The sequence below is a fragment of the Pleurodeles waltl genome, chromosome 3_1 (assembly GCF_031143425.1).
Source record: "Pleurodeles waltl isolate 20211129_DDA chromosome 3_1, aPleWal1.hap1.20221129, whole genome shotgun sequence".
Lineage (NCBI taxonomy): Eukaryota > Metazoa > Chordata > Amphibia > Caudata > Salamandridae > Pleurodeles > Pleurodeles waltl.
This window is the reverse complement of record NC_090440.1, coordinates 1,492,932,646-1,493,076,824: the sequence shown is the minus strand read 5'-3', so window position 1 is coordinate 1,493,076,824 and position 144,179 is coordinate 1,492,932,646.

Genomic DNA, 144,179 nt, shown 5'->3' with positions numbered 1-144,179 from the left:
GACCCCATCTTCAGGGCCAATCTTAACGTGAAGGGGAGGGTGCGGGTGATGCCTCCCACCCTAAGCCTGCAAAGGGGCATAAGTTCTACCTAGCTCAGTAAGCTATAGCTAGCAAATTTCAGTGTTTTTTTTAAATGTTATGTTTTAACTTTAACCTAACTAAAACTATAACCTCATTTTAATTTCAGTTTTTTCAGTGAATATATTTAATAATAATACTAATATAATAATAATAATTAATATAATTAATAATATATATATATATATATATATATATATATATATATATATTCCAAATATCTTCATCTTACTTAAAACAATCAGTATCCGCCGAGTAAAGACGAAAGTCCCAGTCACATGGCTTTCTAACGTGAGTCTTTAATGGCACACACAACACTCGACGCGTTTCTGAAACTGAGTTTCCTTGTTTACAAGCCACAAACACCATGACAGTTGCTGTTTATATTCCAGTGCTCCAAACTACAATTAACACAAAAAATGGACTACATAGTCTTCTATTCAAAGCAGGACCGTAACAATTGCGGCCATCTTTCGATGGCTAGATTTAGTGAATTAGTAATAACAGAGGCAATTCAAAGGCTATAAAAACATTATAGAACAAATAACTTTGTAATATGATAATTTCAAATACATTCAAAGATTAAATATTACTGACAACAAGTGCTACAGCAGTTTTATCCCTATCACAGTTCACAATCCAATTATCACTAAAAGCTGCTAATTCATCCACATGAGAGCAAAATATTCACAGCCATCTTGGAGTGGCTATCATGCGTTAAATAATAATGATGACAGTTTGAATAACGTCACTAATTTCTATAATCATGCTCAAGTGGGCTAGATGTTACCCCCAAGAAAATTACACCTAATATACTTCAGTCATATCTACACCAATTAATAATTCAAATCAAAAATATAAAAAGAAAATAAAGAAGAAAGAAAACAATATTTCGTCCATGCTGAACAATTTTACAAATGTTGTTACTGAAATTTACCAACTATCAAACATTTTTCTTCAATTAGCCTGCTGTTACATTTATTTAACCCTAGAAAAGGATACAATAGCTCTTTAGTCTTCTATCGATCTTGTACTCATCCTGCTTGGAATTCAGTTAATGTGTCCATTCGTACTCTACCACCAATGTGACTGTGAAAAAAACAAATATAAAATATAAAACTGACATTCAAAACTTTTAAAACATCCTGAAGACATAACCTGCAGACAAACAATTAGATCATATAGAAGGAGACTATTTCTCAACTATAAGCTCTAATATATGCCATATGTGGCTTCAAGAAACAAACACCTATTTCTATGGCCAACTAAAAAATGCTAATCACCAACATGTACTGCCATTTTCTTATCCAAGTTAAGACCTGTTGGGTAAAGTGTATTGAACATTATAATATATTTAGACTCTAACTCTAATGATTTCATTACCTCCTCTTTCACTAATTGCAATTATATATATATATATATATATATATATATATATATATATATATATATATATAGTGGCAGTCGCCACAAGGCAGTAAATAGTTACGACCATGTTTCCATAGAACAAGCTTTTTTTGACTTGCGTATATCTTTGGCACGGTTTGACGAATATTCACAAACATTTTTAAAAAGTGTGCTGTGGTCTATGGTCAGAAAGTTTTGCGTGATCTGTCAAGCAGAAGTCGAGACACCAAGAAGGTCAAAAAGTTCTGTTTCCCATGTTGATTCCCATATGACATTCAGACACAGCCACAGCCCGAACCACTGGACGGAGTTACACCAAATTTGGCAGAAAGCTAGCTTTTGGTACACAGATTTCACTTTTTCTTTGTTTGGTGTAAACCTGTTTAGTTGTTTTGGAGATATTAAAGGGAAAGTAAATGTGTATATCTAGGGCCACAGATCCTTTGCGATGATACCGCAAAAAAAAAGACAAGTTTATGCAGGGAACTGCACAACTCTGATTGGCTGCCAACACTTCAAACCAGGAAGATGGAAAAACTGTGTATGGCAGGGGCACAAGTTATAGTTACCTTAAGGCAGGAGTAGTTGTTCCTTGAGAAAACTCTAACTAGAACAGGTCAATTTCTATGTTTTTGTGCATTTAAAATGTGAGCATAACTGTAACATTCATGTAACTTTAATTTTTTTTAAGGGAAGTTTTCTCAATTCTATTTCCTAAATATAACATCCCTGTAGCCTTTGGTTTCTTCACTGAATATATATATTTATTTAAATAGATCGATACAGACCTGGATATATAGATATAGGTATGTGTATATATATATATATATATATTTTTTTTTTATACAGATAGATACAGACCTAGATATATAGATATAGATATATAGAAACATATATATGGCCTCATTATGAGTTTGGCAGGCATAAAAGGCTGCCTGCCAAACTCCTGCATTGAGGAGGTCTCCTTCCTGCCGGCCCTATCATAAGTTTCCTGCTGGGTCAGCTGGTGGAAACACAGTTTTGGCCTGCCGCCCCAGTGGGAAACGCACAACAACATTGACAGCGACTCATAATATGGCCAGTGGCAATGCTGTTGTGATCAGATGCACCAGCACCCATCACTCAAATCACTGTCTGCAAAGCAGACATTGATTTGTGCGACAGGTCTGGACAAGAGGGGCCCCTGCTCTACCCATGTCAAGTATATGGACAGTGCAAGACCCCCCCTGGGGCCCCCTGTACCCTGTTTTCACCAGCCTTTACATGGCAGTGAAGCCACCATGTAAACGCTGATAGAGAGAGGGGTTGTAATCCACAGGGCAGTGCTGCATGCAGAGCTTGCGGATTGGGACCGCCAGCACCGCCAGGCCGTGGGTGGCTGAAAAATATCAGTACTGGTGATCTGACCAGGCCTGACCGCAGGGTAGGCGTTCATTACTAAAAAATGGCCCTAGCGTCAAATTTACAAGCCTGCCAAAAAGACACGCTCCTAGGAAAAATGGAGCTAACCCTGACTAGTATTAAAATGTTAACACCTGGTCAGACCAGGTGTTAAAATGACACTCAAGCACTGCTACATAGGAAAAACACACAAAAGGCACTCTGGCAGCCAAGAGGACAACATGTACCTATTACTGCTCCAGCTGGGCAACCGGAGGTGATGACAATGATGACGCTAAGGAGTACCAGCACCAAAGCAGCACCCACCACAACAGCAGCTACTGAGGCAGCACAAAAGAAGAGAGTGGGTATATTGCCATTCTTGGCCTCAGGGAAGAAGAAAGCATTCAAAACTATCATCTGAAGCGGCAGCACATAGTCCAACTGCTTCAACAGATTGTACCCACCATCACAGCAAGAGTGGACAGGGGGACAAACATACCACTCACGTCCAAGCTCCTGGCTGTGCTGCACATGGATCATTTCAGACAACTGCAGCATGAGTGGGTGACGTCTCACAACCATCCCTCTCTGCCTTCCTGCCATCTGTAATGGATGCCATCATCTGTCTCACTTCCTCCCACATCCTGTTCTCCAACAGCCAGCAACTACAGCAGGAGACCAAAAAGGGATTCTACGAAATCACTGGATTCCACATGTCCTGGGTGCAATGGATTGCACACATGTGCAAGACATCCCTCCTGCTGCAACAGAACATCTGTATTGGAACAGGAAGCACACGCATTCCATCAATTTGCAAGTCATTGTGAATCATCTGGGGCTATTCACCAACTTCCTAGCAAATTATCCTGGCAGCGTGCATGATCACTTAATCTTCAGGCACTTATTAATCAACCAACGCTTCCAGGACAGGCATTATGGCAATGGCCTACTCGTAGGTAAGCAAGCAGCAACTACATAACACATACATCAAACACGACATATGGGGCAAACAATACACACACCCCACATAGATAGTGAATCATGGATGACCTCTAATCAAGACATATGCAACAGACATCACTCCACACATCCAATGCACATCACCCTCACATAGGGCCACATCTACAAGCTCCTAGCACCACTCGACTTTCACTTTTAAAGGTGCTCGGGTTGAGCAATGCCCCCTCTGAATTTACAAGGTGGTATAAAGCCACTTGTGTCTCTATGCTACCTTGAAAATACAGCCTGTTTACACACATCAGTTAGGGCCAGATTTCCAAGGAACTGGTGCAGGCCGATGATGCGCCAGCATTGGAAGTGCCGCACTGCGTCCGTTCTGAAACACAGAGATGTGACATATTTACAAAAATACATAGCATAGCTGTGTGTCCCCTAGTGCTGGTGCTAAATTTAGCTGCCAGTGCCAACGCAGGCAACCTTGCACTAAAATGCAAGGGTGTGTACGTTGAAGGGAATGATTGTTTAGGTGCAGGGAGGTGTCCCTTCCTGCACATAAACAATCTACAATGTCAACATGGCCCTTCTATGTGTGCTGCAGAGTGCAGCACACATAGAAGTAGCAAATAATCATTATTGAATGTTTGTTTATGTGCAGGAAAGCACACCTTCCTGCACATAAACAATCTGTTGGTATTTTGCTCTTCCTATGTGTGCTGCAGAATGCAGCACACATGGAAAAAGCAAACACAAGGAGAAATAACAGTATTTCTCCTCGTTGTGCCATGCTAAAGCCACCCCTGGGGTGCCGTTAAGATTTTAACGCTGCCTCAGATCAAAGATTCCTTGTAAATCTGGGAGAGCTTCAAAAGCAATGGGTGTTGTGGTGGAATGCCCACAGCAACACCCATTGCTCACCCATGTGCTGCAGAAATCTGTGTCGGAGGGGCCCATATTTACCAGGAGAACAGTCTCACAGTACACAGTGCTACCGGAGCATCAAAAAAACTGCTACTCCAGTGGTGCTAGGGACTAGTATACACAACTCTTAGTATGGAAGGAGCCTGCAATGTGTTCTGCTGTGGGCATGGCACTGCAACACACTTTTCATTTTGGTGCCTCCCGACATTTACAATGAAATGTATACCTGAGGCAGCACCAATAAACAATGCCACCCTATGTGTGGGATGACCATGGTCCAATGAACCAAGATTTGCATGACAGTGGGCCTCATTCCCCACCTTAAAATTGGCAATGTTTAACCACTATTGTGGTGTATGTTTAATACTATGGGGCTCATTCTGAGCCCGGTGGGCGGCGGGAGCCGCCCGCCTGGAGGGAGCCGCCAAATGACCGCACCGCGGTCAAAAGACCGCGGCGGCCATTCAGACATTTCCTCTGGGCCGGCGGGCGCTCTCCAAAAGAGCGCCCGCCGGCCCAGAGGAAATGCCCCTGCAACGAGGACGCCGGCTCAGAATTGAGCCAGCGTAGTTGCAGGGGTGCGACGGGTGCAGTTTGCACCCGTCGCGTATTTCAGTGTCTGCATTGCAGACACTGAAATACACAGTGGGGCCCTCTTACGGGGGCCCCTGCAGTGCCCATGCCATTGGCATGGGCACTGCAGGGGCCCCCAGGGGCCCCGCGGCACCCCCTACCGCCATCCTGTTCCTGGCGGGCGAACCGCCAGGAACAGGATGGCGGTAGGGGGTGTCAGAATCCCCCATGGCGGCGCAGCTTCCAAGGGCAGCGGAAAACCGGCGGGAGACCGCCGGTTTTCCTTGTCTGACCGCGGCCGAACCGCCGCGGTCAGAATGCCCTGCGGGGCACCGCCGGTCTCTCGGCGGTGCTCCCGCCGACCCTGGCCCCGGCGGTCTGAGACCGCCGGGGTCAGAATGACCCCCTATGTGTCATATGCTGCTACATTTCCAACCCATGTCAACCTCACAGAACTTGAGATGTGTGACTGGCCTAAGGGATGTCCATACAACATTGTTATTCGACATACCATCATGCAGTCCATCATCAGATAATGGTGGTCATGGTAATGTCCATGATGTGATACAAACGGCTTCGTACAATGTACAGCATTAGCCATTTCTGTTCTAAAATCCTTGAGCAGATAAGGTGTAGGGCATGCATGCACTCACATATGTGATGGTGGCGATTTGTGCTGGGGAGCAACATGCTGACCTGATTTCTTGAGATATATAAAGGCAATGGGCAACAAAGTGGCACTGTTATAGTTCCGGGAGGTTCTGTCAGAACTCAGGGCAGAGCACCCCTTGAGGTCACAGAATATCTCCCCATGGATATAGTATACCGAAGCAGAAGAGCAGCTAAAGGCATACACTGGGAATGAACTGCTATAGTAAAGCACTGAAACAGGATAGTGAATGCAAAGCAACCTTAGTGTGAACAAATAGGGAACGGGTCAGAAATGGACAACCACACTGAGGTTACTAATAAGGTTGTACCCAGGTAAGGCTCAGAACTTCCCACAGCAACAGGGAACATTAATGCCTCTGTGCAGATTACTCTTACATATACTCACCCCACAAGCCCCATAGAAAGGAGGCAGCAGAAGTGATTCTGTCTCTGGACCCTTAGGGCACAAACAAGGATTGTACTTACATACACGAGACAAGCCCTTGTGGGTCCAGCTGGAGACACAGGGGTTATTCCTAGAAAACAGCAATAGCACACTGTCACAGTTAGGCACTTAAGACTACCTACAACACTAGACAAAGGATGGAATAGGAATTGCCTCCTGGAAACCAGAAGCCAAACCCACTACAAAGAAAAACACATATACTCAAGAGAGGACTGATAGTACACTTACCAGACACAATAACCCAAGAGGAAACTGAAACAGAAGGAACAAACTAAGAGGCAAAGCAGGAATAGGCCTGGAGAACACGGAACAGGCTCAGGCTGAAGCAATACAGGAACAGGACTGGAAAACTGAAAGCAGACTCTGGCTGAAGCAAGCAGGAACAGGACTGGGAAACAGAGAGCAGGCTCTGACTGAAGCAAGCAGCAACAGGACTAGACAACAGGGAGCAGGCCCTGGCTGGAGCAAGCAGAAACAGGACTGGGAAACGGAAAGCATGCTCTGGCTGGAGCAAGCAGGAACAGGCCTGGAAAACAGGGAGCAGACTCTGACTGAAGCAAGCAGGAATAGGATGGGGAAACAGGGAGCAGGCTCTGACTGAAGCAAGTAGGAACAAGACTGGGTAACAGGGAGCAGGCTCTGGCTGGAGCAAGCAGGAATAGGGATGGGAAACAGGGAGCAGGTTTAGGCTGAAACAAAGCTGGAATAGGACTGGAAAACGGTCCAACAAGAGGTGTGGTACACAAAGGGAACACACTCCAATACACGATGAGGAGCTTCAGGAAATGGCAGCTTAAAAGCAGTTCCAGGCAGCAACAAGCCCCGGACGGAGGCACATGGCTGGGCTGCACATGAGTGATCACAGATGTGTGCAGTTCCAGTCTCTCACAAGTGCTGGAGGAGAGAATCCAGTACAAAGAAACAGCAGGACTATTCCCGTAGGAAGCAATGTGTAGCAGAATCCAGGTCTTACTGACTGCCAGGCAGTGCATTATGGGACATGAAGTCCATCGAAGCAAATGTAGGTCTCCAATAGCATACCATATCAAAAAAGAAAGCAAACATGAGTCAGAAAGGGATTCTGAATGAGTGTTAATGGTGATTCCCAGGCTGCAGATAGTCCCTTGACAGCACTCAAGAGATGGGACGTCAGAGTTGTAACAGGCACACATCAAGTGACTCTGGGGCTATGAATAATATCATGGCACCACTCACCAGGTACTGACCTGTGTGGCCATGAGAATAGTGTAATGCGCCTCTCTGTGACATGGGTGACTGTTCCACCCTCTATTTCAACATATGATACTTGTCACATCCATTTTCCATGTCACAATGTTTTCAGACATATGTCCTTACAAGTGTTCAGCACAAGCTTTATTCAGTCATAAATAACCATAAAAGTATAAAACCACAGCAATCCAAAAATGCATACATAATAAATAAATAGATAATAAGGGTTAAAAAACAGCAGTCACTAGTAAGATGACATTTTTAAAAAACAAGTACTTGTATGACATGCGGCCACAAGGAACTTGCTAACTGCACAGATTATGACAAATGAAGTATCGCTCCTCAATATCCTAAGGGCGACACTGCATTGTCTTATGCCCATATTCCGGCAAACTGGACGTATCCATTTATGCCGGGAAAGGGCATACGTTGGGCAAAAGAACATAAAATGTGCAACAGATTCAGTACCATGATTACAGCCAGGATATAAATTGGATGACGGTAGTGGTCTCTAACTGCCGGTTAAAGACTTTAACGTTAGACACCCAAATCTAAAACGAGCATACAAGCTCTTACCCAGTAGGTCAGGAATAAAATCTAAATAAGATTCAAACTGAGCATACCATTTAAAATCAAGAAATTGTGTTGACAATCATCCATATGATATACATAGAGAATAATTATTTCTAACATAGGACCAATAGACAGATTTCAGAGATTGTTTCTGGGCCTTTTCCAGATTCTGAGGGTTCTCCCAATAATTCCCAAGATACAAAACCATTTAGACACATACCGGAGCCAGGGGATAGAGGCTGCATTGGGTCTATTTAAAATGTCAAGAAGGGAGTCCCTATAGACAGTGAGCTCTGGTGTGGTCCAAATCCTTACCGAGAAAAGTAAGGGTCTCAGGGCTATCACATCAGAGATGCAATTAAGCTCGAGATCCAAAAACACTGGAGTCAGGGGCGTACTACGTGGACATACAAGTAGAGCTCTGGTGAAATTGTTTTTGCCCACAGATAGTTTGTTGGTATTAGAAGAGCCCCACACCTCAGCACCATAGGCCGCAGCACTCTGCGCTTTTGCCATATAGACCTTAATAGACGGAAAAACAGCTTTTGTGGCAGTGCTGTTATAAAAGCGCAGAATGGTACCTGACCTGTGCTGAAGAAGTGAAACACTTTTACTAATCTGGTCCTCCCAGTGCATGTTGTTTGTAATTCTTCCTCCCAGATAATCTTACTAAAGGGAGCACCGCCTAAAGTAATAGTACATCTCCTAACTTGTCCTGAACTTAGTACCATCAGTTTGGTTTTACTGGCATTAAGTTCCAGGCCATGGTCTGCACAGAAGGCATTAAACCTATCAACAAGAATCTGGAGACGCATAGGGGTTTTAGAGATTAGAAAAGAATCATCTGTGAAAAGTAATATGGGAATTTTTTGTGCATTATGTCCTTACAATCTCAGGCACAAACAGTCATGAAACTAGCTTTGAGTGAAGGAGGGGCAGGAGCCCTTTAATTTTGAAATCGCGCTCCCGCCGTCGCGGGAAGCGCCGTGAGCGGAGGAGGGGCAGGAGCCCTTTATATTTCTGTCGCGCTCCCGCAGTCGCGGGAAGCGCTGTGAGTGAAGGAGGGGCAGGAGCCCTTTAATTTTGAAATCGCGCTCCCGCCGTCGCGGGAAGCGCCGTGAGCGCAGGAGGGGCAGGAGCCCTTTATATTTCTGTCACGCTCCCGCCGTCGCGGGAAGCGCTGTGAGTGAAGGAGGGGCAGGAGCCCTTTAATTTTGAAATCGCGCTCCTGCCGTCGCGGGAAGCGCTGTGAGCGGAGGAGGGGCAGGAGCCCTTTATATTTCTGTCGCGCTCCCGCCGTCGCGGGAAGCGCTGTGAGCGGAGGAGGGGCAGGAGCCCTTTATATTTCTGTCGCGCTCCCGCCGTCGCGGGAAGCGCTGTGAGCGGAGGAGGGGCAGGAGCCCTTTATATTTCTGTCGCGCTCCCGCTGCACGGGACGCGCGCGGGCGGCGCCCGGGCGAAGCCCGGGCCAAGGGCGGGCCCGTCCTTCGCCTGTCATCAACCGGAAGAGGCCGGGCTGGGCCCCCCCCCTAACGTCTACTTCTTCTGCCTGTGGAATCTCCATCGGGGTGCTGTTTCAGATACTGTGTGAGTTTGTTATCAAATATGGGGAAAAGAAAGTCTAATGTTCAGAAGGGGGAAGCCGGTTCCAGCTCCCTTCAGTCCTCCATTACTAGTTATTTATCTTCTGTGATGGGGGCCATTGAATCCGAACTTGAACATGTAGAAGAAAGGATTGGGGCTGTCCAAAGTACTGTTCAACACCCCCCCTTGGAACCTACCATCCATATTTCCACTTTTCCAAGGACTGGTCCTTCATCACTGATCTCGCCTCTGAATACCAGCCAGTTGGGCGCCGATATACTCCCCACTACCGACCAAATTAATTCTTCTCTCCTTTTAGCTATTCCTCCTCCTGAAAGCTCTTGCTCTCAGGCCGATTCTCCCCTTTTGAAGAAGAAGAGGAGAGCCGGGAAAAAGCTCAAAAATACAAAAAAGGCCCGGGCTCCAATAAGAATCTACCTACCTCCATGGCCCATAGTGACCAACCCCCAATCACCCTGGTCTCCTTCCCCGAATGCCCTCCGAGTAAGGATGCTCCTGAAGATCTTTCTAGTTTTATTGACTTGACACTCAAATCCTTTTGCGCAACTCTTGAGGCAAAAATTTCCACCTTGATCGCTAGGAAGCTCGATTGCTTTTGTAACGATGTGACCAGGTTTTTATCTAGTTTTTTAAAACCAGGTCCTTTATGCACGGGAATACTTCATAGCCCCGAACCAGCACATCAGTCTACTCCTCCCCCTACTTTGGTACCCCAAGGAGTAAGTAATTTTTTGCCTGATCCACGAACCGTCTCTGGTCAAGGACCTTTCGCTGACAACCCTGCATCAGGGCCGATAAGGGAAGTTTATTCCTCTAGAACGCATGACAAAGATCCTACTAAACTTACTAACCATGCAGACTTTTTACATTTACCACCTGCCTGCAACCCGTACGTTCTGGTTCTCTCAAATGTTCCTCCTCTGGAGTGCTCCAAACAAGAAGATACCCACTCCCTAATTAGAAAAGCTGGTCACTGGTTGAACTTCAATTTCAAATCCAATTGTTTCCACAATGATAAGATTCTCATGGCCCGAAGAGTGAGGAGGGTAGGACACTCCAAAGTATTGGAGGAGGGAGATATATGTTTTTAGATTTACAAGCTGTAGTCCGCTCTAGGAGGTCAATCCTATTAACCTAATTTCATTGATGTGCCACCAGACAGTTCAACTAATGTCTGGTCTCCGTTTTCACCCAGTGGGCTGTTCACTCAGACTGTTAGCTTAGGCAGTCTTTGCCCTAGTTGATATCTGACGATTTTATGTATTTTAATCATGCACGTTTAAATTCTCTGCTGTTATATATATTTATGTTTTTTTCATGACATTTGTCACCTGATGATTTATGTATTTTCCCATCAATTTTAAACTTTATGCCGCTATATTTATTTACTGTTCTCTTGTATATGTCTTTGCTTGCTTTTATGGCTATTCACAGCCGAATAAAGTTGATTCTGATTCTGATTCTTCAGTCCTTGCTCAGATGACTTTGGTACATGCCAACAGTTCTGAGGTCTTTGGCACAAGCATGAGGGACAGTGATGAGCAATCCAACTTTTTTTTTTAAAGATATCTTTATTGAGTTTTCAAAACAGGGATGAAAACAACCATCAACATGGATCAACAATGATGACGTTCAATAAGTATATGGCATTAAAATTTATTTAGTTGATTATCATGATATCTGACACAACAACCTATATAAGCCAGATTAAGCACCTGTTCTTTAGCAGATAAACCTGAATCTTGGGCATTGGTTCATATCCGTTGCCTTGTCATTCTAATGTTTGTCATCCTATCCTTTCTGGTATATATGCATGTTGATAACTCCCACTGAGGGCGGGAGATTAGAGGATACAACAGGGGGTTAGAAACAACTGTATGAGTGTCTGGCTCGGCGGGGTATGGGAAGGTGAGAGTTCTCTGTCCCAGGTGGGAGGTTTGCGCTGCAGTAGAAGCGGTGTAGGGGTGGTCAGGGGGTACAGCGAGCATCCCCACCTTGTGTCAAGTTGGCGGGACCACTGCCCGTGGGGGCCATGGGAAGAAACATGTCCCAGATTGCAATGTATTAGAAAGAGTTTGATCAAGACCGTTATTGGGGTGTCACTAGTGGTGAGGGCAATAAAAGTGCTACCGCAGTTGGAGGCATGCCCGAGCTCCTGCAACAGCGGCTGCCCGTGTGGCTTGTATGTCCGATAAATTGAGTACGTAAGTGTCCATATTGTGGCCACCCCATTCCCACCTAGGGGATCATAATTGCGTGCCATTGCATTAATTTCTGCGGTGGTCAATCTCGAGGTTGCCTGCAGCCAATTGTCAATACTGGGTGGTTGTGCTGCCTTCCACGACATGGCGACAAGTCTCTTAAACAGTAATAATGTGAGATCTACAAATTTTAAATAGTGTTTTGTTGTCTTAGTTCTCTTTGCCAATCTCAGAAGACTGAGCAATGGGTCCAACAGCAGCGGCGTCTCTATAATCTCCGATACATACAGTAAGACTCAGGACGATATGGAGCCCAACACAGGGCATTCCTAGGTCATGTGTAAAAAGGTAGCATCATCATGCCCACACCTAGGGCAGTGGGATGAGGTACCCGTAAATATCCTATCTAAACGTTGCAGAGTTAAGTAAGTTTGGTGTAAATAATTGAATTGTGTGTATTTAAATCTACTGTTGTGTGAGATGTACTTCACCCGTTCTAAAGCCATCACCCACTGCTCGTCAGTAAAGGTAATGCCCAAACAGTCCTCCCATCTGGTCTTACTTCCTGGGTGCCGGATGGTCTGGGGCTCTCGAAGAGCTAAAGAAAGAGCTGAGATTGCTTTGTGGGTCTGTCCTTGTGATAGTATAAAATGTAGTCTGCTGTGGGTAGCGGGTTCCGCCTGTTCCAGATGCCATAGCCCGCCGATCACTGTGCTCACCGCATTATGGGCAAGAAATTGTCCCGGGTCCAGGTCGTGTGCTCCCATAAGTTCCTGAAAGGATAACAGCAATCCATCACTGTACAGATCCCCCAAAAAGCGCACCCCATGTGCCTCCCAGAGAACAAAATTGTACCAATGCCGAAGGCGACACAATAAAGGTATTTCCCATAAAGGGAGTCATGGAGAGTAGGGCATCACCTTCTCCCGAGGTTGGATATAGCCCTGCATACCAACCGTGCCGTTTGCATGAGTAGGCTGGTGTCAGAATGTCGCGGTCCAGCGTCCAGCAGCCATTCAAGCACTCTTCCCCCACCTAGCATGGCCCGCACTATATCCCCTTCCAATGTCTGGTCGCCATCTATCCAGCGTATGGGCCACTGCAGCTGCGCCACTGCAAAATAGCACTCAATGTCAGGGACAGCCATACCCCCCTCCTGCACCGGCTCCTGGAGCGCATTTAGGGATACCCTTTTCTGACCTTGACCCCATATAAGCGCTGTGAATAAGCTTCTCGAGATTTGAAAGAAGGATTGCAGCGGGATGACCGGCAATGCCACAAAAAAGTATAAAAGTCAGGGCAGTACCAGCATCTTAGCTATAGACGCTCATCCCATGGGAGAGAGGGAAGCCGTGTTCAAAAGGGGAGGGAGCAGCGCAGCAATGTCAAGGCCCTGCCATGGTTGCCCTCAAGTAGATCAGCCTCAATATGATATAATTCCATCCCCAGGTACCTAATAGTCCCTTGTGCCCACGGAAGCCGTCCATCACCCAAGTGGACAGATCAAGAGTCATCAGTGGCTCTCAGCGGGAAAACACAGGATTTCCCCCAGTTTACCCGTAGGCTGGATGCTTAAGCAAACTGGTCCAGTAGGTCAAACAAATCTGGGAACGAGCCCTCTGCATCTCTCAAGTATATCAGAACATCATCCGCATACATTGAAGTAATGTGCCACTGACATTTCACCTGTATTCCCCAGTCAACTCCCCTGTTTCGGAGACTTATTGCCAGGGGTTCCATTGCCAGGGCAAATAGAACCGGTGAGAGTGAACAACCCTGGCGCGTGTCCCGTTGTATTGGAAAAGAATGAGATATCTGGGCACCTGTGCGCACCCGCGCATGTGGGGCAGTGTATAACAGTATCACCCATCACAAGAAGTATGGGCGCATTCCATATCTCTGGAGGACCTGCGTTAGAAAGGACCAACCCAGGGTATCAAACGCCTTTTCAAATTCTAGGGAGAAGGCCACTGGATGGTCCGACACCATGACACTGCATCTAAGATATGGCACAATCGTCTAATGTTGTGGTGCATGGCCCTATGCGGGACAAAGCCACATTGGTCAGGGTGGATCAGTTGATGAGTTAACGGCATCACTCTATTTGCTAGGATTTTACTTAGGATTTTGTAGTCAATGTTTTGCATTGACAGTGGGTGGTATGAGCTCTTGCTAAGGGGATCCCAGCCTGGTTTAGGTAGTACTACAATGTGTGCCTCATGCAGCGAGTCTGGCAATCCCCCTCGTCGGTGGGCAACCTCATACATGTCTAGAATATCTCCAAAAGTGGCATAGAATTCCACTGGGAATCCGTCTATACCTGGTGTCTTCCCCCTGGTCATTTGCTGGATGGCTAGCTTAATCTCATCTATGGCAATGGGTTTATCTAACTCATCACTCTGGGATTGCATTAGATAAGGTAAGGTGAGATCCTGCCAAAATGCGTCCTGGTTTATAACCTTCCCTGTGTTGTTGAGTTGGATACAACTTATAGTCGATATTGCAAAGGTGCTTTAGTTCCTCAAGGTATAGGCGCCGCCGAGCCGCCAGGGAGAGTGGACCTCTTCCTTTTCTAGCTCCCGAATGCTATCCTCTAAGACCGTTAGAGTACGTAGGAGGGATGCCCTAACTCCCCAGAAAGTTGCCAAACAATGGCCTCCTAACACCATTTTCATGGCATCCCAGTCCACTCTTAGGTCATCCAGAGAGCCTGATTTGATAGTGAAGTATTCTGAGATGTGGTTCTTAATCTTTTCCCTATATGTAGTGTCCCGCATGGCCTCAACTTTCATTCTCCACATGGGTATGGGGGGTTTGGCATTCCCCCACTGGAACTTAAGTCTGAGGGGGTTGTGGTCTGACAATGTCCTGCCCAAATACTCAGAGTCTCACATCATAGGCCAGTCCTCTGAATTATAAAAGAAATAGTCTAATTGAGCATGGATGTGATGCCCAGGAGCATAGTAAGAGTATTCCCTGTCGCTGGGATGATGCATACGCCAGACATCATGGAGACCAAGAGAGGAAGGCCACTAAAGGAAATGTTGGGTTATCTGTATACCTGGTGTGCTAGGAAGGAAGGAATTGACCGATCCAGATCAGTGTCATGTATGCAATTGAAGTCCCCTCCCCATAGTCCCAGCGCCTCAGGGTGCTGTAATAGGGCAGGAAAGTGCCCTGCGCAGTATTGGGAGCATAGATTGACACAAGCATGATAGAATGCCTGTCTAGTGTGCCTTCCAGAAGGACATAACGGCCCTCCGTATCTATATGTGTCGTCTGCTGAATAAAGTGCACCCTGGGGCTATCCAAATAAGTGCTCCTCTAGCGAATGCAGAGTATCCTGTGCCAAATAGCTGCCCTGTCCACCTACGACCTAGTTTAAGGAGTTTGCCGTGTGTCAGATGCGTTTCTTGTAAGCATACAAAATGTACCTGCCTACGCCTAAGGTATGCATATACCCTGAGCCTCTTAGCCGGGGTCCCTATTCCGCAGACATTCCATGTTAAGGCAGTGTAATCAGATCCCAAAACAACAATGTATCATTGTCCAGCATCCTTTCTCCGCCCACCCCCGATTCCTTCCCCCTGTCCCAGGTGCCGCCAATATCCGAATCAGACATATTCAAACTATAAAAAACTTTTTGAACAACTCCCCGATCCCAGGCGTACGCCACAACAAGCAGCAACCCAAAACTTCCCCAACTGTGCATCCAATGCAGAACGGTAATCATCTAACAATGTTAGTCCATGCGGGTGAGCGGTGGACCACACACTCATCCAGACCTCTTTGGCGCAACAGAGGTCATACCATCAAAAGAGTACCACTGAAACGGGCCCCCCTATGAATGGTATTGAGGCAGCCGGTGCCCATACGGAGAAGCACAGACATTTAGCATGTGGGCCTATCGCAACACAGGCACCTCACTAGTAGGGTCATTGATCCTGTCGCTATATGTCATCAGCTGTACGGGCAGTTAGCACCAGCCCATCCCCATTGGAGGTCTGTGAGGAAGCCGGGGTGGCCACCTCGGAGTCTGGGTCACCTGCTGGTCGGTCATCCAGGACATGGAAAGGATTAAGTGACAGCTGAGATGCCTCGAAGACCGCCTCCACTATTTCTTTATCCACCTGTGCTTGGTAGGGTTTAAGTCTGGGTGGTCTGCGGGGTTGCGGTTTTGCCTGAGGAGTCAGCCAGGTCATTTCATCTCTGTCCTTCTCTGGAGAGCCTGCCAATCCCTTGGTGTGTAGCCATGTCCATACATCCTCAGGAGCAGAGAACAGCCGAGTAGCCTCACCATCCACTATTCTCATTCTGGCTGGGAGCAAGAATGCATATTTGAGGTTCAGATCCCTTAGGCGCTGCTTCACCCTACCATAAGAGCTACGTTGTCTTTGTACCTCTGCGATGAAGTCTGGATAGGCTGTTATCTCTGCGCTCTCATGTCGTCATGGACCGGTTGTTCGGAATAGTTGGAGAATCTGACCACGATCTCTGAAGTTGAGTAGGCGAGCTATGATGGGCTGTGGTGGGGACCCGGGCTTGGGGGGCCTCCAAGGTATCCTGTGAACCCTTTCCACTGAAAAGAATCGGGAGGGGGATCCTCCCAGAACATTGTCAATCAGTCATTGCTCCACAAACAGCTCCACACTGGGGCCCTCAGTTCGTTCAGGAAAGCCCAAGAGTCTAATATTATGATGCTTAGATCTCCCTTCACCATCCTCCACTCATTTATGCCGAGCAACGGCCTCTTCCTGAAGCTGCTGCATTTGAGTTTGGAGTTCTGTGACTGTGGGCCGAAGAGAGGTAAGCGCAGACTCTGCCTCCACAACCCGTTCCTCCAAGTTGTGGTGGTCCACTCTGAACAGGTTCACATCCACGGAAACTGCATCAATCCTGGACTCCAAGGAGGCCTTGGTATTGAGGATGGCTTGAAGTACCTTATCAATTTGTGCAGAATGCGACTTCAGAGTAGATTCCAGCTACTTAAAGGCCACTGTGGTAGGTTCTGGGATGCTCATAGTGTCAGGACCCTAGGAGGGGGTTTAACTGCCCCTGGGCTTTCCCATCATGGCGGCGTTACGGGCCCGCCACCCTTATAGCAGTGGATCTTGACTGGCAAATAATCAAGGTCTAGCAAGTGGAAGCGGTGTCCACCATATGTTCTGCACATTTTCACCATCTTCCTAAATGAGTGTCACCCGGTCACCGCACAGCCCCCTCAGCACCACTCGTCTCCCGGTGGGTCAGGGGCACTGAGCAATCGGGATGAACAGGGGCAAGCGAGGCACCCAACTTCAGCAAGGGGGCGTCTGCCACACACTGCAGCCTAGGGTAGGCAGGGGGCACATTGCGCAGGCCCTCCTCACACAGCAATAAGGCCGTCCAAGTGCCCCTGATCCAGGCCAGTAGGGGAGGCCACCCCCGCACGGTATCATATGGGTCCCCAGGCCAAGGGCACCAGAATTCCATCTCACCACTCTCACCAACAGCCAGGTGGTGGATTCACGCCCAGCAACAGCCAGCTGGCGCGCCCTCTCATCTGGGTCGCTGATTTGGCCCATCCCGCCACATCCGTGCTGTCCTCCTTACGCGGGGTGGGACGATCTCTTCGTGCCTCACCTCCGCAACTTGTCACATCAATGACGGTCCTGCTGCTCTCTGGTCGGCTCACCAGCTCTGCGGCCACACATCTCGCTCTGCCCGCAGGCCACCCATAGGCAGCGTATCAGTCAGGGGCTCGCCCATTCGCTGTTCGGAGGTCTGCACCTCAGCACTTGGTGCCCCAGGCCCCTCGTCCTTGTGTGTTTCCCCGCCAGGGCCAGCCGCCAGCCAATTACAGGATACTTAAGTAGATAATTAACAGGGACCCACGCGGAGCTCCGGTTTATGCGACTGCACTGGTCACCATCTTGACTCCGCCCCTAGAGCAATCCAACTTGATGATTGTAACCTCCCATGGTCACATAGCTGATGTGTATGGGGTTGATATATATCAAGTTTCATCTGATGTCTAGATTTAATTCAGATAAGATAAGTTAGTTTTAGGAATAAGTTAAGCTAAGGCAGTGTATGTTAAGATAGTGTAGGCGAAGTTAGTATAGGTAGGTTAGTTAGGACTAGAACTTTTAGGTTATAAATGTAGTTTCATCAAACTTTGTTTTTCCACAATGTATGGTTTTCATCATGTTTTACTGTGCAAGTGATTGCGTGTCTGCACAAGTCATGTTATGCATATGCCTTTGGCCATACAAGCAGTAGTTACTTACATAAATGACTGTTTATACCCAATGGCCAAGTACCTGTCACGTTGGCAATGGTGTGACATCAGCGAGTCTAGACATTGATCTGCAATGTAAGTGGCACTCTGGTTGTGCATGGATACACATCTCAAAACAGGAATTCATACAGAATTTCTCTGTTTTGTGAAGTTATGTGACTTGCATTCTCATCATGTTGTAGTAATTGCACTCCAACAAAATGTAGAAGTTGTTCATGAGTGCCCCCCACAGACCTACATATGCATTCAGTTTTTTTGTTGCATCAATGTTGTTCTGTTGCTAATGTGCTTGCTAGGCGCAGGCACTTGTGTAGGGAGTAGTGTCAGCTATTGCAATACATGCATGCTAACTGTCACATGCCAAGCTTGTGAGCCTCAGGTAATACTTGCTAATCCACATAGCTAACAGTCACCTCAATCGTGTTGCAGTCAGTGTGTGTGGTTTCATGTCTGTCACTAATCCACACATATCTCATGGGCAGGTACTCAGGAACATATTGACAAGCACCTAGCACCACCAGAACATCACTTTTTTTTAAGCTCCAGTGGCACTGTGCCCGTTCCCATGTTTAGATTGTGTCAAGAAACAACTTTGCATGGCTCGATGACACATTTGTAATATGCCCCCCACCATCTCAGATGTATGCCACAGAGGTATGTGCAATGGGTTTTGCTGTGGGCATACCCACACAACAAGCATTTTATTTGGCGTAGCCTCAGATTTACAATGAAATGTACACCTGCCCCAGGGGTGGGGGTGGCATGGCACAATGGGGAGTGATACTATTGTTCCACCAAAATGTATCTTTTTCTATGTGTGCTGCATTCTTCAGCAAACATGGAAAGAGCAAAGAGCCATTATTGGTTGTTGATGTGCAGGGTGGCACACCTTCCTGCACAAAAACAACCATTTCCTGCAACCTAGGCACCCTCACACTATGGTGCAAGGGTGCCTGCATTGACACTAGGCACCAGCGGTAGAGAATACACATGACGTACCCTGTATTTTTGTGCACACAAAACTCATCACAGCTAACTTGCATGCATCACCATGCTGCTCCATTGCTATCTACCTAAACCACCTCAGTGTATTGCCTTCACACAATGCATATAAATCAAACTGGTGCTGCCTCTCACACAGATTCAACCCAAATGATGCCTTTAGTGACTTTATTTACCTGTGCAATATTTGTAATTGGCAGACTGTACATTGCACAGGAGAATGACTGCAACTGTGATCCCAAGCCATTGCATGGGCAGAGTCCAAGGGACTGTGAAATAGGTCATGAGATATATAGAAGAGTGGTGCATCAGTAACGAGATGATCACATTGCCATTGTCCATACTTACAGTCCACATGTGTGAAGGGAGAGTGAAGAGAGAACTTTGCTAGTGTTTGCTTTGAAACACTGGCATGATGTTAAGCACAGACCAAAAGAGAACCTGACCATGTTCCACAGACTCAAACTACTGGGTGGTTTTGCAGGTAAAGGATGTTCCTTCCACATCTTCATCCTCTGATGTGTGCGGTGCCTTATGTGCCAGGGGTGTAGCTGGCATTGAAGTACAGGGAGGCAAACACACATCATGTTGCTATGGGTTGTGCAGGATAAGGAACACATGACTAGAGGTGACAAGGTGGAAGCATGTGGATAGTTCTTTCCCTTTCATCATTCCTATAACACATGCGTGGTGGTATGAGGGACCTCATACATTTCCACACTAGTCAATGCGTGGATGCATCAGGTTACCACACCACCTCAGGGGTAGCATTGTAGTGGTGCTACAAATTACTGACGTTGTTTGTCTATTTTTACATCTTTCATTGTGTGTTTCAATTATCAGCAGGCATTGGGAGTGGAAGACAGTAGTCATGATTGTTAGTATTGCAAGATATGTCCCTTTCTGCACATGTGCAATTGTACCTGCAACACAGACACCTCTACACCATGCTGAATGTATGCCTGTCTTGGTCTTGGGAAGAACTTTGGGGGTGATTCTAAGCTTGGCGGCCAAGCGGGAACCGCCAGAAGACCGTACCGCGGCGGTCATTCTGGGTTTCGCACTGGGCTGGCGGGCGACCGCCGAAAGTCCGCCCGCCAGCCCAGCGGGAAACACCCTTCCCACGAGGACGCTGGCTCAGAATGGAGCCGGCGGAGTGGGAAGGTGCGACGGGTGCAGTTGCACCCGTCGCGAATTTCAGTGTCTGCAAAGCAGACACTGAAATTCTTCGTGGGGCCCTCTTACGGGGGCCCCGCGGCACCCCCTACCGCCATCCTGTTCCTGGCGGGAGACCCACCAGGAACAGGATGGCGGTAGGGGGTGTCAGAATCCCCATGGCGGCGGAGCGCGCTCCGCCGCCATGGAGGATTCTCAAGGGCAGCGGGAAGTCGGCGGTACACCGCCGACTTTCCGTTTCTGGCCGCGGCTGAACCGCCGCGGTCAGAATGGCCAGCGGTGCACCGCCAGCCTGTTGGCGGTGCTACCGCCGACCTACGCCATGGCGGTAATTACCGCCAGGGTCAGAATGACCCCCTTTGTGCCTCATCACCAAGGGTAGTACAGGGATGCATGACATGTTATAGACAACTACACATCCCTGTACATTCTAATTGATGCAACACAGCAAGGTGGGCTGCTGCACTGCACTGCATCATTTCATCATAAATGAGTAACTATGAGCCAGATTTCCCAGACTCAGACTCTAGCATGACACTGCCCCACCAGAGCATAATTTATTACATTAAGTTCCAGTTGTGCAGTGTGCCAGCCCATATTTATCTAGCCGAGGAAGAACACCTTGCATGCCGTGTCATGACCTGGTAATTATGTGCCCCTTTTACACCTGACACTGCATGTAGTTAGCATTCCATGTGTTTTGCTGGGGGTATTCCCATGCAACACACATGCAACCCATTCCGCTTCTGCTGCCTTCCCAGTTTTTTACATCTGGAATCTGTTCAATTTTGTCCTACAACTTAGGGGTGGAGTACAAGTGACAAGAGGGTGTGTAAGATCTTTGTTTGTCACCGTAATGTAATGTTTCTCTATGTGCTGCATTCTGCACCACACATAGTTAGATGGACACACCACTTGTGACTGATGTTATGCAGGATGGTGTCCGTTCATGCACAGCAGCAATCAATACCACAGCACAAGCACCCTTGCATCATGGTGCAGGTGTTCCTACTTGGGCACATGTCTGCAAATTGTGCACCAGCGCAGATGGTAACTTCAGACCTGTCCCATACGTTGGGTATAAATTACATATGCGCCCTTTCTGAGTGTTACAGGGGGGCGTATCCAAGCCCTTGCTGACCCACCCTGCACAAGAGGGTTGGTAGATGGTGCCCATTTAGAGCTACTCATGGGCAGATGGTAGATTTGAGACAGTTAAGGGACTGTGTAAGGTTCGTGAACGGGTCTGTGCACATGGTGGGGGGTCAGTGCAGAGTAGATAGGTCTGGTGTTTCGTGATTATTGTGCCCCTATGAAATCCTTTAGCATGCATACATTGCCTTCTATGTGCCTTCCCCTTCTGCCATTTGTTAGTTACAACATTGCCCCCCACTGCGATGTACCCTGCATTTGTTGTTGGTCATCATGCGCTACTCTGACATGTCCCTGGACTCCTGCCACTGACTCCCCCGGGATGAGCTCTGACATCATCTCCTCAGGCTCGTCCAGCTGCTCCTGGGTGCAAGACCTCCCCCTCCGGTCTGCAGTGCTGCTTTTTGGTTTCTGGACAGTTTCTATTTGGTGCAGTTCTTGCAGTCTGCCAGTGCTTTTTGCAATCGATGACTGTCCTCTTCACCTCTGCCACACTGTTAACTTTATCAACTATGGACTGCCGTATGGCCTCCTTCCTACCCAATAGCAACTTAAAGGCGACAAACAGCTGTTGGTGCTCTGTCTCCTCTGTGATCAAGATGTTGTTCTCCTCATTGAACCTGCACTTCCTCTTACTTTTCCCCTTCTTTTGGGAGTCTGTTTGTCCATCCTGGCTGGTGCTGTGGACACTGGGGGCACTGGGGTCTATCCTGTCCTGCCTTCCCCATTGTGGAACCTCCTGGCTTGTTTGGCATTTTCACAGGCTTTTTTTACGCTTTCAAGCCCAAATTGGCACTGGCACGATTAGTGTCACATAACGTGTTGCTAGTCAGGGTAGTGCCACTTTTGCAGCATTAGCATAGTCTTTTTTGCGACATGTCGCAATGTCTAGGGTCATTTTTTTTGCCGCTGGGCCTAATCTTTGCACCATGGTGCGTTTTTTTATAAATATGGCACACACATAGCACTAAGAAATGATGTAGCGCAGCATTCAAATATTACTGCACAAATGCACTAGTGTAGTTGTATATCATTTCTTGTAAATATGGGCCACAGTGTTGAATGTTGAAATCAACAGGCATATACATCAAGGTGAGGCACTACCTTCTGTTTCAGCTCGTCTACTGCCCTCTCCCCCACGATCAACTAAACTCTCCGAGTCTCCCAGCTCCCAGTGACTGTGCGAAAATGCGGCCCGCCTGCACGTCTGCCTTTTTAATTCAGTTTTGGGGCTACAAGGTAAAATATCTGTTTGTGTCTGTGTGGGTCCCCAAACAATTACTGTGTGCAGACTTTGGTTAAATCTATTTGCTTCTAGAGTAATGACGGATGCGCTTGAAATGGCAAAGCTGTTCTAGGTTCAATTGTTAAACTCCTATACATGTCAATCTCTAAATGTACTCGGCCTCCCTTATTAGCTTCCAGTGTCGGAATTGGAGTGCATGAGGTATGCTGTGTTTCAAGTGACACACGAATTCCCCCCCTTGGCTTATTTGAGATATTATGAGGCTTCAGAGCCTCCACTATTGTTCTCAGTATACCTTCGCGTAGGACTGGCGTGAACAATTCGCAAAGCATTTTTCTCTTCATAGTATAAGTGCGTTCCTGTTCCGCTTCTAAATGAGCAATAGATGTGAAAGTTGTACTAATGCCAATGGGTATTGTGTATCTCTAGAGATGTCAGTAAACGTTTTTGGCAAGCCCGCATACTGCTTCCGATTAGAAAAGCGAGCATACAGAATATTAAGAATTACATTTATAGCATCTTTAAGCAAAAGTATATCAACCATATATCACTGTCTGTTTAGATAGAGATGAGGACAGAAGAACGGCAATGACAAATGCAGTTCTCCAAATACACACGATTCATTGTTTTTTTTTTTAACCATGATAAAATGCTCTATCAAAACGTTTCTAGGCCTTACCTAAGGAAACCTCTGAGCTCTCAGTTCTCAGACTCCTATTTTCAGAATACTAATACTATGGTGGGCTTTAGTTCAGCCAAGTGCTTACCATTGATTGGAATTCTTGTCTGATCCAATTGCTTGCTTCTTATTTATGGCTTTCTTTCCTCTTCTCGTGCATGTCCCTCCCACAGACTCAACTTCTTTACTATTATTTTGGTCAGATGATTTTAATGCTTCCACTGTGCACATTCAGGAAACTGAGGGCCTGATTTAGAACTTTGTAGATGGAATACTCACAAATTTGATGTATATGGTGTCCATCTTATTACAATTCCCGTAGGATAAAATGGGATCATAATAGGGCAGAAGGGATATCTGTCATGTTTGTGACCGAGTATTCCCCTGTGTCAAGTTCTAAATCAGGGCCTATATATTTCATTTTTCTTTGAGCACTCCATGCAAGTGCTTGAGTTTTCTTCAAACAAAAAAAGGTGATGGGAGACATTCTTACAATAAGGTTAATCACTAGCAATTGCTTAGAGGAGCATTCTAGCCCATGGTTCTTTTGCCCACCATGTCATTCCAACTCATATTGCATCTAGCCATATGCAAATTAGTCTTCATCGTACTTCTATAGGAACAGTCCAGCTCGAACTGCCAAGCCAGATCCTCTTTAAACTGAAACACAAGCAACCCATACTTGTTTCAGCCTGATTAGGGCTCTTCGGTCGGGTGTCATTTGGCTCCAGTGGCACAGTGAACAAGGGACCTGTCTGGGTAATCCCTTGACAGAAAGGGGCATATTTTCAAGAAACTGGTGCGTCAGTGATGATGCGCCAGTTTTCTTGCATCACCCCTGCCCCACCTAACAACACTATGGGTACACCGTATTTACTATAAAATTTTTGATGCTATTTTGGTGCTGTGCTTCACTAGAGTCAAATATTTTGATACAAGTGCAGCAAAGTGCAAGGAGGCCCATTGATTCAAATGGGTGTGTCACTTTAATGCCTGCTTTGAGCAGGTGTTAAAAATGATGCCAAAAATGGTGCAGTAAAATCTTGAGATTTCCCTGTGCCAATTTTGCAGGCCTCCGAACACCTGAGCACCCCATTGCATATATTATGCCTGACACAGGCATAATGTGGGGCATGGGGTTGCAAAGCCAAAATTGCCTCCTTGAGCCACATTAGCGTAAAATAAATTATGTTAGTGTGGTGCAGGTAGGCACTAGGGCCTTGTAAATCTGACCCAAAAGGTGATGGGAGGAATGCTTGCAATGGGTCTAACCACTGGCAGTTCTTTATGTAGTATTCCAATACATTGTTATTTTCCCCATCATGCCAATGTTTTTTCTTGCTTACTCTCCTTTTGTGCTGCTTCTTCACTCAAGACCCTTGTGCTCTCTATTTTGCTTTTCCTTCTCCCCACCTCGTCTGCTGCTCTCTGACAACTTAGGCCCATATTCATTCTTTTTTAGCGCAGCATGTGAGCCGCTTTTTAAAGCAAAAGAGGCGCAAAGTTACAAAATGCAATTGCATTTTGAAAGTTCACACCGTTTTTGCGTAAAAAATTGACACAAATGCGGCGCTAAAAAGTATAAATATGGGCCTTAGTTTTATCACTTTTTCATTTTAAACTCATCTATACACCCCAGCTGCTCCCTCTGTTTGTCAGTGCTCATATCTCACATCACTCATCTCTGTTTTCACTATTGCTCCTCCTTCCCAGTATTTTTAAACTTCCTTTTCATTTGCAGAGGAGCGGGCAGTTTGCTGCTGCTTTACTAAAAAAGTGCTTTGGTGAACTTTCTTATTTTTATAGTTTATTGCTCCAAGATGGAATGATAAATTAAAAGAAAAAACAAAATATCCAAGTCATGATCGGGTGACACAGCAAAAGTATGCGTGGTGATGGTGGGTCACCATCGCGTCATGATGCATAAGCAGGCATGCTTAATGGTACTTGTGTGAATACACTTTTTTTGATTGCCACTGTTGCTTATCATTGGCAAAAAGTGTTTTTTTCTCTTTTTGCCAATGCCAAATAGCATCAGAGAAGGTGTGGGCAAAGCACTGGTATCCAAATGTTGAGATCTATTAGCTTTACCAATGTTTTGAAAAATCAAAGTTGAACTCATTTGTTTGTATATTGACTCAGCACAGGGGTTTCCTATGTTGGCACAGGAGGGACAGTTCCATGCTAAATAGTCTGGATAACCATTGAGTATACAAAGGATTTCTATCTAAGTTAAAAGTATAGACATTTTTCACATGTGGGTATCTGGATATCAGGGGCAAGTGTCATGGTTTAAGATCACTATCATACAGGAAAACATGAAATCTTAAGATTTTAAAGCCCAATCCCGGAGCAAGAGAAAAGATTAACTCTGTCTTGCAACTAGATCAATTTGATGACATGGGAACAAAAATAAAAATCTTGGTTTATTTGTGAACAATAATTGATCAAAGCATTTTTTGAAACAGCATAGTATCTTTTTTGATACCTTTCTTTGGCCCAGATTGTTCCTATTTAAACTAAGGGCCTGATTTAAAGTTGATGGATGGAATACTCCGTCACTGTTGTGACTGATATCCCATATGCCAAATTACGATTTCCATAGGATATAACGAAATCATAATACAGTGATATCCATCACATTTGTGATAGAGTAACCCCATCTCCCAAACTCTAAATCAGGCCATAAGGATCAGATTTACAAGGCCCTTGTAGCACACTATTGTCATTTTTTATGTTAATGTGGCATTAAGGAGGCCATTTACCCGTGCAATATTAAAAAAGTGGTTGATTGCTAGCACTGCACCTCGTTGTATCTCCTTGCGCCACATTATACCTGCGCCAGGTATAATGTATTTAAGGGGGGCGTTCCTATGCAAGGAGGCCGCATATATGGTGCAGTGTAATCTACAAGATTTCACTGTGACATTTTTTTACGTCATTTTCATTGCCTGCTCTGCTTATACCCCTTTCTGCCTTTCAAGTAGGTAAACTTCAAAGGAAAGTCTCTGTCGTTCACAAGATCCTGCTTTGCCCAGGCCTGGCCCCAGACACACACCAGGGGCATTGGGTGAGGGCAGGCACAGCCCATTCAGGTGTAAGTGACCACTCCCCCTCTACTCTAGCCCAGATGGTCCATCAGGATAGGCAGGCTACATCTTATCTCCCTTTCTGTCACTGTCTAGTGGAAATTCACAAACAGCCCAACTGTCAGTCTGAACCAGACAGGGAATAAACAAGCAGGCAGAGTCACAGAATGGCTTAAGCAAGAAAATGCTCACCTTCTAAAAGTGGCATTTTCAAACTGACAATGTAAAAAACAACTTTACCAAAAGATATATTTTTAAATTGTGAGTTCAGAGACCCCAAACTCCAACTTTCAATCTGTTCCCAAAGGGAAACTGCACTTAACAGATATTTGAAGGCAGTCCCCATGTTAACCTATGAGAGGGATAGGCTATGCCACAGCACAGTAAAAACAGAAGTTGGCAGTGTTTCACTGTTAGGATATGTAAAAAAATAAATAAGTACATATACCACCTTTAGCATACACTGCACCCTGCACATGGGGCTGCCTAGGGCCTACCTTTGGGGTGCCTTACATATATATATTAAAAAGGGAAGGTAGGTCTAATTGGCAGTGCAAGACTGTACACACAGATACTGCAGTGGCAGGTCTGAGACATGTTTACAGGGATAATCCTGGGGGTGGCTATATAAGTGCTGCAAGCCCACTAATAGCATTTGATTTACAGGCCCTGGGTACCTCTAGTGCACTTTACTAGGGAGTTACCAGTAAATCAAATATGCCAGTCAATGAAAAGCCAATTACACATACAATGTACACATAGAGCACTTACACGTTAGCACTGGTGAGCAGTGGTAAAGTGCCCAGAGTACCAAGACCAGCAAAAACAGAGTCCAGCACACAGTCAAAACATAAGAAGCAGAGGCATAAAAGACAAGGGAGACCACGCCAAGGATGCCCGATCTAACAATTCCCTAGCTCTGGATTCCACTTCAAGGCAAAACTGCCATCAGGGAGCCATCCAGGGCTGCTGGGGATCAGGCACCTCAGAATGGCGGTGTTTGAACTACAATGCTGTTATTAATCAATGTCTGCCTTCTAATAGCCTGCTGTGACCACCTCTGTAGGGAAAGGTAAACACTACTGCCAGATTGCTGGGATGTGGTATTAAGGCCAAAGCTGAGCCTTTACCCAAGGTTTTCTTAATGTCCAAAGCATTACACCCTCTTTTTGAACCTACTCAACTATGTATGATAGAGGGATGCACTGTTTCGCCTGAATCAAGACATCATTTAGACCTCTGATGAAGTACAGCTAGTTTTACATTTGTTATTAAGTAAACAATTGTTCACTTAGTTACAGGGTCATTTTTTATCAGTCAGACAATCAGCCCCATTCACCGCTTACTCAGAGCTAACAAACGTCTTGCGTGCCAATGCAGTGCCAATTGAGCTGTTAAAATCATACTGCTTATCTGAAATGAAATGAAAGAGCAAGGACTCCGTTTTATGGCCATTTCAATACAGCTCATAGGCACTTTGGATCAGGGCTGGCTTTAGCGTTGGTGGCTGCGCCCTGTGCAACAGTGTTTTTTTGAAGTCCCCACCCCAAGACCACCTCCTCAGATCCCTCACTAACAACTGGAAAATGTGCCACTCATCTCTCCATAGCCCCCCTTTCACATACATTCATTAGTTTTAAAGCGCTTTTAAAGGCTTGCTTCACTAATCTACTCAGCTATCCACACAAAATATCATTCTGTTCTTTGCAGTAGGCACATTAAACATCTACACTACTTTATGGCTAGTCAAAGCTGCCACTAGTCAAACCTCCATCTCCCTCTGTAGCAAGAACATTAATCACAAGAGGTATCTTGACATTTTAATTGTTTCTGTCTGCACAGCCCTCAAACTGATTATACTCTAGCTCTGTGGCTATCCATTTATCACTGCACGCAAACTCTTCCTTTTTACACGGACGTCAGCGAGAGAATTTTAAGAGAACAATGCTATTTTAGCATTGAACACATATTTCAGGGCAAAACAACAGAAATTACTAAAAGTCAATAAAGTCTCTAAAATGTTGAAAATTATAGTTTCTGATTGGTAGGACTGAGTCACATACATTTTCGATTAAGATTTACTTTAGGGTCAATAAAATATTTCTAATGAGAGCTGACTTTGAAATTGTGTGCCTTTTAATCTGATGCCAAACCCTCTAAACGTCACTTACCTCAGATATCTTCTGCTGCGTTGTCACTACAGCCACGCATCTATTTTATTCCAAATCTGCTCAGGGCGAGGACACACTTGGGAGGCAGATGTAAGAAAAGTGCACTGGCACTCAGTGCAGCGCCCCTTTCCTTGCACCCCTTAGTGCCCCACTACTGCCACCATGTGTGTGCCATATTTAATATACGTCACACCATGGCACTGGGTAGGGGGAGAAATATTGTCAGAATATTTTACGCTATTGATGTACTGTTCAGGGTTAGTGCCAACCTTTTGGCGCTAACCATGAACAGTACATAGTGGCTCATTATAAATAGTGGTGTGCCTCCTTTTAATACCTGCTCCAAGCAGGCATTAAAAATGCTGAAACACATGGCACAAAGAAATATTTAAATTTCTTTACTCCATTTTCTGGATGGGGGAATGCCCACCTTGTCTACATTATTCGTTGTGCAGGCATAATGTGACACAAAGGGTTACAAAGTGGTGCAATGCATACATTGCACCACTTTGTAAATCTTGTGCGGTGTTTTTGCCATAATATCGACACATTACCATTAAAAAATGTTGCTAATGTGGCAATATAATGGCAGAAGGAACTCCAAAATCTGCCCCTTGGTTATATTTCACATCTGAATAGCCTTGTTGGCAGATATGGAAACTTCACTTTCAAATAAAACCAAGAAAAAGGCATTTAACACAGAATAAAGTAATTCATGTGGGTACTTTCAGATTAGAATATGTGCTGTTGATTGGCATTCTAATAAAACTAATGTGTTTAAAACCAAATCAGAATAATGGATATGTTCATAATTCGAAAGCTATACAATGATATAGAGTAAGGTTTGCAGAATAGGAGTCAATGTTCTTAACGTGCTAGCTCAATATGCCTCACCCGATGAAGGCGATTGTTTGGTATATTACAAGAACTTTGAACCCCTCAGGTGCACATTGGTATAGCGTAGAATTTAGTCCTGACTGTAGGTGTGGCTTTACTCTTTAACAGTGTCATCTGCCACTATAGAATAATCGGTTGCAGATGACTGATCTTTGAGAGTAGGAGAATGCTAGGCCCCCAGCAAAGGCTGGCCCGGGGGGGATATGGCCCAAATCGAGGAAGTATGGCACCGGTTGTGCTTCATGTAATCACGTCTATTGTGTGGGTGAGGGGAATACATTCTGAAGTTTTCTCAGAAGTTACATTGCGTCTGTTCATTGGATGCTCACACGCAAATTAACATTTTCCCTTCTTCAAATAAGCCAGCATTAAGGCTCTGCCTTTGTATTTGTTATTAAAAGAGGAACTACAATGCCCTCTCGGTAATGCAAAGTTGTGCTGGAATAAAAAGTCACAGCTGTGAAAAATTGAGTTTGTGGTTGACTGGGGTGTGAAACCTGCTCAAGCAGCAACCGCAATTCTTGTCAGTATAAGGCTCAAACAAACCCCAAATTTACCTGTGCCCACCCTCTGGTAGCTTGGCACAGCGCATTCAGGTCTAACCTGAAGGCAATGTGTAAAGTATTAAACAATAAAACAGTAAAAACACCACACAAAATGGATCCCAGATCAATTTAGAAAAGTAAAACTTAAAGTAATAAATAAAACAAGACCAAGATGACAAAAATCCAATCAGTAACAGGTAAAACAGTTAAAGCACCACACAAAAAGGATCCCTCATCAGGTTAGAAAAATGTAACTTAATTTAAAAAATAAAAACAAGACCACAACAATGCAAATTTAGTTTGTCAACCTTGAATTGAAGATTTTTAAAGGAATAATGTGTAAAAAAGCGCTTAGAAGCAAGAAGAGGCAACGTTGGGTATATGGTCCCACTGGACCGGGACAAAATCAAAAGTACAGGCCGACCATGATGGCACGTGGGCGAGCTCCGGGGATCAAGTTAGGTCCTCTGAACCAAAGTGCCTTAATTCCTTGTTGCAGAGCATTATGATTATATGAAACAAAAATGTGTTGCACATCCGAGGCAATGTGTCAGTTACAAGATGTGGTGAGGTTGCAGTGCAGGATCCTGATGTATTAACATTGAGGATCCTGCATACAGTGCTTGCGATGTGAAGTCTGGTGTCGAGGATGGTGCTGCAGTCAAAGCAATGTGTTGATTCCAATGAGATCTGAGGCTATGATGAGGATGTTCAATGTAATCGGCGATGTTGCCATCAATAGGAAATGCAAAGAGCTTGTACCATGGAAAGCTTTGCGCAGTGGCAGTTCCGAAGGTGATACGTCAGTCCCAAGGTGTGGGGTGCAGTGGATTCCAGTGGCAATGGGAGTCTGTTGCGTCAGTTCCATCCCATGCAGTAGCAGTGATGCATCAGTTCTGCTCCATGCAGCAACTGCAATGCATCAGCTCTGCTCTCTCAGCAAAGAATGAATTAGTTCAGCTGGAGCAAACACCTTAGGCCCACTTCCAAGGACAAGGACTTTGGTGGCACAACTTGGCAAGGTAGACTCACAGATAGCAGAGTCTAGGTGCAGAAGCTGGGTGGTTCTCACTCGCAAGCAAGAAGGCAGCAGGCAGAAGTTCAGTGCAGCAAAGCAGAAGTCCAGCAGCACATCAGTCCTTTTACCTTTCAGACTATTCATTGGTCCAGAAGTGTACTGAAGTGGTAGTGTCAGAGGTTCAGTACCTATAACCAGGTGGGCCTTTGAATTGGGGGGAGACTTTAAACACATGCCTTTGAAGCACCCAAAATTCCGTCTTTTTGCCCTGGCTTCAGACTCACTATAGGGGGTTATGCAGCCCTTTGTGTGTGGACAGGACACAGCCTCTTCAGGTGTAAGTGAGTCTGCACCCTGATCCTCCCTTCCATCCTGCCCATTATGTCCCATCATTGCCTACCAGGTCACACCTAAGCTCCGACAAGAGGAATACACAATGCCCAGCTGCCACCCCACTCCAGACATGCAGCCAGAGACAGCACCAAACAGCTAAAGTAAGAAAATTCCAACTTTTAAAAGTGGCATTTTCAGAATTCCAATTTAAAGTCCGACTTCACCATATGTTGTGGTTTTAAATGGGGATACCAGAGACACCAAACCTGGAAAGTCTAGCTCTTCCTAATTGATAGCTATACTTATAAAAGGTTATAAGGCAACTCCAATATTATCCTGTGGGAGAGCTAGGCCTTGCAGTAGTGAAAAACTAATTTGAGTTCTCACTACAATGCCATGTCCACCTTTTTAAATACACAGCACCCTGCCCACGGGGTTGTCTAAGGCCTACCTTAGGGGTGACATATATATTTAAAAGGAAGGTTTGGGCCTGCCAAGATTTTCACTTTGTCATATTGGCATGATAGTTTAAAACTGCACACACTGCACTGCTTAAGTGGGTGGCACAATCAGTGCTGCAGACCCACAGGTAACATTTAATTTACAGGCCCTGGACACAGGTAGTATACTTTATTAGAATTTACATATGCTAGCTGTGTAGATGCACAAGCACTTTAGCACTGGTCAGCAGTGGAACAGAGAGCAAAATCCTGAGGCCAGCAAAAATGAAGTCAGCAAAGGCAGGAGGTCAGGAGGCAAAATATTAGGGAACACCACAACAAGGATGCCAGGTCTAACAGTAGCATAATCAAATAGTTTGCTTGTTTTGCACAAACTAGATACCTTAGAATACACCTCAACTATATTGCCAGGGGTGAAGTAAAATTGTTAGTTTTTTTCTTTTTGTAGGACTCAGATAGGTAATGTGCAATAAATCCCAATTTATTTCCAGAATATACATGACTTTACCATTTCCAGAACACAATTCTGATATTGTAGTTTCACACAAAGTGAACACTTATATCCACTCTGATGCAAGGCATGGCTATTCCTCTATTGACTGAGAAAAAATAGATATACATAATATTCTCCATGAGCTCCCTAAATGTCCGAGCTATGCTAAAGACAATTTAAAAGTCTTACTTTCTGTAGGTGCCAGGCTGTAAATCACACGTATGATGTACAAAGCTATTCTTTAAAGAGAGAACAATGAACATAAATTACAATATTGGTGGAGTTCATCATTGTATTCCTGAGAAGGTAGGGCACACATTCAGTCATGAAATAAAAGTAAGCAAGATTGGACGTGGCATTGAGCAACCCACCTAGACCAGATGTTAGAAACTGTGTTTCTGATTGGCAGAGGCATGCACCCTGTCAAAGCAGGAGGAGAGAGCAAATGCACTTTGGCATTGATCATCCGTGTTAAAGTGTTCAGAGTCCCAAGGCCAACAAAAATAAATCAGCAAATATGTGAGGCAAACAGGCCAAATGTTTGGGGGAAGACCACCCTAAAGCTGACAGGTCTGGGGAATAGGGTTGACTGCACAATTGTAATTCTTACCAAATCCTTACCAAATTCCAATGCTGTATTTATGAATTAATATTTCTCTCAGCTGGCTAATAGTGATGTGATAAATTGAATTCTATCTATGTTAGTTGGAATAGATGGACTTGTCATCCATTGGTATACTACGAGACAATTGTGGGAAAAATATCACCCTCCCAAAAAAATAATGGCCAAATTATCAAATACCAAAAATTGTGAAGGTTGGTATTTATAGGTACTTATATGGTATACTATTAACGTCCACCTCCTCCCAGTTGATTAAGTTACATTTATAGCCAGTTTCATGGACAATAAATACTTATCGTCTTTACTACACAAGGAAGCAGCAGCTTTCTTTAACCAATTATAATCTTCTTTGTAGGGCAATATTATTATGAACAAGCACCTGTCTTCCCTTATCCCTTGAATATATTGCATTGAATTTAGGAGTAGCTTCACTTCCTACATGAGCAAAGCAGCCAACCAAATTACAGTAGCATGCTCAGAAGTCATGTACATTAAACAACTGAAGAGTTGGTTTATAATAATGTGTTTGCCCACATCTTTCTTCTGTTCTTTTATCAAAGACTACTTGCACTAGGAGTGCTAGGAGCAAATAGCATAATTGACTTCTTCTCAATAAAAATACACCACTTGTACATGATTCTGCTCACAAATGTTTCACTCTTCCACCTTCCCTCTGATAAATATATTATCTCTGATTGACAGGAACTGAGAGCTATTAGGACTAAATGAGTTCTAGGAATGTGTGTGTGCCGCAGTTGAGAGTAGGGACAATGGTTTTTAAATAATCTCTCTGTTCTCTTTTCATGATCATGGATTTGGTTCAATAATTATACAAATTGTTGTGAGTTGGGATTTGTCACCCTTGCAGCTATGGGCCTATTCTGTCAGAGCATAATGAGAAGGAAGTGAAAATTAACATCTATTAGCATCGAAAACTAGGTTGACATATAAGCCATTAGCTACCATCTCATTGTTAGATATACAGAGACATATTGGGCCTGATATAGAGTTTGGCTGATGGGTTACTCCATCACAAATGTGACGGATATCCCATCCACCATATTACAATTTCATTAGGACATAACTGAACTGTAATACAGCAGACAGGATATCTGTCACCCCATCCCCCAAACTCTAAATCAGGGCCATACTTACTGTGACTGTAGAAACCAGGTAGTTGCACTGCCTTTTCAATACACTCTCCAAGGTTTAGAATGTAGTAAATCTCAAGTAGTTAATGCCCGCAATCTAAGGTTTGTATAGTCTGAGTGAATCTGAGAATTTCAGTGAGCGATTCTAGTATGGGACACTGATATTAAGGGTTGAGCAACATAACAGCTGATAATTTTCTACCCTATAACTATTAACTAATTGCTTGAAATTGGATTGCTGTTTGAGGGTGGTGAAACCATACTCTAGCAACCACCACAGTTCTTGACAGGATGAAACACAAGAAAGCTCCAATTTAACCTGTTCTTAACACTCTGGTAGCTTGGCACAAAAGCAGCCAGGCTTAACTTAAAGGCAATGCATAAAGTATTTATGCAGCAGTTCAATCAGTAATATATTGAAAACACAACACAGGAAAATCCCACAGCCATTTGGAAAATAGGGTAAAATATCATGAATTATTTGAGAGCATAACAATAGAAATCCAATCAGTAGAACCAGAGATACGCAATTTTATAGATTTAAGTAAAAATAGTGCTCAAAAGCACAGTGCCAACTGTGGTTCTCTTGTCATGCCCAGACAAAGTCGTGACTTTAGGTTGACCCTGATGGACCGTTGGTCAAATACAGGGACCCAGTTAGCCCTGCTGAACAAAGTAGCTTCAATCCTGGTTTGTGGAGCATTGTGAGATCCTCAGTCAAGGATGTGTCGCACAGCAACGGCTCTGAGGAAGCTGCCGACCTTCAATGAGGAGTCCTGCATTCATGTCAAGGATGCCATCAATTAGGGGCTTGCGATGCAAAGTCCAGCATCGAAGATACATTGCGCAGCACCTTTTCTGAAGACTCCTTGAAGCTGCAATGCAATTCCTGCATCAAAGATGGTCACACAGAGGTGGTTCTGAGGAGACTGTGGGCTGCAATGCTGTGGTTCTGAATTGGAGCTGTGAGGAGATGCATCATGCTGCATCGGTTCTGCTCACAGAAGCACATCTGGACTACCAGACCACCATCAGACCCCTTTCCAAGGGTCCAGAAAAGATGTGGCCGTACTTGGGGGGCAGAGTCACAACAGATAGGGTTCAGGTGCTGGGATCAAGGTAGTTGAAGACTTTTCTGTCCCTGAGGCTCTGATAAGGTGCAGTCCTTTTCAATCAGACAGTAGGGCAGCAGGTTCCACATCATTTATACAAGGAGAACAAAAAAGGGTAGGGAGGTGACACTTTTTATAATGAAATGCAGTTAATTCATGATTGTATTATGTATCCACTATCTGCACGCTCCAAGGACAGAACAAGTTGACACCATTTTAACACATATATATATATCTATATCTATATCTATATATATATATATATATATATATATATATATATATATATATATATATATAAAGCAGTATTATTAATCAATTTAAAGAAATTCTCTTATATGGGTGTAACATGTAAAGATGGTATTTGAACTTTTATCCTAGTCCCACTGTATTGGGCATTCACATTCATTCCCAGGGAGGAAGTAACAATTAGGGGCTAATAAGTTGAAAGAAGACACATGGCAATAGTCCTATGTTTCTCATATGGACTTCCACAGCTTCAGGCCCTTTACACAACATACATGTATGTTCATTTACATATTTACTATATTATACCAGGTGGTGGCGTGCAGAATGAAAGAAAGCAATTTGGTTTATTAGTCAGTATAGCACAATTTCATGAGAAGTAGTGCTTTTAGTTCTTCTGAGTATGCCCAGAATATCCCTTTGTTATCGGATAGCACCTGTTGTCTACTTCCTCAGATTTCAGTCTGTGGCCTCAGTTAGCAAGCCACAATAATTTCTCAAAGGTCCCTGAATGCTGTCCAGCTGGGGTCTTCATGGTGGTCGTGGTGCAGGTAGAACTCTGTTAACCTATTTCTGTCATGGTGTCCACTTCTTATCTTTTTGAAGCCAGGAAAAGTCCTTTGAGCTGTAGTTCCTCAGTGTGCAGCAGGTGCAGTCATGCAGCGTGCAGTCCTTTGGGGTGAAGACCAGGGTTCCAGCAGGGCAGTCGTCTCCTTGTAGTTGCAGGCAGTTTTCTGAGTTGCTGGGCAAGTCTTCCATATTTATTCAGTGGTCCTTGGTTGGTAAGCATGGGGGTACAACTGACTAATGGGGTGCACAGTACCTCCATCTGGGGTGACCACTTTCTGCAAAGTGCGTCAAAAAACAATCCCAAGAAGCACTACTCTTCCAAAATCTAAGATGGAAAAAAATTCTCCTTGAGGTCAAGATCTGGCTAAGCCAGCTCACTGGTGTGGCACAATCTCATTAATAGTCCCCATCCAGCCCCTCTGCTAATCTAATTACTGGGGCTCTCATATGGCTGGAGTGGTAGGACGGTGGTAGGACATGGGGGTGTTAGTCTGGATCCTGTCCAATGGTCATCTCCTTTGAATACCAGTTTGGCTACCCAGAACCCTTCATGCCTTTTGCTCTGCAGCTTGCAGATCTCCAATCACCAGATGTCCCATTGTCTCAATGCAGGCTACTTCACACCTCATTAAGGCAGCTTGGCTCAGCCTGGCAGGAGCCGGCCAATCAGAGAAGTGCTGCTAATAGGCTGGATTTTGGCTCACAGAAAAGATAGGTCTATAACTTCTGTGTTAGTTATAATAACATTAATGGAGTTGATAGATTTATCATTTTGAGTCCAAGAGGAACATTTAGAGCTCTTTTGTATCAATAGTTGTAATTTAAGAAAGTATTCCCCCGTTAGCCTGTGGAGCTTATGTACTACAACTGGGAAAAACAAAATTGGCAGTGTATAAAATATCTTTTATAATGTTCCTGCTTAAAGTTACAATGCACACTACCCACTGGGCACTTAGGGGATCCCTTAAGGGTGACATATGTAAAAATAAGGGAGTTGAGACGTTGGAAGTACCTTTAACTCTAAAGTCGAATTTGTATATAAATGTAATTTGAAAAGCAACTTGGAAGGCAGGGCTTGCTTTTAAATTGAGAGCAGGCACCACAGCAGTGCACACTTAAGTACATTAACTCTGCTGGGCCTAAACCGACATGCCCTAACATATATTAGGGACATACAGGTAGGTTGTTATGCCACTTATAACTATGCTTAATTTATATGTACTTTTAATCAGATCGCAGGCCCAGGGTCTGATTATCAGAGCCCAGGGCACTCTCAGAGTCAGAAAATCAGTATCTAGTTGTCACAAATAGGGACAAATAGTGGGGGGGGCACTGCAAAGAAGCCCTGGTTTCTCGCATTGTAGAATCAAAATCAAAAGAACTATTACATTGTGTCAGATCATGCAAATGTGGCAGACTCCATTACTACAGTTGGGATGTGCGCTTGTTTTGACAGTGAGTTAAATTAACGACACTGTAGCACAGAGAAATGCTCACTTTCTAGAAGTGGAATTTCTATAATGGTAATAAAAAAATCCATCTACACCAGCAAGCAGCATTTCTCAGTACCATTACAACCATACCAAAATGCCTACAATACCCCTCATAAATCAGATGATACCCCCTACACATAAAGCAGGCATTTCCAATGCAATCCCATGAGAAGGCAGCACTCACAGCAGTGAGAAACCAAATTGGCTGTTTGTCACTACCAGTACAAGCCACACAACCAGGCACATGTCCTGCCTTCCATGTGCATAGGGCCCATAGGGCTAGCTAGGGCCTACATTAGGGGTGACTTTCATTTAGTAAAACGAGAGTTCTGGGCCTCGCAAGAAAATTTAGATGCCAGGTCCCTGTGGCAGGAAACTGTGCACACAAGCCCTGCGCTAGCAGGCCTAAGATAGGCTTAAAAGGCTACTTCTGTTGGGGGCGCAAGCAGCGCTACAGGTCCAATAGTAGCATTTAATTTATAGGCCCTGGGAATAGGGATATCACTGTTCAAGGGACTTACAGGTCAATTACATGTGCCAATTAGGTAAAAACCATTCATACAAAGTTTACAAGGGGGTGCACATGTACTTTAGCACTGATTAGCAGTGATAACGTGACAAGACTAATTAGTCAATCAAAAAGAGTCAATAAAATTAGGAGGAGAATGTTTGGGGAATGACCCTGTAAAAAGGGCCAGGTCCCACACTTTTGTAGCAGCAGAATACAACTGAGTGCAAGAAATCCTGGCATGACTGCAAGGGAAGGACAAAAGAAAAAATGGCAAGTAACAGGAAGGCAGCACTGCAAACCGGAGGTGGGACTCCAGCACCACAAAAGGACTTGGACGAGATGGAGGCGATGGTTGCAGAGGAAACCGTCACAGGAATCAAAGGACAGGACAGCACAGACTACCTGGAAACAACACAAATTCAGGGTAAGTTGCATGGGGAAAGTTATGCTAAAATGTTAAAGGCAAGAAGGAGGAGGCACATAAGGCTAACACAATGCATGTCAAAGGAGCGCAGAGGGACACAATGCACATTAAGAAAGTTGCAGCATGCTGGCATACGCTACACATGTACTTCCGCCTTGGTAGTGCCATGTACCATGACACACACACAACCTGAACATACGTTGAACAACAGGCCTAAATACCTACGTGTACCTATGAAGCACATGGGGCGGATGGCATGTATAATCACTCTTCCACTGGTTGTACCATCACAACATACCTTGTATGTAGTCATATCAACATCACCACCACAACCAAGACCACAGAAATCAGGTAGTCAGTCAATACCATTCCTGGGGTTATGTCATAGTGGTGTCCCTTGCAGTAAATCCTTGCAACTGCCTTGCCTCATTGTCAAAAACGCATGTGTGCTGCATCTAACAGCACACAAGTCTTGTAAGTGTCCCAACAGTAGCCAGACATGTGCCAGTAGCACCACCACACTACACATAGACAACCCATCCACATGAGGCAGCCACCACTCCATCATTCAGTCAGGGCATACAGTGGGTGCATGGAGCAATGAACTGAACAGGTGCTGGGGGAAATGCAGGTTGGACCTGTTTCACTGGTAACATGCCACAACCCACACCAACTAAACTGGAGTAGTGTTGAACTACACATCTTGATGCTGAACTGAAGTGTGCCACTACAGATAATATGTACCACTGATAGCAAACAATAGGTCACAACAGTCACAGGTTGAGCCCACCACTACTCTGACACAACCATGTCAGACACATGGGAACATAATGGTGTATAATTCCACTACGATGGGCTTGGGGATGGTGCATTGGGAAGTCCAGTGTTGGTAAGACTGCCAGTGCTGTGTACCCTTAGTGCTTGCCAGTATAAGTCACACGTTGGGATGGCAACTGGAAATCTGCATGCTCATAGTAGCTCTGTGGGGCACTTAGCACAATATTCTTGATGGATCAAATAGAGTTAGTTGCACATTGGGGCTGCATTGGGTGTGACAGGACACACTGCACTTAGCTCTGCAAATCAGGCAGTGGAAAAGTCAAAGGGCCAGGGCATGGGACTCCCTGCACTGCCCATGCCACGTGCATGGGCTGTGCAGGGGCACACAGGGCATGGGCTGTACAGGGGCATCCAGGGCCACACCACACCACATCACCAACAACCTTTATATGGGGGTCTCAGCGCCATGCAAAGGCTGGTGGAAATGTGGAAACAGACCTGGAGGGTAGTGTTGAACGAAATACAGGTCTGGTGTCACAGGACAGATGGCATAGCCAGTCTGTAAGCTGCTGGAAACCTGCCAGTGCCTGGCCATTGGCTCATTGTGCATTCCAAGTTGACAACAGTGGCCACTACCACATGTGCTGGTGGGAGCAGTCAATTACACAATGGCAGTCAGGTGCCCTTAGAACTGACACACTTGAAATGCGGGAATGACTACCTGCGGACCCACCTCTAACTAGCTTCAGGCCCTGACCTAAGTACAACTCCTGTTAACTGGCTATGTCCATACACTCATTTACTATCAGGGACTGTCACATACAGAATGATGAACACAGCAGAAATTTCATACCCATGCTGCCCATCTCTGGGTCTAACCCTGTTCTTGTGCCATATGAGCTGTACTGTCAGCATGCTGCACTCATGTATCATAGTGCAAGTAGGGCTGCATTGAGGGGGAAGACATAAGTGTGTAGTAAGGAAAGCACAGCTACGCAGGCAGAAGATGGAACTGAACTGTGCCAGGTCCATGAGTGCTATACAATGTAGCACACATACACAAACAACAACATGAGGAGCCATCAATGGTAACAAGAGCATAGTGTCCTGGCAATGCCATCCCTGGGGTGGTGCAAGGTCTCAGCACTGCATAGGTGTATGTGAAACATGTAAGACTGTGACAGGTGAACATTTCCATGTGTTGTGCTGTGGCATGAACACAGCAACACCTATTGCAAGGCCTAACCATGCAAATGGATGCGTAGGGAAGGTAGATAACGTAAAACCGGTGTCAAGCCACAAACAGGATAGATGCCACACTTAAAAGATATGACGCAGCCAAATGTGTCAACTGGGCTTCATGCAAGTGGGGCATAGGGCTGTAGACTGCTGCCATGATGTATAGGAACAATCCTTTGGTACTAAGGTGTGCATCATAGGCCCCTAGCACCACAGGAGCATCACTTTTAGTGTCGCTCCTGTAGCGCAAAGCACTGCAGCGTATTGACAAGGTGGCGTTAAGCCACTTCTTTTACGGCTTAACGTCACCTTGTAATTATGGCCCCTTTCCACGCAGCACTGTGTGTGAAAGGGGTGTGCAATGGGTGTTGTTATGGGTGTGCCACAGCAACACCCATTGCATTTTGATGCTGCCTCAGATGAATGGAATTTTGTAAACCTGAGGCAGCGCCAAAATCTAACACCACCCCTAGGGTTGGCGTTAGCAGGGTGCAATGAGGGGGAATACATTTATACCTCCTCGTTTTTTGCTTTTCCAATGTGTGCTGCATTCTGCAGCATGCATAGGAAGAGCAAAATGCCAGAAATGATTGTTTATGTGTGTGAAGGTGTCCCTTCCTGCACATAAACAAACATTTGAAAATGATGCTTTGGTACTTCTGTGTGTGCTACATTCTACAGCACACACAGAAGTGCTAAAGCCCTTTCAGTGATTGTTAACGTGCAGGAAGGGACACCTTCGCGCACATAAACAATCACACCCCTCAACGCATAAATCCTTGCAAGATGGTGCAAGGATGCCTGCTTTGGCGCTGGCAGCTGAATTTTGCACCAGCGTGGGGGACAACACAGGGGTGCGCCATATTCACTCACATCCAGCGCATCCCTGCATTTCTAAAGTGACTGACAAATTCTGCACAGAACCACGCTGCACCACTTTCCCAGAAATCTGGCCCTAAGATGACACTGAACCTCAAATACCAAGTCAGTGACATGACATATCAACTGCCACAACACAGATAGACTGATTTTACACCATCTTATTGCGGAGGATGATGGCTCTCCTGCGGATATGCCTGTCCTGGACTACCCTGATGATCAGCCAAGAGACCCTCCAAGAAGTCCCTGTAAACCTCCAGACACCACCTCCAGTCGCAAGGAGGAGTATTGATGTAGCAGACATCCCACAGGCCCCACTTAGTACCCCAATAGTACAACCTGCCAGCACCAACACAGCTGAGGACTCTGAGGACACAGGGTCCAGCTTTGAGAGGACAGTGGTAGGAGTCCAGTGGGAGCTGGCAAAGGAGGTGCGGGTGGGGATGCAAGCTATGAAAGCCAGCCTAGAAGGGATGCACACATGCATGGTTATGGGCACTGATCAGACTGCAGCCAACCGATGCACACATTCCCCAATGCGAGGAGTCCAGGAGTTTCAGAGGGACATAGCTGCTGCCATGAGGGAGAGGCCACTACAACTGCACTCCCAAACTTGCATCAGCATGCTTGAGTACAAGATGGACTCCATGCACCGGGAATTGGTCTCCCTCAGGGCAGACATGGCTGCCTACCACAGGAATGTTGCTGCTACACTAAAAAATCAGCAGCTCCTCCTTGCTGCAGTGATGCCATATGTAGTTCCACAGATGGCAGCTGCAGGGCATTGGGAGCCAACATCTCCAACCACTGAGGTGTGTGTGGCCCCCTCTGCCTCCCTACAACCACCATCAAGGGTAGAGGAGACACCACACACATCGGAGGATGAAGATGTGGAACAGATCATTATCACCCATAGGAGTTCCCAGTAGCTCCAGCCCGTGCCACATGGGCAGTGTTTTCCTTTGTCCTGTGCTTGACATCATGCCAGTGTTAGCACTGTTGCACATATGCACACTTCGCTGGCACACTGTTGACCTTTCTGCTGTGTACTCCGATTGTCTGTAACTTTTGAATTGTCAATTTATGTTCCCTGCACTGAAAGATACTTTACCCAAGCATGTCCCATGACCTGTCCCTCAACCCTGGACTTGTGTTGTGTCACAATTGGATAGATTCCACTAATGGGGTCACAGACCAGGACATTGTAAATATTGCACTACGACACTTAAACACCCCCTACACAACTAGCATGTCTTTGTGTGTTGTGACACATTTACTATGCTTAAGAATGGTGATGTGTGTAACGTATTTAGTCACAGAGCTGAATTACCACACCTACCTGCCCAATACATGGTCAGCATAGTCACCTTGAGCGGTGAGTACACTGGATTGCAGATGCACAGACAAGTAAATGTGCTGTAGCTGCCAAAGTGACAGCTCAGTTGTAAGAAGGCGATGAACATGTCGAGAGAGGGATCTGAAGGCAGGACGGAATCCCTAAGCCAACACACAATTTTCACTGTACACCCATGGGAAGACCCTGGGACCCAAGCATAAGACACATCGGGTCATATTTATAGGCCCCTAGAGACACAGGAGCATCACTTTTTGTGATGCTCCTCTGGCGCTAAATGCAGTGCCCTATTCACAAGGTTAAAGTTAACGCTACCTTGTAAATATGTCTGATACCCACACAGCACTGTGCATGGAAGAGGCTTGCAATGGGTGATGCTGTGGGTGTACATCCCTGCATTTCTAAAGTGACGCAGTACGGTGCTCCTAATTTTGGCGCAGCACTGCACTGCGCCACTTTTCTTTAAATCTGACACATGAAGTAAGGGAGTACCCAAAGTATTTTAATTAGAATCTAACTAAAATAAAAAGAAAGAGTACCTATCCTAACCTAGCCTAACTATACATAGCCAACAAGTGACCCTAACTACTCTATGCTAAACTTATCTAACACATTTAATGACACACTCTAAACAGTGGCCCACCACCCCCCTTATATCACGAGACACATGCAGGACAACATATACTAAACTACACATATACTACCTATAACTGAACAAATATATATATTTTTGGGTATATTTTATACTAATGTGTCAAAGTTGTTTGATGGTAGCAAATGCCCCATTGCCGGTGTCCCTTAATGTGGATATGACCTCTTTGCTAACATAATGGCAGGGATAATGTGTGTGAAATTATGACAATGTAGCGCTATACATGGATTGCCCTAATTTGTTATCACAATCCAGTCACACATGGTATGCTGGTGGTGTCTTGGCTTATCATACATGATGCTATGCTGGGGCACAGGAGTTGCCATGGCCCCTGAAATGTGTGACTTAGTGATGGTTGTGCATAACTCACCATACATTTGACTTGCATTGCAAAAGTGGTAGGATATGTGAACTCAACATCTATACTGGTGCAGTTACAATTCATTCTGGTTGCATGCAACCTGTCCACAATCATTCAATGCAGCAAACCAACACATCTGCTATTGTCATTCAAGTGCGGTGAACAGTAAATAGTTTGCCAATGGAAGACTCACTAACAGGGCCACCGATCACCACACCAAGATGATCAAGCAGATCCTGTTCCCTGACCACCAGATCTGCCCAGCAATGCTGTTGCTCGTTGCGGCTGTACACTCTGTTCTGATGGTGGAATTCCTTGCCCCACCGCAGCCGCCTCTCCTCTGTCCAGAAGCCCTGGATCACATGGCCCCCCCATCTCTAACATTAATGGGAGGTAGTGGGCTAATAGCCACACAAAGCCTCCCAGCTCCTCCTCCCCCATCCTGGTCAGCCTCCCCTACCAGACGTATCTCTGTGGTATAGGTTTACAAAAATTATAATTCCATACAGAAATAAATTCAAGGAAACTTAATGCCCACAAATAACAATCACAACTAACTCAACTTAACAACTATCCCGGACAGATACCCCACATTACAAGTACAATGAAAGAACAAAAAAACACTCAAATTTACTAACACAGAGACAATGTACAGTCAAATGCTACAAAAAACACAACAGGAGGGACACCACAAGATACAATACAGAGCAAGAACACACCACCAACTCCAAGACTCAATCACACAGTCAAAAGAGGCACAGACTGTCTAGAGAAAGGAAAGTGAAAGTACAACCACTGTACCATGCCTGTAAACAGGATTTCCTATTACATCACTTCCTGTCCCAGTGCATAAAGTTTTCTGTTATGCGTGTATTTATTTGGCCCATCTGATATACGCATGAGTATTTTGGGTGCATGACCTATGTGCATCTTTTTTTTTCACGCATCACCTGTATGCGCTGATTTAATAGTAAATCAGCATTGAGATAAGCGCAAAGGTGGAATTCACACTAATGGCCCATGGGTCATGTACTTTGCATTTGCTGATGTTTTCAACTCATTTGCAGCATCTTTTTTACTCTATTCCTGACTGTGTGATTTTGTCCATTGTCTATAGATGCACCCTGTATTAACATACAAATGGAATGGGCTGGGCTTCAGTGTGGCATTTTGTGTATGGCCACATGTGGTAGTCCATAGAAGAATGTGATTTGGGTGTGATTGGTCTGTTACACCAATGTGTGTGTTACAGAATCGACAGCATGCAAATGTATACACGTCATGCATATGTATGCATGTGTGACAACAGTGTAGCCACATATGTATAGAATTCAGTACTATACAACAGTTATGGAATATGAATATGAATTGTGTTTACTTATGTGATGTTTGTAGTTGTCTTACAGAGCATTACATTTCAGACAACATACATAACTCGGACATTGTTGATGATGGATGATGAATGCTATGTAGCAAATGTTACCCAACAACCGCCTCCATATGTTGATCCTGAGTATATGGTGATGTGTGTGTGGACTACACATATGTTTGATATGTGTCCATATTTGTTACATATTTTGACAAACTCTCCCTACATTCCACCCATATCATGTTTTGAACACAATAGTCATTACATTTAGCAGTCTTATTTTATTTTTTGTGTGACGGACCTCCAGCCCTAGCTACATATGTTCTCATCTATTCTGATGTGCATTCCACAGACGTGTCCATCCAAAGTGTGATGTAATATGTACTCTGTGTCAGCATTGGGCAGGCTCAATTTCTTCCATTGCTTGTCATACCTGGGTTAATCATGATGATCATTGTCACCAATGACGTGCCCACCTTGTCACACATGATCCATGCAGCCACTGCAACTCTCACACTGAGTTGTGTCAGTGGTCTTTTCAAACATTACAGTCTCACCATATTTTGACATCCACTGCCTCATGTGTGGGCAACTTGTTTACCTCCTATTTGGACATGTTGTAGTTATGTGTGGTGAGCTATTGCTGTACAAGTCATCATGTGCATGTAAATAATATGCTGTGGCCCACAGATTGTGTCCTTCAGTTGTCACATTCAAGTGATGAGGCTCTTTGTGATATGTGTGATGGTGTGATGTCGCTACTGTACTCATCTGATTAGTGTTTGTGACATGCTCCCTGACATTAGACTCACAATCTTGTGATATATGTTGTGTAGATTGAAGGGACCAAAGCCGGATTTTGTGAATAAGTTAGCTGTTTGTTGACAAAATGCACAAGATGAGTTTTGTGATTATTAAATGAAGAAGTTCTCAACAATGTGTAGTCTGTAGCGTATCCCAGCAGCTGTGTTGTGCTGTTACCCCTCATTTTCTTCTCCACCATCCTCCTCCTCAGGCTGGTCATAAACTTGCTCATATAAGGGGACTTTCATCCGCACACATATGTTGTGCAGGATAGCACGTCATAATTTTCTTGCAGACGATGTGTGGGGAATATAGGAGGCTGCCTCCTGTGATGTCCAGGCACCTGAATCTTGACTTCCAAATGTCCTCACCCACAACAGTCCATGTCCACTGATGTTCTTCATTATATGCACGCTCTGCTGCTGTGCTTGGGTTGGGAAATAGGCTCATTATCCATGGCTGTAAGCCATAACCCGGATCTGCTGCAAATGATATACGGAGTAAGTTGTTATTAGTGCTTGCAAAAGGGATGTTATGTACCATGGCAGTTGACATTTTGAGCTGGTTGTGACTCATATGTACTTGTGGTAAGGTGTGAGTTCTTATCCTTGTGTAATGTCTCCTCAGCACTAGGTTATTGGACAATCTTGTATTTGGCCCAAGGACCTGGGACATATGATTTGAATTCCAAACTGATGGGTGTTAGACTTGGCATCCTTGGTGTAGTTTCCCCTAACTTTTTGCCTCTGTTTCCCAGGTTGTTGATGTATGCTCGACTTTTTGTTACTCTGGACACTTTACCGCTGCTATCCAGTGCTAAAGTGCAAGTGCTCCTATATAAAATGTGTATGTAATTTGATTTCCATGATTGGAAAATTTGATTTACTGGTAAGTCCATAGTACTGTGCACTAGAGGTGCCCAGGTCCTGTAAATCAAATGCAACTAGTGGGCCTGCAGCACTGATTGTGCCACCCACATTAGTAGCCCTGTAAACCTGCCACTGCAGTGTCTGTTTGTGCAGATTTTAGCTGCCAATTTGACTTGGCAAGTATACCCACTTGCCAGGCCTAAACCTTCCCTTTTCTCACATGTAAGACACCCCTACGGTAGGCCCTAGGTAGCCCCATGGTCAGGGTGCAGTGTATGTTTAAGGTAGAACATATACTAATGTGCTTTATATATCCTAACAGTGAAATACTGCCAAATTCGGTTTTCACTGTTGCAAGGCCTCTCTCTTTTATAGGTTAACATAGGGGCTGCCTTTAAATATGATTAAAGCGTAGATTCCCTTTGGGAGCGGATAGACATTTGGAGTTTGGGGTCTCTGAGCTCACAATTTAAAAATACATCTTTTAGTAAAGTTGATTTTAAGATTGTGTGTTTGAAAATGCACTTTTAGAAAGTGAGCATTTTGTTACTGAAACCCTTCTGTTTATAGATTCCCTGTCTGGATTAATTTGACAATTCCTCAGTTTGCCCCTCTCTCTAGAAGGTGATACAAAGGGGGCTGGGGTGTAGCCTGCATATCCTGATGAGTCATCTGTGCTAGGAGGGAGGGGAGGAGTGGTCACTCACACCTGAAAGGGTTGTGCCTGCTCTCATCCAATGCAGTCTCCAACCCCCTGGTGTGTGTCTGGGGCCTGGCCTGGGCAAGGCAGGATTTCACAAACAAGAGAGACTTTCCAATGAAGTAAGCCTACTTCAAAGGCCAACATGGGTATAAGAAGGGCACCCAAAACCACAGACTTTAGATTACATCTGGACATCAAACGGAATCTCTGCCTGGAGAAGAGCTTAAGAGCTGAGGAGAAGTGCTGGCCTGCCTGTGACTGTGCTTTGTGGAGCTATCCTGCAGTTGTTGCTTCTGCCTGGTGGAAGGGGACAAAGACTGGACTTTGTTGTGCATTCCAGATTGTGAAGAAATCTCCAAAGGCTTGTCTTATGCTTGCCTCCTTTTGTTGAAGTCTCAGGGCCATCAAAAGCTTCCCCTGCCAGCACCTGGACTCTCTGCTGAGACTCCTGCCTGCCAAGTGGTACCCTATCTAGTTCCTGGGGCATTGACAGGTGAAGCTGGCAGACCAAGATGAAAATCCACACACAGACCGGCATGCAGGGAAATTTCTGATGCAACTTCCGAGACGCGGCTGAAGAAACGACACGCTGTTGGCTTTACAACTGAAATCATGGTCCACCTGCAGCGCGGCTGGAAGATCGATGCACACAGCTGGAGAAACGACGGCGCCACACCACTAACGGAGGCTGGTAACATCGCAACCCACACAGCCTGGCATTGCTGATACTGATCGGCAGGTTTTTCAATGCAAATCTTGCTGGGCGTGGAAAAACGATACAATGCCTGTCAGGACCTGAGTGCTTTCCCAGATCAACGCATCGCTCTCCTGTAGAGAGGAAAAAACAACGCACTCTGACCCGACCGGAGAAGGAGAAATGACAAACGGTCTTGCTTGTGGGTGAGAAATAGGCACATCGCTAACCTTTTTCGATGCACACTCGCCCTTGCATGTTAAATTGACGCTACCCAGGTACTTTTCAACACTAACAGTGTTTTTACTGTTTACGAAAGGATTTAAGACTCTTTTGCTTGTAAAATTAATAACTTGACTTGTGTATGTTCGATGTTTGTCGTTTTGGTCTTGTTTTGTTTAGATAAATATTTCCTATTTTTCTAAACCTGTGTTGTGTCATTTTGTAGTGTTTTCACTGAGTTACTATGTGCGTTGATCCAAATACTTTACACCTAAAATCTGAAGTTAAGCCTGACCACTCGTGCCAAGCTACCAAGGGGGTGCGCGGGGGTTAGCTGAGGGTGATTCTCCTTTACCCTGACTAGAATGAGGGTCCTTGCTTGGACAGGGGCTAATGTGACTGCCAACCCCCTTTCTAACAATGATAATAATATATGTACCAATGTTATGTAGTACACCTGTGTCTCAGTGTGCTATCACTGGAGGGGACGTGACACATCCTCACAGCACAATGCGGGACAGATGTGGTGGCAACGAGGTAGCACTACAGAGCCTGGACATCCCATCCATTTTGACATGTGTCATTGCAGATGATGTTTGACACTTAGGGCCTATGAAATTGTTAAGTGAGAATGCACAACAGGTCACCAAAATTGGCTGGATTGTCCTGCAACATTTTGACTATGCAAGAATGCACCATGTGTGACATGTTACTTGGCAACCATTTGTTGTCATATGCAGCCGTGCGCTGGCACTGCCTACCTTGCACCAGGGTACTTGGCTAGCTGCCTTTTGGGGGTGATGTATCTGTGCAAGAAGGGACACTGCCCTATATATATGCTGTTTTGATGGCCAACTGGTTCTTTCTGTGTGTGCAGTAGTATGCAGCATGCATCGGTGGCACAATCATCTGAGTTCGAAGCACAGTCTACTTCCTTATTGCAACCTGCATACAGCACCCCTGGGGTGGTGTTAGTTGTTGGCACTTCCTCAGGGTTTAGGTGACAGCTACATCTGAGTCAGCAGCATCATGATATGTATCTCGTGGTGACAGACCTACAGTGACACACATTGCACTCCCCTTCCATACTACATACAGCACAGGAGGGTGGCTGATTTACAATGTGGCTTCAATTCATTATGAAATGGTTATCTGCCTAGTTGTACATACAGTACAGGCCATGACAATGGTACTGTGGCCTATTACATTGGTCCCTTGGTGATCCTGAGTGGCAGCTAGTGTTTGTGGCAGCCATGAGGTATCCAAGGGTGTACATCCCATTGTTACAGGATGATCAACATAACTACCAGTGTCTCTCCCAGCTTCCAAAACATTAATCAGCATTTATACTGTCAACCCATGCACAGTGCAGGCTATGGGATGGAGCTCAGCTACTTAGCAAATGTGTCCCTTGGCACTGTGCATGTGAGGTCAGTAATGTCCTGTTTTCTCCTAATGGGTCTTACTGTGACATCCATAATCTGCACTGTCTGACAGTGGCTCTGCCCCATGTTGGGCCATTTATTATATCTGGTACAGACATGATGGTGTTGTGAGTCAGTGAGTGTTGTGTGTGAGGTGCCACTACAGTGGGTGTGGTACCACTTATCACACATCTGGAGCATGGTATGTGATGGGTATTGATCTTGTATTCCTATGTGTGTGAGTCAATGCATCAGGCAGATGTCTCTCCACACTACAGGTAAGTCAGGTATGTGTTGATGAGATGAAGGTGGTATAGGTGCAAATTGTCTGATAATTGATATTTGTTCCGGCAGTGATTTACACGGCGTGACTTGAGGGATCTGTGCCTATACGGAACTTACATGACACGGGTATGGTGTATGCCATTGACATGTCTGTGCTATTCTTTGTTTGGTGTACTGTGTGTGAAGTGTACTTAATAGGCAACCTGTGAGCCCTTGTTGTGGTCTTTGTAGTTCTACTGTTAGCAAAAGGTACATGTCTGCACCTGTCCTTCCGTGGTGTGCCTCTCAAGTTGTGGGTGTGTTACATATATGTGGGTGTATGTGTTTGTGGTGTGCACTGATTGTGCTGTACTACAGCATGGTGCATTTGTGTTGTCACCTGCACATGTGTGTTACCCTGGCCATGTGTTAATGTAGTGGTGTATGTCTTGTGTGTCCGACAGGGTTGGTGTGTTGTGTGTATATTGCTAGATTTGTTGACATACCCACAAGTAGGCCATTTCCAAATTGTCCACCCTGGAATTGTTCATTGATCGAGCTGTGCTGGAATATGTAAGCGTCATGGGCACTCCCAGGATACTTGGCCAAAATGTTTATTATTAGTCCCCTGTGGTCCACCATGGCCTGCACATTAATGGAATGTGAGTGCTTGTGATTCCGGTATGAGTGCTCTATTGCTGCAGGTGGTACGAGCCGGACATGGGTGCAGTCAATTGCACTGAGCACAGGCAGGAAGCCATGGATTTAATGGAACCCCTGTTTGTTCTCCTGCTGCTTTTGCTGGATTTTGGGGAAGCTGATGTGGAGGGGTGTCAGGGAGATGATAGCATCTGACATCTTTGGCAGAATGCAGAGAACGACGGCTGTGAGACACCCGCAACCAGGGCTCCCGTTGCTTAGAAGGAAGCACTTGCCAGCATGTGCAGGACAGTTAGCAGCTTCGTCACAGGTGGTATGTTCTGTGGGGTCTGCAGGCTGGCTGTAATTTATGGCTCAATGTGGTGCAGCAGGTGTAGTAAGGCTTGCTTGTTCAGTCTGTAGGTCCTAATAATGTCCAGGTCCCTGAGGCCAAGGATGGTTGTCCTGGTTCTGAAGAGCCTCACCTGCCTTTTGCGTTGTCTTTGTGTGCCACGTTGTGGTGGTGGTGATTGCTGGAGTTGTTACTGACCTCTGCGCCGTCTTGGAAGCTGGATCATTATCGCCTCCATCTTCTCCTGTGGGTTGGTAATGTTGCTTCTGTGTGTTCTACATAAGTAGTGGTGTTTTTGTCTCATTTTAACATCTGCCCCGACCCAGGTGTTAAATTTTGATGCAAATCGGTGTTAACGCAATTTTTTGGGTCCGCCTCCCACCCTTGCCTCTTTTTTGCCCGGGAGGATAAATACGGCGCTAGGGTGTTTGAGTCATTTTTTTGGACAGGAACACCTACTTTGCATCTCATTGATGCAAGGAGGTTTCATGCACCTGAAAAATGACATTAACAAAAATATTTTGACACTAGATGGGCCTAGCGCCAAAATATAAATATGGCATTGAATTTGCGCTGAATTAGCATAAAAGAATGACGCTAATTCTGTGCAGAGTATACATATGCCCCTAAATGTGTGTCTTTTTTCTCCAACATCATGGGCATTTTAAAGGTACCAAGGATTAGTGGATTCCCCTGGAGGGGACTGAGAAATTAGCCAAAATATAGCTACAATTTTGTTTTTAGGGAAAAATGGGAAAAAGTGCTGCAGAAGAAAACATCCGCTTTTTTCTTTGCAAATGACATCAATGAATGGTTTTTGGTGCTAAAATCGCAATCTCCTCAGCTTTCAGGAACAGACAGACTTGACTCAGAAAACCAAGGGGCATTATTGCAAGCCCCTTCCGTCATCTTAGCGCCATCATATCATCATTTGTTTGCCCTAAACTGGCTTTTCTGTCGAGCCATATTTACAAAGTGGTGCAATGCATGCATTGGCCACTTTGTAAACCCTTGCGCCACATTATGTCTGCGTCAGGCATAATGTATGCAAGAGGGACGTTCCGGCGCAAAGAGGCCTGAAAAAATGGCACAGTGAAATTTACAACATTTCACTGCTACATTTGTTCCATCATTTTTAACACCTGCTCAGAGCAGGTGTTTCAATGACGCACCCATTATATTCAATGGGCCTCCTTGTACTTTTCAGGACTAGCATCAACATTTTTTACGTTAGTGTAGCAAAGAGCCAAAACAAAGTAAAAAATGTTGATTGTATTGTAAATACGACGCTACCATGGTGTTGTTAGGTGGCCTTAAGGGGGTGGAAGAAAAGTGGTGCATCATTTATGATGCACCACTTTCTTGTAAATATGCCCCTTCCAGCACAGTTTTGGAATTTTACTCGGACATACAGCATTTTTTCTATTTTTTGTGCTTTCAACCTCCTTCCAGTTAGTGACAAAAATGGATGTGAAACCAATGTTGGATCCCAGAAAGCTATACATCTCTGAAAAGTCGGCAGAAATCTAAATTAGAAAGGGGTCATTTGTGTAGCTCATTCAATGTTTTCCTATAGAAAATAACAGCAGAAATGAAAAAATATTAAAATTGAGTTGACAAAATTTCCATTTCTGTCTATGTTTTCACTTGTAACTTCTTCTAACTTTGGCAGAATTTAAAAAACAATATACCATTCCATCCACTGGACCCTTCTGGTTGCAGAGCTATATATGGTTTGTAGATTCCTAAAGAACCCAAGCTACGCTGAACTAATAACTGAGCTGCACCTTGCAATGGGTTTCATTGTGTAGGGGGTATACAGCAATTCATTTGGTAAAATATAAAGAGTGAAAAATAGGTATCAAGGAAACCTATGTATTTCTGAAATTGGCATAAGATATGGAGTTGAGGTCAGTGGTTGTTTGCACTTCTCTGAATTTGTGGGTACTGATACTAGCATGTGAATTTGAGGGCATTTCTAAAAAGAAAGTCTATGATCGTAACAGATAATTCAACAGAAATTGATGGTCATAACAGATAATTTAACTGAAATCTTACTACAAGCTAGCCTCAAGCAAATTTAACATGGAGAAGGTAATTTTAAGATAACTTTGAGCATTTCCAGTTTAGCAGTGCATATTAGACTACTGATTATTTACACTAATATAATTCCATTGCTGTTTCCTGGTTGTTACTAGCTGTACTAGCCCGTGGCCACTCCACATCAAATAGCACATCTCTCACCATCTTTAAGTCAGACAGGAAAACCTTCCCTAAAATGGATTTGGTTGTTTAGATTATTTGAAAATACTTATTGTAATGGATGGGAATGTTATGGGCCCACACGTAAGTTCACTTTACTTTTTGGTAGTCTTGACCACACTGCCCAAAAGATTTTTGACAGTTTGTCACCTCTACTAGCACTGCAAGGGCAGTCTAGAGATGGCCAATGGAATATTTATTTGGAGTCTATTGCTGTGGAATGTGTGGCTCTTGTAGATGCTGTGTCTGCTTGTCAATCAATTTTGAGAGAGCAGGATTTGACAAACGCCTTTGCAGAAGAGGACATTTTGGGAAAGGTAATTGAATACATTGTACAGGGTTGACCTGAATGAAGGTTTCTACATGGAGAGTTAACAACTTTTTCAAAGTCGCTGAAGAAATATCTATAGTTAATGGAATTGTAATTAGAGGGGATCATTTTGTTCTACCCACAAAATTATGAAATGCTATAATTTATGAAGCACAGCAAGGAAATTTGTCGACTACTAAGACATGTATGAAAATCAAACACTATTGGTGGCCCACTTTGGATAGCCACGTAAAAGCCACAGTTGACAATTGCCCAGAATGTCTGTTACCTGACAAACATTGGAAGAGTGTACGGATACCCCTGCACACAACACCTTTTCCTGAGGGTGCGTGGGAAAAAAGTTGGGATAGATTTTTCCAGGTCTTATTCCACCTTGCCAATTATTATGAGGTATTCCATATTTCTTGTTAACTTGTTAACTATTTTTCAAAGTTAATGTATAAATCTTTGGTACAATTGGCTGACACTGAATCAGTCATTAAGTTTCATAAGCATATTTTTGTTGTGGAAGGCTCTCCTAAAGTCCTTGTAATAGACAATGACACACACTTTGTATCTGACCGGATGAGATAATTTATGGATAGCGTGAACATCAAACAACTAAAGGTAGCCCTTTATTTTTCCACCTCTAATGACCTTGTTGAGTGAGGCAATACATTCATTAAGGAGGGAATACAGACTGCCTTAACCTCAGGTTTAGATGTTGACAAATGTATTTCCCAGAAGGTCTGGAGTTACAATACTTCCCCACATTGCACAACATACCTTGTGTTCCGTACATGGTTGGATGAGAAAGGTCATGGTAATGTGAGGGTAAGGCCATCAAAAGATAAGATAACTTCAGAGGTGTTAGTTCAGCAGTATTGCATGAATAACATTTTTGACAAAAAATATGGTCAGATAAGCACTGCATTAAAGGTCAGTGATTGGGTTTTGATTAAATACCCCATCAGAACAAGGAAAGGCGCGTACAAGTTTTATGTACCTGCGCAAGTAGATAAGGTCAGTAAAGAAGCTGCATTCATTGAAGGTAAAGGATAGTGGAACAAAAGGCAACTAGTTTTACTCACCTCTGAACAGGCATGCATAATGCGCAGTAGGAAGAAGGCTGTACATATTGCTGATTGGATAGAGTGGTTGCAAACTTCAGGTGATCCCGCAGTGCTGTGTACCGGTACTGTAAGTAACCAGGTACATGTTAAAAATGTTTTAGCTCATGGTGGGATTGAGAACATCATGGGTTCTGTGAGTTCTTGCACTAGAAGAATTCCCAAAAGGCTTGATGACTTTGTAATCACATAATTATTCATACATTTTGAATGTCTTGGACAGGTAGCTTATTAGGTTGAGTACATTCATTTCTTTGTTCAATTTATGGTCACGTAATGTTTTATTCTACTTTTAATTTTCAAAGAGGGGAAGGGGATGTGATGATGTGCATGTGTTTCCACACCCTCCTTGTAATGTTGTAAATGATGTATCACATGTGTTGTTATGTTTTGAAGTGTGTTATCACGTGCATTGTGAACTGACAGTGGTGATCCCTGCAGAGCGAGCGGGTGGCTGTTGTGATCTGGACTGCCAAGATGCGCTGCATCTGTGAGATCTGTATTGCTTGGATTCAATAAACATTCATCTCTTACCTGATGGTTTGAGCATCTTTTGTCATCCAAGAATACACCACGGAAAGTCTAACCTTGCAGATGGCTGATGATATTGTGAAAAAAGCTAAGAATACCGATGAAGGTTTGAAAAAGGTTTTGGCAAGAGAAAAGGTGGAAGTAGTTCAAAAGTATGTCAAAGAATTGAAACAAGATGGTGCTGTTGGTTCTTGTAAATTTGGGGGCAGAAGTACTGTGATCTGCAACAAAGGTGATTTCCAAGCCATTTGGCAACAGGTAAGTCATGCCCTGCTATTGGGCAAATATGCAGGAAATGTAAACTTAAAGGGCACTTCACCAGAGTGTGTTGGGAAAGGGTGAGAAGTGTGAGGAAACCAATAGTTAATTCATATTACAGAACTGTGTGGGATGAAGGGGGACTTATGATGTAATTTTGCAAATAGAAGTGGGAAATATCAAAATTGTCAGAGAAAGAGTTAGAGTAGTGATAGATTCAGGAGCCAGACATACACATGTTGGAGAGTAAAAAACTAAAGGAAATTTCAGAATCCCCAACAAACCCAAAAATCGGTTAGGATTTATTGTGGCTCAGTTGGAGTTTCAAGAGATTGTAGTTTCTCCTAAGGATTATTTTGCCAAAGATGGATCTTGCCTCTGAGGATGACCACAACAGAGAGATCTGTTCAAGCAGTTAGACCTAATCATCCTGATCAGGTGTTGATAACACGGAAATATGAGTAGCAGGGACTATGCCCTACAAGAAAGAGCACTTTTTAGTGTTTAACAATGACCTATGTGTACTCACGGGTTTCATGCATAAGACTGTGTTGAAAGATGAGGCTACACCCAAGTCTCATAAGCCCTGCGTTGTCCCACTCATCATGAGAGAGCTATTGCGCCAAGAATTGTAGAGGTTGTGTGATGACGAGATAATTAAAGAGATGGAGGCATCTGAAGGTTTGGCTCCTGTAGTGGTAGCCAAGAAAGGTATGGTGATTTGCATCTTTTTATGGACCTTAATGCTGTCTGGGTTGAAAGGCATCCCTTGCACAACATAAGTGAAATGCTGACAGCTATTAAGGAGGCTACAGTGTTTTCCACACTTGATCTGTCATCAACACACAAATAGTGCTGCATTCAAATTCTTGACCTCTGACATCTTTTGTAATGCCAGAGGGTGCCTACAGGAACAAGAGGATGGCATTTTGATTAGCCTAGGCATCCATTGGGTTTCAACAGGTTTTGAATCATGTATTCAAAAGCATATCCCAAGTCGCATTTTCAGGATGTCAGTCTAGTGTTTGGCGAACATAAGATGGAATATGACCAGGCTTGAAGGACAGTTTTGGAAATTTTGCAAAAGAGACATTTTAACGCTCAAGAATGAGAGTACAATATTAGAGTGAGTGGAGTGAAAAGAGAGGGATTTCTTCCAAGATAAAACTAGTCTCTTCAATAGAGAAAGCTCTTTCCCAGTAAATAAGGACCAGCTAAGGTCATTCATAGGTCTAGCAGAGTACTATTCACGGTTTATTCTTATGTTTGTTGATAAGGCCAAGTTCAGGGGGGACTCATGTTAAATAATGAGAAACTTGTGTGGTGTGATAACAGTATAGAAGAATTTATGAACTAAAAAAAAATATTGTTTCTGCACCGGCACTCAAATTATTTGATCCCAACAATACTACTATTATCAACACTAATACAAGCTGTGTGAGGGTGGGTGCAATGCTGGTGCCAAATTTAAATTGCCTATAAGTCTAGGCTGTTGAGGGATATAGAAAAGTATTGCTCCACCATTGAGAGTGAGTCATTTTCATGTTAGTGGGGTGTGAATCATTTCAGAAAGTATGTGTTGGGTACTGTGTTCATAATTTGAACTGACTATCATCCTTTAGTTGATGTTTTTTCTTCAAAGGGAGTGGGAAGGACATGGGCTAGAATAACATGGTGGCTGATGAGGATGTTGGGATAGAACTACAGAATGGAATATGTCCCTGAAAAAAAAAATCATTTGTAGCTGATTGCTTGTCAAGGCTGCCAGCAAATGAGGGTATGGGCGTGGAAGATAATCATGATGAATTAAAAGTGGCTAGGGTGAATGTGGTCACGAAAGGAAGAATTTCTCAAGAGGAGTGAGAATGTGTTGCAAAGAATGACAGTGAGTTCCAAGAAGTGAAATGGTATCTTCTGGAAGGATGGCCTATGAAATGCAAGTCTTGTGAGGGTACAGATTATTTTCAAAAAGTTGGTGACAAGTTCTTGGTTGTGGGAGATGTGATGCTGAGAGTTGAGTTATTGGTGGTGTTGTTGGTATATGTCTCACAAAACTGTGAAGTATCCACCTGCAACTTCCCAGTCTGAGAGTCTGGGGAAGAAGGTTGTAATTGACACCACAGACCAGATATGTGTTTTGAGAAAGTGCCCCAAGTATGCAATTGTGGTAGTGTAGACTGTTTTTTACATTGGCCTGAGTTCACAGTGCAAGTTACAACATAGACATTGTTGACCTTCTGAAAGAATTAGTTGAGGGAGAAGGCGTGCCCAAAATATTTGTTTCTGAAAATGGGGTTCAGTTTGGTTCCAAAGCTATGAAGGAATCTTTGAGGAAGTATAGTGTTGAGAATTTCCGTTCATCTGTTTATTACCCCCAAAGTAATGTTCTGGTTGAGAAATGGAATAGGCCACTCAAAGAAGGTTTGCAATTGGCTTCGAGTAGCATGGAGAAAAGATTTATTTGGTTAGACCATGCCACACCTCATTGTGTGACTGGAAATTCTCCTTTCGAAGTGATGAGAGGTCACTAATCCTGACCATTGTTGTCCAAAGACATAGAGAACAAAGAACGCTGCTTTAAAGAGAGCTTCTGATGCTGAGGCTTATTAAATTGCAGGCTGTGTTTGAGTGTTGAAAAGATGCAGAGTGAGCATGTGAGATTTCATGTTTTCTCGTACTCTTCAGGTTAGAAGGGTACTACTGCAGTGGTACTTGCTAGGTCCACACCTCTCTGAACCCAGATAGACCCCTCTGTCTACACTCTCTGGGGCCACTGAGCTGACCCATGGGGAACCCTTCTCACCTGTGGACCCCATCAGCGCAATACCTAACCTTAATTTACTCACAGATTTATCCCATTGGGCAGACAGTAGCACCCTGGCCACAAAGTGATGTGGCACATTCCACCTCTTGGATCACAATTTTGCCACCAACCTAAGGAAAAGTCTATCCACAAGGACAGCAACCAACATAGGCAACTGTCAGGTGTCAATGTCAATAGCCAGGGCATACAGTAGTCTCTGACCTCTGTGGTTTCTCAGAGTGGGAGGCAGTAGCACCAGATGATTTGCACCTTTTCTCCAATTTACCTTTACCAGTTCAGGGGTGGTAGCCTGAAACTCATCCTTCAACCCAGGGTCTGTATTCTTAGGCTGAACAGGGAACGGGGTGAATACTCCCTCACCTTGCCCCTACATCTGGGCTCCTGTTCCCTCCTCTGGGGAATGGTACTTTGAGACAACTGAACTGTCAGGGCACCTTTGAGAACCACCCCTCCCAGTTCTCCTGTCATTGAGGATAACTAATTCCCTAGAATGCAGTCTATGGGCATCTGAGGACTAACTGGACCCTCCTCTGGGCATGTTCTATGACCTGCTCTTGGGGACTATTTTCCTCCAAGGCCATACTGGCCACTCCTTTGTGTCCTGGTTGAGAACAATCAAAGCAGTGGGGTTGAAAATTGGGGCCAAGGGCCACCGCCCACCAGAACCTCACCCCTTGTGAGAATGGATATGGGACCCTTTCCTTCTCCCTCAATCTGAGATTTATCTGGGTTTCCCTTGACCACTCTTTCATTCTGTTGGGTGTAACCTGAACCACACTTCTTGGGGGTCACCTCCAGGTACCTTCTTGGACACTGTTGTCTGCCTCCTCAGCAAGTTTCCTGGGGTCAGTTAACATCCCTCACCCGGCCCTTCAGTGCATTGCTGGCATAATCCAGGACATCCACCCGTGTTTGTGATGATATATTATGGCTGTCCCATAATCTGAGCCTCTCAGGTATCAGTCCAAACATACTCATTAGGATGGCCTTCATAGCAGTGTAGTATGTCTGATCCTCTATCTCTATTGTAAGGAAGGGCCCCTTTCCCCTATTATGGCATATACGTCCATAAATTATCATCCCAGAACTCCTCCGCGACTTTGTGCACTCTTAGAACCACTTTATAGGCTGTAAACCATTTGATTCATATCTTGCCCCATCATATAACTGGTCACAGTATCCTTGGGTATCTGACCTCTGGGCTCACCAATGGACAGTGCAGGTATGCTGCCACCATTGCTGTTGCTGGACCCACTTGTAGGGCTCTTATGTCCAGCTCTTTGATGTTGTACTTATAGGTCACTTTCCTCCCCTCCATAGCCAGCCTCCTTTTCTCTTGAGGCTACTCCAAATTAGCAAGCTCCAGCTTGAGCTACCTTCCTTCCTCCTGTCTGCCAGCTCCTATGAGGACAGGTTACAAGAGGAAACACTGCTCCCCAGTCTCGGAACCACTATTGCTCATGGCAAGCTGTTGCTTTTCTCCACAGGTAGTTCCACAGCCATATCAGACTCCAGGTGCAGATCATCCTGCTCATGCTCTGGGAGGTCATCTCCTGTGACCTGGGTCTCTGTCTGGACTCTCAAGGCTTTCTGCATCTCCACCTTCCTGATAAAGCCTTTTGTAGAAACTTCAAAAAAACTTACAGAAATCTTTCAGCTGAGGCACAGTGTAGACCTCTAACCTAGGCGGCTCACAATCAATTCCTGAAGGTGCAGGTGCTGCTTATTCTTCAGAGTGAGACATAACTTAGCTGAAAAATCAAAAAGCCAACCAGGTATAATTAAAAAAATAACTAAGGGGGTCATTATGACCCTGGTGGTCTGGCTCCACCAGGCCGGCAGGGGCAGCCGGTCCGCCGACAGAGTGGTGCTGCAGGACCGCCAAATTATGACAACAGTAGTGAACTGGATGCACTGCAGCCAGTTCACCACCTGTTCCACTAGGAGGGTAGGGCCGCCTGGCCGAAGGTTGACCACCTTTGACCCGGCGGTCCACCTAACACTGCCTGCGGTATTTTGAGAATCCTTACAGCCAGGTATTCAGTGGTAGCAGCCCCACCACGGAATCCCTGGCTGTAACGATACTGGTGACAGGAATGCTCATTCTTGTCACCACTGCAGAACTCCCTAACCACCCCCTCCATGTAGGATCCTCCCAGCACACTCGACCCGATCAGAAACCCCCCAGCCCCAAGCAGTGACACCCCCTGCCCCCATTTCCCATTCCAAACCCCCCTGCCCCGATCCCCATTCTGAACCCAACCACCCCGTACATCCACGCAGGCACACATCACACATACATGCATACACGCACACTCACTCACACACACATGCACACATAGCCACGACACCCCCCACCCTGCATACATGCATTCACACAAACACACACCCCCATTCACGCACACAACAACACAACATTCAGCACCCCCCCTGTCGTTCGATCACCTTACCTGGTGGTCTCAGTGGTCGTCCGGGAGGGAACTGGATCCATGGCGCTTGCTCTGCAGCCAGTGCCCTTCACCAGAACACCGCCCACCTATTACTAAGTCATAATAGGCATGGTTTGTTGTGTTGATGTGGCAGTGCAAGCGGAGCAACCTCCACTGCACTACCAACTGCCAGTATGGCTGCTGGCAGCTCTCACCCAATTTATGGAGGAGAGCCGCCAGCAATCACAATATGGCGGTATGAAGGCAGCCATCACTTGCGGTACGGTGGCTGGCGGGGCTTCGGCATTCTGCGTTGTAGAGCACCAAAGTCGTAATGAGGGCCTAAGGCCCATATTAATACTCTGTTTGTGCCAAATTTGCGTCATTCCTTTTTACGCAAATTCGGTGCAAAGCTAACACCATATTTACACTTTGGTGCTAGACCCGTCTAACGTCAAAATATCCCAGTGTGCGTCATTTTCTGGATGCGTGAAACTGCCTTGCGTTAATGAGATGCAACGTAGGCATTCCCGTCCCAAAAATGACTTAAACACACGTGTGCCATGTTTATCCAACCGTGCAAAAATGGTGCACGGCTGGGAGGCGGAGCCAGAAAATGGCGCTAATCCCGATTTGCACCAAAAATTAATGCCTTGGTCAGTGCAGGCGTTAAAATGGGGCAAACACACCAGTACTTAAGGAAAACCCACAGAAGCAACATCAGAGCTCCAAAAGGAAACATGGATGTGCTATTCATCCAGCATGCACAAAGACGCAGAGCACAGGAGCAACAGCAGCAGCTTCCACCACACCAACAGGGACCCCAAAAGCAATGCCAAAGAGAGGAAAGGATATTCTGGACCAGGACAACCCTTCAGGGACTCAGGGAACATGACATCATCCAGAGGTACCGAATAAACTGGCAAGCCATACAACAGCTACTGCGCCACAATGACCCACAGTTGGCACCCAGCTTGCAGATACGCCACATCATTCCACCAGAGACCAAGCTGCTAGCTGTCCTGAACATGTTGGCAAGTGGCTCTTTTCAAACCACAGGTGCCCTCGTTGCCAGGATTTCATAGCCCTCATTCTCTGCCTTCCTTCCCACGGTACTGGATTCCATCATCTCCCTAACACACCACCACATCAGCTTTCCCAACAAACAGCAGACGCAGCAGGAGACCAAACAGGGCTTCTATCAAATCAATGGTTTCCCACATGTGCTTGGTGCCATTAACTGCACACATGTACGGATTGTGCCACCTGTTGCAACAGAGCATCTATACCACAACAGGAAGCACACAAACTCCATCAATGTGCAGGTCATTGTGGATCACTGGGGATTGATCACCAACATCGTGTCAAAGTATCCTGGGAGTGTACATGATTAATTCATCTTCGGCCACAGCACCATCAATCAACACTTCCAGGATGGACGATATGGCAATGGCCTACTTGTTGGTAAGTACAGAAACCTAGTTATATACACACAGCACAGCAACCCATACACCACTACATTGACACGTGGCCAGGAAGACACTGCGGTTGTGACACTGCTATTCATGTTTGATATCCTGACCCAATGGGATACACACCTATCGACAAAGGACAGATGCCACTCCAGAGCCACAAGGGACCAATTTAAAACCACACAATGACAAAGACATGGCCTTAACTGGCAGTACAACTTGGAAGATGAATCTTCCAATATCACATCAATAACACTCAATCACACACCCTTCCAAGTAATAGGTACTGTGTAAGGGGTGTGTAATGTGTTTCGCTGCAGGTCAAACACCATGAGACACATAGCATGATGATGCTGACTCTAAAGAAGGGGACATGGAATAATGGAGGCAGTACCAACCTCTCACATCACTCCTCGGGTGACATTGCCAGCTAGCAATAAGAAGGTGGACTGTGTTATGAACACATATTGATGTGACACTAATGCAAAGTGCACACTGCTACACATACGGATTGAGACAATTACACATATACATAACAGATGTACAGGCACATGGACCTTCTGACACTTAAAACCTTCACCCCCACAACCAAGTTAGCCAGCTTACCTGGAGCAAGTTCAGTAGTGTAGGTACACGTTTGCACATGAGCCAACTCGGTGAGGGCACAAAAATAGGTGTGCATAGAACTTGTCACACATGGGATATTTGTGCATTGTTAATTGTGCAATCTTTAGTGCTGCCAACTTATAAAGATGTGTTGTACATTGTCAGCTAGCCAAATCATAGGGCCTCGACATCACAGGAGGCAGCCTCCTATATTCACCTGAAAAGGTCTGAAAGATCATTTTGACCTGTGCCATCCTGCACAACATTTGTGTAAGGAGGAACATTGCCCTCTTTGAACCAGACCTACAAATGCCTGAAGAGGAGGAAGAGGAGGATGTTGTCCGTGAAAATCAGGGGGACCATCCAAACACTGGAGCAGGATTGCGTCGCAGACAACACATCGTACAAAACCTCTTCTAACTGTAGCCACCATCACCACTTTTGTTATCATATGTCATTACACACCTACCTTCATTACTCAATCATGCTCTGGGTAATTTCTTATGCATCACATGATCCCTAGGAATCTTAATCAGAGTTTAGCCTCATGGAGCATTGCAGAAATACAGATTAGGATACTAAAAAAGCCACATCACATTTGATGGATATGAATGTACACTCAACATCACACACAGTGTAAATTACATATATCCTGTCTATTTCACATGTGAAGGGCAATATCAGAGGACCACAGCTATGAGACACATCCATGTTGCCAACATGGTCCATTGCAGCACATGACACATAACTAAGACACCATCAATCATAAGGAAAAAAAGTGTCTCATACATGAGACAGTGGATGTGCTATTGCATCGGTAACAGGAATGTATGACCAGACCCTTGACAGCAGTAAGTGTGACTTCAGCTATCCCTTCAAGGAGCATGTGTGACAAGAAGTCCATCTAGGCTGAAAATGGATAGCATGAGTGCCCCAAGTGTAGAAGCCTAATTATTCAGCACCCATTCAGGATACAAACGACCGTTAGCCAGCTCTTCTAGATAAACATAATGAATTTCTTAGCGATAGAATAGAAAGACATGTACATGGAGGATGCTCTGTACTAGTGTACACGAACAGCCCAATACAAGGAAGTAATACACGATCTTTTATAGTATTAAACCACAAACATAATTCAACGTCTTATTGGTTCTTTGGCATTGACGTATGATTGACGTATGGCTACTTCTCCATTATGGCTGAAGGTAGTTTTTCCTATCATACCATATATAGTAACAAAAAGCATAGAAAAGGATTTTACACAAGGTGGCCTACGTGCCTAATAACACATGGTCCATCTTGTGACAGAACTTGAGAACATCACGTACTCAGACTGGTACTTTCCAGAAGGGAGATTGCTTCAGCTAGCATGCAATGACAATGATATTTCATGATGGCTGTTCAGAGAGCAAGCCTTGCAACATAATGCGTTCCTAGCAGTAGCGAATTACATTTGTAGGCCTCTTTACTTAATGATAGGCCTGTGCAGAGATTGTCATTGTGTATCACAGGGGCCACTAGGCATAGCATACCTAAGAACTGTAAAATGCGATTCCACATTCCGCCCTCTGATATTCAATGACAAATATAAGGGTCATGGTGTATTGCTCTCATTTATACCTCTTGCTCGTCCCTGTTGTCATCCTTATATCTTTTTCTTTGATAATGTGTGTGTTTCTGGTGACAGGTTTTTTTTTTTTGAAGAGTAGGGCCAGGAAAGATGGACAAACTGGTATGAGCACACATATCATTATCAGTGCCACGATCCCTAACACTAGTACCTCTGCCAACCAGGTACCCCAACCCCTGAACCATGCTGCTATTCGATCCATCATTCCTCCAACGTCTGTCCCATCTGCCACTTTCCCAGCTCCTTCTTTCTTTATTTCCTCTATTTCCTTTCTTATATTCCCACTGTTATCCGGTGTATACACGCAGCATTCCTGATGGATCACAGCACCGACCCCTCCCTCTTTTGCCAGGATGGTGTCTAGCGCAAGCCTATTCTGGATTACAAGTGCACTCATGTCTCTGAGTTCCTCAGTGATGTTCCCTAAGGCTGCTGCGGTGTTGCTGGTTAGCCCTTCCACTAATTCGGCCAATCTGTGAATTTCATATTGTGAGTGTGCTATCCCTAATCGCATCACTATGATCCCCTCTATTACTATTACCTCATCCACCCACGTTGGTGTCCTCTTCCTGTGCACCCCGCCAAGTGTTCTCTTTTCCCCCTTCTGTAATTCTGTTCTATGAGCCATTTTTGGTAGCACGAATGCTAGGTAGCAGGTACCTTGCCATCCTGCTGGCAATTTAAAAAATTCCGATGTCCCACATATAATAAATATTCCATTGGAAGGTGTCAGGCCTATGGACAAGCCTGTTGTGTCATTTCTTTTGTAGTCCAGGCTCAATGTTGTATTGCAAATACTATGTCCCTCATCAATTCCGTTTTTGCTAGTGTCTGGGTTACCTCTTGAGTATTTGAAACACCATGGTGCCTTTATTTCTGTATCTATGGGCAGGCATGGTATTCGTTGTTCTGAGCCATGATCCCTTTCAGTGTAACCCTTCCCTCTTTCTGTTGTAAATGCTATCAATAAATTTTCTTCTTCTTTTTTCGGATCTAATCTCCTACACTTCTTTCTTCTCCTTCTATTTTCTTCCTTCAATTTATTTTACACTCTTTCTAACAATTTTCCTTGCATATCACCTACATAAGATTCATCTTCCAAACCATAGTCATCACTTTTTCTCCTCATTTCTCCTTTGTTTATATTTTCTCTTATTCTCTCCTTTTTTTCTTTTCCTTGTTCTCATTCCTTTAAAATTTCCCCCTAACATATTATCTAATATGTTACATGCCACGAATTCTGTGAGGGGCATTTGAGTGTAATTTCTTTTCTCCTGGCTAGTGGTCGGTAGGTGGGTACATATATAACAATCAGACACATTTGCTAGTTCTTTGTACATTGATACCATTTGCACAAATGTATTGTCCTTATAATCTTCTCCATCGTCTTTCCATTTTGTATATTTTACCCATTTTGTTTTATCCTCCACCCACTCATGTTGTTTTGAGATATTCTTGTTTTCACCACTGGTTGCTCTTTCACCTTGGCCACTTTTGGGGATGTAGTGTTCCTGGTCGAGCCATGGAATATGTATGTCGTCTTTATATACTATCAGGATTGTTGTTAGTACTATAGCTGCTACCGGGGTGAGTAATGCTGTGACCACCACAGGCCACTTCTTCTGCTCCTTTTTCTTATGTTGTAATCTGAAATCCATGTCGCCTTATAGGGTGTGGTCGGATGTGGCTAGCACTTGAAACCAGTTCTATTGGTATGTAACCTTTGGTACTTCCTTATTCCTGTAGGAGTACCACACGAGTAGTCTATTCCTTCTGTATATTTCCGGGGCGACGTTGAATGCTATTTGACACTTGTAGTTATGCAGAGTATAAAGGGATGAATCCCAATGTCCAGTTCTAAGGGAGTTGGGTGCGATAGTCCACTGACCCGAGGGATGGCCCTTTTGTCCTATTTTTGCTATATTCCTAATTGGAAGAGGCACCTCCCAATGGGGCTACAAGCCGCACTGATCCTAGTGACCAGCCGCTTCCGTAGGACTGGGATCTGTACCTCTTGGCGCAAATTTTTCAAGCGCACTTTTAGTATTCTGTTCGTTTATATCCTGATGTCTTCAATACTTAAGTGGCCTTGCTTGACTCTCTGACTCCTGTGGAGAGTAGCACGAGCAGTTCTGAAAGAGTATCCTGGTGTCTTGAAGGACCCGCTTGCACCCTCCGACTCCTGTGGGGTTGCAGCACGAGCAGTCCAAGAACAATGCTCTGGTGTACTGGGGAACCCGCTTACACTCTCCGGCTCCTGTGGGAGTGGAGCACGAGCAGACCAAGAACAATGCTCTGGTGTACTGGGGAACCCGCTTACACTCTCTGACTCCTGTGGGAGTGTAGCACGAGCAGTTCCGTCAGTGTTGGCTGGTGGCGCTTGTTGAACGAAGGTTGTACCGCTGTGGTGAAGGTGGCATTACTCTCATCGGCAATTTTGTTGGCGGCTGGTCGTCCTTTGGTCCAGCGGCCTTCTTGGTATGTGAGGTATGGACCCAGGATGTGATGCCCTCACACTTGACTGCTGTGGCTGTTGTCAACAGGACTTGGTGTGGTCCCTTCCACCGTGGTTGAAGGCAGTGACGTCTGGTGTGGCCTTTACCCACACCCAGTCTCCAGGATGCAGTCGTGTTCCGGTGGTGTACCTTCTTGGTGTAATAGCTGTGGATCCAGGAGGTCAGCCCCTCCTACTTTTCAGGCGACCCAAGCCCAATCTCCCTGTTGGAGATCATGTCCAGGTAGTGTTGTCCAGCCAGGAAGGGCTTGCAGCACCTAATGCTCAAGGTAAGGCAAACTGCTGTCAAAATGTCTTATCAGATATTAACTTCTCAGCACCAGACATGTTCATAGGCCAGTCAAACAGTATTTCAGTCGGTGCTCAGTTTGACAACTTTGTCAAGGGTGCCTTTCTTGACCAATGAAGCAAGCGGTAGTGCATCAATCTAGAACCGCTCAGCAGATGCACAAAATCTTATAAAGGGACATATCTGACTGGTTTATGGGGCAACTAGCACACTCTTAAACTGAAATCAACACTCAAAAAATAAATAACAATTACACTCAGTAACAGTGGAATATTCACACAAACTATTTCACCAAACAAATGGTGATCCAAAGGTCAAGAGAAAACACGTTACACTAGTATACAGCCAGTATATTTTTTAACATACCATTGTATCCTATTATTCTATTTCAACACCCAGAATATCTGCATCAATGCTGGAAGGGTTGGGACTTTGCAGGCACCACCGCCATCAGAAGTCACTTCCCCTTTCTCATACAAGTGTGATGTTCTGAAATGCTGATGTTCCTTTAAGATATTATATTTATTTTATTTATTTATATTTGGCACCCTCATCATCAGAAGTATATTACTAATAGCTGTATTGCCGTACTACATAGCACATCCTAAGGTAGTAATAACTCTATCCTAATATAGGTATTTTCAATACCCAAAACCAGTTTGGAGAATATTTATTTGCAATCTACCAACACATGAAGGCAATCCATGTCACTGCGCACATTAAGATGCACCTGGGAAGACTCCCATTAATTATGAAAACATAAAACGTAACATTGACAGACGGATACAGAAAACACATCTTCTCATCCATGTTCTGAAACCAAGGAAAAAGCATGGATAGAAAAATACTCCTCCTGCCGCCAATTATATGCACATATATATACGTAGATACATACATCCTGCGTCCAGGGTGTATATAAAAAAATCCTATAAACTTTAAAATTAACTGTAACATTCAGCTGTACATTTATTTTACAATTCTATTTGGTTCGTCATGGTAACATATCACAACAATCCGTGGCTTTGCCCTTGGAGCCATGCCCAGAGTCTGTGGTTTTCAGAAATGGGAAAGGTAATCTTAACTGCCACAATTGAAAACAGGGACCTCGCAGATAAATGCATAAAATAAAATACAATAAAAATAAAACACATTTGTGACAAATGTGTTGCATTTTTACCCATTCATTGCCCTTTTGACACCCTGGTTGCACTCACATGACTTCTATATACTACATGTACTGCAGATGTTTAAACATCCACTTGTGTTATTTTCTTTTAGCCTCTTATTAAGTGAAATCGATCAGTCACTACAACGTCATGTGTAATTATTGTTACTGCACTAATATGTTTATTTTAAATATCAATACACCTTAGTAGAAGTTTATCACATAACTAACTCACTCTACACCCCAACAAGAAGCCACAAGTTTGTTATCACATAACTAACTCACTCTACACCCCAACAATAACCCACAATTTTATATATTTAGTATTTCCTTATTTTATTTACAATTCAGCACATAGTAACTCTTCTGTTAATTTCTACATCTCTTCTGTCATTGAACATGACTAAATTATTAGTATGTTCTCTATAGAGCTATGAAGAAATACACAACCAGGGGTATGGAATTACCGTAAACAAATGCCCAGCACAATTCTTCCAGAATGCTCTCTCATCAGATGCGAATATCTGCAGAAGCTTGAAAGCAAAATTTGCTATTCCTTGCTTTCAAAATATCTTCACAAACAATGTAACTAGGAAAGAAACATTCTGCTAAACTACCATGATATTTTAGGTGTCATTTCTTTGAAGCATCATTTAGTAAAATGTGCGGATGCATGGTGTTATTTCCAAAATTTATATTCATAACGGAAAAATCAATGTAACCTTTTCATCGAAGTTACACATTGCCATAGTAGTTCCTGGCATGAACAAAACTACTTTGTGCCAAAACTACTTTGTGCCAATATGCTTCGTATAGAAGAGCAGAATGGTGTCACTACCACTGAAGCCAGTCAATTAACAGAGAGACAGAATTCAAATAACAAACGGTCTGTGGTAACCAGTTTATGGCAGAATTCTTAAAGAAAATCACAAAGTGCACCCATGGTATCTGTTCCTGCATTAGTGCAGATTTACAGCTTTTATGCATGAGCTAGCATTTAATGAGGCAGACCAGGAAATCGAACTCCATAACAATATTTGTAAACACCATTTTAGCAGGAGGAAAATATGCATGTGCTTTTACAGGACAAGTAGACTGATGACACAAACTGTCCCATGGACAATTAGACATTTTATAAAATTCCACACTCCTGACAACATATTTTTAACCGCTGCAAATGATTGCTCAGTTCCCTCAAGACTAAATTTGTTCACTGTAAAGAATTTTGGCAATCTTTGCATGGGTCAAATATTTTTAAATGTAATCCCTACATAAGAAAGTTCTTATTTGTTGTACACCTGTGGTTCCTAAACTTTTTACTCCTTGGACCGCCAGTGAAACATTACTGGAAGCCAGGTACCCCCAAGCAATTTGCACAATTTAAATTTCAAACATGAAATAATTCTTTTATATTGAAAAAATATGCAAAAATCTAAACATTTTATTGGAAATGTTGGTGCTGCATCTCGGCGACTAACTTTTAAATTTTTCGTTTTATTTAGGAAAGATGAATCCTTCAGGCTATTTTTAAAAATTATCTCCGGGGCTATTTCTGTTATTATTTTTAGGTACATAAGATCTAAGAAAGCTTTTATACATAAATCTGTGGTGGGGAAAGGAAGTAAACCATAAATGCTTCTCTTCTCTCCCTATCCTTTTTGTCACATGTAATTAATTTTTATTATAGCATCTCTCATACCAGTGTAGGTGTTGGAGCACTTTACAGGGGAGTACAAGGTGTAGGACTCACATGGCATCCACACTGGTAGGCATTTTTCTAAGAGTGCTTGGTCTGGAGAAGCACAAACTCAGCATTCAGAACACTACAGAGTCGTTAGCGTTGTCTTTAATGATAAGAATGTATTTCTACTCAGGCAACCCCTTTTTTTTTTTTCTTTTGAGCAGCATAAGGAAAATGAAAGACTGGGAAAAAACATATTTCTAATTTGTGCTATGCAGTTGGCATGCAGCTCCTTAACTGCAGTTCATAGCTCACTGTGCTAGATTACTATTATGAACTGTACAGTAACTAAAGAATCTCTGTGACAAAAGCAGTAACCCACTGTGCCATCCACATAAAATACTGTTCTTTTCATGATACACATCCTTTGCAGCCTGCATATTAACCATCTGCACTACCTTTCAGTCAAAACAGCCACTGTCCAAAACTCTCATTCCTCCCCAGCAGGTACATTAATCACTGGAGTTATCTTGACGCTTTTATTTTTGCTGTACAATGCTCTTTGCAATGCTTTCAAAGCCATTAACAAGTAATAAAGTCTGAATTTTGTGTCTTATTACGTGTGATAACTTAACAATTAAACTTACATTTTCTACAGTGTGTAAGCATGTTACAGCCATCCCTTGTCTACTTGCAAACCTTTCCCATACTCAGTCTAGTGCCAAATGATAGTGTAGTAATTGGAGTAGTGGTCACATATTTCAGGCCAGTGTATCGCCTTCTTACAATCCTCCCACAAATCTCATGGTGCAATAATGCTAAACAATGTATCCAGATCCTTCCAAAGCAGCCCTTCCCATGGCTATTATTCTGTTTAACTCTGTACATTTTTAGGTACGTCGAGAGACTGTGTCTTGTGATCTCCAGCTGTGTGTTTGTATTGCTGAGCACCTCCTTCCACATCTTGATTTTATGGATTGTGTGATGTGCATACGTGGACATATCCCATAGTAAATTGTGTGATCCCTCTCGCCCCTTGCCAATATACCTTTCCATTCATTTAGCTCACACAAAGTTTGAAATCAGACAGTACCCAAGGTGCTAGTGACGGCGTCCACACTGGCGTCCTTTTGGGCAAATCAAGAGATGACAGAATAGTCAGGAGGGAAAGATGCAAAATATCACACCCTTGCTCTCCTGCCCTGGGGCAGGGTGCGGCTGTATGATATTGGAAACTGGACCAGATCCTTGGCCAGTGACACACAGATAATGCAATAGCGGTGAACAAGTCAGGCAACCACATATGACGGCAGAGCCATAGACAAGGGTCACAGTACAACTAGCCATGTGGGGTGATCCTACTCCTACCCCTTGTATCAAATATGTAGTGAGTGCAGGGCGGTGTTTGTACTGTGTGATGTTTGCAGATTAAATCAGTCAATTGTCATAAAAATCTGTATTATGTCGCCCAGGAGTCCACCCACCTAGTCTTAAATTTTCTAAAAATTCTTATCCTAAAGCCAAATGCATGCAGTCAAAATAAATCACAGTACACCACCTTGTGGTGAACCCTTCCTTCATGAATCAAAAACCACTTTCGCACACACACGTATTTATAGCTCAAAAACCACTTTCACACACACACATAATCAAACCAGCATCTATAGTTTACACCATTTCACATGAGTAGCCGATAGTTCAATATGCCATAAGCATTGTTCAAAGAGCTGCAATATCACAGGAAACATGTAACATAACAATTGTTTAACACGACAAACAGAGCCTGCCTGCTCCACTGGAATGAACCACTGTCATCCAGATACTGGAATGAACCACTATCACTCCTATACACACCAGGACGCTGACAACACCTGACAGTTCCTCTTAAATGGATACATAGACCCTGGAATGGACCACTACCATTCCACATCTGGGCAACGCCCTTTTAACCTGGGGTTGGGTTGGCGCCTACAACACCCTCTCTGGCCAGAGTTATCCACCCCAGCCCCTCCGGCTGGGGACTGCAAACAGCGACTCGCGCTGTGTTCTGAAGCAACACCGCTAGTTGCCTCTATTCCTCGGACTTCTTTTTTAACAGTAACAAGCTACATGAAATACAGGAAGCTATTCTAAGTATACAGCTGCAGCGCAGGGAGGAAGGAAATGGTGTAATACAATGGAAGGACCAAATTAACACAGAATGCTAGCAGCCGGCGGACGGCTATAGTTAACTATCTGAATGTTTTCACGAGGTGCATTTTCGGAGCCCGCAACAGAGGACAACAGAGGAAGAAATGCCCTTGGCATGCCACCGGAGACAGAGAAAAAAGTTTTAATTATAAAGAGCAGGCTAAGGGGTCTGGCAAATACAAATATTAACCATAAATGCATAACCACTCTATGCAGTAAACATATTAACGAAACACCCCAGTTACCTCCCTGTTTTGCAATATTGACACCGAAAATACAGTAGAGCAAACAGCGAGAGCAGGACCACGAAGCAGCAATAGATACTCACGACAGCTCCAGCCTCCGTCGCAGGAGGGGCCCTGTCCAATGGGTCAGCTGTCGCCCCAACCGAAACATGAGCCGGGCTGAAGGGAGCTATTCGCTGAACAAGACCGCAATTCTTCCACCAAATGTAGAAGCCTAATTATTCATCACCCATTCAGGACACAAACGACCGTTAGCCATCTCTTCTAGATAAACATAATGAATTTATTAGCGATAGAATAGAAAGACATGTACATGGAGGATGCTCTGTACTAGTGTACACGAACAGCCCAATACAAGGAAGTAATATACGATCTTTTATAGTATTAAACCACAAACATAATTCGACGTCTTATTGGTTCTTTGGCATTGACGTGTGATTGACGTATGGCTACTTCTCCATTATGGCTGAAGGTAGTTTTTCCTATCATACCATATATAGTAACAAAAAGCATAGAAAAGGATTTTACACAAGGTGGCCTACGTGCCTAATATCACATGGTCCATCTTGTGACAGAACTCAGACTGGTACTTTCCAGAAGGGAGATTGCTTCAGCTAGCATGCAATGACGATGACATTTCATGATGGCTGTTCAGAGAGCAAGCCTTGCAACATAATGCGTTCCTAGCAGTAGCAAATTACATTTGTAGGCCTCTTTACTTAATGATAGGCCTGTGCAGAGATTGTCATTGTGCATCACAGGGGCCACTAGGCATGGCATACCTAAGAACTGTAAAATGCGATTCCAAAGCTATGAGACACATCCATGTTGCCAACATGGTCCATTGCAGCACATGACACACAACTAAGACACCATCAATCAAAAGGAAAAAAAGTGTCTCATACATGAGGCAGTGGATGTGCTATTGCATCGGTAACAGGAATGTATGACCAGACCCTTGACAGCAGTAAGTGTGACATCAGCTTTCCCTTCAAGGAGCATGTGTGACAAGAAGTCCATCTAGGCTGAAAATGGATAGCATGAGTGCCCCAAGTATTGCAAACATTGCTCACAAAACATGCCCTGCGCAGTCCATCCCAGGTAATAAGTCCTGCCACTGCCATGTTTTAACACAAGAGACCATGATGTGGTATCCAACATTTCATTACATGTGATGGCTTACATTTTTGACATTGCCATTATCAACGGTCCTCTATCTATCCTGTGTATAGTTTGTCATGGGAGATATTTTGTCCCCAAAGTCAGGGAAGTTCACACAGCATAAGCGCAACAGATATGACAAAGACATATCATGACTGATGTACCTCGATGAATGGCATCTGAAGGTTATCCACAATTACAACACATGCATACAAGCACATTATGCAAAACACATTTTGTGACGTTCACACAGAGGCACAACAAAAATTGAAATAGCCAATTCACAGACATAAACACTCAGGCCATGAGTGAATTCTTTAAGTTGCGTAGCCTTTCTATCCTCTATTGATGCAACACCTGCTCAAACTAGAAAACACCAATTTTAATTCCAAATGTTTGTGCTGCTGTTGCGTCAGTTTGCCTTGGGCACAATTGCTGGTACAGAGCTGGTGCATTTGCCATCTGTGTCACATTATAACCAAACAATTTTCTACAGTTAATGGGTCATCATGGAATCTCTGAACTTTGTGAATGCATGGTCACAAATTATTTATCTGCATGATGTTGTGCAAGGGACCCCTGACTGCTTCCATCATACATTTAAAGTGATAAAATATGTTGGTAGTTTACGTTTGGTACACCCCTGCTGATCTAGTGCAGCATATGTACAATTGTTAACTTCTCAGTATGAAGGCTACCACAGACATGGGTGTATGGAAAGATCAGCAGGCTAGCATTCCTGTGAGTGCCACCATTCCCAAGGTGCAAACAAATACAGACCTACGTCATCAAGATTGCCAAAGTAGGACATTTGGTAAACCATGTTTCAATTAGGGGACAGTGCCAGTTAGGTTGTATAACCACAGATCACCAAACTTGGCAAATGTAAGATAATGAATGTAGCTAACTGTGATCTGCAATACCTGATATAGGTACACAGGGACCTGAGTAACACATTTCAGGTGCAATGACTACACCTGTGCCCATGCATTCTGTCACAGATGATCAAATTAGACACTGTCAGCATATATTTATTTGTTGTTTTGATTTAGATAAATGGCCAATCCATGTTTATCGTAACAGTGTCATCAAGTAACACACAGGATCCCAGCCATCATGGTGCCATGGGGGCATATACGGCTCTGGGTACACTGCCAATGTGGCATATGTAACCTACATAAAACACAGGCACACATATTATGACCATAGAAAGCACAATAATTCCAAAACTAAACTCAACCCACATGAGCATCACACAGTAAATGATTGTCCCTTGATGCACAAGCCACAATACCTGAGTGACTGGTATTGCAGTGCACCAGGAATGTGGCTTTGCATGTCTCTCATAACAACAAATGATGACATGGAGTACCCTCTAGAAATAATTCTAAACAAAATTGAGTAAACATGTTTGGCACCACATGATTGTTAGGGCCTGTGCATGTGTGCATATGTGTGTCTATCACTCACTGGAGTGACAGGGTCAATGCATGTTTGCAGTAGTATGTCTGTTGGGGTGTCTACATGCCTGATGTGCTGCTCTATCATATAAAATGTCTCACACAATAATTTGTTGATCCAAGTTCTGTCGAGGGAGCAGACATTGAGCACATTTCACTCTTCCATGTTTTGCAGGTGGACCATCCTGTGGCTCTATTTGCAGTTCCAGTTATATTCAGTAAGTGTTGATATGTTTGTCCTGTGTAGTGTTTGGAGCTGTTGTATGATTGACTCCTTTGTTTTGAGCTCATTGCAAGGTATAATGTGCTGGCACATGATCTGATATGTGAATTGACTGGAGTTTACATTTTGTTCCATGTTTGAGTTGGCCAATCTTTTGTGGAGAGGCATATATTGGGAGTCGAGTGCTGCGCTATAGGCATGGGCAGGTGAACAGGGTGATACTTGTTGCTACATGTATGCCAATGATTAATTTAGAGGTGGACATTTTCACGATTTAATCAGCAAGTCAAACCCTGATTCACACAGACCAGTGATGCCAAAGTCTTATCCACAGAGTTGAGCATCCCTGTGAAGTAATGGACATGTAGGACTGTATGTTTGACTTCCTAGCAGCATCTAGCTCCACTTGTTGTGTTCCGTTTATGTAGCATCTATGTGCTTCTTTTTGGAAAGGTATCAGTGAGATCAAATCATGTTGACAATTGTCCACAATTAGGAACACAAATGTGGATGTGATTGTCCAATGTTTGAGTCAATCCTAGTTGGCAGCCCTCCTTCCCTGTAGTGGACTGACTAAACCCATGGCCAGCTGTCCAAAGCTTCCTGACTGTCCTTGATGTTTGAAAGTGTGCGGTGCATGTCGATCACCCCCTGAGGCACAGGGGTAGGGTTATGAAATATGTGTACCTAGGTGTGAGGATCCCAGTGTAGATACTCCCTCATGATTAGCAACTGCATACCGTCCAGGCAATTCCATTTACAAATCACAGGTCTTGTGGGCCTTGATTGTCATCCAGAAGATCGTCATTAGTTGGCCTGTCACATGTGGAGTACTTGCAGCATTTGTCAAGTGACTAATAGCAGTACAAAGATGCACAGATCATTTAAGTAGGTACATACTTTGCTGCGCATTGCTGTGCTGTTAGATAGTAGATGTGCAGGCTCTGTTGGCATGTCATTCCTCAGGGACATTCTATGATCTGTACTGTGATTTGGAGTGTATGTGCTATTTTTGAGGAAGTGTTAGAATATCATCTGTACATGTATCACACAATGATGTCACTAATGTTTGGCTTTCTCTATTTTTACAGCTGCCAACATGAATGCCCATATGATCAGGGAATTCCAGAAGCGGCAAAGCATTACTGCCACATACTAGATGTGGATTCTGGGTTCCGCAGTATGGCACAGCGTTATCGCCATGAGAGAGCCACGGGGGTCTGGAGGGCATTTGACCAAGGCAGGCCAGCCCTGCCCACAACAGCCACCAGCACTACAGCTCAGACCACAGTCGCCCAAAGGATGACAGCCACTGTTGCAAGTCAGTCAACCGCATCTGCTCCAGGCCCACAGACAGCAGCTCCTGCACCTCCCCCTCCAAGCACGGCACCGGCACCAGCAGTGCCAACAACTAGTGGAACACAGACAACACAAGCTGCTCTGATAGACAATGCAGAATTTCAGTCCATGAGACGTAACATGCAACGGATGTTATGCAGGATGGACAGGCTGCAGCAGGAGGTGTCCCGCAATAGCAGGAGACTGCGGGGTATTAAGAAGATCCTGCAGAGAGCCAATTTGTAACTTTTGGATCCTCAGCCATGATTCCCTCCCCTCCCCTCCCTCCTCTTTCTTGGTTCTTATCTTTAGTGGGTTTAGGGGGCTTAGCGTTAGGTTAGATTAGGCTGTTAGTTTAGTTAGTATAAGTGGGTTGGGGTGGAAGGGGTTATATTATTACATGTGTTTTTTTGTGGGTGGGTGGGTGGGTGTTGGATGATGTTGGGGTTTATGTGTATAAAAAAAATATATGTATAAAAAACAAAAAAATCCAAAAATATATGTTTGTTTAGGATAAGATAGTATGTGTTTAGGTTAGTATATGTTGACCTACATGTGTCCCGTCATATAAGGGGGCGGAGGGGTTGATGTTTAGAGTGTTTAGTTAAATGTGATAGGTACGTTTAGATTAGGGTAGTTAGGGCCAGTTGTGAGTAATGTGCAGTTAGGATAGGTTAGGTTAGTTAAGGTGTTTCCCCTAGTTTTAGTATACTTTATTACTGTTAAATAAAGTTTTAGGTACTCCTTTACAGTATGTGTCATTTGCTTGGGGATCTGGGCCTTGGCATGGGTGAACAGTGTCTATTTAGTATTTGCGTTCCATCCTGCATCCGAATCCCATTATTGACATGGTTATTCACAATTCCTAATGTGCAGTCACATTGGCAGCTACACCAAAGCTATTTCTCTATGCATCTGCCATCCATTGCACCCACCACTCAAGGTTACTGTGGTTTTCAATGTGTTGTGAAGTTTGGATGTGTTTTTAAATCTGTCATCGGTTGAGTCCTGATTTGGAATCTTCAGCACTGTGGTACATCTGCCTGCAGCCTGATGTTCATGTGAACCCTGATAAGCTGAGTGATGTTATAATCTTATGTAATATTGCATACATAAATCACACCTATCATTTCTTAAATTGTACTCCCAGGTTACATATTTGTCCATACACTCGTACACATCCGTTCCTGCTGTATGGTGTGTGTATTATGTCACATACATAAAGATTGTCTTGAAGTGAATGTTGACTACATTGATTTTCAACTTATACATACCTTGAAGCGGATTTCAGTCCAACACAGCATTATACTGTTTGTTTTCAATTTACTTCAGAAATAACCCTCAGGAAGTTTGTAACCCTCAAAATAGTGATTTGTTAAAAATCGTTATTAGAGAATCGCAAAATGGATTCTTCATACATCTGGCCCAAAGTTCCTTATGCCCTTACGTTTATCCGGTATATAAGTGCAACAATGTTGCACCAATAAAACTTTACAGACTTTTTCTTTTGACAATAATATCTCTAACGCAAGACGATTTTGCAAAACAGCAGCCAACTCTGTATCCATTAGCAACATTGCACCAGCATAATCAGTAGACATGTTGTCCACTATTGTTTCCAATTTTCTAATCTTGATATCATTCAAGATCATTCAAGATCACACCAACTGATGGAATGATGGTACCAAATATATCACCTGTAATCTCTGCTGCACTAGCTACTCTCTTTGCTCTGGATTTTGGTTTCTCCTTCTAGACTGGATTGTCAAAGTTGTCCACATGGTAGATTTTTGGAAAAACAACCCCTAAGTAACATGTACCATACCAGCCTTTTAACAGTTTGTAATAGGCATTTTTCCACAAATAGACACAAAGGAAAACGTGGTCAAAGTTTGAATAGCATTATTGTATATATTCTTAATTATACAATCGGGTTAGTAATAGACCACAATAGATTCCGTAAGTTAGTGGCAAACTATGATATGTGATTTCTTCCTGTACTCACGGAGGAATCTGTGCGCAAACATAACAATCAAGCACATCCATCATTTCAATATATTCATACAGTGACCTGTAGCATACAGTTGAAGACAATATTCCCTTTGAGTCATCAAGGTGAAGTAATCTCTCATCCTCATGCAGGGGATCTTGTTCTGTATGCAATTCTCCTAACACTGGTGTCATTGTGCTTTCAACCTTGTCTTTCACAGGCAGACTCAATCCAACTACCAATAATATACTCACAATCACACATACTATTGCTAAGCCTACACACACATACTTACACTTGCTCTGTTTTACTTGATTCAAACTCATGGCTTCTCTAGAGTCAGATCAAGGTATCACAAAATATGAAAAATTAAAAAAATCAAACTGCAAAATCAAAAATGCAAAGTGGTGTTCAATTTTTTTCAGCGTATCCTTTTCTTTTTTTTTTCTTTAACTGAGAAAAGCAAAAACAAATCAAAAATCTTTCAAAAGTCTTTATTTATTTACAACTTTCTTGATCTTCTAGAAAGTTCATCAAGTTTTCTGCTTGCAAACATTCACAATCACTACTTAAAATTCAAGTGTCTCTAGTAATGAACCATCTGGTAAGCACTGATTTGCATTTCCAGCAAATTATGTTTCTGTTCATCAAGCAGTAATACAACTTTAAAGTTAAGTTCTAAAGCAATTTCAAGTTCCAAAATATTGAGTTGAATCTGAATAGTCAACACAAAAGGCAACAAACTCCTTCTCCCATTCATTAACAGTGTAGTAAGTCCATTCAGGAGCTGAATATTTTTGACTTGGCACTCTTTTTATTTTGACCTCCTTCACTGTCACTTTGATCAGGCTCTTCTGTCACTTCAGCTATAATTGGAGGCACACTTACTTCTGTCAACTGATTCTGACTTAACCCTCTTATACCGCTGATTGCCTTTGATACACTCAGATTTTTCCCAGTCTGTGCACGTTCTGTGACAGTCACTTGTCCAGCCTTGTCCAGTCTTCACAGTTTGGCAACCTGGGCACCATCTCTCACCATATATGACCCTAGAGGAACAGGCACTGTATCTTTAAGAAGACTTGGAACTTTGCATGTGTGGCTCTCATGAACCAAATTTGGCAGACCAGCACACTTCACTTCCATTGTATTCACCCAAATAACCTGGAATGGCCCGTACCAACACGGCTCTAAGCATGACTTTCTAATGTGCTTCTTCACCAGAACCCAATTCCCGGGACTCAAGTCATGACACTGTTCCTGTGGCAGTTGAGCAGTTGCTTTTTCAGCCTGATGAGAGAAAGGGCAAACCACATCAGCTAGTTCTTTGCAATAATCAGATACAAGGTAATCTGTAATGCAGTGCATTTGCAGGCACAGCTTATAACCTCATAGCACGCCCCATAATAATTTGATGAGGGGACAATCCTATGTTTCTGCCGGGTGTGCTGCACATGCTCATCAGAAAAAGTGGTAATGTATCCAGCCATTTCAATGTTGCAGATGCACAAACTTTAGCCAGTTGAGACTTTAAAGCTACATTCATCTGCTTGACCAATCCCAAGGCTTCAGGTCTGTAACCCCAGTGAAACTTTGCTTAATTTGTAATGCCACACACAACAACCTTATGATCATTAATAAAATTAGATACTCGGTCTGATTCCAAAGAACTCGGAAATCCAAAGCGAGGAATCAATTCCCTTAAAAGAAGCTTTGCAACTGTAAAGTCATCATTCCTGCGGGTTAGGTACGCTTCAATCTAATGTGGGAACACACACATCACCACCAACCCATACCTCAATCCATTGCAAACAGGCATCTAAATAAAATCAAACAGGAGCCATCAACAAACATGTCAAAGTAATTTTGTCAGGTCTTGGTTTGGTGCACAGTTCAGACACATCTAGGCAGTCATGCTCCACATCTTCTTCAAAATCATTTACATTGTCAACATTACTAGGTAAAAATGTTGCAGGGTTCAACACAGTGTAGCACTTTATATTAACGTTAGGGGAACCAAGCATGGTTTACGCATAAGGGGTCAGGCGTGCATTAGACTGGTACTGGGTTTTAGTTTGAGTCAAAAGGGCTTCAACAAAATGGGGCACAAAGACGTTCAGGGGGTTGCCAATGACAATGCCTTCGCACTGTCCTATGCTGACACCGACCGCTGCAACAGACTTTAAACAGCCAGGAAAAGCAGTAGTTACAGGGTGCAGTGTGGCAGAAAAATAAGCCACTGGTCTGTTGATCCCTGCGTGTAACTGCATACAAACGGAAAGCGCACATCCATATCTTTCATAGCAAAACAAAGAAAAACATTTGTTGTCATCAGGCATTCTAAGAGCTAGGACTCTGCACATGCCTTTTCTTAACTTGGAGAAGGCTTTCATGCATGTGTCATCAAATAATATTGGATCAAACACCTCTCAGTGTGTCAATTTCAAGAAAGGTTTGGACAATATTGAAATACTTAGGATTCACTGGCAGTAGCAGCCAACCATTCACTGGAACATTCTGACATCTTTTTTGTGTTACAGGTAGATTCAGTTGAATGATTGCTGAGAGTCTCTCTTGGGACACCTTCCTTGCACCTTTCTCCACTTGGTAACCTAAATATTTCCCCTCTCCTTGGCAATACTGCAATTTTGTGGGGCAGCTTTATTATGATTCTCACCTAGGTGATTTAACAGGGCAATGGGATCTCTTCTACAGGCTTCATGTGAGTTTGATGCAACCATTAAGTCATCAATATACTGAACCAGGATTGAATGAAATGGCATTTTAAGCAATTTTTTATTTCTTTTCAAAATCTGATTAAAAATGAATGGTGACTCCGTATACCCATGAGGTGTATGATACAATGAATAAACACAGCTTCCAAATTTAAAAGCAAAGGAGAACTGGCTATCTTCATGAAGTGGAATGGAAAGGAATACCTGACACAGGTGAATGGCAGCAAATAATTCTCCTTCACAAGGAATCTGGTACAAAATCACTGCAGGATTCGGTACAACTGGACAACATGGAACAACAATCTTGTTCACCTTAATCAATTCCTGAACTATGCTGTATTTGTCTTTAAGTTTCCACAGTCCTAAAATATGGGAATTACAGGGACTTCCCATGATTTCTTACAGGACACCTTGTTTAACAAAATGTCCTAGTATAGGTGTAATTCCAGCAATGACTTCTGGTGCCATATTATAAGGTGATATCCTTGGAAACATTGCATTTGGCTCTACTGTGACTTTAACTGGCTCAACTCCTCATATAAGTCCAATATCTTTTCCTGAAAAATCTCAAACCTTTACCATAGCTGTCCCTTCCAACTCTTCGGGTAAATCATTGACTGTCATTATTGGGAGCAATTAAATGAGAGTGTACATTTCATCAGTTGTGCTGGACATATCATCATCGCTATTTGTCTAAATGGTTATTCCTTTGTGGGTGCAGCTAATAGAGCAATTTAGTTAACATCATAGATTGTGACCTAACAAGCTCACAGGACTTGAATCGCAAACAACAAATTGATGCCAATCCTTAAATTACCCTATTTTCACAAGGAAGATGAGTTAATTAACTGCTGATTTGGTACTCCTACCACCTGAACCGTTCTTCTTAACAAAGACACATTTGTTACTTCTGTGGTTCTAACAATGGATTGCGTTGCTCAAGTGTCATCCAGGAATGAAAAATCACGTCCCATAAGGTTGGCATATACATAGGGACCACGTTGATCCACCTCTAAGGATGCGGCCAACGTGCAAACCTCCTCACCAGAACTGTCAATGTTATGTGTTTCTGGAACTTCTTCATCACTAAAATGAATTAAGGGGTATTGTGTTGCCAACTGACTTACATTTGTGTTTGCTCTCTGATTCATATTTTGCTGAGGAACCATCACTTGGTGTTGTTGCTTTAGGGCTTGAGGAACCTACATTTGGTAAGGGACTTGAATATGGTGGGGGACCTTCATCTTTTGTAATCCTGTAGGAACAGTCACATTTTGAATTTGGGGTCTTTGAATTTTCTGAATTTGAACTTGAGCACTGTCTACCATTCTGCACCAAATTATTCTCATTACTGTACGGACACTTCTTTTTCTAGTGCCTGAAACTGCCACCTGCATGACATGGATTCATATTCTTCATTGACTGAACATTAACCACATTACCACTCTGTTCTACCCCAACACCACGTCCTCTACCTCTGAACTGAGACATGCTGTTAACCTGTGGTTGCACACCTTGCATCCTACTAGTGTTCACCATCATTTTTGGACTCTGTGGCCCTCATTACAAGCTTGGCGGTAAATGCCACCTACCACTGTGCTGATGGCCACCAACATACATGGCCATGGGGGTATACCGCTACGGTATTATGACCCATTCAGAGAAATCCGCCACTATAAAGACACCCACACAAGTCAGCCAGACCAAAGGTTAGTGATAAACTGGCGGTACCAAAACCCACACCGTTACCCCAACAGGAATACGTCCACAGTATCAGGACCCACGAATCACCGCAACGCTCTTTCAACCACGGTAAACCATTGGCAGTACACACCGCCACGCTCATAATACATACACACTAACAAAATTCCATAACATTGGACAATTCAAACCACACACACCTGACACACATACACACACCACACCCACACACCCACAACACTATAAAACACACACCCACATTACCCACAACCCTTTCTATGAAAAAAAGATAGCAAACAGAGAGAGACAAGCCTGGAGCATCCACTTAAACAGAGTCACAAAACACCATCACCCATACACCATACACGCACCTCACAGCACACACCCCAACACATCACCCCACACATCCTCACACATACCACTCACACCACATTCATGCCACTCCAAAGACACCCCAGGTTTTCAGAGGAGGAGCTAAGGGTCATGGTGGAGGAAATTATCCGGGTAGAGCCCCAGCTATTCAGATCACAGGTTCAGCAGACGTCCATTGCAAGGAAGATGGAGCCATGGCGGAGAGTCGTGGACAGGGTCAACGCTGTGAGACAGTACCCCAGAACAAGGGATAACATCAGGAAGAGGTGGAATGACCTACAGGGGAAGGTGTGTTCCGTGGTTACAAGACACCAGGTAGCAGTACAGAGGACTGGCGGTGGATCCCCACCTCCTCCCCCACAACTAACAACATGGTAGGAACAAGTCTTGGCAATAATGCATCCTGAGGGCCTCACAGGAGTAGGAGGACTGGACTCTAGTAAGTCAACTCTTTACTACTATATCCCCCACCCTACCTGCATGCCATCATAAACAACAACCACTACCCTCACCCCCATTACCCCACCACCTCACATATACCTCACCATCGCAACCCACCCATCCCAACACTATGCCCTGCGTGCAACTGCAATGCATGGACCCCCATCACAGACCTGCATGGACACCCATCACCACAGCATGCACACTAGTGACAATCACTTTGCCAAACCAAGCAAAACTCACACAAGCCAAAGCTGCCTTGCCAATAACAACCATACAGGGAAATATCCATGCACAAGATGGCACACGCAGATACAATAACACTGCATTTACATCCCCACAGGACCCCCACTCAATGTCACCGGAGAGGAGGTACCACCAACATCAAGTCCCCCCACAGAAGAGGCCCACAGTGATGACAGCAGCTCCGCATGCCTGGATCACGATGACCAACCTGGATCCCATGGTGATGGTGATTGCGGTGGTGCAGGTGGCGGTGCAGATGGCATTCCTTGCGGCGGAGCCAGTGGCAGTGCTGCTGGCGGTGCAGGTGGTGGTGCAGGTGATGGTTCTGGCGGTTGTGCTGGTAGCCACCAGGCCTTCACCTACAGGCTTGGACGGCTGGAGTGCCTTGGCTGGTGTTTTTGCCCCTTCCTGCCCTTGGCAGCTGGTGGTGTCACCTTGGATCTGGCAGCTGGAGTCTTTGAGGTGGCCTTGCTGGATGGTTGTGGCTCCTTCCCCTTGCTGGATGCTGTCCCCTTCTTCACCTTGCCAGGTGGCGGAATGGTCTTTGCCTTGGCAGGGGTTTGTGTCACATTGGCTGGGCTGATGCTTGCCCCCTTTGAGCCTCTGACAGCTGCATGAACCACAGCGGACGTGGACTTGGTGGCTAAGGCGCTTGACTGGGTTTCGGCCACCCTGGCCCGATGGGAAGGACGAGAGGGGGTAGGGAAGAAGTCAATGGTGGAGAGGAAAAGCTTCTTGGGGACACTGGGGCGGGAAGAGGGAGAAGGTTTTGGAATGGAGGAAGAGGGAGTGGTTGTAAGAGGTGTCTGTCTGCAGAGTTTGGTTGCAGGTGCATGGGCTGGATTCTCTTGTGAGGTGGATAGCTGTTGGGTGGGTGTGTGCTTGCATTTGTGTACTTTGGGAGGAGGGGTCACAGACACGGAGGGAGAGGACACAGGGAACGTGTGCATGGATGTGGGGATGGTGACTGACAGTGAGGTGCGTGCAGTGATGGGCGTGCTCGTGATGGAGGTAGTGGATGAGGATCTAGTGCATGCAGGTGTGAGTGGAGACGCTACTGGGAGGGAGGTAGAAGAGGAGGAGGAGGGGGACAGAGTGGAGGCAGTGGATGTTGGTGTGTCTGCATGGGGATGGTGCTTGTGTGAGTGCCTGTGAGATGAAGTGTGGTGCTTGTGTTTGCCAGAGCCACTTCTGTGTGTCGATTTGGGTGAATGTTGGTCTGAAGGTGTGCTTCAGTTAGGCTGGGGTTGAGGGGATTGGGACTGGGTAAAGGAAGTTGGAAGGGGGAGGCTAAAGACAGGGACAATGGCTGCCATCAGTGTTGAGGCCAGAGCCTGAAATGCTCTCTGTTGGGCCACCACGCCAGAGTGAATGCCCTCCAGGAATGCATTTGTTTGTTGCAAATGCGTCTCGACACCCTGTATGGAATTCAGAATGGTTGACTGCCAAACAGTGAGGGATCTCAGGAGTTCAATAGCCTCCTCACTGAGGGTAGCAGGGCTGACTGGGGCAGGGCCTGAGGTGCCTGGGGCAAAGGAGATGCCCACCCTCCTGGGTGAGCGGGCAAGGGAAACACGCTGAGGGTCTGCTGGGAGGGTGGTGCTGGTAGGGGGGGTGGCGGCTCTACCTGTTGTTGGGGAGCTGCCATCGGAGGAGGAGTCGCTGTCTGTAGTGTACCCTCCTGTCTCTGTCGTGGTGCTCCCCTCACCCTCCGTCCCACTGGTGCCCTCACCGTCGGTGGATTCGGCCTCCAGGCCCATGTGGGAAGCAGCTCCCTCCATCGCCGGTGCCTGTGCTTCTCCGCCAGATGATACTAATACACACTAGTACAGGGTGACAAAACAAAAAGGGGAGAGGGAGACAGAGGATACACTTGGTCAATGCCAGCAACAACGCTACTGTTGGCGTACACAACTCACCAGCCCATGGGGTACAATGCCTAGCGCCATCAGCTGCATACCTGAAACAAACAGGGTCCTGACTAGTAGTAGATGCCTAGTAACACTATTGGGGTTGGAGTGCTTCAGAGCCTGCCCAACAAGAGACTTACCCTGGCATGTTCGCCCTGGCCTAGGGGTACCCACAGTCCACATCCCCACTGAGGTAAAACCTTAACGGGTGGTAAGTCATGAATCTGAATTTGTACTCACCCCTTTAGGCTACTGTGATACCTTCAAGCACCCATCCAACTCTGGATAAGCCACCGCCAGGATGCGGAATATCAGGGGGGTCAGGGTACGATGGGCACCCCTTCCTCATTGGGAAGCCAGCCCCAGCTGGGCCTCCGCCATCTTCCTTGCCCAGCGGCGCAGGTTCTCCCACCGTTTGCGACAGTGGGTGCTCTGCCTGTCAAAGACCTCCAGGATCCGCATCGCCTTGGCGATGGCTTGCCAAATACCCTTTTTCTGATGGGCGCTGACCTGCAAGAAAAATACAGCAGAAAAGGGAATTAGTTAACCATCCGGACCATCACACTCATTGACCACCATGCATGCAGCACTCTGGCCAGGATGCTTCAGCCCCCCCTACATGTGGCTTACACACACAGCACTCCATACATTCATGGCCCATGCATCATGCTCAAAGTGTACTCACCTGTTTGTCTGGAGGACCGGTGAGTAAAGTGTACTGGGGTAGGACCCCGTCCACCAGTCTCTTTAACTCCTCCGCAGTGAAGGCAGGGGCCCTTTCCCTAGTAGCATGAGCCATTGTCGCTTCCAGACACAGGTCACAGTAGCACTTGCAGTGTAGGTCCTCTCCTGTTTAAGTTTAGGTAGCGAGTGAGTGAATAGATAGAAAATGGCGGTCACGTCCGCGGCGGTGCGTACCGTCACCGTCAGCGTACATCGCCATTGGCTCCTGGAACCCATAGGGCCCAGCAACAATCAATACAAAGTTGCGCGGCAGTCGTCGACCGTCTAACGCAACGGCGTACAACACCAGCGGAATTGCCTCGTTTCCACTTGTACCTCCTCATAGGTCAGGCATCCGCCATTTCAGGTGGTCACAGGCCATGGCACCTAACTGCGTCACAGCAGACATTGGCACAGCAACTGACTCTCGGATTCACATACTGGTTCTGTAAATGAAGAAATGCATCATTATTACAATAGATGTGTGAATGTGACCCTTTGCTCACTTTTTTCCTCCATAGGTTTCAACTGCTGAGGATGAATATTAGATGGAGACATCCTACACTGTACAGACCCTTGGTGGCCCTTGCAACACTGGAGGACAGACACATTATACTAACATACAGACTTGATTGGGCCACAATCCAAGAACTGTGTGGCCAATTGGAGCCAGACCTGATTTCAGCTATCCGCCAGCCCACAGGTATCCCCCCTCTAGTGCAGGTCCTGTTAGTGCTCCATTTCCAGGCAAGTGGTTCCTTCCAAACAACAGTGGCAATGGCATCATGGTTGTCACAGCCAATGTTCTCCTATGTTTTGACCAGAGTGTTGTCAGCCCTGCTGAAACACATGTGCAGCTACATTGTATTTCCACAGGTGGAGGATTTGGCCACAGTGAAATCTGACTTTTATGCCCTGGGATATGTCCCCAACATCACTGGTGCCATTGATGGGACACATGTAGAATTTCCCCCCCACCAGAGAAATGAACAAGTGTTCAGGAATGGAAAAAATTATCACTCTCTGAATGTGCAGATGGTGTGTTTGGCGGACCAGTACATCACCCATGTGAATGCCAAGTATCCTGGCTCTGTGCATGATGCCTTTATTCTGAGGAATAGCAGCATCCCATATGTAATGGGCCAACTCCAGAGGCACCTGGTGTGGCTAATATGTGAGCCCAAGGTCCCCACCCAGTATATGTTGGTGTCTGGGTATGGGGGTGTCCCTAAGGGTTGGTGTGTGTCTAACAGGTATCCCTCGATATTTACAGGTGACTCTGGTTACCCCAACCTCTCATGGCTACTGACCCCAGTGAGGAATGCTAGGACAAGGGCAGAGGAACATTACAATGAGGCACATGGGTAGACAAGGAGGATAATTGAGAGAACCTTCGGCCTTCTGAAGGCCAGGTTCTGGTGCCTCCATCTGACAGGTGGATCCCTCTACTACTTACCCAAGAAGGTGTGCCAGATCATCGTTGCATGTTGCACAACCTGGCCTTGATACCCAAGGTGCCTTTTCAGCAGGAGGATGAGCCTCAAGATGGTCTTGTGGCAGTGGTGGAGTCTGTGGACAGTGAGGAAGAGGAGGCAGAGGGTGAAGATGTGGACAACAGAAGTACTATCATACAGCAGTACGTCTAGTGACACACAGGTAAGACACTATAACCTCACTTATCATTTCAGTTTTCTGTTGGACATTGGACATGGCAGCATGATTTCCCTATGCCTATGTCCACTTACTGTACCCTTTGGCATCTCTATTTTCAGATCTCTGTGCCCCATTCTGGCTCCTGGTGAGTTTACTGCTGCCCACTACAGGTCATACCAATGTATATATATAACTGTACATATGAATTGAAATGTTTTCAGATTGTTGTATTAATACATATTCCAATCAATTGACAGACTCCAGATTTGTAATTGTTCCAAGGGTGTTTATTTAAGTGCTAATAAGTAGAGTGGGATGTGCAATGGGTTGGGGTGATGGTGGAGGAATGTACAGTTAGAGTCCAGTCTCTTGGTATCACAGGTGCATTGTCCAATGGGGCATAGGAAAGGGGGCAATGGCAGTTCAAGGTGGACAGGGTGACAAAGTGGCACACAAGGGTGACGATCAGGAGAGTCTTTTTTCCTGGCGGGGGTCTTGGCAATGTTCTCTGCCTTCTGCCTGGATCGCAGGGACTGTTTGCAGGGTTTTTCTCCTTCTGCAGGGGGAGTTGTGCTGGTGGCCTGTTGTTACAGTGATGGGACCCCTGTCCACTATCAACGGCGGAGGTGGAGGGCTGTTCATCGCTGTAGCTAGTGTGAGGGGCCAGTTGTTGTGCCACTGTCTCCCTATGGTGTTGGCCATGTCAGCCAGCACCCCTGCAATGGTGACCACAATGGTGTGGATGTGTTTAAGGTCCTCCCTGTTCCCCAGTTACTGTATCTCCTGCAGCTGCTGGGTCTCCTTCAACTTGGCCAGTATCTGGCACATGGGGGGTCATTTTGACCTCGGCGGTAAAAGGTCCTTACCGCCGGTCAGAAGTCCGCCATTCTACCGCCGCGGCCGCGGTAGACCGCCACGGTCATTCTGACCACCAACAGTGAAACCGCCAAAAATCCGACATCCAAGGAAGGCCGCCACATCAGCGGGCCGCGGAAAACTGGAGATGACCAAACCTCCACCGTCACGCCAACACAAACACGCCCATGCCATTCTGACCCACGAATCCACGCGGCGGTCTTTCAACCGCGGTATTCCATTGGCGGTACACACCGCCGCGGTCAAAATACACACACAGCACCAAAACACTGCCACATTGGACATTTTGAAATACGCACACCTGAGACACATACAAACAACGCTCCCACACATCCAATCAACTATAAAACACACACCCACATCACCCACAAACCCCCACTAGTTGGAAATCGGAGCAAAGGCGAGAGCGAGAAAGATAGAGATAGGGAGCACAGCATTAGAAAACCCCAACACACACAGGAACACAACTTCATCACCCACACCACATCTACGCACACATCACCACATATCACCACGCACATCACCACAAACACCCCCCCACACCTCATCCACACCACCCCATGGCACCCCAAAGACACCCAAGGTTTTCGGACCAAGAACTCCGGGTCATGGTGGAGGAAATCATGAGGGTTGAGCCCCAGCTCTTCGGCACACAGGTGCAGCACACCACCATAGCAAGGAAGGCTGAGCTATGGCAAAGGATCGTAGACAGGGTCAACGCTGTGGGACAGCATCCCAGAAATCGGGAAGATATCAGAAAGCAATGGAACGACCTACGGGGGAAGGTGCGCTCGATGATCTCCAGGCACAACATCGCTGTGCAGAAGACTGGCGGCGGACCCCCACCCACCCCACCCCAATTCACAGCATGGGAGCAAGAGGCGGTAAACATCATGCATCCTGATGGCCTCGCTGGAGTACACGGAGGAATGGACTCTGGTAAGTCGAATCTCAACTACTTCACCCCCCCCAACAGCCAGCATGCCAACCCCCCCCCCCAATATCACCCCCCAGCACATAACCTCCCTGCCAATGTCTCACCAGCACAACCCACCCTAAACAACACCAACCCCTGAATGCCAACACAAACCATAGACAGCCACCGCCAAAGCATGACCATTGCACATACCCATACACCCCCCCCAAACCCTCACAACACCTCCCACAAGGGAATGCCAGCACTGGGGGACAAGGGCACCCAAAATGCACGCCATGGCACACACAGAAACAATAACCATACTCCTTCACCCCTGCAGGGCCCGAACGCCAACACACCGCCAAGGAGGGTCCAGAGATGTCCATCCCACCCCCAGAACAGGCCCCCAGCGAGGACAGCAGCTCTGTCGACCTAGAACCTGACGACCAGCCCGGACCATCGGGGACCTCTGGACAGTCGGTTCCCCACACACAGACACAGGCCACAGCAGACCCAAACCCCTCTGGGAACACCAGCACAGCTCCCACCCAGCGGGCCCATGCCTCTGTCCCGCGGACAAGTCAATAAGCTGTGTGTCCGCCACTACAGGGCACCCAGGCTGACCCAACACCCCAACAACAACAGGGACCTGGGGGCAGTGGTAGTGGGCACACCGTCCAGGGGACAGAGGCCCGGGGAAACAGGGCAACTGGGAGGGCTGCTGTGCGACAGGGGGGGGAGGACAGGCCCAGGGAACTGACTCTCCAAGAGGCCCTCACCACCATAATGGGAGCATACCATCACTCCCAGGAGACGATGGCGACGGTACTGGCCAGGTTCACCGAGATCCAGGCACAGCAGGAGGAACGGTATATGGGGTTCAGCAATGAACTCCGGGACATCGCTACCGCAATGGGGACCATAGTCCAGGCCCTCAACCGGATATAAACCACATTGCGGGACCATGTGGCACCGCAAAGGGCCGCTGTCACTAGCCAGGAACAGCCTACCACCTCCGCCGGCGCTAGTGGTCAGGAGGCCCCCACAGAACGACGGGCCACCAGAACCCCACCTCCTGCTGAAGAACAACCACCCGCAAGAGGAACCTGAGATCTCAAAGGAAGACAGAGTAGGATGCCAAGACCCCCGCCAGTCTAATATCCCCCCGGATGTCATTTCACTGTCCCACAGTGTCACCCTGTCCAACCTTGAACTGCCCCTGCTCCATCCTTCCACAGCCATATGAACAATGCACCTGTGCGACCGAGAACTGGACTCTGCCATGGACATAACTCCACCCTCACCCTTCACCGTTTTAATATCATGTACCAAAATATAGCACTAAAAATAAATCACTCATTGCACATAAATCATTCTGGAGTCAGCCTGTATTATTTACAAATGTATAAAACATTACTTATCAATAATGTTCTGTTATTTATGTGTGGACAACATACCGATGTCAATAAGCATTAGTCCATGGGCTAACCAAGCAGAAGTCACGCAGTGGGTGATACAGCACTGAAAAGGGAAGGGAAAAGTAAACTTCAGTTTAAAAGAACTGGGGGGAAATACACAAAGTAAAGATGCAGGGGGCATTCAGTAAATGGTAAATGGCGTGGGTGATTCCTACCTGTGTGCTACTGAAAATACTGTTGGATAACTCTGTCCCTGTTGTCTGGATCGTCCTCTTCGTCTTCCTCCTCTTCACTCTCCGCAGGCTCCACAGCTGCTTCAACACCACCATCTGGACCATCCTCCTGCAGGAAGGGCACCTGACGCCGCAATGCCAGATTGTGAAGCATACAGCAGGCCACGATGATCTGGCACACCTTCTTTGGTGAGTACATCAGGGATCCCCCTGTCATATGTAGGCACCTAAACCTGGCCTTCAGGAGGCCAAAGGTTCTTTCAATGACCCTCCTAGTTCGCCCATGGGCCTCATTGTACCGTTCCTCTGCCCTGGTCCGGGGATTCCTCACTGGGGTCAATAGCCAAGGCAGTTTGGGGTAACCAGAGTCACCAATTAGCCACACACGTTGTCTCTGTAGCTGTTCCATCACATAAGGGATGCTGCTATTTCGCATCACATACGCGTCATGCACTGACCCAGGGAACATGGCATTCACATGGGAGATGTACTGGTCAGCCAAACAGACCACCTGAACGTTCATCAAATGGTAACTTTTCCTGTTTCTGTACACCTGCTCATCGTCTTTTGGGGGTACTAAAGCCACATGGGTCCCATCAATGGCACCAATTATGTTGGGAATATGTCCAAGGGCATAAAAATCACCCTTCACAGTGGCCAAATCTACCTCCTCAGGGAATACAATGTAGCGCAGCATGTGTTTCGTCAGGGCAGACAACACTCTAGACAAGATCTTTGAAAACATAGGCTGAGACATTCCAGATGACATGGCCACTGTTGTCTGGAATGAGCCACTTGCCAGAAAATGGAGGACTGACAGAACCTGCATTAGAGGGGGAATTCCTGTGGGTTGGCGGATGGGGGACATCAGGGCTGGCTCCAGCTTGGCACACAGTTCATGTATAGTGGCCCGGTCAAGTCCGTATCGTAGTATGATGTGGCGTTCTTCCATTGTCCACAGGTCCACCAGCGGGCGGTACACGCGAGGATTCATCCTTCTCCTCGCAAGTCCCAGCGGACGGTGCCTAGGAAGGACAACATGGAGCACAGAGTCAAGCAAGTCACAGGTACGTTCACCACTGCATGCATAGCACACGATTATCTATGTATTGAAAGGCGTGTATGTGTGGCAATGCAAGGCCTAGGCCTGTGTGACGCAGTACAAATAATGCCATGTGGGCCCTTGAAATGGCGGCTGCCTGACCTGTGAAGTGGGACAATGGGATGTGAGGTCAATGCGCTGGCGCGGCACACCGTGGCGGTAGGCGGTCGAAGACCGCTATACAAAGCCGCATTGGCTAACATTGAAGCCTATGGGTTTCAGGAGCCAATAATGAGGTGCACCGGCGGTCGCGGTACTCACCGCCGCGGTACGCACCGCCGCGGGCGTGACCGCCATTTTCTATCTGCTTAATCACTCGAGACCTGATCTTCCACAGGAGAGGACCTATACTGCAAGTGCTGCTGTGACCTCGGTCTGGAAGTGACAATGGCTGCTGCGACTGGGGAAAGGGCCCCCGCCTTCAGTTCCGAGGAGTTGGAGAAGCTTGTGGGCGGGGTCCTCCCCCAGTATGCGCTACTCTACGGGCCTCCAGACCATCAGGTAAGTACACTGGGTGCACATTGAATGGGCTATGCCTGTGTGGAGTGGGGTGGATGCTAAGTTGGTGGGGTGGGGGGCGAATGAGGAGTGCAACGCACGACAGATGAGAGCATGTGCCATATGGCAAGGTTGGGGAGGGGGGGCCAATCGCATCTAACATGCAGGAATATGATGATTTCTCCTTCCCACCCTGTACATGTCAAATAGGTCAGCGCCCATCAGAAAGTGGACATATGGCGTGCCATCGCCAAGGAAGTCCGGGCCCTGGGGGTCCACGTCAGACGGGGCACCCACTGCCGCAAGAGGTGGGAGGACATCCGCCGCGGGACCAGGAAGACCGCCGAGTCACTGCTGGGGATGGCCTCCCAACCTAGGAGGGGTGCCAGTCGTACCCTGACCCCCCGGATGTCCCGGATCCTGGCGGTGGCCTACCCTGATTTGGATGGGCGCTTGAGGACATCACAGCAGACACAAGGGGTTGAGTATCAGCACATTCTGCTATCTCTCTGCGCAGTGGAGGCGTCTGGGTGGGGGAGGAGGGTTGGGGTGACATTAGGCCAGGGCGCTTTCTGTTGTGTAGTCCGCTCCTTTAGGCATGGCCCTGTGCTCCCGGACCCCACCTCTGTAGGGTGACAAGTACAGCTATCGATGGTCCAGCATCGCACATGTGCGCCTTTGGCATCTCTAGACCTGTAGTCCTAGTCCGAAGTACTGAGTAGTGTACCCCGAATGCGCGGCTTAGTGCATGAGGCTCCTGTGTCTGTCCTCTCCGCCAACGGTGTTGACATTGCATGCACTCAACCTGGTCTTCGTTTTTCTCCCCCCACCCTTCTTCGTCTTCTTGTGCATCTGTGCATTAGCATCATCAGGCGGAGGAGAATTGGCATCGGAGCACGAGGGAGCTGCAAGTCACAAGGCCCCGGTGGGACCAGGAACAGACACCGAGGGCACCAGTGATCCGGAGGGCGAGGGGAGCACCACAACGGGGACCGGTGGTGACACCAGCGACAGCGACACGTCCTCAGATGGGAGCTTCCTAGCGGTGGCGGCAACATCCGGGCCCCCGCCTCTCCAGGTACAGCCGCCACACAGCGCACCAGCCCCGCCCTCCCAGCAGCCCCTCAGCCTACGCTCCGTGCCCGCTCTCCCAGGTAGGCGGGCGTCTCCTTCGCCCCAGGCACCTCAGCCCCTGCCCCTGTTACCCCTGCTGCCCTCAGTGAGGAGGTCATTGATCTCCTCAGGACACTCATTGTTGGGCAGACTACCCTTTTGAGTGCCATCCAGGGGGTAGAAAGGGAGGTGCATCGGAGCAATGCCTACCTGGAGGGCATTCATTCGGGTCAGGCTGCCCATCAACGATCGTTCAATGCTCTGGCCTCAGCACTGACGGCAGCCATTGTCCCTGTTTCCAGCCTCCCTCTTCTGACTGCCTCCAGCCTGTCTCTGTCTCCTGTTCCTCAGCCTATCCCATCCACACCATCAGACCAGCCTGCACACACCTCAACACCCAAGGGAAGCTCATCCAGACACAGGCACCACAGAAGCCACAAGCATTCACGCAAGCAACACCCAGATGCAGACATTCCAACAGTCACTACCACCTCTGTGTCCCCCACCTCCTCGTCTCCCTCCTCCCTCCCTGTCATGTCTACACTCACACCTGCATGCACACCACCATCAGCCAGTGCTTCCATCACCAGCACACCCTCCAGTCCAGTCCGCACCCGTGCAGTCACCACCCCCACTACCATTTACACGTCCCCTGTGTCCTCTCCCACTGTGTCTGTCACCCCCTCTTCCAAGACACACAAACGCAGGCAGCCACCCACCAAACAGCCATCCACCTCACGACAGCCTCCAGCACATGCACCTGCACCCAAAGACAGCACACCTGACTCTCCTACAACCACATCCTCTTCCTCCACTTCCATCTCCACTTCTCCTACCTTTTACCTTGGTCCTAAGAAAGTTTTCCTTGCTAATCTTGACCTCTTTCCCTCCACTGACCCACCCCCTCCATCTGCAAAGAGTCCCAAGAGCACCTCAGCCACCACCAGCCCAGCTTCGAGTGTCACTGTGGTGCATGGGTTCTGGAGCCCACCCTTTGCCAGCAGTGACACCTCAATCAGCAGCAAGGGGACAGCCAGCCCCCCACCAGGCAAGAAGACCAGGAAGGTAAAGGGCCGCCGTGAGAGGACAGACACGGCTGCCCCCAAGGAGCCAAGTTCTCCCACATCACCAGCCACAACAGCTAGGGGAGGCAAGGGCCCGAGAGCCCCATCTAAGGAGTGAAAGGGCAGCAGGGCGGAAAAGTCAGCCAGCAGGAGCGCGGAGTAGGAGGGGCCCACAAGCCCCATCCCGGGTGTTAGGAAGGACACCAAAGGGCCCAGGACTCCGTCACCGAAGGGTCCAGCAACAGCACGGTCGGAGGGCGAGTGAGCAGGGAGTCCAGGCCAGGTCTGGCTCCCTTGACCTACTGGACGAGCACCGCTGAAGAGGGCCCCGCCGTGCAGAAGAGCACCGCTGAAGAGGGCCCGCCGTGCAGAAGAGCACTGCTGAAGAGGGCCCCGCCGTGCAGAAGAGCACCGCTGAACAGGGCCCCGCCGTGCAGAAGAGCACCGCTGAAGAGGGCCCCACCGTGCAGAAGAGCACCGCTGAAGAGGGCCCCGCCGTGCAGAAGAGCACCGCTGAACAGGGCCCCGCCGTGCAGAAGAGCACCACTGAACAGGGCCCCGCCATCTCAAGCACCGCTCAGCTGGGCCCTTCCTGTCAAGCACCGCTCCGCTGGGCCCTTCCTGTCAAGCACCGCTCCGCTGGGCCCCGCCATCTCAAGCACCGCTCCGCTGGGCCCTTCCTGTCAAGCACCGCTCCGCTGGGCCTTTCCTGTCAAGCACCGCTCCGCTGGGCACCGCCATCTCAAGCACCGCTCCGCTGGGCCCTTCATCTCAAGCACCGCTCCGCTGGGCACCGCCGTCTCAAGCACCGCTCCGCTGGGCCCCTCCTGTCAAGCACCGCTCCGCTGGGCCCTTCCTGTCAAGCACCGCTCCGCTGGGCACTGCCATCTCAAGCACCGCTCCGCTGGGCCCCGCCATCTCAAGCACTGCTCCGCTGGGCCCCGCCATCTCAAGCACCGCTCCGCTGGGCACCGCCATCTCAAGCACCGCTCCACTGGGCCCTGCCATCTCAAGCACCGCTCCGCTGGGCCCGCCATCTCAAGCACCGCTCCGCTGGGCCCTTCATCTCAAGCACCGCTCCGCTGGCCACCGCCGTCTCATGCACTGCTCCGCTGGGCCCTTACTGTCAAGCACCGCTCCGCTGGGCACCGCCATCTCAAGATCCGCCATCTCAAGCACCGCTCCGCTGGGCCCCACCATCTCAAGCACCGCTCCGCTGGGCCCTTCCTGTCAAGCACCGCTCCGCTGGGCCCTTCCTGTCAAGCACCGCTCCGCTGGGCCCCGCCATCTCAAGCACCGCTCCGCTGGGCCCTTCATCTCAAGCACCGCTTCGCTGGGCCCTTCATCTCAAGCACCGCTCCGCTGGGCCCCGCCGTCTCAAGCACCGCTCCGCTGGGCCCTTCCTGTCATGCACTGTTAACAGTTCACTGTGCCCACCATGCTTCCTCCTTGACCAGTGGAGACTGTAATCCACCTGATGGACTGTGGCTTTGCACTTCCCAGGATGGAACAGTGGGCAAGCCACCCACTGTAGAGACTTGAGAGACTGTGGCTTTGCACTCCCCAGGATGGCTGAGTGGGCATCCCATCCACTGTAGAGACTTGAGAGACTGTGGCTTTGCACCCCCCAGGATGGCCGAGTGGGCATGGTGGCCCCTTCGTGGATCTGGCGTCGTGGAATCATGTGGCTGTGGTGCCCCCTCCCCTTCCCTTCCCCCTGAGGTGCCTGTAGTTTTTTCATCAGATGCCCCTGCAGTGTTCTCTCCAAAGGACTCAGGTCTCCTGTGTGGGCTTTGCCCTTGTGTTGCTACACTTTGGCCCACGGACACTTTGAATCTCGTTAGTTGTGCAGGACTTTTTGCCTCGGTATTTCGTATGCACTGGATATTGATTTTGGAGATTTGAGTTGTTATTGCTATTTGACCGTGACTTATCAGTGGTTTTTATTTCCCATAAATTTCGAGTCACTATTTAATTATGTCCTTGTTTTCTTTACGGGGGTTTGGGTGGTTTCACTGTGACTTGTTGCTCTGCATTGGTGTGTACATGGCTTGGGGGGTGGGTGTATCGCGTATGTGTGTGCACGTGACCTTTCGTCCTCCCCCCTCCCCTGTGTCGTAGGTGCAGTACTCACCATTGTCGTCTGCGCCGGCGTTCGTACTCGTGGTAGTTGAGCAGGTAGACGAGAGCAGGTAGGATGTTTAATTCGGGTTCCATGCTGTCCTCCTTCCTCGTGGAGTGCGTAGAGGTGCGCGTTTTCCCGTTCGTAGTCTGTTTCCGCCGTGTTTTTATCGGCGGTGCTCCCGCCCCGGAAAAGGTGGCGGATTGGCCGGTCATGATAGTGTGGGCGGAACATTGTCTGCCGCCTGGCTGTTGGCGGTGACCGCCGCGCTGTTTGTCGGTCCCGCCGTGGCGGTCGGAGTGTTAAGTTGGCGGGCTGTGTTGGCTGTTCCCGCCAGGGTCAGAATTCCATTTTTTGGACCGCCAGCCTGTTAGCGGGTTGGCCGCCGCTTTATCACCGACCGCCAGGGTTAGAATCACCCCCATGGTCTTTTGGGAATGGTAGTATGCTCCCAGGATCCCTGCAAGTGCCTTATGGAGAGTGGGTTCCCTGGGCCTTTCCTCAACCCTGTCGCACAGCAGTCCCCCCAGCTTCCCTGTTGTCCTGTGCCTCTCTCCCTTGAACCGTGTGCCCACTGCCACTGACCCCAGGTTCCTGGTTGTCTTGAGTTTGTGGGGTTGCCTGGGGTCCCCGTAGTGGTGGACACACTGCTGATTGACGTGTCCTGGGGACAGTGGTATGGGCCTGCTAGGTGGGTGCTGTGCTGGTGTTTCGTGAGGGGGGAAGGTCTGTGGTGGTATGGAACTATGCCTGGGTACCTGACTGTCCAGAGGTCCCTGATGGCCAGAGGTCCCTGAAGCACCGCCACCTGCACCGCTGACAGTAGCACCACTGCCAGCAGCAGCAGCCCCAGTGGGCAGCCATCCGAGGCTGCAGGAGAGGGGCTGGAGCTTCCCTCCACCACTAGCAGCACCCCCACCAGCACTGGCACTACCACCATTGTGCAGCCGTAGCCGCCGCCGGATGGAATCTAGCCCTGCCTCGATGGACTATCATGCACCCTGGTCACTGCAAATCTTGTGGCTCTGACACCCAGGTGAGGGACTGTGAAGTGTCACCCCCCAAGTGTTGCATCGCTGGGCACAGAGCCCCCTCCAAAACCAGTGGAGAAAGGAATCCACTTGAAAGACTGTGGCTTTGCACTCCCCAGCACCAAGCAGTGCACAATCCACCCACTTGAGAGACTGTGGCTTTTCACTCCCCATGACCAAGCAGTGTGCAAACCACCCACTTGAGAGACTGCGGCTTCGCACTCCCCAGGAGCAAGCAGTGGGCAAACCACCCACTTGAGAGACTGCGGCTTCGCACTCCCCAGGAGCAAACAGTGGGCAAACCACCCACTTGAGAGACTGCGGCTTCGCACTCCCCAGGAGCAAGCAGTGGGCAAACCACCCACTAGAGAGACTGCGGCTTTGCACTCCCCAGGAGCAAGCAGTGGGCAAACCACCCACTAGAGAGACTGCAGCTTTGCACTCCCCAGGACCAAGCAGTGGGCAAACCACCCACTTGAGAGACTGTGGTTGTGCACTCCCCAGGACCAAGCAGTGGAAAAACCACCCACTTGAGAGACTTAAAAGACTGTGGCTTTGCACTCCACAGGACATCGCTTTGGGCATGTAGGCCCCTACAGGAGCGGTAGCATTGTCCCATCTTCTGGCTGAGGTGCCCCTGCCATCCCCGACCCCCTGAGGTGCTTGTGGGCTTTGAACCTGATGCCACTGCAGTGTTCTCTCCGAATTGAGGCAGGAGTCAAGTGTGGGCTTGGTCTTTGAGTGTTAGCCCAGTGGCCCACGGACATTTTGAGTGGACAATGTACCGCCTTTTGTACGTATTGTATATTTTGTAAATACTGTTTTTGAATTTATAACATATATCTGATTATTTGGAATATAACACTCATTTGACACCATTCCAGAGGGTTACGGGGTGTATATGTAATGTTGATGCGTGTGTTTGTGTGTACAGTGTTGGGGGTGAGGGTAGAGGCGAGGGTGTTGCATGTTGGGTGTGTGTATCACTCTCTTCCCCCCTTGTTTGCTAGGTGAATTACTCACTGAGGTCGTTGCTGCGGCCGTTGGTACTCCTGGTAGGTGAGAAGATACACCAGCATGGGTAACACCTGTAGCTCGGGCTCCATGGCGTTCTTGGGTGTCGAGAGCTGAGTGGTTTCCCTTCCAAGTACTGTTTCCCCAGTGCTTTTGATGGGGTTGGTACCGCCCCGGAAAAGCTGGGGTGGGTGGTACATTGGCTTCTGCCTGTCTGTTGGCGGTTACCGCCACAGTGTTTGTTGCTAATGCCATTGCGGTAGGAGTGTTAAAGTGGCTGTATGTGTTGGCGGTTTCCGTCATGGTCGTGATTCCATTTCTTTTACCACCAGATTGTTGGTGGTATTACCGCCGCTTTAACACCGACCACCAGGGTTGTAATGAGGGCCAAAATGATTTATGTCTATTCAATTGTTTCAGACCAACTATGCTGTTTGAAGGCCTGCAACAATCTGTCATGATCAAATCAAATCAAAAACATTTATAAAGCGCGCTACTCACCCGTGAGGGTCTCAAGGCGCTAGGGGGAGGGGGTTACTGCTACTTGAAGAGCCAGGTGTTGAGTTGCCTCTGGAATGCGAGGTGGTCCTGGGTGGTCCTGAGGCTGGTGGGGAGGGAATTCCATGTTTTGGCCGCCAGGTAGGAGAAGGATTTCCCACCTGCCATAGTTCGGCGGATGCGAGGGACGGCGGCGAGTTGAGGTATTCAGGTCCCTTGTTGTGGAGGGCTTTGTGTGCGTGGGTGAGGAGCTGGAAGGTGATCCTTTTGTTGACGGGAAGCCAGTGCAGGTGTCTCAGGTGGGCGGAGATGTGGCTGTTGTGGGGTATGTCGAGGATGAGGCGGGTGGAGGCGTTTTGTATTCGCTGCAGACGTTTCTGGAGTTTAGCGGTGGTTCCTGCGTATAGGGTGTTACTGTAGTCCAGGCGGCTCGTGATGAGGGCGTGGGTCACAGTCTTTCTGGTGTTGGCGGGGATCCAACGGAAGATCTTTCAGAGCATGCGGAGGGTGAGGAAGCAGGAAGATGATACGGCGTTGACTTTTTTGGTCATGGTGAGAAGTGGGTCCAGGATGAATCCGAGGTTGCGTGGTCTGAGGGGGTTGGTGCGGTGCCAAGGGCCATCGCCCACCAGGTGTCATCCCAGGCGGACGAGGTGTTTCCAAGGATGAGCACTTCCATTTTGTCTGAGTTCAATATCAGACGGCTGAGTTTCATCCATTCTGCGACGTCTTTCATTCCATGTTGCAGGTTGATCTTGGCGCTGGTGGGGTCCTTGGTGAGGGAAAGTATCAGCTGAGTGTCGTCGGCGTAGGAGGTGATGTTGATGTTGTGTTTGTGTACGATGTCGGCGAGGGGGCTCATGTAGACATTGAAGAGAGTCGGGCTGAGCGAGGAGCCTTGTGGGACGCCGCAAATGATCTTGGTGGGGTCTGAGCGGAACGGTGGGAGGTAGACTCTTTGGGAGTGGTTGGAAAAGAAGGAGGTGATCCAGTCCAGGGCCTGTCCTTGGATGCCAGTGGAGCGGAGGCGGGATATTAGGGTTCGGTGTCAGATGGTGTCGAAGGCAGCCGAGAGGTCGAGGAGGATGAGGGCGACTGTTTCTCCGTTGTCCATCAGAGTTCTGATGTCGTCTGTGACTGAGATGAGGGCGGTTTCTGTGCTGTGATTGGCTTGGAATCCGGATTGAGAGGGGTCGAGTAGGTTGTTGTCTTCAAGGAAGTTGGTAAGTTGCTTGTTGACGGTCTTCTCTATGACTTTGGCAGGGAAGGGGAGGAGCGAGATGGGGCGGAAGTTCTTCAGGTCGCTGGGGTCCGCCGTAGGTTTCTTCAGTAGGGTGTTGACTTCTGCGTGTTTCCAGCTTTCGGGTAAGGTGGCAGACGCAAATGAGCTGTTGATGATGGTCTGGAGATGCGGGGCGATGATGTTGTCGGCTTTGTTGAAGATGAAGTGTGGGCAGGGGTCCGAGGGGGCACCGGAGTGGATGGAGTTCATGGTAGCTTTGGTCTCTTCCGTGCTGATGTGAGTCCAGGCGTTGAGGGTGATGGCTGGGGTTGTAAGTTCTGTAGTGGTTGGCTGGGTCTGGTGTCCGAAGCTGTCATGAAGGTCGGTGATCTTAAGATGGAAGAAGGTGGCGAGGGAGTTGCAGAGGTCTTGTGAGGGCGTGATGGCGTTGGCGTTGGCGTTAGGATTGGAGAGCTCTTTGACAATGTTGAAGAGTTCTTTGCTGTTGTGAGTGTTCTTGTCCAGTCTGTCTGTGAAAGAAGTTCTTTTGGTGGCGCGGATCAGTTGGTGGTGTTCGCGGGTGGCGTTTTTGAGAGCAGACATGTTTTCTGCTGTGTGGTCCTTGCGCCAGGCTTTCTCGAGGGTGCAGCAGTTTTTTTTTGATTCCTTGAGGGTGTCTGTGAACCAAAGTGGTTTCCTGGTGTTGGTCTGTCTTGGGAGGCGTCTGAGGGGTGCAAGGTTGTCTGCGCAGTTGGTGATCCAATGCGTGAGGCTGAGTGCTGCGTCGTTGGGGTCGGTGGAGAAGGTTGGTTGGTTGTCGCTGAGAGTGGAGAGAAGCTGTTCCACGGGGATTTTGTTCCAATGTCTGCGTGGGATGGGTTGTGTGTCCGGAGGTGGCGAGTCTCGCGTCGGAAGGTGAAGTGGACACATCTGTGGTCGGTCCAGTGTATTACGGAGGAGTGGCTGAAGGATACGTGGTTGCTGGCGGAGAAGATGGGGTCAAGCGTGTGTCTGGCGATGTGGGTGGGGTTGTTCACCAGTTGCTTGAGACCGAGGTTGGCGAGGTTGGCGAGCAGGGCGGTGGTGTTGGGGTCGTTGTTCTGTTCCAGGTGGAAGTTGAGGTCACCGAGGAGGATGTAGTCCGGTGAGGCAAGGGCGTGCGGGGAGATGAAGTCAGTGATAGAGTCGCTGAAGAGGGCGCGTGGTCCAGGGTGTCTGTAGATGAGAGTTCCTCTGAGGGTGGTCCTGGGGTCGGTGATAAGTATGAATCGACTCCTTTGTTTCCTGTGCTGTCCTGTCCCGTCAATCTTTTGCCAATCAACATCCTTTGGGGAAACTTTGGGCCTGATTTAAAAAAAGTGGCCCTGCATCCAATGTAGCACAAATTTTCTTGCACCCCTTAGCACCCCCTTACTGTCACCATGTGTGCACTGTATTTAATATACAGCCAACTATGGCGCAGGGTAGGGGCAATAGTGTCAGAATTTTAAACGCTATTGATGTACTGTGTAGAATTAGCACCAAAATCTCTTAGATTCCACTGTGCCAAATGCGGTCCCCCTAATGGGTAAACGGCCCCCTGGCATACATTATGCCTGGTACAGGCACAATGTGGTGCAAGGGGATTGCAAGGTGGCACAATGCATTTTGGACTCATTGGGCCACATTAGCGTAAAAGAAATGGCACTATTGTGTGGCAAGGAGGCACTAGGCCCTCTTAAATCTGGGCCTTTGTTTTTCAGAAACTCAATCACATTATAATACCCATCACCAGTTCAGATGGCGCCCTGTTACTGGATCTCTCGGTGGTTCACGAGTTGGACAATTAACACTCTGATTGCACTCAACCCATAAATCGACTGGAACCACAATGTCAAATAAAGTGTTCAAATCTTCCCACAGGCATTTTGAATGTTTCACACTGGCTTCTCCCTCAATTTTGGGTAGTCATTGATAAATGATGGTATGTTACCTCTGCTCCATAGGACATGTATATGAGCTCCACTTGGAATGTCCCTCATTGGTAGCATGTTTACACTCTTATTGGCTTGATTTTCTCCAACTGGTGAAAAATTCTGCTTTGCCCATCTGCCTTCCCATTTATCTAATACTTCACATGTTTGAATGTTCATAAGTAATTAGGCCTGGGGGAGTTTGCGGAGATCTGCATGCGAGCGGTGGCGTGCAGTAAGTCATGCTGCTCACGCTGATTTTTAATTTAACACTGAGAGTTTGCCCCACACTGTGAAATCAGCACGAGCAGCCCACTGTGCAGCGCAAGAGGGCACTGTTTCTTTTTTGCCGCTTGAGTAGATGTTCTACTCGAATGGCAGCTTCGGAGGAGGTGTCTATTAAATGATTTTTCTCGTCCTCATTCGCCAACCTATAGTTGGCGAGCATGAGCGAGAGGAAAAACTCTGCTTCACACCACTCTGGAGAGTTTTTAGGAACTCTGTGTGGAGTGGGCAAACTCAACAAACTCTGCCGGCGGAGTGGAATTCATGACCTACCCCAAATAATAATTCTTTAAAGTGCATTCTCATTCAGGTGATCTCATGTTTGCAATGTCTTTCGAACTGGACTCTAACCTGTATTTCTTTCTTAAAGGCTTCACTTTTTCTCTGTCAACATTGTATTTTTCAGCAAGCTCGACTAATTATTCTTAAGTCAGTCCTGCATGTTGTGTAACATCTTTGCACATGAAAAGCAATTCATCTTGATTATATATATGTCCAATCATTACAGCTCAAGTGTTCCCTCAATTAATTCATTTAATTCTAATTTTAAGCTGGGCACATTCACTGTCTCGTTCTGTTCTGACACTGCTGTTTGTTGTGCCCGTTGTTGCTTTCTGACTCGGACTGTCTAACCACTCAGTTAACTGTTGTGCTGCAAAACATTACAAATGAATATTACACCTCTGTGTCCTATTTTGTGGGGGATTACAATGCATACTGGCAATCTGGTTTGGTGTGGGCATGTGTGGAATTGGAGCTCCCGGCAGACCTCTTACATCTACTATGGGTCCTGTTTGGTTTAGCAATTGTTCAGAATTTACAATTTGTGTAGAGGTTAAAGTTGGAACAAATGAAGCTAATCTCTCTATTTCCAAATTAGTTGAATATATTGATCTCTGTATATTACATGGTGACATCCCTTCAAATAGGGGATAAGGAGTCTAGAGATTTCTTACAGAATTACCTGAAGCATACAATGGAACAACCGGACCTATGGTTACAGGGACCGTCAGTGCATCAGGTCCTGTCAGATTTGTCTGACTTTAAGGAATTGCCATCCCAGCACTTTGACCTGTTAATATTGTACTGAAAGTATGTCCTGGTTGATTCGAGGTAACATATGGGGTTGTCTGCACTAGAGTATACATGGACATAGTCTGGTTCTGATTGCAATTGTGCATGGGTACTTCTACATTAGGTGTAGATTCTATCTGAATCATTTTTGTACTTGGCACTACCAGATTCACAACAGGGCTTAGAATGTGCTGTGCTTTTCTAAAAACAGGAAATGGTGGATAAATTGCAGGCACCTGTGACACTGAATTGACAGGTGTACAAGGGGCTACCTCAATCGGGCTTTGTGAAACTGGAACTGTTGACACACTTGGGACTACATTTTGCACTGCTCACTCAACTAAATGATATGGTGGTGACGAGTCATTAAAAGCTGATTTATAAGCTCATCTTCTGAGTCACTTTTCTGTGTAACTGTCTTTTAAACCTCATCTGCTGTCTGTTCTGCCTGCTTCTTTTTCATTTTAGGTGTTGTACACCCATCCCCTTCTTCTGTGGTTGCTGGAGACATTCTTACCCCATCTAATATCTCTGCTGTCCACATTTTCTGTTCTTTGTCCCATCTAACTTCCACTGGTGTATTTTCTGCTCTCTTCATTCTATTCTCAAATGTTGCAGTTTCTTTTTGCCTAGCAACACGCTCCCAAATAGCAAGAGCTTCAACTTGTGTGGGTCTTGGAGGAGGTTTCAATTCAAACCATACTCTCCTCAAATTTTTGTAAAATCTTCAAATTAAAGGTTCCATAACATAGAAAGGCTAATGAATCTTCTTTCTCATTGATCTTACACCACTGTTTAACCCGAATGCTTGCTGAAACTCCTTATGCTTCTGCCACTTCATGCTGGTATTTACCCCTAACTGGAATAAGCACATCTCCCCTCTGCGCACTTCTTAAATCTTTGAAAAAAATCATTTTGTGCTAAGTTTCAATGAATTATTCAAATTTCAACAAAAAAGGAAGTAAATCCAATCCCACAATTCTCTGTTCTCACCCAATAGCAAGACAGTATTGTCAACCAATACAAGAGCAGCTTTCTCACTAATGGACCCGTCCCAGCACGGTACAACTGAGGTCACACTCACTTCACTCAGCAGCTGCAATTACAATTACTTACAAATACACTAAATGAAAAATGTTGCAAGCACTTAAAAAAACACAAAAACCTGTCTGCACACTGACGGTAGGGCTCAAATGATTTTGAAAGCTGTGTAGCTATACATCCAACTATTGCTTTCACACTTATACATGAGTGAAACCTGACCAGTAAATCTCACCATAGTTGATACGGATCCTCCCTGTGCATTCAGATTTCACCTAATACCAATCAACAACTCTCACTCTCTCAAGGAAAAACTAATGGCACTATCAATGGCACCTCATGACCAGTACCTGACTGCAGACAATACATTAACCAATTGTCTTCTACACTTGTGTGTTACCCCATGGTCTTAGGCCTCGACGAGCCTGTCAACAACAACGTTGAGCAGTTTTTTAGCACAAAGCAGCACAATCACTTTGAGTGTGAGTGAACACCTCATAACATCACACTTCACTGCAACCTGCAAGCAAAAAGCACCACAAGGGTGAATCCCTACTTATACATACACTGTAGCATTGTAACACAATGCTAGAATTGTATCAATGTCTCAACTAGCCATAGAACAACTTATAGTGTGAGCACACTTTTGGAACATAACCACCACTCTACTATCACATTTTGTCAACCCTAATACTTTTCAAAAGTACGGTTACTCCTCCCAGGGGCCATAACGATCACTCTTCTACCAGATTTGTTACCCTTACACTAAACATATACAGTTCCCCTTCTCATGGGACAAAACTGTATTTGCTAACACATTTTACTCACCTTCACAGAATTTTAAAATGCTTCAATGAGGTAGAAGGATCTTTTGACCCAGTGAGGAGTGTTGTTAACCATACACAATCATTTTAAACTCAAACAAAAATGAAAACACCATGACCAATGTGGCCATGGGAGGAAACTCCAATCAATAAAAGTTTTAAAGATTTATTTTATACCCACAAAGTCAAAGTCACATAAATTGTGTGCAAAATCAAATTGTAAAGATAAATGAGAGCCATGGGTTGATCAAACTGATGAAACAGGTTTAATCTACTCAACATCAACACCATTAAACATTCAAGAATAATAATACATATTAATAAGTATATAACTTGTAAAACAGAAATATATTTTATATCAGACTGTAAAGACATTAGTGAAATGAAACTACAAGATCAAGAAACCATGATTTGGACATAGGTTATCCCTGCTGCTAACCAAATTAGGACAATCACGTGTGCGAACGGGCTAACAGATGGGGGCAAAAATTTGAGTGAGAGAAAAATATTTTGGAAAATCATCTATGTCAGGCTAAGTTAAACTAAATAGAAAAATAAAATAAACAGATGTCAGCATACTAAATTCTATTAAATAATCAAAGGTCAGGGGAAAATAAAATTTGCAATAGAATATACCTCCCTTGGGTGAGCATTCAATTCAGTTCTGTCAGCAAAGCATGTAGATCATCAGCAAAGTCCATTAGAAGCACCATAAGGACTAGTGTAAAACACAAGCTGCACAGAGAACAACAAGAACACAAATCGGGGCAAGGAGCAGAAGAAGACTAAACAAAACTTGCAAAGTCCATCCCTTAACTCAAAATACCTGAAACTGCTTGATTGGTTAGTTTGATGAGACCAAATCATGCAAAACGGCCAATGTCCAATTACAAGTTGAATTCCTAACAAACTTTCAACATAACAGAGAATTCTCAGGTTTGCTCCTGGGTCATCTCCCACTTCTATGTCCATAACAAATGTATACACCACTTGATACAACACAAATTTGTCACAAGGTGTAGAATGATTTCAACAGTTCCCATGTGAATGTTCATGTTACCAGTATCAACTGCTGTAACATTTAGCCCATGAGCCTAAGTGTTCCAGAATCAAGATCACTTGAAAACAAGTCTTGTAAATTGAACAATGGGACCCTTCACTATTCATAAGAAACAATCTAATGGAAAAATGTATGTTAGGAAAAGAAGAATGATTCTTCACTTTTACATGACTGCCATTACGAAGTCTTCAGGCCTAGCTATGCTGACAGAAGAAATACAATGCATTCATATTGTTAGTGTTGGAAAATGGGTCATTGGTAAGGGCAGGTAGGTACCTACACTTAGCAATAGGCCACTAACCTCCACTAAGGTCCAGTTAGGTCTCAGTAAATTAACCCCAGCTCAACCCTTGGTAGCTTGGCAACGAGCGTCAAGGCTTAACTTAGGAGACAGAGTGTAAAGCATTCAAATATCACAAAACAGTATTTAAATAAAAGACAGGAAACAGTTTAAAAATCCAAAACCACTTTATTAAAATAGATTATATTTTTATCTTTAAAATGACACCAAAACGAATAAAATCGGATAAGGGTAACCGGAGATATGAATTTTTAAAGAATTATTATTTTTTAGCGCCTAGAAACAAAAAGCGTCAATCGGGTCATCTGGTTGCACCTCGACCGGGGCAAAGTCAAAGTTTAAGGCCGACTGCGATGGAGCCCTGCTCGGTTACAGGCCGCGAGAGGCCTCGGTTAAAAGTTTACCTTCACACTTAGGGGGTCATTCTGACCTTGGCGGTAAAAGGCTCTTACCGCCGGTCAGAAGACCGCCAACACACCGCCGCGGCCGCGGTAAACCGCCACGGTCATTCTGACCCACAACTGCCAAACCGCCAAAAACCCGACATCCACTGAAGGCCGCCTCATCAGCGGTCAGCGATAAACTGGAGATGGCCAAACCTCCACCGTCACGCCAACACAAACACGCCCATGCCATTACGACCCATGAATCAACGCAGCGGTCTTTTAACCGCGGTATTCCATTGGCGGTACACACCGCCGCGCTCAAAATACACACACCTTTACAAAACACAGCCACATTGGACAATTCGAAATACACACACCTGATACACATACACACACCACTCCCACACACCCATCACCATATAAAACACACACCCACAAACCCCCACAAATCGAAAATCAGAGACAAGGCGCAATACACAGAGAGAGAGCACAGGGAACGCAAACCAGAACACAGACAGTAACCCAACATCATCACCCACACCACATCTACGCACAAAACACCACACACCACCACACACATCACCACAAACACCACCCCACACCTCATCCACACCACCCCATGGCACCCCAAAGACACCCCAGGTTCTCGGACCAAGAACTCAGGGTCATGGTGGAGGAAATAATTAGGGTAGAGCCCCAGCTCTTCGGCACACAGGTGCAGCACACCACAATAGCCAGGAAGGCGGAGCTATGGCAAAGGATCGTCGACAGGGTCAACGCTGTGGGACAGCATCCCAGAAATCGGGAAGACATCCGAAAGCGCTGGAATGACCTACGGGGGAAGGTGCGGTCGATGGTGTCAAGACACAACATCGCTGTGCAGAAGACTGGCGGCGGACCCCCACCCACTCCACCCGAATTCACAGCATGGGAGCAAGAGGTCTTGAACATCCTGCATCCTGAGGGCCTCGCTGGAGTAGGCGGAGGAATGGACTCTGGTAAGTCTAATCTCAACTACTTCACCCCCCCCAACCACCAGCATGCCAACCCACACCCCCACCCTCACCCCTAACCCCCCAGCACACATACTCCCTGTTAATGTCTCACCAGCACAACCCACCCAACCCAACCCCAACCCCTGAATGCCAACACAAACCATGGACACCCATCACCTAAGCATGACCACTGCACCTACCCATCCCCCCCCACAAACCACCCTCACAACTCCTCCCACATGGGACTGCCAGCACTGGGCGACAAGGGCACCCACAAATCGCACGCCATGGCACACACAAAATCAATAACCATACTATTTTACCCCTGCAGGGCCCGAACGCCAACACACCGTCCAGGAGGGTCCAGATTTGTCCATCCCACCCCCAGAACAGGCCCCCAGTGATGACAGCAGCTCTGTCGACCTAGAACCTGATGACCAGCCCGGACCATCGGGGACCTCTGGACAGTCGGTTACCCTCAGTCAGACACAGGCCACAGCAGACCTACCCCCCTCTGGAAACAACAGCACAGCACCCACCCAGCGGGCCCATGCTTCTGTCTCCAGGACAGGTCAAGCAGCGGTGTGTCTACCAGTACAGGGCACCCAGGGTAACCCACAACCCCAACAACAACAGGGACCTGGGGGTACTGGTAGTGGGCACACCGTCCAGGGGACAGAGGCCCAGGAATAAAGAGGAACTGGGAGGGCTGCTGTGCGACAGAGGGAGGACAGGCCTAGGGAACCCACTGTCCAAGAGGCCCTCACCATCATCATGGGAGCGTACCACCACTCCCAAGAGACGATGGCGACGGTCCTGGCCAGGTTCCAGGAGATCCAGGCCATGCAGGAGGGCCAGTACATGGGGTTCCGGGAAGAACTGTGCAGCATCAGTTCCGCAATTGGTACAATCGTGGTGGCACTCAACCAGATTGTCACCACATTGCGGGACCATGTGGCCCCCCAAAGGGCCCCTGCCACTAGCATGGAGGAAGAACAGCCCACCACCTCCGCCGGCGCTAGTGGTCAGGAGGCCCCAACACAACAGCAACGGCCCACCCGGACCCCACCCCCTGCAGAACAAGAACCACCCCGCAAGAAAGGCCTGAGATCTAGGAAGAAGACAGAGTAGGATGTCAAGACCCCCGCCATGCACGGAAACCCACGGATGCCATCCCACTGTCCCACTTGTTCACCCTGTCCAACCTTGAACTGCCCCTGCTCCACCTTCCACAGGCATATGGACAATGCACCTGTGCGAACGAGAGTCTGTACTCTGCCATGGACATGCCTCCACCATCACCCAGCACCCTTTTTGAACTATACACCTATTTGAAAACTTCAATAAACACAATTATTGCACAAAAACCAACTGGATTCTGCTATCTATTTATTTAAACCAAATGTATTCGATATAACCAACAAAACATTTCTAGTTACATTGTGATGACAACATACCAGTGTCACACAGCGGTAGTCCATGGGGAAAAAAAACAGAGGGCACTCCGTGGGGATCAGAGCACTGTAATAGGAAGTGATATACACAACTAAGTTACCATACATTGGGGTGAAAGGTCAGACAGTAGAGAGCCACTGCAGTTACAGATATAATACAATGCAGGAGTAGATTATTACCTGTGTGTCACTGGAAATACTGCAGTATCACTCTGTCCCTGTTGTCTGTGTCGTCCTCTTCGTCTTCCTCCTCTTCACTCTCCGCAGGCTCCACAGCGGCCACAACACCACCATCTGGACCATCCTCCTGCAGGAAAGGCACCTGTCGTCGCAAAGCCAGGTTGTGAAGCATGCAGCAGGCCACGATGATATGACACACCTTCCTTGGTCAGTACATTAGGGATCCACCAGTCATATGCAGGCACCTAAACCTGGCCTTCAGGAGGCCGAAGGTCCGCTCAATCACCCTCCTGGTACGCCCATGGGCCTCATTGTACCGTTCCTCTGCCCTGGTCCTGGGATTCCTCACTGGGGTCAATAGCCAAGGCAGGTTTGGGTAACCAGAGTCACCAATTAGCCACACACGGTGTCTCTGTAGCTGTTCCATCACATAAGGGATGCTGCTATTTTGCATGATGTACGCGTCATGCACTGACCCTGGGAACTTGGCATTTAAATGGGAGATGTACTGGTCAGCCAAACAGACCACCTGGACATTCATCGAATGATAATTTTTTCGGTTCCTGTACACCTGCTCATCGTCTTTTGGGGGAACCAAGGCCACATGGGTACCATCAATGGCACCAATGATATTGGGAATGTGTCCAAGGGCATAGAAATCACCCTTCACTGTAGGCAAGTCACCCACCTCAGGGAAAATGATGTAGCTCCGCATGTATTTCATCAGGGCAGACAACACTCTGGACAACACCTTTGAAAACATAGGCTGAGACATCCCAGATGAAATGGCCACGGTAGTTTGAAATGATCCACTGGCAAAAAAATGCAGTACTGACAGCACCTGCACTAGAGACGGAATCCCTGTGGGTTGGCGGATGGGTGACATCAGGTATGGCTCCAGCTGGGCACACAGTTCCTGTATAGTGGCACGGTTGAGTCTGTAGGTGAGTATGACGTGTCTTTCTTCCATTGTCGACAGGTCCACCAGCAGTCTGTACATGGGAAGATTCCTCCGTCTCCTCGCAAGTCCCAGCGGACGATGCCTAGGAAGGACAACATGGAGCACAGAGTCAAGCAACCCACAGGTAAGTGCCCACAGCATGCACAGTACACGAATCTCTCGGGATTGAATGGCTAGTGTGATTGTCGGTGCAAGGCCTAGCCATGTGTGACGCAGTAGGAATTAAGCCATGTGGGCCCTTGAAATGGCGGCTGCCTGACCTGTGAAGTGTGACAATGTGAAGTGAGGTCATTGCGCAAGCGTGGCACACCGTGGCGGTAGGCGGTCGCAGGCCGCGGCGCAAAGGCGCATTGGACAACATTGAACCCTATGGGTTTCAGGAGCCAATGGCGGTGAGCGCCGGCGGTCGCGGTACGCACCGCCGCGGTACGCACCGCCGCGGCCGTAACCGCCATTTTCTATCTGCTTGATCACACGAGACCTGAGCATCCACAGGAGAGGACCTATACTGCAAGTGCTGCTGTGACCTCGGTCTGGAAGTGACAATGGCTGCTGCGACTGGGGAAAGGGCCCCCGCCTTCAGTTCCGAGGAGTTGGAGAAGCTCGTGGGCGGGGTCCTCCCCCAGTATGCGCTACTCTACCGGCCTCCAGACCATCAGGTGAGTACACGGGGGGCAATGCATAGTGCCCAATGCGTGGGTTGAGTGGGGAGGATGTACGATGGAGAGGAGGGCAGCGAATGACGAATGCATGGCACAACAGATGAGAGCATGTGCCACATGGCAAGGTTGGGGAGGGGGGCCACTCACATTGAGAATGCAGAAAAGTGATGATGTTTCTCTTCCCCCCCCGTACATGTCATATAGGTCAGCGCCCATCAGAAGATTGACATTTGGTGTGCCATCGCCAAGGACGTCCGGGCCCTGGGGGTCCACAACAGAAGGGGCACCCACTGCCGCAAGAGGTGGGAGGACATCCGCCGCGGGAGCAGGAAGACTGCGGAGGCTCTGCTGGGGATGGCCTCCCAACCTAGGAGGGGTGGCAGTCGTACCTTGACCCCCCTGATGTCCCGGATCCTGCCGGTGGCCTACCCCGATTTAGATGGGCGCTTGAGGACATCACAGCAGACACAAGGGGGTGAGTACCAGCACATTCTGCTATTTTGCGCGCAGTGGAGGTGCCTGGGTGGGGGAGGAGGACTGTGGGTATCCCTAGGCCAAGGCGATTTCTGTAGGATAGGCCCGCCCGTGAGATATGGTCCTGTGCCCCCGCCCCCCACCTCTGAAGGGTGCCTAGTAACGCGATTCATGGACCAGTGTATACTGTGTGGGCAGTTGTCGCCCATAGGCTTGTAGGGCATGTCCCAGTGAATGAGTAGTGTACCCCAAGTGCGCAGCGTAGTGCAGGGGGCTTCTGTGTCTGTCCTCTCCGCCAACGGTGTCCCCAATGCATGCACTCAACTTGTCTTTATGTTTTCCACCCCCCCCCCCCTTTTCTTTGTTTTTCTGTGAATGTGTGCATTAGCATCATCAGCCGGAGGAGAAGTGGCATCGGCGCAAGAGGGAGCTGCATCTCACATGGCCCCGGAGGGCCATGCAACGGACTCCGACATGACCAGTGAGACGGAGGGCGAGGGGGGCTCCACCACGGGGACACGTGGAGACGTCTGCGACACCGACACGTCCTCCGAAGGGAGCTCCCTTGCTGTGGCGGCAACATCCGTGCCCACCGATCCTACAGGTACAGCCGCCACCCAGCGCACCAGCTCCGCCCTCCCAGCAGACCCTCGGCCTTCGGCCCGTGCCCGCAAGACCAGGAAGCCGGTCATCTCCTTCGCCCCAGGCACCTCAGGCCCTGCCCCAGTCACCCCTGCTGCCCTCAGTGAGGAGGTCATTGACCTCCTGAGGACCATCATTGTTGGGCAGTCTACCCTTTTGAATGCCATTCAGGGTGTGGAGAGGGAGGTGCATCAAAGCAATGCATACCTGGAGGGCCTTCATTCGGGTCAGGCTGCCCATCAACGATCGTTCAACGCTCTGGCCTCAGCACTGACGGCAGCGATTGTCCCTGTCTCCAGCCTCCCTCTTCTGACTCCCTCCACCCAGTCCCACTCCCCTGTTCCTCTGCCTATCCCATCCACACCTACAGACCAGCCTGCACACACCTCAACAACCAAGGGCAGCTCATCCAGACATAAGCACCACAGGACACACAAGCATTCACCCAAGCAACATCCAGATGCAGACATGCCAACAGTCACTACCTCCTCTGTGTCCCCCACCTCCTCGGCTCCCTCCTCCCTCCCTGTGACGTCTCCACACACACCTGCAAGCACACCACCATCAGCCATTGCACCCATCACCAGCACACCCTCCAGACCAGTCCACACACGTGCAGTCACCACCCCCACTGCCATGTACACGTTCCCTGTGTCCTCTCCCAGTGTGTATGTCACCCCCGCTTCCCAAACACACAAATGCAGGCAGGCACCCAAACAACAGCCATCCACCTCACGTCAGCCTCCTGCCCAAGCACCTGCACCCAAAGACAGCACACTTGACTCTCCTACAACCACATCCTCTTCCTCCACTCCCATACCCACTCCAGCTACCCTTCCCATAGCTCCAAAGAAATTTTTCCTCTCTAAAATTGACCTCTTTTCCTCACCTGACCCACCCCCTCCATCCCGTAAGAGTTCCACAAACACCTCAGCCACCACCAGCCCAGCAACTACCAAGAACGTCGTGCCTGGTTTTTGGAGTCCGCCCCTTCCTTGGGCTGGGACATCGTCCAGCAGCAAAGGCACAGCCAGCCCCCGCCCCCCCTGGGAAGAGGAGCAAAAAACTGAAGGGCAGGCGCGACAGGCCTGATACGCCTGCCCCCAAGGAGGGGAGCCTTGCACCGTCACCTGCCACATCGGGTAAGGGAGCCAAGGGCCACGGACAGTCTGCCAAGGAGGGCAAGGGCAGCAAGGAGCAAAAGGCAGGGAGCAGCCGACCTGGCCATGAGGGCCCCACCAGCCCCATTCTGGGGGTATCAGAGGAGACCCAGGGCCCCAGGACTCCATCACAGGAGGGCCCTGCAATGGAAAGGTCCGATGCAGATTGAGCAGCAAGTATTGGCCAGGTGTGGTTCACTAGAAACACAAGACAGGCACCGCTGACCAGGGCCCCGCCATCTCAAGCACCGCTCCGCTGGCCACCGCCGTCTCAAGCACTGCTCCGCTGGGCCCTTCCTGTCAAGCACCGCTCCACTGGGCACTTCCTGTCAAGCACCGCTCCGCTGGGCCCTTCCTGTCAAGCACCGCTCCGCTGGGCACTTCCTGTCAAGCACCGCTCCGCTGGGCACTTCCTGTCAAGCACCGCTCCGCTGGGCCCTTCCTGTCAAGCACCGCTCCGCTGGGCACTTCCTGTCAAGCACCGCTCCGCTGGGCACCGCCGTCTCAAGCACCGCTCCGCTGGGCCCTTCCTGTCAAGCACCGCTACGCTGGGCCCTTCCTGTCAAGCACCGCTCCGCTGGGCACCGCCGTCTCAAGCACCGCTCCGCTGGGCCCTTCCTGTCAAGCACCGCTCCGCTGGCCACCGCCGTCTCAAGCACCGCTCCGCTGGGCCCTTCCTGTCAAGCACCGCTCCGCTGGGCCCTTCCTGTCAAGCACCGCTCCGCTGGGCACCGCCGTCTCAAGCACCGCTCCGCTGGGCCCTTCCTGTCAAGCACCGCTCCGCTGGGCCCTTCCTGTCAAGCACCGCTCCGCTGGGCACTGCCGTCTCAAGCACCGCTCCGCTGGGCCCTTCCTGTCAAGCACCGCTCCGCTGGGCCCTTCCTGTCAAGCACCGCTCCGCTGGCCACTGCCGTCTCAAGCACCGCTCCGCTGGGCCCTTCCTGTCAAGCACCGCTCTGCTGGGCACTTCCTGTCAAGCACCGCTCCGCTGGGCACCGCCGTCTCAAGCACCGCTCCGCTGGGCCCTTCCTGTCAAGCACCGCTCCGCTGGGCACTTCCTGTCAAGCACCGCTCCGCTGGGCCCTTCCTGTCAAGCACCGCTCCGCTGGGCCCTTCCTGTCAAGCACCGCTGGCCCATTGGCAGTCCCGGTTCTGTGTCGGGCAGGCCTTCACGACGCACTCTGCCCACCGTGCCTCCTCCATGACCAGTGGTCTCTGTAATCCACCTGATGGACTGTGGCTTTGACCTCCCCAGGATGTAACAGTGGGCAATCCACCCACTGTAGAGACTTGTGAGACTGTGGCTTTGCACTCCCCAGGATGTAACAGTGGGCAATCCACCCACTGTAGAGACTTGTGAGACTGTGGCTTTGCACTCCCCAGGATGGCACAGTGGGCAATCCACCCACTGTAGAGACTTGTGAGACTGTGGCTTTGCACTCCCCAGGATGGCACAGTGGGCATTCCACCCACTGTAGAGACTTGTGAGACTGTGGCTTTGCACTCCCCAGGATGGCACAGTGGGCATGGAGGGCCTTCGTGGATCTGGCGTCGTGGACTCATGTGGCTGAGGTGCCCCCCCTTCCCTTCCCCCTGAGGTGCCTGTTTTTTATTTTTGTGATGCCCCAGCAGTGTTCTCTCCAATGGACTCGATCTCGTGTGTGGGCTTTGCTCATGTGTTGCTGCACATTGGCCCACGGACATTTGAACTTTGAATGACTGGGCCGGACTTTTGCTACTTGTATGGATATAGTTCTAGATGTGTATTGATTCTTCATATATTGCTAAGGTCGCTATACTTTATTGTTGCAATAATATAGTTCTACTTTTACATTCATTGCCTTTTGTCTTTGCTTTTTGGGGGGGGGGTTTGGGGGTGTCACTCTGACTTTTTTATCTGCATAGGTGTGTAGGTATTTCGGTGGGGGTGAGGGTGGGGGTGGGTGTGTGGCGTATGTGTGTGCCCGTAACCTTTCCTCCTCCCCCCCTGTGTCGTAGGTGCAGTACTCACCGTTGTCTGCGGCGAGGTTCGTGATCCTGGAAGAAGAGCAGGAAGGTAATGGCCGGGAGGATGTGGAGTTCGGGTTCCATGCTGTTCCGATTCCGCGTGGAGTGTGTCGAGGTAAGCGTTTTCCATTGGAGATGTCTGTTTCCGCCGTGTTTTTATCGGCGGGGCTCCCGCCCCGGAAAAGGTGGCGGATTGGTGAGTCGTGATAGGGTGGGCGGTACATTGTCTGCCGCCTGCCTGTTGGCAGTGACCTCCGCGCTGTTTGTTTGTCCCGCCGTGGCGGTCGGAGTGTTAATGCGGCGGCCTGTGTTGGCGGTTCCCGCCAGGGTCAGAATTCAATTTTTTGGGCCGCCAGGCTGTTGGCGGGTTGGCCGCCGCTTTAACACTGACCGCCAGGGTCAGAATGACCCCCTTAGTCTTTTTTTTGAAGATTTTCTTCAGCGGGACGAAGCTGCCAGTCCAATCTGACCTCCTGGAGCCCTTCTCCGGATACGCGATGCTGGAATCCTCGGTGGAGATTTTTACCTTCGGACTTAGTCATTTTTTCGAGGTGAAGATCCTTCGACCGGGGTAAACCTGGATCTTGATCCGACGTCCATGGAGCCCTTCTCTGATACGCTGGCTGGGAGGTCCCGGTCAACTTTTTACCTTTGGATTTAGTCTCTTTTTCTGAGATTTTCTTTACCAGGATGAACCACCAAATCAGGCCGGGTCGCGGTTGAGGCAAGCCGGCTAGAGTTGCCGCACCGGGTCGGTCCCTCTATGGAGCTTTTTTACAAAAGTTGTCCAAACTTCTCCAAACTTCTGGGGCTTCTCCCAGACGTCCTTTTAAGGTTCTTTTGGGGTCCACAGCTCACCCCAAGGGTCCAGAAGTTCTGAGATGGTCCTTGGGGGGTTCGGACTACAACTCCCAGAATGCACCTTGCGCAAACTCCTTTTTGGCCACTGGACAGTGGTCAGCTGGTCGCTTTCTTCAGGAGTTGGTGCAGGGGACTCTGGATAGCAATTTTTCACCTGTAGCAAACAGGGAGTCCCTCCTTGAACCAGTTGAAGCCAGGCAAAGTTCTTCTTGTGGTGAAGCCCAAGTGTGCAGCTGGTGCAGTCCTTCTGAGTGCAGGTTCCAGGTGCAGGCCAGGGGTCCAGCAGGGCAGTCCTTCTTCTCCTTTGGTTCTTCCTTGTTGGAATCTGATGGGGATCTGAGGTGTGAGTGCAGGTCTGCCAGTTTCATCCTTGCTCCTGGGTGAAAAGCAGGAGGGTCCTGGTTCTCCAATCAGGTGCAGGGTCCTTCCCCCTGTGATGACCACTTCCTGGGAAGTGTGGCAAAAATCAATCCCAGGAGGCAACATTCTCTAAAAATCCATCATGGCTGAATCTGATTTTTGGAGGTTACATCTGGCTGAGCCCACCCACTGGTGTGGCTAAAAATCATAAACACACCCCTCTCCTGCCCTCTCCTAATCTAATCAAGGGGTCACCTAGTTGTCTGGGGTTGCAGGATGTGGGTGTGTTGCTGGTTGCTCCAAATGTGCTTCTCTGCCTTTGAAGACCAGTTTGGCAGCCCTCCCCCTTCCTGCCTCACCATCTGCTGAGGGGAGATTCCCTCCCACAGGCACATTTCTTTGTGTGAAGCCAGGCCACTTCACACCTCATCAAGGCAGCTTGGCCAAGCTACTAGAGCTGGCCAATCAGAGCACAGCAGCAAAAACAATGCAGGGCTGAAATGGGCAACTTTTCAGGTAAAGTGTAAAACTCTTTACCTGAACAAGTTATATTAAATCCAACAACTGGAAGTTGTGGGATTTATTACAACAATTAATTTGATACCACATTCTTGGTATGCATCATTTAAGGAGACTTTAAAAATTAAAATAAAGTCTCCCCATTCTAGCCTATGAAGGCCATTTACTACAATGAGGGAAAAACAAATTTGGCTGTTTTTACCTCACCAGGGCTTATAAAACTATTTTTATAAAGTCCCTGCTTATAGTTACATCGCACCCAGCCCTAGGTGCACATAGGCACATCTTAGGGGTGACTTATAGGTAAAAATAAGGCAGTTTGAGACTTTGGAACTACTTTTAATTCCAAAGTCGAATTTGCATATAACTTTAATTTAAAAGCAGCCAGCAAGGCAGGCCTGCCTTTAAAATGACACTGGGCACCTCAGCAGTGCACCTATGGGTACACTACCTATGCTGTGGTCCCTAAACCTACATGCCCTACCATATACTAGGGACTTATAGGTAGGTTAACTTAGCCAATTATAATTAGCCTAATTTGCATATCCATTTTACACAGAGCACTGGCCCTGGGACTGGTAAGCAGTACCCAGGGCACAGCTAAGAATCAGTAACCACCAGTACCTGTCCAAAAAGTGTGGGGGTGACCAGGGCAAAAAGGAGGACTTTCCTACAGTTAGTAATAATAAAACACACGTAATATGCAGTTTGTGAATTCAACATTAATAGTATATAGTCAGAATATGTAACAACATTTCATTAGTAATTGCAATCTTTGGTAAAGCATTACATTGTGTATGACAAAGAAGTGAATTTATCTTCCTTTGCACATAACTTTATACCAATAAATCAATTAAACATTACACATCAACTTTGTTTCACTACTAACAGTCACGCTAATGTATAAAATATATTTTAACATTATTTTAATCTTATTTGCACATTGTCAATGCTGGTAGGCACAATGTGTCCACTATTAATAAAAAGTGAGCACTTTTAAAATACGTGTCAGTGAAGCTTTTCTTTACGTTATGCTTTTAAAACGTGAATATAAATGTCATCTAATTCTGATGCCTGGGTCACTAAAAGCATTACTAATATTTATGATCCAATACTACCTAAGATCTTCCTTAGGGGTGACTTATGTGTAATAAAAAGGGAGCTTAAGGCTTGGCACGTAGTTTTAAATGTCAAGTGGAAGTGCCAGTAAACTGCACACACAAGCCCTAGAACTGCAGGCCTGAGGCAGGTTTGAAAAGCTACTAGTGTGAGTGGCACCACCAGTGCTGCAGGCCCACTAGTAGCATTTAATTGACAGGCCCTGTGTATATGGTATATCACTTTACAAGGCACTTACAAGTAAATTAAATATGCCAATTGTATATACACCAATGTTGCCATGTTTTTGGGAAGAAGCACATGCACTTTAACATTGGTGAGTAGTAGTAAAGTGCTCAGAGTCCTAGGGCCAACATAAATAAGGTCAGAAAAAGAGGAGTAAGGCAAAAAGATTGAGGATGATCCTGCAGAAAGGGTCAGGTCCAACATTCAATATACTACCGAAGCATCTTACACCTTCTATGAGATGTTGTGTCCTCGGAAATGTGATGATTTTGTTCTGGGTTATTTCATTTTATTTCAGTTTAGATTTTTTCTCTACTATGTAATGCTGTAGTATACTTGATTTCAGTGCAACTTAGTATATTGTATTTGGTGTATGTTTAAGGCAAGCAGAAGTTTTCCTTCCTTTGTCAGATAGAAGGTTGGTTGAGTTGGAGTCTGGTATGGAATGTGGGCTAAAGTGGCAATTGGTGGAAGTGTCTTCTCAGTCAGTTGTAGCTTCATGCAGCTCTTACCTTTTTCTTCGAGGTATCTTGCCACTTCACTACAGCTAATTCCTAATAAAGAATAAAACACAAAGACAGCACCATCTGAAAGCACAAATGAAGCAAGTCCTTCTTTACTAAACAATAAGACAGGACCTTTAGCACCAATGTGAACGACAGAATATGCCTTTATTTGCAGTGCTCCCATATTTGGCCTCTCTCAAAGCACAGTGGTTTAATCACAATCTGCTATATTCTATGAATACTGCAATGTTGCCGTATACCTCTCACTCATCGCAACCTATCTCGTTTATTTCTGAATTACCTGTGTACAGTAATTCTCCGCCCACTGTGTTTCGCTGTAGAAGCCGCACATTTAGCCCTGTGTAGGTGGTCCCTTATGGAGGAGATCAGAAAGAAGCAATGTGCTAATTATGTGTTTCATTCATTTAAATCACAATGAAAGTCTTTGATGTGATACACCGCAAAGAAAAACGTCTTCAATAGAACAATTTATAAGATTACATTCAGTCACTTTAAACTAATTGTGCTGAACAAGTGATTTTTGGATAATCTCTATTAATGTGAAAACTAGACTCGTTATTTTTGATTTTGTAGCAAACATGGATCAAATTAAGCCTATGTCTTTGCTCTATATGTACCTATGCCATTTCTTATTATGTGCCGTAAGAGAGTCGATGTTTTCAAATGTTTTAAGCTGTTACTGTTTAGGTTCCATCTCACCTCTGTGACCACAATTCTAAAAACGAAAGAAAGACCCGTTAGTCTTCATTTTGAAGGGGCAGCGTGTTTCATTTGCTTTGTAAGATTCACTTGTAGAATGCTTGCACTTACCTGTATAAACACCCCTATACGTCCCTTATGGAGCGCTCTAATGGGCGCTGAAAGAATACCTTGGTGATTTGTCTGCCAAGATAAGAGGATAAGACTGTCAACCAAAGTATTCTTCAGCTTTATGTTGGATTCCTGTAGTGCTGGGTTCTCTTAAGTGTGAAGGAAATATTGTTTTTCCGCTCTCATTTTCATCGTGCAAAATTAATTTAGAAATAGTTACGTGGCAGCCAAAAGCAGGCTTTGAAGTGAGAATTGATTCAATCTTTATTAAAATCATTTATGACAGATACAATACGGTCTAAGTCAGCTGCAACTGTGCCTTACACAATTTGTCCTAAATGCTTATTTTTCAAATCTGAAATTTAGTGTGTGCTTACACTAACTTTTGTGAGATGAATTCGTCTTTCTGTATATGTTAAATATAAATGGATGGATCCAGCTGCAGTCTTTCAGAAGTTCACATATTGCTTATATTTTATTCACATTAAATTTAATTCGCAAATATGCAGAAACGTCATTCATGCAGCACACAGTCAAAACATTAAAATACAATTAATAAGCCACTTTGTTTTTTGTTTTATATATATATATATATATGTGGACTTCTATAAAATGTTCACTTTCCTATGTTTTAGATCCCCTATGTCTATGTTGGTAACTTAAATCCCACTCTGTGAGACAGCCCCATGGGGTTCAAATGGATTTGTGGTTATTTTCACAACTTTTGCCAGTAAGGGTAGGTAATCAATAATGATAAAAAACCCTCTGAATACTAAAAGGTTCCTCTAATATCTGCCTTTCATTGGGGACAGATGATGGAAGCCTCTATGAATGCCTTCTGGATACAGAAAATTCTATCATCACGTGAGCAGGTATCGCCAAGAGCTATGGGATTTTCTTTATTTTTCTGTGTGCCAAAATGGCCTTGTTATTCAGAAGGTTGGACCATAGTGAGTCTAAGTACTACAATTTTGGAAATCAGTGGCACCACTTGCATTAACGTGCCTAGGTGAAGAAACAGTGTTACTGGTTGAAGGAGGTGAAACCCTACTCAAGCAGCAACCACAATTCTTGTCAGGGTGAAACACAAGCAAACCTAAACAAACCCGTGGCTAACCCTCTGGTAGCTTTGCACAAAAGCAGTCTGGCTTAACTTAGAGGCACTGTGTAAAGTATTTATGCAGCACAGAAACAGTTAAAAGGTGAAGAATCTCACACCAATTAAGAAAAACAGAGTTACATTTATTAAATTGTCACCAAAATATTGAAACTCTAATCATTAGAAAGAAAGAAATGTAATTTTAAGGGTTTTGAGAAAATCATGCACTGAGAAGCAAAAAAGCATCAACCACAGTTATCTGGCCACAGTAGACCCAATTTCAGGCTGACTGCAATGGAGTGTGGGCCTGAAACAGGACCAAGTTCAGTTGGTTGAAAAAGAACCTTGTGGGCCTGTGTGTGAAAAAGCTAAGTCCTTGCTTTGAGATGCACAAGCAGGCATCGAGGAGCCATTGAAGATGAGCTGTGATGCGAGGTCTAGCATCGAGATGTGTCACGCAGCAGCGGAGTTCATGACCATTGAAGAGGAAATACGATGCAAGGTCCTACGTCTTTGAGAAAGCCAGTGGGGCTTGCGGGGCTATTTTGGAGCAGGGGACGAGAGGCATCATATTGGGCATCGGCCTGCGTTGGGGTTAAAGAAGCCGCCGATACATGTGAGAGATTGTGCTGAGTTGCACTGGGGGTGAGGATGAGTTGCATTCTGCTAGGCAACAGTCAATGGCAGGTTGCGCTGCACTGAGATGTGTGGAGATAGGTCAACAATGAAGAAGCTTGTAATATCCCTGTGGCTTTGGACATGGGGCCAGCCAACTGACCCTTGGAGATTTATTAGATTTCTGTGACCACTGGCCTGAGCAGGGATTCTCACAGCAGCACAGGTGTCCTGTTGCAGCAAATGGAGGCCTTGGGAAGAAAACAGACCTTGGTCAGCAAATAGGTCTGCAGACAGACATATCAGCTGAGCAGTCCTATTTCCTGGCAGAGTTCACAGGTCCAGAAGTGATCTAAAAGGTTGAGCCTGAGGTTCCACTATACATTCTAGGTGCCCATCTTAAAGTGTTTGTAATTTCCTGTCTCTTTGCCCTGGCCCCAGCATGTCTGTGGGTACAATGAAAAGTGTGCATTCCTTTGTAAATGTGCTGTGGCTAAGGCTTTATGATGTGTACGTGTAGAAGGTAACAGCTCTGCCTCTCTATCAACTCAGAGACTGCCCATCCTGCCAACACCACTCCCCCTTTGTCTCACTGTCTGGAAGTAAAACACAAAGGCCAACAGCTAGCTATTCCTAGTCCTGTGATCCAGGATGCACAATGCAGGCACCAGTGGTTGAGACAAGAAAATGCCAACCTTCAAAAAGTGAGATTCCTAGAATTGTGACATAAATCAGACCTTACTATTAAAGAGGGTTTTAAATGACAGTTCATTAGAAACCAAACTTGTCATTCCTTTCTGCATCCAATTGAAAGATATTGCTTATTAAATGTAATAAGTCAACTCAGTGTTATCCTATAGGTGAGGTAGACCCTCAGTAGTGAAAAATGAATTTAAGAGTGTTTCGCAACCAGGACATCTAAAAGTAAAAAATACATGTCCAACCTTTCACATACACTGCACCCTGCCCTATAGTCTGTTTAGGGCCTACCCTAAGTGTGAATCATGTATATTAAAAAGGATGGTTTAGGGCTGGAAAAAGTTTTATTTTGCCAAGTTGAAATGGCAATTAAAAACTACACACACAGGCTGAAGTGGCAGGGCTGAGACATCTTTAAAGGGCTACATAACTAGTGGCATAATCAGTGCTGCAAGCCCACTAGTACCATTTAACTTGTCGGCCCTGGGTACATATAGTACCACTTTACTAGTGATATACAAGTAAATTAAATATGATAATTGGGTGAAAGCTAGTGTTGCCATGTTTTAGGGAGAGAGCACCAGTTAACAGTGGTAAAGTGGACAGAGTACTTAGGCCAGCAAAAACAAACAAGCAAAACAGCAAAACAAGGAGGATTGAAGGCAAAATGTTCAGGGAAAATCATGCCAAGGATGTCAGGCCCAACACTGGTGGGAATGGAACAGTTTCAAAGAGCTATAAAATGATGTGGGTTTCAATGGCCTCTTTGCCACTTTTCCCTTACCTTTACAGTAGCTACGAAACCTCTTCAAAACTGCTGCTTAGCAACTTTCTGGTTAAATAACCTACACAAATTTCTATATACAGAATGAAGAACTGTGGAGTGTTTTTTTCTAGTTCTAGTCTGAATTTATGGAGCAGCAAAATCTACAGTGATATTTGGGGAAGCTTGATCTATTACTGAACCCCAAGCATTTTCCAGGTTTTGCCTAGGAGAAGCCTGCCTTCCTCTGTGGAATTTAGAATGGGTGGATGTTTCCATTGCAAGGACAGAGACAGCTGTGCCTCTCTGGAAGAACACCAACATAACCATGTGTTACTGGTCTTTTAGCTCTGATCTCATCTGCAAGCAGGAATCACTTATTCCTACAAAATTAATTTTCTATATATATTTGGGAGCATTCCCAGAATTGAGAGAGAAGTTATAACACTTCTGTAAAGTTGGGTATTTTAGATTTAACACCTCAGGAGGGTTTGTACCAATCACAGTGTCAAAACTCTTGACAAATGTTTTCCTACTCTCAGCTTTTTGTCATCAAATCAGCGTCTGCAGTAACCTTCAGAAGGACATATCCGACAATGTTGATCCTGGTAGGCACAATCATTGACCCAGCAACAACATACAAACTTTAGAAAAACTTAAACGTCTGAAGGTGAACCATGAGAATGGGCAACCAAGATCCAAATTTCTCACAGCTTTTTTGGAGCTCAGTCACAATTTGTATCACAATGACTGCCTCTCTCTTACGCCCTTTAATACTGCTGATTCCTGCAATATGTGCCAGATTCATCAACCAGTGCAAAGTCACCAAAAAGGACACAGACTAGCAGAAAATGTTGATTTATTTAGTTTCCAGTGCAAAACGTTAATTGTGCTGACAAGATGCCTCAAAATACTACAAAGGTTGCTAACGTGTACTGTGCAATAAGCGAGGGGGTATCCCATAGGTGATACACCAACATCTCTTGCTACCACCCATGGTTTTGATGCAAAGCCCTATCTGCTAACATTTGTAGAGAGGGCTTTGAGCACAAGAAGTATGCATCCCTAATGCAGGTACAAAGTTTTCACAGTTTTGCAATTGTTCTGCAATGTGCACCACCCATACAAATTAGGAAATGTTTTAAACTATTTCTGTATCAAAAACTATGTGGTTCACTCAGGAGAAATACAAAATAAAAGACAGACAGAACCCAGAGTAAGCCTGCCAAAAATACAAATACCAACAATAGTAATAACAATCCCTTATACAGTAACTGCATGTTCACAATAGAAAATTAATACAAACTACTGCTTCAGTTATTCATAACAAAAGGAAACAAAACATGTCTATACACAATCAAGGAGTGCAGCTGAAAGAAAGACAAACTGATATATTATACAGAATAATAGGCTGCAAAGACTAGCTGAAGCAAAATTTTCAAAAACAGAAACATCACATATTCATCTTAAAATGTGTGTAGTACACCTTACATCAAAGTATGAGAATGTTTACACTGTTGATTTTTGTTAGAAATGGGGTTTCTGGTTGGCTAGGGTATGCACCTAAGCCAGGCAGAACCCACCCATTCTAGTCAGGGCAAGGGAGTTACACATCAAAGATAACCCCTGCTCACCCCCTTGGTAGCTTGGCACGAGCAGTCAGGCTTATCCCAGAGGCAATATGTAAAGCGTTTGACAACACACACAACACATGCACTATCCCCACCAAAAAGGAAACACAACACCAAGTTATATGAAAATGTACTTTATTGTACACAACACCAGTTTTAGACCAAACATCACATATCAGTAATATCCTGCTACCTTAGCAGTTGTCAGAACGTTACACATTAGTTACTCTGCAAACTAGCAGTAGTCACATATAACACACAGGTTAGTCAGTATTCTGCAACATAAGCAGTAGTCAGGAAACACACTATTACACCAAAGCATTTGTCATAAGAAAATCATAAACGCCCATATTAGGAACATTATAAAACATATGGCAAGTCAGAAAAACATATTAGCATGTTTTTCCCATAAAAGGAACATTTGCATATACATATGAAAACCTCATCAAACAGGTAGACAACATGTAAATCAAGAAAGTTTTAAAAAATAACTTATGTTGTGTATATATATTGTCACCTCTACTGCCTGCAGTCCAACAGAGGCTTCTCCTGGGCGCGGTGGGGCAGGGAGAGGGTTCCTTGTCTCCTGCCCTTCTCGGCCGGTCCCAGTAAGGGCCATCTGGTGCCCTGGGGATGCTCCCCGGAGCTATCCTTGCCCCGGGTGCACCGCTAGGAGCATGCTTGCTCCGAAACCAATTTGACAGTTTCCTTCATGCCCCGGGGGCACAGAAATCATTGTGACTCTGATGCTACTCTTGTTACAGCCTGGGTCACAGCGGTGATGGTTTTCCCAGCAACATAAAGTGCTTTCAAGCACTAGAAGAACAACAGAGGCAGAGGTTTTCCTCATCAAGCGCTAAGCCTCTAAAAGATAAATCGCTTTCCAAAGCGCTTAGTCTGGCAAAGTATTGAAGCACTCCTCATGCTTCACGATTTTGCAGCAACAGTCCAGCACACAGAGGATGAAAGCAGGTGGCAAGTCCTTACAGTGACCAAGCAGGTCACAGGTCAGCACAGCAGCAGCAGTCCATGGCGGTTCCTGGTGAGTCCTTCCAGCCTTTTGCATCCAGTTCCAAAATGATTCCAAGAGTCTCCAAATTGTGGGGAAAATTCCCCTGTATTTATACTCAGTCCTTACAATGTTTTACAATGGTGGGGGAGAGTAGGTTCTAACCAGTTACAACTGGCTTTGTGAGTGCCCCCTCTCTCCTCCAGCACAGGCTCCAATCATTTTGTGAGGCCAGGACAAAGCCTTTACAAATGTAGGTGTGCCCTGCCTCTCCCTTCTCTCAGCCCAGGAAGGGGACGCTCTTCTGCTCACCTGGGGGCCGAGAGGAGGAGGCAGTGACGCTACATCAAGGGCAGGAGCCCTTTAAATCCTGACTAGCGCTCCCGCCTCGTGGGACGCGCTTCTGCTCACCTGGGGGCCGAGAGGAGGAGGCAGTGACGCTACATCAAGGGCCCTGTCGGAGACTGGAGGAGGCTGGGCTGGGCCCCCCCTCTTTCATTTGTACCGCGTAGCAGAAGGCTTGCCAGTGTCTGGTTAGTGCTTGGTGGGATCCCCAGTCCCAGGTTCCCTCGCTCTCTTCCTATACTTGGTAGATCCTCGCAGGCTGGGTCATCACTATTCAACTTCTCTTTTGTTCTCGTTTTTGGGGACCCAAGTCCTTGGCCCGGACACGCTGTAGTGAATTATGGGGAAGCGCAAGGCAGATGATGTCCCTGCGCCACCCTCTGGCGCCAAAAAACACAAGAAATGAGCTGGTTGGAAAATTGACGACCCTCCTAAGCCCATTAGAAATCAGTTTCAAGCTATTGACTCCCTGTTTGAAGAAGTAGAGGCAATTCTGAGGAGTCCATCCATTACCGCTCCTTCCATCCCTGCTACTTCAACTATTAGGAAGATTCCGGATCTATTTATCTAGAAACTACGGTCACCTTCTTTGTCTGTGGAAGCGGACCTCCATCCCCCTCCTACATCTGAGGCTGCAATCTCCTCACCGTCAACGAGGCCTAATTTAAGTGTTGATATTGCAGGATGTAATCAGTTTAGGGACTCTCTGCATTTGGGTTCCAAGTCTGTAGTTTCTAGTGATATTCCTTGTTCGAATAGATTTCAACTCCTATCCACTTCTAGCGAGAGCCCAGGTTGTTCTCCGCCCTTAATTTCCGTGGAACCTGATATAGAGGAATTGGTCTGGCAGGCTAAACACAAGATGTCACTTGAACTGGAAATTGTTTCCCAGAAACTGGACAATCTAAAATCCTTGGTAACGGTTATTCCGGACAAAATTTCTGGACTATCTGAGACGACGGTATTGTGTAATTGTAAATCGCTTAGCACGAATGACCACCTTCCTGAGCTGATTGGAGGGCCTAATGCGCTAGCTACTTTAGACACTGGGGACAATCTAGTTTCTCACCCCAAACGTCCAAAGCAGGGGGCTAAGTCTATGAGTGTGGCTATAAATAAAAAGGGGAGTTGCCTCTCTCTATCCGATGGTAACCCCTTCAACCCTGGTTGCATGTTTATCCGCGCTCCAACAAATAAAGATCTACATCCTCCCTGTATAAATCCCCTGTCTATGGGAGTCATGGTTGGGAAGGATGCACGGGTGTCTGCAAGTCCTCCCAGAGTCTCATGCCCAGGTCAATCCAAATTAATTCAGGCGGCAGTTCCAAAGGGGAGACACGATCTGAGTAGGAAGGATGCACACATCTATATGACAGGGGTTCCCAGGCTATCTGCTGGGCAGAGAGAGTCTCGTGATTCTCTCATTAATAAAGTTGTCTACTGGGTCCGCATCCAGAGGAAATGTCTGTCTGTTATCCGTTCTGATATTTGGGAGGCACGTAGATATGCTCAACCAGACTCAGATTTTGATTACATTTCAATCCTCTTTTCCGATACCTCTATGGCTGATAACCTTTTGGCTTTCAACCTACGGACTCATTGTCTGACATCTGTGAGAAATATCAGAATTGGCCTCTGCATGTATTCTCCAGGGGGAGAGTTACGAAGGACTGATAGATCTTCCAATACTCATGAGGGAAAGGCTCTGGGTCCACTTAATAGCAATCGACCAGCTTTGACCAAGATCCGTTCCCCCCGGTTATCTGCTTTAGATTGACTAAACGACGTCTCTCCCTTAGCGTCCCACACTTCAGTTGTTATGCCTCAAAGATGCAAACAATCCGGGGCTCTGAACTCAACCATATCCCTGAGAGCTAGACCACACCCGTGCCCTCTGTACTTAATATCTGATCTTGGAATGTGGCTGGAATAATGAAAAAGATGGGAGATCCTGGATGGGTTAACTTCATCTCTAAGCAAGACTTATGCCTTTTTCAGGAAACCTGGGCGGAGGAGTTAATATATGTTGAGTGGTTCATAACTTATTGTGTCGCAGCTCAGCCTGCCTCTGGAGGCTTTGGTAGGCCTTTGGGTGGGCTCATGATTTTAGTGAATAAGAAACTGCAATGCGACCATTCTGTATTTCCCCTTAACTCATTAGATCTCATGGGTGTCAGACTTATATTCCACCCTGGTTTCATAGTGACCTTGGTCAACGTGTACGCGAGGTCCGTCCCCCCCAACATGGAATCTAGGGTACTTGCCCAGCTAGTTGAGTATATGGAATCTTTGCATCCTTCTAACCATCTGGTGATAGGGGGCGATATAAACTGTTCTTTTGTATCCCAGAACCTCTGAGGTAATTTAACAACTGAAGAAGACGACTCCTGGGGTATCCCCCAAGCGAAGGATGATTCTCTTAGCATTGGTTCTTGTGCCGCTACACAGATGGCTTCCCTCTGCCTACGCCATGGACTCAGGGAATGTAATGGTCGGACTAGATCTCATTTAAACCGTGCCCCCACCTTTAAGCGGGGGTGCTCGTCCAGCACTATCGATTATTTTTTTGTTGACATCAGGCTTTGGTCACACATTCTGGACATGAAGGTCGAATCCCGTCACGACAGCGATCATTACCCTCTATGCCTTACTTTATTCAACAAAGCATTTGGGAGAACGCAACACCTAGAGATCACTGACGTCCCGATCCCTTCCCTAAATTCCCGGCAAACCCGTGTTAGTTGGCCAAAAGTTATATCTAACCCACTTTTGGTTAAACAAATGTATTCCTTTTTCTTACAGTCGTTCTCTGGTCCTGAAAATCAAGAGGTCGATAGCCTTCCAATCATGAAAATTCATGTTGAATTGATCAATTTTCTACAGAACGTTTTTTACAAAGAAATCACTGTGAGACATGCTCCAGATGCTATCTGATCCAGGGAATGGTTCAACAATGACTGCGACTTTGCTAGGCACAATCTTAAATTGGCCCTCCTCAAGCACTCACAGGAGGAGATTAGGACCGCCAGAGTTAGCTATACTAAGGCCCTGAATCTAGCGAAGAAAAACTGGGAATTTGAGATCTGGCAAACGTTGCTGGAGGCAGTCGAAAATCGAGACAAGGGCTCTTTTTGGAGGTTGTTGACTCACAGGCAAAGAGAGGGTAGTGCTATTCCTAATTTTCATATCCAACCTGAAAGATGGGTGGCTAATTTTTCCGAGATTTATGCATCATCTGTGCAACAGCATCATGAGGCCTATACGGGTGGCAAATGCAGACCTCTTATTGAGGGTCTCATGGAGAGCATTGTTTTTATAATTGCTGAAACCACAGTAGCTATTAATTCTTTGAAACCGGCTAAGGCTCCTGGGGCCAGATGTAGCAACCCTTTTGCGAGTCGCAAACGGCGAAAATCGCCGTTTGCGACTCGCAAACGTGGGTTTGCAATGCACAAATGCATATTGCGAGTCGTTACCGACTCGCAATATGCATGTGCGACTCGCAAATAGGAAGGGGTGTTCCCTTCCTATTTGCGACTCGCAATGGTATGCAATACCATTTGCGACCGCATATGCGGTCGCAAATGGCATCGCAGTTACCATCCACTTCAAGTGGATGGTAACACAATCGCAAATTGGAAGGGGTCCCCATGGGACCCCTTCCAGTTTGTGATTGCACCCAAAAATAGTTTTTCAGGGCAGGGAGTGGTCCAAGGGACCACTCCCTGCCCTGAAAAAACCGAAACAAAAGGTTTCGGATTTTTTTAAAATGCAGCTCGTTTTCCCTTAGGGAAAACGGGTTACATTTAAAAAAAAAAAAAACCTGCTTTATTTAGCAGCAGGTCGCTAACATGGAGGCCTGCTGACGTCAGCAGGCCTCCATGTTAGCGAGTGCCAATAGTCGCTATGGGGCCGCAATTTGCGACCCACCTCATTAATATTAATGAGGTGGGTCTTTGCGACCCCATAGCGACTTGCAGAAGGTGTCTGAGACACCTTTCTGCATCCCAAATTGCGACTTGCAATTTGCGAGTCGCAGAGACTCTCAAATTGCAAATCGCAATTTGGTTTTTTCGTACATCTGGCCCCTGGTCCCGATAAGATACTGGGGGACCTGTTTAAGTCTGAACCCGCTATTTGGGCGTGGTACATTAATACCTTATCAATCCATCGCAGCAGGTAGCCCCATTCCGGACTCGTGGCTCGGAGCCAAAATTATCCCTATTCATAAAAAAGGAGATATGGGACTGCCTGCTAATTACTGCCCAATTAGCCTCATTGATAATCTTCAAAAGATTTTTTGTAAGCAAGTCCTTGACAGGTTAATGGACTGGGTCCGAGCTAACCAAGGGGCAAATTTATACTCCGTTTGCGCCGAATTAGCGTCGTTTTTTTCGACGCAAATTCGGCGCAAAACTAACGCCATATTTATACTTTGGCGTTAGACGCGTCTAGCGCCAAAGTATGAGTAAAGAGCGTCATTTTTTTGCGTGAACGCCTTCCTTGCGTTAATGAGATGCAAGGAAGGCGTTCCCGTCTAAAAAAATGACGGCGACGCAAATGCGTCGTATTTATACTCCCGGGCAAAAATCACGCCCGGGAGGTGGCGGGTCAAAAAACCCCGCATTTGCGCCACTATTTAACGCCTGGGTCAGGGTAGGCGTTAAGGGGCCTGTGGGCTCAAAATGAGCCCACAGGTGCCCTCCCCTGCCCCCAGGGACCCCCCCTGCCACCCCTGCCCACCCCAGGAGGACACCCAAGGATGGAGGGACCCACCCCAGGGACATTCAGGTAAGTTCAGGTAAGTATAATTTTTAATTTTTTTTAATTTTTTTTGTGTGGCATAGGGGGGCCTTATTTGTGCCCCCCTACATGCCACTATGCCCAATGACCATGCCCAGGGGACATAAGTCCCCTGGGCATGGCCATTGGGCAAGGGGGCATGACTCCTGTCTTTACTAAGACAGGAGTCATTTAAATGGCGTCTGGGCGTCGATAATAATGGCGCAAATCGGGTTGAGGCGATTTTTTTGCCTCAACCTGACTTGCCCCAATTTAAGACGCCCTAACGCCATTTTCCCCCTACGCCGGCGCTGCCTGGTCTACGTGGTTTTTTTCCACGCACACCAGGCAGCGCCGGTCTGCTTGCGCCGGCTAACGCCATTCCATAAATACGGCGCCCGCATGGTGCTTCAGAATGGCGTTAGACGGCGCTAAATTTTTTTACGCTAAACTGCGTTAGCGCAGTTTAGCGTCAAAAAGTATAAATATGGGCCCAAGTCTTTTCTCCCCTCCAGGCTGGGATTCGTTCAAAAATCAGCACTATGGACCAAGTCTTTAGATTTTTTTTGTTACTTTGGAAATATGCTACCCTGGCCAAACAAAACTTGTATGTTGCTTTTGTTGACCTTAAGTCTGCGTTCGATCTCGTTCCAAGGCAGAAATTGAGGGAAGTCCTAAAGAAAATTGGTGTCCCGATGAACTTGGTGCATTTAATTCAAAGATTACACAAGGATACCTATGCTCGAGTAAGATGGGGCAGCCAGGGGGAACTTACTGATTGTATTAATATCAGGCGGGGAGTACGCCAGGGCTGTGTCCTGGCACCTACTCTCTTCTCGTTGTTTATCAATGAAGCACTGCAAGTTGCAACTGACTGTCAAAACGACGCCCCTTCCTTGAATAATTCAAAAGTTCCAATTCTCTTATTTGCTGATGACTCCCTCTTGATCTCTAAAACACCTATGGGCCTTCAGGTTCTCCTGGATAGGTTTAGTGTGTTCTGTGCAGATCATGGATTGGAACTTAACTCTAGTAAAACAAAACTCATGATCTTTGGTCCTGGCAGCTCTAAACAATGTAACATTTTGCATAATGGGGTTCCCTTGAGCAAGGTATGCTCTATTGATTATTTATGGGTGAGAATCAGCAATGATATGAACTGGCAGGCCCAGATAAGGAAAAGCTCAGCCCTTCTAGCACATAGGTCAGGGGCAATTTTGTGTTTTCAAATGTCTAATATTGAGAAAGTTGTTTCCCCAGCTATTAAAATTTATCTAGCCAAGGCTCAGAGTGCCCCGGTCTACCGTGCTGAGGTCTGGGGTTGCTCTAAATCTAGCAAGTTATCTGTGGGGGAAAACAGCTTCGCAAGATCACTCGTGGCATGCCCTCGTAGTACGCCCCTGGTCACAGTGTTTTTGGACCTAGGGTTCCCTCGCATTTCTGATGTAATAGCTTAAAGGCCTTTAATTATTTGGGTTTGTATCTGGACTACCCCTGAATTAGTCACCTACAAGGAATCTTTGCAAGACTTACTGGATAGACCAAACGTACTTTCTATCCCTTGGTTTAAGCACATTTCAGAATGGTTCCATACCTTGGGACTTAGTCATTTTTGGAGCCAGCCCAATAATTTAAGGAGGGCTCACAAGGACCACCTGAAATCTGTTTACTGGTCCCATGTTAGGGAAAAACATTTGTTTTGTACCTCACATGGCAGGTTGACGTCTCTTTTTCTTGATTATAAGTGGTTTCCCCACTTCGAACCCTTCCTGGACTTAATTACTCATCAATTAAGCAAAAGTTTGTATGTTCGTTTTAGGTATGGAAGCCTCCCTCTGAAGTCCTTTTCTAGTTCATGGAGCTCCACCCTGCCATCCGATAAATGCCCTTGCTGTAATGGTTCTGTGGAAACTGTAGTGCACTTTATGTTTATTTGTCCTGCCTATGGTACTGCTCGGCGGAAATGGCTTAGCCCCACTTGTAGGAATATGGGGTTGACAACGTGTAGAGATGCCCTTAGGTTGATGTTGAGAGATTGTTCCTCTCTCCTAACTTGTGTGGTCAGCAAGTTCCTTGCGTCCGCTTGGTACACACGTACATATTTGAAAAAAAAGGATTATAGTGATCTGATATTAACCGATCCCTGATTTTACCTTAGTTAACTAAAATTGTTTTATTCATTGAATTTCTCATAAATTACTGATGAGGAAGTTTAAAGCAGTTAACTAAAGGAACTTGCCCCTCACTTATAGGATGGGATGCATATGTGAAGTTTTATTTCAGTTTTTTCCTTCTGTACACTTGCAGATCCCTCATTTTATAGTATTTTTATCTTATTCTTATTATCTACTTTTTAGTCATGTTGCTATATATTTATTATGTATAGATCATGATTTTATTGTTGTAAGTTATTGCTTTGATGGTTATTTTGACCGAATAAAGCTTGTGTGACTGACTGACTGACTATTCAGTATGCAGATGCACCTCTGTAACACATCTACCCTCCCTGTGTACAGGCTGTCTGACATGTACGCACAAAGCCCCAACTGTCACTCTGCCCAGACGTGGATTGGAGTCAAGCTGCAAGCACCAGAGTCATAAGCACAGAGAAATGTGCACTTTGTAGAAGTGGCATTTCTGTAATAGTAATAAAAATACACCTACAACAGTAAGCAGCATTTATTATCACCATCACAACCATATCAAACATGCCTACGTTACCGCTCATAAAGCAGACAATACTCCTTACACATAAGGCAGGGCATTTCTAATGCAATCCTACGAGAAGGCAGCACTCACAGCAGTGAGACACCAAGTTAGGCTGTTTGTCACAACCAGGGCAGGCCACACCACCTGGCTTGTTGTAATTTAGTAGCGATTAGATTAAGCATTAGCAGAAGACATCTTGTATTTAGCAACTATTGTGAACATTTCGCGGAATCCATTTTGTAATCATGGCAGCCATTATCTCTGCCACATGCTGCCACGTGCTCGCCATGTGCTCTGTCCTACCTTCCTGTTAACTACTCTTGAAAATCTGTCTAGTGACAAGTTATATTTAGCATCTCCCACTTTGCACATGCCCAGTAAGGTCTGCAGCTGTTTGTAACTAGTAACAGACAGTAATGTGTCTATTAGTCCTTGAAAACTGTTAGCCCCTCCTACCTGTCGACTGTGCATTTGCATATGACCTTATATGTATATAAGTCTTGCTTCTATAATTGTACCACCTTCTTTTAGCCCCTGCATGGGTATAAAAGGATCATTCTCTCTTAGTTCAGTGTGCTACTTCAAACATTACCGAAGGGTGCTGTTTGAACTGAGGTACCACCTCATGAGGTTTAATAAACTTTGTGTTTTATTTCAGTTTCTGTGCCAACTTCTTCCTATATGGTCTGAGGACTTTCTCCAGAGAAGGGCAAACCCCTTGCACTAGTAGGCCTTGCTGAGGCTTACTTCGACCAATTGGCGCCCAAACAGGGACTCATCGGCACTCGGACGCCCGACGGATTGGTCGCAACGAAGGATTGGGATCTTGCTGCGGACGATCAGTGCCTGAGGAGACCCGAGTCTTGGCAACCACAGCGTTTTCCCTTCTTTCTGATTTGACCATCCAGGTGGCGCCGGTCCTCGAATGAGATCCTTTTTGTTCATTCGTCATGCAGGGACCATTTGGTCGATTTTAGAACCTGGCAGTTGGAACATGGACGCCCTGTGATTGGTAAGAGCCGTTTTACGGCACTTGCTGTGGGTTTCGATGCCTTTGATTCACCACTTACTGTGGCTCTCGTGTTTTGGGTGACTAGTCAATTTGTGTCCTTTGAATTGATATATAAATTGCAATTTATATAGGCAGGTAATGAGGAGAATTTTCTCCAATTTAATTTTGATTTGAATGGCACCTTAAGTGCTACTTTGATTATAATATTGCATATTCTGCACTATTTTTGTTAGGCCTGTTTTTAGTGCACTTCGTAGGATGTGTTGCTTTTGTAATGGTAACAATTTGAGACTGGAAGAATCGCAACCGGCACCCCCAGAGGGGACACCCAATAGAGATATGTATGTTAAACATGGTCATTCTTCTATTATGTACAGCACATTACGGAATAAGTACACTTGTGCGGATCCTGAGTTACGTAGGCCTATGCATGGGTCATTTGATTTGTGAAAGATTGAGTATGTGGAACAATGTATGTGTAAGCGAAGGTCTAGGCAAGATATGTTTGATTATGTACAAATGTGGGATAAAGAAGTGCGTGGACGAGTGAAGCGTGAGCAAGCCTTGCTTGAGAAAGAGCAGCGGAAGAATGTATATGTGAAAGCATTGGAAATGAGAAAGAAAGAAAGAACTGACTTAAAGGAGCTAGAAGAGAAAAAACTTAAATTACAGGTAACTGGCCGATACACTGTTAGGCAACCTCTCTATCCTATCCTTAATAAACCACACAATGATTTTTTGTTACTAGATCGCCCTCCACCTCCGTATGTCATTCCTTCTGCCCCTCATGAGTTAGCTGAGGTCTCCGGTTCGGAGCAACAGAAGATACGAGACAGTCGCTCTATGTTGCCTGCTGACCGTGCGTCTGAGCTTTGATCTATTGCTCGTAAAACAATTTGTAGCGTTGTCTCTGCTTCTGAACTTTTAGACAACATGAAAGGGTGGACGGAAAAGGAGCAGCTATATTTTACTGAGGCATTTGGCACAGAAGTTATTGAACTATTTCGGAAATATTCTGATGAGTTAGAGCCCGATGATGTAGCAGCTGATCATATGTAAATGCGTGATGGTCTTTTTGTTTTCTCCCAGCTGGCTGATGCAATCAGGCGTTTGGTGAAATTATGTGTTGTGGCAGTCTGTTTGCAAGAGGAGAAAAGGGGCGTGGACGTAGTTGCACGCACATCTCAGACCGGCGGGGTGCAAGCTTCCATCTTCGGAAAAGATAAGACTATGATAGTTCAAGCGAAACCAATGCGGGAGGCCGTACCTTTGTATGTTCCTCCTAAAGGATTGGGTACAAGTGATGATAAAACTTCTGTTGATGCTAAGGGTTATTTTATTTATAATTGGGTGTATACTCCTTGGAATAGGGCAGATGTAATGGCACTTAAAATAGTATTACCTGACCCGCGGAAAAATCCAGCCGCCTTTTATGAGAAAGTTGAGAGAGCAATTAGTTCTTGTACTATGACTTTGGCTGACATTGATTTATTTTTCGGATTGATATTACCGCCAGATATGTGGAGAACTGTTCATAAAGTTGATAATCGTTTGGTTTTTGGGGTGCCATGGAAAGAATTAGAACAGATGGACGGGGATAGGGAACCTGCGAAAAAGCCGTATCAGTTGATTCTAGATCTTCCTGCATCCATATTAGTTAAGTAAAAACGATTATTCCCCCTAAAAAGATAGATTGGACTGTTTTAGCGTCTTGTAAGCAAAAGGCAGATGAATCGGTCTCTGATTTCTTTACACGCTTTGAAGAAGCATTTCATGATTTTAGCGGCCTGTTATTGTCAGATGATACAGGCAGACATTTGTTTGTCGATAAATATGTCACAAATCTGTTACCAGGAATAGCTAGTCGTCTAAAAGCTAGTGAAAGTTTATGGACTACCTCTACTGCGGTTTCTCTTTTGACTATGGCTCAGTATTATCAACGTCAGGAATTACAAGCAAAAGGTAGTGAGGATAAAAAGATGAAAGAATTAAAGACAAAGGTTATGTTGGCTCAAGCTTATGGTTCACCTTTTAGAGGTAGTGATAGAGGTGGATGTGGATCTTATGTTTCTTCTTACACTCGTTCGAATTTGTCTGTTGATCAGTGTGCGTATTGTAAGAAATTTAGGCATTGGACTGCTGATTGTCCAGCACTACATGTTCAGCAGTGTTCACGTGGTCGGGACAAATGAGAAATCGCTCAGGATATTCAGGTCCTAGAAGAAGCACGAATATTCATGCTAGGGTTGATGCTAATGTACGAGGGCAGGATGGGTTTAACACTTTTGATAGACGGAACCAATACCAGGTGTCTAACTATGTGCAGCCTGATTTCCAAGATTCTGCTTATGCATAGGATTGCCTAGGATGGGGTAAGGAATCAGTTGAAGTTCCAGTAGATCAGAGGGGTCCCTATGTTACAGCACATGTTTTGGGTTCTACTGATAAGTTTCTGGTTGATACAAGAGCTACTCGTAGTGCCTTGTCTAAACAATTGGTTCCAAGGGCTTCCCTGTCTGGATTAACCATTACATCGATAGGTTTCGATGGAACACCTTCCCCTAGCCCATTGCCCATTGTCACAACCACTTGCATTCCATGTTGATAAATTTACTGCTCCATTTCCATTTTTGCTTTCTCCAAATACACCAGACAATATTGTGGGTCTTGATTTGCTCAAGTATTTCAGGGCTACAATATGATGCTCTCCTGAAGGGGTGCGTGTTATTTTGAATAATATTCATCCTGTGATGGTAAGAGTTTGTCTTGTTCAAGAGGATATTGCATTAGCTTCACTCCCTAGTACTTTGTGGGCTACTTCAGATACTGATGTGGGACATATGATTATTCCACCGGTACATATTAGTGTCAAGGAGGGAGCTGTATTGCCACGTTTGCCTTAATACAAAATTTCACAGGAGGGCGAAGAAGCAATCACACTAATTGTGCATGATCTTATTGCAGGTGGAGTTGTTGAGGAGGTTCCGTATAATGTTTGTAACAGTCCGATTCTTCCTATTCTGAAAAAGGATACTGATACTAGGATTTACCGATTCACTATTGATTTACGAGAAGTGAATAAGATTGTGGTACCACAATATCCTTTGACTTTAACAATGCTTTCTTTTCGATTCCTATTCATCCTGACAGCCAATATTTGTTTGGTTTTACTTTGAATAAAAGATCATCTAGATTTTGCAGAGTTCCTCAAGGCTATACTGAGAGTCCTAGTATTTATAGTCAATCGTTAAAACGACAACTTGATTCTTTTGTTTTGCCTGAAGGTGTGGCTCTCATACAATATGCCGATGATATTTTGTTGGTAGCTGATACCCCTGAGCAATGTGAAAAGTGCACTTTGTCCTTACTTTCTTTTCTTGCTTCACACCATCATAAAGTGTCACGAAAGAAATTGCAATATTGTAGACCAAAGGTAACCTATTTAGGTCACCTTTTGTCTAAGGAGGGCTGTGCGCTTACATCAGATTGTGTTCAAGCAATTTTAGACACACCAGTACCCTCTACTCAGAAAGATGTTCGTGCATTCCTTGGTCTTACTTCTTTTTGTAGGCAATAGATATTAGGGTTTTCACACATTGTCAAACCTTTGCTAGCACTTTTGACTAAAGATACTCCAATGCCCCTCCCATGGACAGATGAATGTGAGACTGCTTTCCAGCAGCTACGACAAGCCCTTTGTTCAGCACCAGTGTTAGGTACTCCAGATTACATGAAGTCTTTTGCACTTTACGTACATGAGAAAGATGGATGTGCATTGTCAGTTTTAGTACAGACACATGGCGTTAAGCAGCGTCCCTGTGCATATTTTTCAGCAGTACTTGATCCTGTCACTCGAGCGTTGCCTGGATGTTTTTGTTCAGTTGCGGCAACAGCTGTGTCAATACGTCAGAGTGAAGGGATAGTTTTGTCACATAAGCTGTTGGTGTTAGTACCCCGTTTGGTTGATGCTCTTTTAAATCAACAAAGACGCAACATTTAACTAGCGCTCACCTTTCAGGATATGAATTGGCATTGCTGGCTCCTCACATTACACTGAAGAGGTGTGCAACACTAAACCCAGCCACTTTGTTACCATATCTGGTGACTCAGTCTCAGTCACAAGAAACACATGATTGTATATTCCTTACCGAAGAGCAGACAAAGGTTCGTATTGATGTGCAAGATTTGCCCCTTCCAGATGTAGATGGGAAATTGTGGGTTGATGGGTCTTGTTTGAAGTTGCCAGACGGTACGACATCAGCTGCATATGCAATCACTACAATACACAAGGTAGTCGAGACAGCTCGTATACCGCAGAAGTCAGCTCAAGCAGCTGAACTAATAGCTTTGACACAAGCATGTGAACTTAATACTGACTTATGTGTGAACATTTATACAGACAGCCGATATGCTTTTGAAGTGGCTCATGATTTTGGTTTCTTTGGAAGGAGAGAGGCTTTCTCACATTCCACGGGATGCAGATAATGCACAGAGAAGTAGTGCATAACCTCTTGACTGCATTGACATATCTAAAGAAAATAGCGATTGTGAAATGTAGTGCACACAAGAGAGTGACCGATAAGACAGGGCAACGTAATGCCCTTGTGGACCGCGTAGCACGTGAGACTGCAATGCAGCGAAGTACTACTTCTATGTATGTAGTTAAGTCACAAGCTGAACATTGGTATAATGCTAGACAAGACGTATTAGATATACAGAAATCTGCTTCTGTAAAAGAACATGAGCAATGGTCTGAAGAAGAAGAATTGGATGATGAGGGCTGTTGGCGGAATAAGCAGATGGATAAATGGAAATTGCCTATAGCTTTTGTACAACCTATGGTTCAGATGGCACATGGGCTGGCACATGTTGGAGCTTCAACAATAACGAAGTTGCTTACACAAGTTTGGGAGCATCCAGAAATTTCCAGTACAGCTAAGAGATTAGTACAGTCTTGTTTGATCTGTTTACAATATAATCCTGGAAAAGGGACACAAACTCCTGCGGGAGGGTATGCTACATCAACTGCACCTTTCGAAGTTCTACAAATGGATTATATTCAGCTTGAACGCTGCAACAATTTAAAGTATGTCTTGGTGGTGGTATGTGCCTTCAGTAAATGGATAGAGGCATACCCCACAAAGGACAATACTGCCATTACCACAGCGAAGGTGCTTTTGAAATAATTTTTCCCTAGGTTTGGTGTTTGCAGACTTTTATGGAATGATAACGGACCTCATTTTGTTGGGGAAGTTATTAAGTATGTCCTGAAAGGATTAGGGATCAAATAGAAGTTCCATGCAGTTTTCCACCCACAATCAGCAGGGTTGGTGGAAAGGTATAATGCTACTTTGAAGCTGAAGTTAGCGAAGATACAGGCTTCCACATCTTTAACTTGGCCGGATGCATTACCGCTGGCATTAGGTCAGTGCCACACTCTCAAACAGGCCTTATCCCCTATGAAATAGCATTTGGAAGGCCAATGAACATTTGGGGAGTTCCTAAGCCAAATTCTGTATATGATGTACCTTGTGTCCTGATGAATGATTAATTGGCACAGTTAAACGACAATTTGGTTTCTATTCATCAACAGTTTCGAGAAGCACTTCCTGACAGATCTACAGGTGAAGGCCATGAGCTCCGACCTGGTGACCAGGTGATGATTAAGTCCGTTGAAGGATCAAGCAGCTTGGAACCAAGGTGGCGAGGCCCAGAGCAGGTGCTCCTTGCGACAAGGACAGCAGTTTGAGTGACAAACCAATAGAATTGGGTCCATAGTACTCACTGCAAGAGAGTGCTACCTAGCTTGGTGGAACCTGCTGTGCTGACCGATCATCGAGAGATCCTGACTACGGAGAAAGGCCGTGCTATATCACCTGACGAATCTGCGGAGGGCTTCCCAGACCATATGATTTCTGAAGTACCGCGATATAATTTGAGACCGAGGAAAGAATATGTAGTGCTGAAAAAAACTGGTTGAGCTACCACCCTGGGTTGGTGAAACGGAGAGTCAATGTGGCAAAGGGTGGAGATCAGTCATGCATTAGAGTAGTGACACCTGTCTTGGCCCGTGGTGAAGAAATCAGCGGCTGCCCAGGGATAAGAGCTCCAACGATTGTTTTTAATTAATTTCTGGAAGGGTCGATTATCACTGTTGCTGAAATGAAGACCAAAGTGATCATTAGTACTATGGGGTTTGTTGTTGTTTTGGTGGTTATAGCAATAATCACCTGGTTTGTTGAAAAGAAGGCTCCTGCTCGTGAGTTTTTTGTTGCCACTAAGCCAGTACCAGAGGATCACTATTACTTTACGCTTCCCTATCAGGAGCAGAAGCACCGTCAATCGTACTTCAATAATACTTTCATTCAGATGTTGCATCATACTCATAAGGCTATAAATACTACTAACTGTTGGATATGTGGAATGATACATGCGCATCAAAAGAAAGGAGGTACACCTTTCATTCCTCTTCCTTTTTCGCACAATGGCTCTTGCCAAGCTTGTTATACGCTTTTGTTTGCATCTGGAAAACATACAGAGGGCGGACTTCTTTTTCGCCTTAAAAAAGTATGCTACCAAGACAAAGATGGGTATCGCCAGGTCAAAGGAACTAAATGGGAATGGGATGAGTATCAGCCATATGTCTCAATACCATGGGCCATATTTATACTGTGTTTGTGCCGGATTTGCGTCGTTTTTTTTAATGCAAATTCGACGGAAAACGAACTCCATATTTATACTTTGGCGTTAGACGCATCTAGCGCCAAAGTTCATGGAGTTTGCGTCATTTTTTAGCGTGGACACCTACCTTGCGTTAATGATATGCAAGGTAGGCGTTCCCTTCTAAAAAATGACTCCGAGGCATGTGCACCGTATTTACACTCCCGGGCAAAAATGACGCTCGTGAGTGGGCGGGTCAAAAAAAATGACTTCTACCCGCGTTAGCGTCATTTTTTAACGCCTGCTCAGGGCTGGCGTTAAGGGACCTGTGGGCTCGGAAGGAGCCCAGAGGTGCCCTCCCATGTCCCCAGGGACACCCCCTGCCACTCTTGCCCACCCCAGCAGGACGCCCAAGAATGGAGGGACCCACCCCTGGGAAGTTAAGGTAAGTGCTGGTAAGTATTTTTTTTTTTTTTTTGTGGCATAGGGGGGTCTGATTTGTGCCCCCCTACATGCCACTATGCCCAATGACCATGCCCAGGGGACAAAAGTCGCCTGGGCATGGCCATTGGGCAAGGGGGTATGACTCCTGTCTTTGCTAAGACAGGAGTCATTTCAATGGGGATCAAAAATAAATGGCGCAAATCGGGTTGAGGCGAACATTTTGCCTCAGCCTGACTTGCCCCATTTTTTAACGCCCAAGCTCCATATTCCCCTATGCCGGCGCTGCCTGGTGTAAGTAATTTTTTTTTACGCACACCAGGCAGCTCCGCCGGCTAACGCCGGCTAACGTCATTGAATAAATACGGCGCCTGCATGGCGCTTCAGAATGGCGTTAGCCGGCGTTAAATTGTTTGACGCACAACTGCGTTGGCGCAGTTGTGCGTCAAAAAGTATAAATATGGCCCCATATGTCTTCACAAATATAAGAGACTCTGACAAGAAAGAACAATTTGTGATTTCTGTTACAAAAACTAAAACAGATTTATGTATACGTAGCATTGGGCGAATTCCAGTGGGGACAGGCGGTTGTACCTTGATTTTAACTATTGAGGGT